Source organism: Pieris brassicae, chromosome 2 (genome assembly GCF_905147105.1).
Source record: "Pieris brassicae chromosome 2, ilPieBrab1.1, whole genome shotgun sequence".
NCBI classification, from domain to species: domain Eukaryota; kingdom Metazoa; phylum Arthropoda; class Insecta; order Lepidoptera; family Pieridae; genus Pieris; species Pieris brassicae.
In genome coordinates this window covers 17,815,287-17,922,884 of record NC_059666.1, presented here as the reverse complement: position 1 = coordinate 17,922,884, position 107,598 = coordinate 17,815,287, and the positions used below count along the sequence as shown (strand labels likewise).

The 107,598-nt window shown below is 32.4% G+C and overlaps 12 protein-coding genes and 2 long non-coding RNA genes across 20 annotated transcripts; 8 read left to right on the top strand and 6 right to left on the bottom strand.

The window, feature by feature from the left end:
• Positions 1–2,227: 2,227 nt before the first annotated feature.
• Positions 2,228–10,886, top strand: LOC123720403 (coiled-coil domain-containing protein 170). The gene is made up of 12 exons (XM_045676996.1): positions 2,228–2,296; positions 4,176–4,265; positions 4,336–5,074; positions 5,160–5,332; positions 5,533–5,733; positions 6,063–6,206; positions 6,591–6,671; positions 7,266–7,370; positions 7,593–7,760; positions 9,546–9,796; positions 10,147–10,344; positions 10,721–10,886. The coding sequence occupies exons 1-12, from the start codon at positions 2,228–2,230 to the stop codon at positions 10,803–10,805; spliced, it is 2,304 nt and encodes a 767-aa protein (XP_045532952.1). The 3' UTR covers positions 10,806–10,886.
• Positions 10,887–12,914: 2,028 nt separating this feature from the next.
• LOC123720367 lies at positions 12,915–14,265 on the top strand. The gene is made up of 3 exons (XM_045676942.1): positions 12,915–12,997; positions 13,520–13,827; positions 14,114–14,265. Exons 1-3 carry the CDS (start codon positions 12,955–12,957, stop codon positions 14,180–14,182), a joined length of 420 nt encoding a protein of 139 aa, XP_045532898.1. The 5' UTR covers positions 12,915–12,954; the 3' UTR covers positions 14,183–14,265.
• Positions 14,266–14,380: 115 nt separating this feature from the next.
• Positions 14,381–20,577, top strand: LOC123719021. The gene is made up of 2 exons (XM_045676118.1): positions 14,381–14,937; positions 19,079–20,577. Exons 1-2 carry the CDS (start codon positions 14,905–14,907, stop codon positions 20,450–20,452), a joined length of 1,407 nt encoding a protein of 468 aa, XP_045532074.1. The 5' UTR covers positions 14,381–14,904; the 3' UTR covers positions 20,453–20,577.
• A 217-nt stretch (positions 20,578–20,794) lies between these two features.
• On the bottom strand, positions 20,795–29,478 carry LOC123719034 (uridine phosphorylase 1). 3 transcript variants are annotated; one of them, XM_045676126.1, is made up of 9 exons: positions 28,051–28,287; positions 27,487–27,662; positions 27,154–27,277; positions 26,665–26,826; positions 25,526–25,711; positions 24,124–24,262; positions 23,253–23,446; positions 22,821–22,894; positions 20,796–22,756 (listed from the first exon to the last, which is right to left on the bottom strand). In XM_045676126.1, exons 2-9 carry the CDS (start codon positions 27,645–27,647, stop codon positions 22,648–22,650), a joined length of 1,149 nt encoding a protein of 382 aa, XP_045532082.1. In that variant the 5' UTR covers positions 27,648–27,662; positions 28,051–28,287; the 3' UTR covers positions 20,796–22,647. The 3 variants fall into 3 exon arrangements, with proteins under 3 accessions (XP_045532092.1, XP_045532082.1, XP_045532090.1); XM_045676136.1 differs by lacking the exons at positions 27,487–27,662; positions 28,051–28,287 and adding an exon at positions 29,384–29,478 and having other exon boundaries at positions 20,795–22,756; XM_045676134.1 differs by lacking the exon at positions 20,796–22,756 and having other exon boundaries at positions 22,817–22,894; positions 28,051–28,289.
• A 2,173-nt stretch (positions 29,479–31,651) lies between these two features.
• On the bottom strand, positions 31,652–37,299 carry LOC123720497 (tetraspanin-13). 2 transcript variants are annotated; one of them, XM_045677127.1, is made up of 7 exons: positions 37,046–37,299; positions 36,805–36,969; positions 36,322–36,420; positions 36,123–36,248; positions 35,581–35,712; positions 34,419–34,515; positions 31,652–33,418 (listed from the first exon to the last, which is right to left on the bottom strand). In XM_045677127.1, the coding sequence occupies exons 1-6, from the start codon at positions 37,103–37,105 to the stop codon at positions 34,441–34,443; spliced, it is 657 nt and encodes a 218-aa protein (XP_045533083.1). In that variant the 5' UTR covers positions 37,106–37,299; the 3' UTR covers positions 31,652–33,418; positions 34,419–34,440. The 2 variants fall into 2 exon arrangements, with proteins under 2 accessions (XP_045533083.1, XP_045533082.1); XM_045677126.1 differs by lacking the exon at positions 34,419–34,515.
• On the top strand, positions 35,862–36,420 carry LOC123720498. The gene is made up of 2 exons (XR_006756065.1): positions 35,862–35,978; positions 36,307–36,420. It is a non-coding gene; the product is annotated as an uncharacterized LOC123720498 (long non-coding RNA).
• A 1,653-nt stretch (positions 37,300–38,952) lies between the features above and the next one.
• Positions 38,953–40,831, bottom strand: LOC123720812 (transmembrane protein 177). Its single transcript, XM_045677582.1, has 5 exons — positions 40,775–40,831; positions 40,535–40,695; positions 40,294–40,430; positions 39,919–40,010; positions 38,953–39,647 (listed from the first exon to the last, which is right to left on the bottom strand). Exons 2-5 carry the CDS (start codon positions 40,690–40,692, stop codon positions 39,078–39,080), a joined length of 957 nt encoding a protein of 318 aa, XP_045533538.1. The 5' UTR covers positions 40,693–40,695; positions 40,775–40,831; the 3' UTR covers positions 38,953–39,077.
• Positions 40,832–42,380: 1,549 nt separating this feature from the next.
• On the bottom strand, positions 42,381–44,380 carry LOC123720076. The gene is made up of 3 exons (XR_006756040.1): positions 44,198–44,380; positions 43,975–44,067; positions 42,381–43,901 (listed from the first exon to the last, which is right to left on the bottom strand). It is a non-coding gene; the product is annotated as an uncharacterized LOC123720076 (long non-coding RNA).
• Positions 44,381–44,506: 126 nt separating this feature from the next.
• LOC123720375 (condensin-2 complex subunit D3-like) lies at positions 44,507–65,745 on the top strand. Of its 2 annotated transcripts, none has more exons than XM_045676961.1 (22): positions 44,507–44,521; positions 44,821–45,590; positions 45,905–46,065; positions 46,229–46,348; positions 47,001–47,144; positions 48,218–48,314; positions 49,000–49,094; positions 49,930–50,121; positions 50,593–50,736; positions 51,478–51,630; positions 52,324–52,505; positions 54,051–54,210; positions 55,584–55,713; positions 57,545–57,625; positions 57,859–57,993; positions 58,635–58,809; positions 59,405–59,554; positions 61,639–61,775; positions 62,403–62,627; positions 62,957–63,030; positions 63,571–63,708; positions 65,130–65,745. In XM_045676961.1, exons 2-22 carry the CDS (start codon positions 44,936–44,938, stop codon positions 65,331–65,333), a joined length of 3,552 nt encoding a protein of 1,183 aa, XP_045532917.1. In that variant the 5' UTR covers positions 44,507–44,521; positions 44,821–44,935; the 3' UTR covers positions 65,334–65,745. The 2 variants fall into 2 exon arrangements, with proteins under 2 accessions (XP_045532917.1, XP_045532916.1); XM_045676960.1 differs by lacking the exon at positions 44,507–44,521 and adding an exon at positions 44,542–44,717.
• Positions 65,746–67,656: 1,911 nt separating this feature from the next.
• On the bottom strand, positions 67,657–74,045 carry LOC123720094 (ankyrin repeat domain-containing protein 11-like). Its single transcript, XM_045676576.1, has 11 exons — positions 73,921–74,045; positions 72,956–73,602; positions 72,782–72,887; positions 72,334–72,494; positions 71,840–72,030; positions 71,175–71,384; positions 70,607–70,808; positions 70,142–70,351; positions 69,717–69,879; positions 68,036–69,643; positions 67,657–67,860 (listed from the first exon to the last, which is right to left on the bottom strand). Exons 1-11 carry the CDS (start codon positions 74,012–74,014, stop codon positions 67,754–67,756), a joined length of 3,699 nt encoding a protein of 1,232 aa, XP_045532532.1. The 5' UTR covers positions 74,015–74,045; the 3' UTR covers positions 67,657–67,753.
• On the top strand, positions 73,912–76,824 carry LOC123720096 (DNA polymerase beta-like). 3 transcript variants are annotated; one of them, XM_045676578.1, is made up of 6 exons: positions 73,912–74,047; positions 74,421–74,862; positions 75,253–75,375; positions 75,760–75,925; positions 76,248–76,437; positions 76,690–76,824. In XM_045676578.1, exons 2-6 carry the CDS (start codon positions 74,798–74,800, stop codon positions 76,782–76,784), a joined length of 639 nt encoding a protein of 212 aa, XP_045532534.1. In that variant the 5' UTR covers positions 73,912–74,047; positions 74,421–74,797; the 3' UTR covers positions 76,785–76,824. The 3 variants fall into 3 exon arrangements, with proteins under 3 accessions (XP_045532534.1, XP_045532535.1, XP_045532536.1); XM_045676579.1 differs by lacking the exon at positions 73,912–74,047 and adding an exon at positions 74,270–74,331; XM_045676580.1 differs by lacking the exon at positions 73,912–74,047 and adding an exon at positions 74,275–74,306.
• On the bottom strand, positions 76,794–94,957 carry LOC123720093 (ABC transporter C family member 13). Its single transcript, XM_045676575.1, has 24 exons — positions 93,943–94,957; positions 93,755–93,872; positions 93,319–93,480; positions 92,721–92,970; positions 91,988–92,252; positions 91,376–91,613; positions 90,495–90,643; positions 89,516–89,635; positions 89,067–89,439; positions 88,407–88,529; positions 88,091–88,204; positions 86,986–87,165; positions 86,550–86,701; positions 85,877–86,389; positions 84,612–84,744; positions 83,865–83,940; positions 83,668–83,765; positions 83,150–83,356; positions 82,912–83,039; positions 81,394–81,485; positions 80,488–80,584; positions 79,807–79,907; positions 78,555–78,786; positions 76,794–78,093 (listed from the first exon to the last, which is right to left on the bottom strand). The coding sequence occupies exons 1-24, from the start codon at positions 94,552–94,554 to the stop codon at positions 77,845–77,847; spliced, it is 4,782 nt and encodes a 1,593-aa protein (XP_045532531.1). The 5' UTR covers positions 94,555–94,957; the 3' UTR covers positions 76,794–77,844.
• A 1,877-nt stretch (positions 94,958–96,834) lies between these two features.
• Positions 96,835–97,956, top strand: LOC123720095 (coiled-coil domain-containing protein 97). The gene has a single exon (XM_045676577.1). It carries the CDS (start codon positions 96,924–96,926, stop codon positions 97,953–97,955), a length of 1,032 nt encoding a protein of 343 aa, XP_045532533.1. The 5' UTR covers positions 96,835–96,923; the 3' UTR covers position 97,956.
• Positions 97,957–100,081: 2,125 nt separating this feature from the next.
• On the top strand, positions 100,082–105,312 carry LOC123720296. Its single transcript, XM_045676844.1, has 3 exons — positions 100,082–100,156; positions 103,117–103,219; positions 103,306–105,312. The coding sequence occupies exons 1-3, from the start codon at positions 100,151–100,153 to the stop codon at positions 105,186–105,188; spliced, it is 1,992 nt and encodes a 663-aa protein (XP_045532800.1). The 5' UTR covers positions 100,082–100,150; the 3' UTR covers positions 105,189–105,312.
• The last annotated feature ends 2,286 nt before the right edge of the window (positions 105,313–107,598 follow it).

Below are 107,598 nucleotides of genomic sequence, written 5' to 3'. Positions count from 1 at the left end.
GGTATATAAAATATTCTTAAAAACTGACTACGCACTTCGCACGCCTTCTGGCAGTGTAAGTAGTGTCCATGGGCGGCGGTATTAATATCAGGTGAGGCTGCAGCCCGTTTCCCCGTTCTATAAAAAAACAAATATACGCCCCTGCCGCCTAATTTTGAACCTGTTTCACAAATATAACTTTATCCAATCAAGAACAATTTTTTACATTTTTCCTATTGCTAACTTCAGGATATATCTTAAAAGCAGCAGTAAAATTTATAAATCAATAAATGATTAACAATATAAAATGTATTTTTCGAGCATTTAATAACTGTTGTTCTTTCCGTTCAGCTTTAATTATTTTTCCGCTCTTACTTCCATGTAGTGTTATAGTTTGGTGGCTATTCCGAAAAAAATAATTATATTTAGAATTATTCAATTTGAATCGGTAGTTCTACAGATTAGCGCATTCAAATAAAAAAAAACTTGTTAGTGTTATGATATAAGCTATCATAACACTAACAAGTTTTTTTTAAGGCTAATTTTATTTTATCTAAATACTCATTTATGAGTCGTTATTATTCACAACAAAATTTTAACATAAGAACATTACATTAACTTTAGGCATACTTTAAATTTTCTGTATAATTATTAGGTTGGGGAAAAAATCTCAAGATGAGTGAATCTAATGAAGAAATTCGATACATTTCAAAATTTTACTACAAATAGGGTATAAATGTAACGCAAGCTGCGAAAAAAAAATTGCGTTTTTTATGGACCTAGTGCAGTGTCTGTAAGACTAGCACAAATTTGGTTTAACCGTTTTCAATCCGGAAAGTTTGATGTCAAAGATGCCGGTCGCTCTGGTCGCCCTATTTCGGATAAAATGGATGTCTTTTTTGAAAAAGTGCAGAAAGATCGACATATCAGTAGTTACTATGTAACTGAAGAACTGGGAATTGACCTCAAAACGGTTTTGGCGCATTTGAATAAAAATAGGTACATATAAAAGCTCGATATTTGGGAACCTTACGAGCTTAATTAAAGAAACCTAATGAACTGCGTACTCATTTGTGGTTATTTATTACGACGAACCATTTTTAAGAAGCTGATAACTGGTGATGGAAAGTGGATCACGTACGACAAGAACGTGCGAAAAAGATTGTGGTAAAACACCGGTCAGGCTTCACACACTATGGCGAAACCCGGGTTTACTCGCAACAAGGTGATGCTGTGTGTGTGGTGAGATTTGAAAGGCTTTATTCATTATGAGCTGTTACCACCAGGCATGACCATCGATTCTGAACTCTACTGCGAACAACTGATGAGATTAAAGCAAGAAGTTGAGTTAATTCAACAGGGGGTGTTGGTGAAGGGGTTTTCATCATGATAACGCTAGACCTCACACATCTTTAGCCACTCAGCAAAAACTAAAAGAGATTGTTTAGGAAGTGTTAATGCATCCGCCGTATAGTCCTGACCTTGCACCTTCAGACCACCTGTTTTGGTCTCTTCAGAATTCTTTAGGTAGTGTCATGTTAACATCACGAGAGGACTGCCAAAACCAGAAGCCCAAAAACTTATAGCAATGGGATCATTTACCTACCTACAAGGTGGCAAAAAGTTATCGAACAAAATGTTACCTACATACTCTAGTTAAAAGTAAATAAACTATATCAAAATATGTGAATTTTCTTAAAAAATACGAAGAAACTTTTGCCCAACCTATTATGTAGAGTAAGTGATTTAATGCTCGTTCGTCAGACCAATTTTAATTCAAGATGTAATCGAAATACCAGGAATAAATGCCAAACATAATAATAAATATTTAAATAATATGACCATATAAGGTTTTGTAATAGCAGTAAGTAAAAAATATACCGTTTTGTCCCCGTTCATCGCATAACATCTTTTGATAAAGCGTAGTGAATTTCTTCAAATGTAAAATCTGTTTTATTTGACCATAGCCTTTTGCCTTAGGTACAGACCTTTGCATTATAACTCGTGATTCAGTCATAATCGTAGTCCAGTGTAGTGAGTAGTAATCCTACTTGTAATATTGTACAGACACATATTATATTAAAAGTAAAGTACATTTATACATACACACAGATTTTCGTTACCTATATGTAACGAAAATCTGCGCAGGCTGAAAATCGATTTTAATGTTTACAAATTTCCTTTCATAGCAACGCTACGGTACAAAAATTGGTTGTGTATACTTTATATATTAAATAATCGTTTAATAATGGAACAAGAAAAAAGTAAAGAAGAACAAGAAGACTGGAAAGTGTATGAAGCGCTGAGGTGTACGGAGGTAAACTATCAATGTTTTTTAGAATTTCTAAAACATAGTACTACAGAGGTACCCACTTTTTGCTAATATGTAAAACGTAAATATATAAAACATATAGGCAATGGCTTAATAAAATAAAATAATTTAGCTATTGCTAGCGGATAGTTTGTCAGTGTTGCGGTCGCTATACGAGCCCCGATGCAAAATAATTCGTCTAGTGTGAAATTTTCTCTGAGATTTTTCTAAATCTATATAAAATATAAAGCTGCTCTACTATCACATGTCGTGTTACTTATGCCATTTTTTAATTATGAACCAATAAACTATTTTAGCTTTTTAAAGTCATACTCGTAAATGTGTTTGTGTAATAATTATTCTTTTTATTTTATTTAATAAATTACTGTAACAATTATACATTTAATTTAACAGTGTATATATATTTTATATATAGGTATTGAGTACGACACATTTAATTTGATGCATTCATTCATACTACAATTATCTTATATAAAAATGTAAAAATAGGAAGAGGTGTCCCGATTCCTTAAAATACCTAAAGAGCATGCGCTTATTCGTACCAAGCACGGCTATTACCTATTTTCGTTTATGATTGCTAATTATGGTAATGATCCTTGACGTAATCATGCGATGGCAGCTAAGGCACTTCTTCAGGAAGAACAGATACATTTTATACTGGTAAAAAATAATCTAAACGATAGTTATGTAAGCTACCTTAAGTTACATATAAATATTTTAGGTAATAATTACAAGCGTAAACCAAATGTAAACAACCATCGTACACTTAGCCAATATAGAGCCCTTTAGTTTTTGCCACACTTAAAAAAATGTATTTTAACATACATACATTGAACATACGTTCAATAACATAAGAGTCATTTAGATTTATGATAAACCCTAACCCTTAGTTAAACCCAAGTTTGTTTTTGTTGGCGTCGCAACCCCTCTACTGCTAATTTTTTGAAGTTATAATCTCATTAAAATCAGTTATTTCCCAGCTTCAAAAAAAGAGTTTTATTTAAATATCTCCATACGAAAACCGCCAACTAACTTAACTCGACGCTTTACTTATATAGTAAAGAGCTTCGATTTGTTACTGGGAAAGTAGAAGCTTAATTTATTGAAACCCCTCAAACAGTATTTTGCTTAACAAACATGTCAATAACTTTTAGTGAACGTGGAAGTTGATATAGTTTATACTATGATTTTATATACTATAGTATAAACTATATCAACTATATGATCAGTACCATAATATCATAAAAATATATGTAAATTATAAAAAAAAACTCTTTTTCTATCTTCGTTAAACCTTTTGATTAATTTTCCTACAAAAATACTATACTACGCCATCATGAGTTATCCAGGAGCGTCGTGCGTGTAATTTCAGACTTTTAAGATTTTCTGATTACTGGCAGCACTGTCTTGCACGCCGAACTTTGGGACAATTGGGAGTTTAACAAGGCTACCCTTCGATTTTTAGTACTTTCAGACAAATATCCTGTTACATAAGTTGCCTCAACAACGGATATTGTATATGTAACTCGTAAATATCGTGCTGACTTGCGAGGTTGAAATAGCATTTCTTATCACGCTATAGTAAAAATACTTTGATTCCCGTTACCTAGTCGTCTTTTGCACGCCAACATCAACTGACTCCAATAATCATATTATATTTTATCGTGGAATTGTGTAAGTTCATAATATCTTTTATTAGACAAGGTAGTTTTGTGTATAGTTACAGAGTATTACTTTATAAGTATAGTATATTCTAGAACTATGAAATTAAAGATTAGAATATTTTAGTATTTAGTGCTCAGCCTAAACTTACTAGATTAAACTTTTGCTTAAAAGTAGAACTTATTAACGGTTTAATTTTCAGATGGATCCAGAGATAGGCAATGATATAGTCACTGCTCTTAGAAGTGATTTAGCAGGATTACAGTATACGCGCAATAAATTAATTTCAGAGGTATTTTTATGTGCAATATGCTGTACAGTAATTATTTAAAAAATAACAACACCATTTTTATTTTTTTTAGAACAGCGATTTAAAAAATCAAATGTTGTCACGAGACCAGCGTATTTTGGAACAACAAGTAGAAATAGATCATCTTCGCGAGCAAAATGCTCGTCAGAATGCTATCATATCATCGCTCAAGAAGAAAATTCAAGATTTGGAAGAGTTCAATCGTAATTTGCAAACGTCGCAAGGTAGAAGCGATTTGACCGTTCAAACCCTACAGAGAGATAACCGATATTGTGAGGAAAAGATGAAAGATTTAGAAAAGAAGCTAAGGTCTCTCGAGTTGGATTGTCATAATGAGGAACAACAAAAGGAAAATGCTCGGTGTCAGTTTCATGACCTCATCAGAAGGTTGTCTGTGGCTTTGGACGTGGAGTTTTGCGACACAACTCACACGCATTCCCCTGAAAGTTTAATTATAAAAGCGGCAGAACTGGTCCAAGATATAACAAGATTAAAAAACAAATGCATGAATACTACGGAGAACTTATCAACCATCGAACAGGATTTACGCAGTTGTCGTGATAGTTTGGAAAGGGCCAACTCTGATAAAGACATTCTCCAAAGACAACTCTCTTCACACCTTCTTGATATTGACCGATTAAAACAAGAAAAGGAGTCTCTGGCGGTATCCAATAGAGTTTTAGAGAGAGAACTCCATGAGGCCCGGGAAAAAATTTCTCACTGTTCGAAAAATTTAAACGTCGTAACGGATAACGTGAATCAAAATGAATCAATTATTATTCAGTTAAAAGGTTATTAAAAAATATAGTAAAATATTAGAAAACATTTATTCGTAATAGTAACTAAAATTATTCTATTATATTTATTTATTTTAAGAGGACTTACGACATCGAGATGAAAAATATCAAAGATTACAAACAGAGTTTCGTAATACTATGGAATCTATTGCAATCCTGCTAAGCTTGCCAACTCGCTTCGTTGAAGCTCATGAGAGTACTATTAAGGACCGAATTAGAGAAATACTTAGCGATAATAAAGATAAATCAGTGGTGTGTATATTAAACTAATTTAAATAAAATATGAACATTTTGCACTATTGCAGAAGGGTTTATGTCCCAATAGTCAAAATAATTGATATTGTTTATTTGTTTTCTTTTGTTTAGTTATTTGTGTGTAAAATATGTAGGTTTTTTTGGTTTCTACGATTCATCTGATAATTAATAAATGTTTACTCATAAAATCTTATTAGCAACTTGAAGCATTCCGAGACAAATTGAACCTGGAAAGCCAGCAGCTAGGCAGGACAGCACACTTGCACGATCAAGCTTCCACTCGCGTGAGAATTTTAGAGGATGAAAGAAACATGCTTGAAGGCAAAGTGCATAAGCTGGAATCAGAACTTAATGCTTTGGAACTGACTAAAGATAATTTGAGAAAAGATAAAGCTAATGTAAGTTGGTATAATAGTACTCGTATACATGTTTTTTTCCTTATGATTTTAAAATAGATATATCCCTTTTTGAAATGTTGCCAATCTTGAATAATTAAGGAAAATCACCAGTATTTACGACAATTCAAATAAAAATAAATAAAAACTTTTTAAATGTTCTGAGGATTTTGTAACTTAATAACATCAATTAATTTCTCGACCTAATATGTATATTGATTTGTTCTGTGTTTTATATTCTTTCCTAATATTAGTATTATTTAATCTACACATTACCTTATAATATGATAAACAATTGTTTAGTTCCGCGAAAAATACTATTATTATTTTAGTTCGTTGCATTCCTTGAGCGACTCAGCCGAACTCTCAATATGGATGAGTTAACACAAGACATCGGTATAGAACTCCACACTGAGTCAATTATACATAGGGCCGAGCAACTGGCGAGACTCGAAAGCGATAAAATTGTAGACAAGGTCAGTTCCAGTAACTTAGTGAAAGGAAAAACATTATTCTTTTTTATTCCAGTCACATTCAAGTATGGCACATTACTCGACTTTAAATAACTTGTAATATATCCAGGATAGGCCACGAGGTCCTTCGTTATAAGGCAAAGATTATTTACAGTACTGGGTACCTAATACCTACCTACCTACCTACCAGAAGTTAGTATTGGCTCTGTTAAATTTAGCAAATATATTTTTTATATTTATCAATTTAACTATGCCGTAATTATCATACTATAATATTAATTTTTAATATCTTGTCCATTTTATTTTTTTTATTCTGATTATTTTGATCATATTTTAAGAAATTACTTAAAAATATCACAAATCGTAGTAAACGTGTATTGTACAAAGCTGCTATATTATGGATACTATGGCACACTGCCGAGGCTGCGACGAGAAAGATCTTTTCATGACTTACCCTATTTAAAAGAAGTAAGACTGGCATGGCATTAATGGATTCACGTATTTAGGAACATAAAATAAAGATGCTTCAAAATCATCAGTAAATGTTATAGTTCTAATAAAACACAAGTTACGCACGCATTTATTAAATTCATTAAAAACTCTAGTTAAAGTAATTCAATGATCACGTATCTAAGGTCTTGATTAAAATAACTCGTAGATAGCGTCATCTAGTAACATAATTTCAATATCGATTCATTATTTTAGATTAGTTAGTATATAAATAATTGCATGTAATTTATGAAAATATGTCCGTAAATCATAGTTGAAATTATTTTAAACTAAATATAAAATATATTCGTACTCAAGAACAATACAAATAATGTAAACTACTGAACTTATTTTTCTTTAAATTCCTTCGAATAAAGAGAGACTAGAGAAGAATTTATTTTAATTCTAAGCTTCTTATGTTATTGAATACAAACTGTGATATTAATATAGTACTGAGCGTTATGTTTCGTTTTTTATTTCATCAATTCAAATGGGTCCTCTATAAAGGCTTATTCTTAACCTTACCTTAGTATAAAGTAGGTTCTTGTAAATATAAAAATCTTAATATTTCAGACCGCAGTCGTTTATCAACTGCAACGTCGAATACGTATTTTAAGAGAACAACTTCAGAGGAAAGACCTACATTTAGACTTACTGCGTCGGAAGCTAAGTGTTCAAGTAGGTTTAATGTTACATTTTCGTAATACATTTTTAGATTTTTGATTGAATTATGTAATTATAACGCAATACAAGTACAAAACTATCTCACTTATTCACAAAAACTAAATCACTTTAATTGCGCTCCAGAAATCTTTTGTCTCTTTCTGTGAATTTATGTTGTGTGATAAAAAGTGATTCATAAAAGGTTTAGTAACAATTAATAATGGGATACATTGTTAGGACGAGACTTCTCGAGTTCGAGCTGTGCTTCAAGCTGAAAGGGATGAAGCAATGGGCCGAAGCAAGAAACTAGCTCGCCAGTGTGACAAGCTAAATGTCCAACTGAGTGATGCTCGTTCCCAACTTCGCGATCTTAATGCACAACTGGCTGATGCTGCAGAATACAAGGTACTACAAAATATATATACAGTGTAAACTCTATATAACGATACTGAAGGGACTGGATCTTATTGCGTTGTAGAGAGTTATCGTTATTATCTTTCGTCTCATCTTCTTCATCTCCTTGTTCTTGATCCTCAGTGTTTTTCACTGAATCCAAAATCGAGGATCGTTACATGGAGTTTACACTGTATATATCAATTAATATAATATAAGAGATGTATACACCATTAGCAATGTGCCCCGAATCACTTCTATAGGGCATGGAGCAAACCTATGCCTATTCATTAATAATGTTTCAAGGTTAGTACCTACTACTACTTGACATAACGTTGTTCTTTTCTGTTTTGTATATAAAATTGCGTGAACTCTGTATGAAAAAATGGATGCTTCCTTGAGTACCTAAGCTCCTTGCTTGGAGCAAGTTTTTACTTAACGGGTTCGATGGTATGGTTCTTGACAGATTGATTGAGTACTACTAAATACTTCACCAGCCCAAGATTAAATGCCCAAAAATTAATATAAAACAGGTTTGTCAAAGCAATCTTACATCAGTGATTTTTTTTAAGTTGACAAGTGTATAACTTACATTGTATTCTATAAAAACTGTAATTAAAGTAATCAGCATACATATTTATCGATAATGCGGAAGTATGGTAACTAGGTGGTTAAACAGATCAACGTATATATAAGGTAAAAGTACATTTGGTTTACGTAATTTATAGAAGATAAAAAAGACAAAAAAACTAGTGAAGGAAGTATTTATGCTATAATCAGTCACGATTCCGCGAATATGTAGCCGCAATAGCTTGCACCTATCAATTATTTGTATATATAAATACAGTAACAAACCTTTATGGCCTCTGATTTTTTTTACAGATGAGTAGATGATCAGCTTTTCGTATATATTATTGATTCGGGTCTAACAATTGCTTTATTCTTTACATTCTCCACCGTACAAGCATATTATTATTACATTATTGTATAAAATAATTGGTGCATATTCCTATGACCTCAAGGTTAAGGTTATGGTTAATATCTAGACTAACATTGGTCAAATATATATAAGTAAGAGACCGGTAAGTTTCTATTATGATTACCAATTTTTAATCTAAATTTCCTATGAATTTTATGAATCCTTTGAGATTTATGGTCAAAATAACAAAAATCAATAGCGTTACAATACATTTATCTTGATCTTAGATTTCTTTATAAGTGTGTAACCCTTTTGTATGATTTGTCACAAGATTGTAGTCAATATGCTGGTCGTAACTCCAGTTACTTCTATAAAAAGTGCATTTTTGGACCGCATTTTTAAAGAAATCTACTATTATTCTCGTATTCTGATCGATATTTTAAATATAGAACCCGGATGTTAACAACACATCGTTAACCCATCAACATCAATATATCGGCTAGTCTCGCTTAACTCTGATCGATTTGCGTTATAGACACTTACTTAATAACAGCATATAAACTACTCGAAGTGGATTTACTGGAATATTTTCTAGAAGGTTAAAGTAATTACTTTGTGTAAATCTTATTGTAGCGAACCGTTTACCTGCGCGATAATTTATCTGATTCTCTACCATAAATTTGCTAAACCCTACTCGATAGCCTTTAAGTATAATATTATATTATTGAAAATTCTGAGGTAACGTAATTTTGACTTTTATTATTAAGGTTTAAGCATTTTATTTACCATATGATTGGTATTGCATTGTGTAATAATTCAATATTTAAGAAAGATTACACACAATATTACAATACAATACTTGTTATTGTACCTAACAGATTACATCGCTTGAACGAGCCAGAAAGATCGAAGAGCTGCAAAAGAAGTTAGATGAAGCTGAACTATTAAGAGCTCGGTATAATCGCAAAGTCAGCGTTCTGAAAGACCAAGTACGAGCTACTGGAGAGACCTGCGAACAAGAGAGAACCAATACGGAGCACCAATTAAGTATTCTAAGAGATGACCTAGCTAGGACCAAGGAGGCACTTGTGGAATGTCAGAGGCGGGAGGCACAATTGCAAAGCTTTAGGTATGTTAGTTATAATAATAATAGATAAATTTTTTATCGGTACCTAATCCGCATTGTTATGCGAATAATTATTTTTTATAATGAAAATTACTCATAAAAACTAATATTTGTAGTTGGAAGTGTCTTTTATTTTTTAATGTTTTTGTTTTATTTATGTTCACCGTAATATTAGTGTATTTTAGAATAGGTAGATTGTAACCTACTATATATATAACTATACAGTAGAAAATGCATTATATATGACGTGGTTAACTTTAATTAATTAATTAATTAGACCTAAATTACTATATTACATGTGTAATAAAGCAGATATACAAAGTACAAAGTTTAGACATTACTTTGCATTTCAGGCACTCTATAGCAAAGCTACTAGGTATACTCGTTCCATCTTCTGTGTCAGACTTTGAGATGGTATCTCGACTACAGAAGTTAATAGATGCTCATCACGACTTCACAACAGTGTCTCGACGATACGACGACCCTGCCTTATTGAGGGCTTCCTCAAGGTCACCTCCACCTTCTAGGTGTAGGACGAGGACACCGGATAGGTAATTATAGCTTATAATTTTTTTAAGCGAATTAAGTACGTGTTCCCGCGATTGAAACGCGTTATATATCTTACACTTCTTTATCTAATGTCTGGCGTGCGTAATATGTATAATCCGCGGAAGATTCCAGAACTATATAAAGCTGTCGTCGTAGTTTATAACGTTAATGTCAGCAGTATTTCAAATTATCTTTTTTTATGCCTTTAATTTTTTTTTAAACCGTTATGCAAATCTGTGCATTGATGAGTTTTTATAGTACTAATAAGAGTATTATATATTTTATAATACCATATACGTTCTGTAAGAGTTGTCATACGTGTTTAGACATTAGAGTTTAATACTTTATCGAATTTTAGATAAAGCTACTGTTGTTTAGGTCACTCCGCTATGACGACTCCGGTTACGCAGATCCCGCGTTCGACCTCGAGGATGAACTATACAAGAGTCGAGCCCCTTTGTGACAGTCGCGACGCCGCGCCCGCTTCTAATCTTGAAGGTGCTGAGGCGCACAAAAAATACATCATTTATAACCAAAAAACATGAGACGCTAATCTGTTACTTATTGATAAAATTAATAATTATATATTATTGTTAATTGTTAGGAAACGTCTCCAATTTCACTTTGAACTAACATAGATAATATCGATATAATCAATCATCGATTATTAAGGTTCTTTAGAAATATCGTGTTTTAATGTTTTTAACATTGTTTATTGGTGAAAATTAAACAATAGATGTCATTCTTTATTTTGGTAATATGTTTATTAAATTTTTAAAACATCTAAAATATATTTTAGTCAGTCATCGAGAATGAAGGTCGTTTAAGTTTAGTTGGTGGAAGATAAGATTAAGGCTCAGGTAATCTACGACTGCCTAAAAATGCCCATTTGGTTCTATTTTTATGTTGCCTTTTAATTTAATCCTTAAAATAATAGAATACTTGAACTTCCATTTTTTTGTTTTAAGGTTTGAAAATAAATATGCAAAATATTACAGCACTCTAAAATAACAAATTAATTTATTTAAATAGTTACGTATCTAATACTAATAATATTTTAATCAAGTACGAAGTTGGATTTATCAAGGATGTAATTAAAACGCGGAAGGAAATGTCACCAAATATGACATGACAACACAAAGTAATCTTAGCAAAATGTATATTTATTAAAATAAAATCGCATTACATTCTATTGTATCATTTCAAAAGGTAAAATTATGTTTCAATTTTAAATAGACAGTTTTTGTATCAAATTTATCTTGGCCTATAAAAAATATCATTAGAAAAGTTTTGTAAAGATATTTAGTACCTGTTAGACGAATGAATGTTTTTTTGCCAATTTATCTATCGTAATTTTATCTAGTTAATTTAAAAATCTTAACACATTCATTATTTATAAGATGACATAACTAAGATTAAATTGTGTTGTGGTAAAAATTTGTTAAGTAGCATCAAATAGAAAAACAACTAGTTTTAAATTTGTAATTTGTAATTCATAATAAATAGTGATTATGATTTTTATAACGCACGTTTATAATATACACAGTTTTATAATTTATGGAGTTCTCGCTCCCATTGTATTTTTAATAATTCTATTTTTTATTTTAATTAAAAATCAATCTTAGAATCTGTTTATAATAATCTGTTACGCTGAATTTATGTATTTGTACTATAAATTGTTATTTTTTGCTTTATATTTAATTGAAATTAAAAAATGTTAACAATTAATCAAATGTTAATAATGCAAATTTCTTTGAGTTCCTATTGTTGTCAGCTATTTTTTGATAGAATGATTTATTTAGTAATTATAAGTACACATCTAAATTAATGATAGAATAAATTACGTTTCGCCAAGTATCGACACTTTTATGTAGTAATTTTACACGTTTGGTAGTTTAGTGTAAGTCTAAAGCCCCACTGAAATAAGGTAAAGTAGGTAGTAAGTATTTTTATTTTTATTGTTATATTTTTATTATGTTATATTAGTTTATTATATTTTTAAAAGAACGTGGTTGTGCATCTGTGTACATGCGTTAGAAGTTATACTTCTTTGTCGTAACAAGACAAAAATCTTTTCAAAAATTGTATTCTTCGTTTGTAGAAAAAACTAAAACGCTGACTATAGCTAACTTCTTTTATTACGCGCCAAAAGAACTATAACTTCACAAATAGTAAATGAGTCATTTTCATTAGTACCTATCAAGCCTATTGTATTCAATATACCTAAAAGATATTTCATTCCAAGAGTATTATATAGACTTTTATGTCACCATTTGACAACGAAGTATTATCCTGACTATATACTTTCTACGAAAAAATCTAAAAAGAGGTCAGATTATGTAGAAATTTATATGTAAATGTGTGTTCAATATTCTTAATTAATTATAACTAGTTTATATATTAGAAAATCAACCCATATCTACAATAAACTAACATTTATGATACTGTTAAAATAACATATAATAATTTCCAATCAAAACAGCCATCAACAATAGTTATTTGTAGAAACAATTTGTGTGGGTAGCATTTATTAATGAAATTTTGAGGGTAGTGGTGTTCTGATCAAAATTGCAAATTGTGTTATATCCGATTGCCTCAGTTCGATCTCAGCAATGTTCTTGTATACAACTATTCTGATTTTAATCCTTAATTCCGGTGAGTTAAATATCCATCTTTATTTTTGGTATAATCTACAAAAGTTGACTGTGTAAAATAATGTTCATTGCAGTTTGTCCTCGACCAATAAAGATTTAATAAAAAAAATCTTCGTTATCGCTGTCGCCATATTGTCTGATTTACCTAACCTTTAAGTCTAACATGTGTTTAACAAAGTGGAGTACAATTATATTTACCTTAAAAGGAGCTAAGCATTTCAAATATGTATATATTTGCAGTGACAAGAATCATACCATATGATCCATAATTAATTTAACGTTCAGTTTGCTACTTCTCAATGTTGAAAGATAATATAGCGAGAGAAATATAACAGTAATCATAATTTCAAAGACTATTAAAGAAATTATGTATTTTGAAAACCATTCAATACTGAATATAAAATCAACACCTTAGCATAGGATTGCTTCTTGGAACCCAACCTTTTTAAAGTTCTGTAAGTTATGTTATAAATGAAACTATGTAATAACGATAATCAAGTTTATAATACATTTTATGGTTTAGATATGTCGAAGTCACGTTACGTTGGATTGAATGAAAATGAAGAGCAATTATATAGAACTGCATATGATACACCCTCATACCATGATGATTGCGATGATGAAGACTTACACACTGAAAATCTAGAGTTGGTTAAAGACGGCCTGTGGGCTTTGAAAGCAAAAGTCAAAGAATTAAAGGCATTCAACAAAGCCTTAGTGGCAAATTTGCTTACCACCAAACTTAAACTGAAGGAACTGTTGGTGAATAAGGTGCTGGAAAAGAAAGAGAAGTTTGAAGCGTTTAAAAAGGACAAACAAATAAAATATCAGGTAATTTTTATTATCATGTGCCGCGAGATAGTATATGTAATATACCTATTAATGTGATTATTAACGAATATAAGTGTCATTTTGTTGATTAACTCATGTACAAGCGTATAATTAAAAATATGAATTATTGAATGAAGGTCTAGGTTAGATTTTAACCTTAATATGGATCAACGTTTAAGTGAAAGCCGATGTGTATACATTGAATGACCTTTAAAATTCCTTTAAATACCAAAGCAATACGACACAAAGAAATTTAAATTTGTTCGATTTTTTTTCTTTATTTCAGTTGCAAGATCCGCCATATTCACAGTATCCTGCAATTCCTCATGGTTACGACCCCTACATTGGAATGTAATAATAATAATAATGTCAAGTATTTTGCGCAGGAGGCTTTACAAAGAATAGTAAAGTTTTTTTAGCAAAGGATTTTTATAATTTGGTAAAATGTATTTAAATATCTTTTAAATTATTAAATTTGTATTTTTAAAATGAAATTAAAATTACAAAATGGCTCATGATTAATATGCTTTTTTACAAATATCTATCACTAATACTACGTAATCAATACATACGGTATGCAATATTACTGTTTGGAATTTTAAAAAATGTAGACAATGAATGATTTGCTACGCAGTTCGTAGCTTGCAGTAAACGACATCAACGCAGCAGCCTAACGCGTGCTCGTTTAATCATGTCATCTCCTGTTTCCCGTCACGCATTCAACCTAATACGTCATCAGTTCTTAAGAAAGTGCATTACATAAATTAAATTCTTAATTGTAAGGTCATAAGTAATCGTTGCTGTTGAACAGAGTAGTTAAACGCGGCGCGCGCGCTGGGCACACGTGTACTAGAAGTGGTCGCTCTTACAGATTCGTTGATCGAATACAAAATAAGAGACCTCGCTTAGTTTTACACTGTGCTAAAAGTGCCTTCTCAAGTGAATAATGACATAAAAGTGACATAAAGGATAACTTTCGAAATGTTTTTTGCAATTATTCCTTTCCAAGTGGATATGTCGTTATCTATTCAGTAAAACCATCTATAACCACAGTGGGGCTTATCGTCCCGTCACGAGATGAGGATCAAACTTGTATGCATATTATTTATGGTAGGTATTTATTATCTACATATGTAAAATGTTTGTATCATTATATATATATATATGTAACATATTTGTATCATAATATGACTAATACAACATACGAGTATGATAGTTTATCTATATAGAATCTCTTTGGCGTAAGAAATTTTATAAAGGTTATATTTCAAAGCAAGGTAAATACGTAGACATATAAACGCCAACAGCCCACATCACTCACTTTATTCATTTAACCTTCAATAACGGAACAGATAGAAAATAGTCGAAAATAATATTTCATATAGCTTTCTATATATGTGTTTCTCCCGTGGTTTATTCATGATTAATTCATGGGACGAAAATGGAGACACCTTTGGATCAATTCCAAGAAAATAATGTTATGATTTTAATTTACTGGCGATAATCGTTATTATAGAACAGGTTAATATTGCTACGGAAATTTACTTTTCCATGGAACAACGGAAGGTTTTCCCTTTATCTTGGATTTGAACCATTTTTGGTTAAAAAATCAGTCCACCGCTGGAATATTATGTTTCATATATAAATAGTCGCAAAGATTTTCTGATCAACTATATGTATCAGTATGATTGATAGTATTATTTTTACCGTATATTATATACAACCATGAGTATATGTGTTTAGAATTGAGCTGAAAACTTAAAGGTAACTCTAATGTAAGCGTAATAATATTAGTTGTTTGCACGTACATCCCTGTAATAAAAGTTCTGTCTTCAGCTTTACATCGTGAGTCGTGACTATGTAAATATGTTAATGGCAGTAAATATATACAGTACAGAAACAAATTCCAGAAATTAATTTACACTATGTTTTTTTTTGTAGTTTTTAGTGGAAAATACTCTATAATAATGTGAATATAAAAGTACTTGGGACCTACAACACAATAAGAAAGTTAGTTAAATTTAAAGTTATGCCGTGTTCATGTTTTATGCAAATGCAATAAAATCCTCGGTTGAGTTTATTTCAAAATTACAGTATTGAGTAATCAACAAAATTATATTAAGTATTTAAAATTATAGTTTCAGATATTGTATATGAATTAAAGTAATTATAAAACAATTATGGAATGCAGAATCCAGACATTGACAAAAAAATATAAGTAATATCATAAGTAAAAACATGATACAGTAATAAATGTCACTGTGATCTTTAATAAACTTGATCTGTACTTACAAATTTCAATCCAGTTTAGGACGAAACAAGTCTAGGTATTACTTCCTCAAAATACCTATTTAACACGTACCTGTTATTAAAGCATGACCTCAAATTATGCCGAATGTCAATTCGATACAACGAGTCTTACCTATGGTGGATAGTTATTTTTGCTTACAAAACGAAGTAATATATCAAAGATTTCGTATATTATACATATTAGTAATTGTTAGGTATGGCATCAATTGAAATAACGTACGATCAGACATCTGAATATTTAGATATATGTAGTTAATCTTATTTGATATCATATAGCAATTTATTTGTATTAAATTCCTTACGATCTGGTAAATCTGAACTGGTTTTCTTGCCTTGTCATGCACTCAATAAGAACCTTCTAAAGGTAATAAAGACAATGGAAACGCATTTTTATGTTCAAAATACACAATGATTTACAAAATCATAAATTTGAACTTGTGCATGATAAAATTCACGAGCAAACGTAAATATCTTTAATTATTTTAAATAACCGTTTATAAAATGATAATATGTGACAATAATTTAACAATATAAATATTGGTTACTCGTTATTTTAGTTTTTACGTTATGAAAAAACTTGAATAAATTCATTTATCATAACTTTATATTTTTATATGCTTCAAACTTATCAGATTTTATTAGTATAATACAAACAAATGCTCTATGGTACAAATTGAATAACCATGAGGACTTATGCTTTCTAGTTCAAATATATATGCATTAAATAAGTAAATACCCTTCAAATACACTTATTTGTATTAACTAGAAAACTCAGGGTAGAGAGGGTATACATATACCGAACACATACTTCTAACAAAACATAATTACGTGGTGTCGAAATGTACTAAATTCAGCAAATCTTCTAGCAAGGCTATATACAACACGAGTTTTTAAATAAACTATTATTACAATTTTTTTTCATTAGAATAGATACTCTAAGAAGCTAAAAATTTAGTAACATATTATCAATTGTTACTTCCTTTAATTTCAATTATAAAGGCGTTTAAATAGATAAAAGGTTTCCGAAGGCCGACTAGTGTGCGTGTACATTGTACAATCATATCTAAGCTAACTGTAATTATATTAATTGAAATAAATCATTCCTAATAAAACTTGGTGCATTTCCAGTTAAATTGCCCGAAACTCGTATAGGGTAGATAAATAGAAGTGATGTATATAATTTTTTTTTCTACCATGATTTTCTTCCATTCAATCATCACGGTTATAGTCTTCAGACTTCTAGCTCTAGTTTCGCTGTAGATTTGTAAGTGTAAATAGTAAGTCACTTAAACAAATAGGTTCATTGTCACGGCGCGCGTATGAAATATTCACTCTTGATATTGGCACTAATATATCGTCCATACGTTACAAGTCTTATGCGTAAATAAATCCTATTGTCGAATTTTGTTTATTATAATGAATAGTTTATAACACATAAATTTGTTGGTTGCTTAGTACTAACTATATTATATATGTGAGCGAGTCTTATTGCTTCATCTATAAGCGATCACGATAACAAAATTGTAATAAAATAGATTAATGTCCATGTGAAAAATTTATAAAAGTATTGTTCGATTTATTTGCCTCACAGCGCAAACACAATTTGCATAAAAATGATTTTAGTCCTTCAATTAAATGTTTACCTAATAAGAAGTTAAATCAGTGTACTATTTCCTATGGATACTATGATATTTACTTTTAAATTAAATTAAAGTTTTAAATTATTAAGGATAACGAAACTTGATACCAACTTGTCCCCATTTTTATCACTGGCGTCTGTTCGGACAATCACCAGTACAGGATTTAAGTAATATAATATATTTCTCGTCTCTTTAGAGCTCCACAAAATCGATTATATTTAAAATGAAACATTTGACGTCGTCAGAATTAAAAAGAAATATTAACTCTCATTTGTTATACTAATAAACCAGTATAAATGGGAATTAAAGTTTCTTAAGTTTATAAAATGTAACTATTTTCGCAACCTTAAAATCCATTCTAATATATTTTGCATAATTTAAAAATCTGAATCTTGAATTAAAATAATCTTATGACCTGGCTGGTTACCTAGTCTTTTTTTTTAAAAACGTGATACAGGTTCACTTCTGTAGTCTAGATATCAACACCTGAATACAAGGCCATTGTGCGGTCACTGACAGCCACTCGTCGTTGCTAGGCCATTCAATTAATGATTTCCGCCCTCGTTTAAGTACTTGAACTACATACCCACAAAAACTTAACTTATTCTTCACGTCAATAATGTATATGCCACTACAAACATAAAAATATCTTATTTCATCCTTACTTTCTGTTTTAATAGTATTTACAATGTAAAAGAAATTTATGTATACATAAATCGCGAAACAAATTGTTATATTGTCGTAATTTCGACTTGACATTCTTACATATACTTATGGGACAATAAAGACTTAACATTTATCGTATTAATACAAATTTATTATAATGCTTTATTTCGTATTCAATGACAGTGATCAATATTAATGGAATGAAATATAGAACACACACAAGCCCAGAAAAAAGGAATCCTGAGTTATTGACGCTCGACTACCTCTTCCACGTTTTTATAGATCGAAGTGGCATTTAAAACATTTTATTCTACATAGTATGCATCCGGGTGGCAAAAAATACTTTTAATGTCGAACATAGGTTGTCATTTAATTACGCGAGTATCACAAATTTCAAAGAAGATTAATTATAACAGTTTTACAATTATTTAAGTTGATTTTAAAATTAAAGACGGATTCGAGATATGTGTTTTATTTTTACAACAAAAAGAGTCATAAAATTGAAAAATACATAATTTTCACACAAAATTTCTAAATCGAACCTAATAAATACTGAAAAACATATCAATTTTAATACATTTTAAGACTAATTGTAATAGGTAAGTATATTCTAAATATTCTGTTGTCTTTTACAGATTTCACCGTTTATATTGGTAAGGACACAACCAGTACAGACCGATCAAGATCAAATTCCACCGCAAACTTACAGGAATGACGACCAAAAAATAAATTCTGCTCAATTATTACCAAAGCATGAAAATGAATCAGATGAAGACGGCCAGATAATATCTGTTAGGATAACGTCTTCCGTTGCTGTTGGGAGAGGAACATTTGATGGAAAACCAGGTCTTGGAACTCACGACATCGAGCGGACTACCATTGCACCTATCACAACACCCTCTACAGATTTTACAGGGTCTTTTGGAACAGCTACCGATTATGAATTAATGACTACTACTTTTCAGACAACCGAAGCTTTAACAGATTATCCACCCCATCTTGCTGGTGCTAATATTGAATTTATAAAACAACTTCAAGCTAAAAAGGAAACACGGGCTTTACTTATATCTGAACCAGCATATCAAATACCAACGAGTTATAAAATGTCAAATAACACAAAACAAGATCCATTATTACAGGAAACGATTATTGGTGAAATAAATGAAAATGATAAAGTCGTTGAAGATATTCCTCTAGCTAGATCTATTCCCCTATCTTATTCATCTAAAAGTTTTATTCACAGACAAGGAGATAATAATCAAAAGCTAACAACTGTCAGTTTTAACATAGTGCATGACACACCAAAGCTATTGAATTACAAGAAACAAAATCCAGCTAGTGGCGATACAAATCTCTCAGGAGAAAAGTTTTACAATGAACCTTCAAGAGTTTACAGCGAGCCTGCTCAAATTTATAGTGAACCTGCGAAATTTTACAGTGAACCAGCAAAGATTTATAGTGAACCTGCAAAAATATACAGTGAACCAGCAAAAGTATATAGTGAACCTGCTAAAATTTATAGTGAACCAGCAAAATTTTACAGCGAGCCAGCGTCATTACATTTATCTCAAAAAGCAATGCCATCTAATCGTAACGCATGGATTCCCCAAACTAGTACTACTAGTTTCTCAAGTACTTATAGTACTACAGCCTCTACTCATCCTTACCCAAAAATCGTAGACAAAAGAATTGAACATCAACCTGAGAAGAACTACGAAATTGACGAAAAAGTCAGCGTTCAGACTGATGGTCGCAGTCACGGTGAACAAGCTAACAACAATCCTGAAAACTGCAAACAAGAAAACTGTAAAGTAGGTTATGTTGTCGAAGGAAGACAATTTAGAAAATACCGCGTAGAAGAAAGGACTTCAGACGGCTTCATAGTCGGAGAATATGGAGTAGTGAGAAACGAAGACGGGGCGTTGAGAGGAGTCCGGTATACGGCAGACAGCGAAGCTAGTCCTCGTCTCATTCACGATGCACTTATGAAGTTCCTACAGCTCAAGTAGAATAAATTAATTTACATTAAACGTTTTGCTCAGTTTCCATGTTGCCATTTTAAAACGATAAACCGTTTTGACTGCTTATTTTTAAGTTCACTATGTTGTTTAAATAAAAGTGTATTGAGACTGAATTAAGTTTTAACTGCAGAAGTCTATTAGTATTAATCTCCACAATCTTATTGATTTCAACTGGTTTTTGTCTATAAAACTCTCGCGACCTCTTGGCTTCCCGTCGCTTCCGTATTTTCTAAGTCTGATTTCATCGCTTTCTGACCACATAGGCAAAAAACGATAACACTTATTAAATAAAGTCACTGGGGTAAATAAAATGCATTTGGAGAACAAAATTCCTTTAATTCGTTATTTAACACACCTTAAGCCTTAAAGTCGAACATCTCGAATCGCTTATAAATATTATTAACCATTATATTAAAATTTTATTGTGTATTATATAAACCTAACATTTTCATTGGAATATAACATTTATGAAAATATTGTAATTTGTTATTAACATTACATTGAATTTCGGAACAAGGTAACAATATGTAGATAAACTGCTAAATAGATATGTTATTTCTCAACAAATGCAATATTAGAAAGAGAATGAACAGTTATTTTTTGTAGAATCCAAATATTTGAACAATAAAAACATAAATTGAGACTATTATTAAATATGCTTTTACACACTTATTAAAATACTAGGCATACTCTTATATGATATTGGTGCCATTGAATACAAGTGATTAATCTTCGATTAACTAGCCGCTACATGAAACGCTCATTGAAAAATTCATATTTCATCTAACTCTCTCTACTCTCTTTCTGCTTTGTAACGAGTCGTTAAATCGATGGCAAGCGATCTTTATCGTATCGTATTACTTACTATGTATTATTACTACAAACGTGTCGAGATTCTATAAAAGTTATTAACACCTTAAGCATCGACAACAGTTTGTGCATGAACAATTAACAATAAAATACAATATTCCGTGGAAGCACATTTAAAGTTAAAAAATGTTAAAACCCACCGACCTCAGCCGATACTAAACTATGATTAGTTATTGTACCTTCATTCTACAGTAATAAACAGATTATAAAATAAAATAGAGTGCCGAGTTAAAAATCTTAGGAGTAGGTTTTCAACAGAAACCTTAACACTTAGGAACTTACTTAGGCAAACTACTAATCATATATTTTTATTCTTACATTTTGCAAAACCTCTCCTTGCCTTTGCCAGCAATTGCATTAGTTATCAAACACAAAAATCATAAAAAAGTGAATTATTTAATTATAGTTAAACCGCATTTTAATAAGATATGAATTTTACGTAGACATATACTTTCAATCACAATGCAAGGCTAACGCTAGATACATTTTTAACTAATTAGTTCTTTACTGAACATTATTAAATTAAACAATATTTTATTTCATCTTGCCCACACGCTACCGCAAATTCTTCTTTTAAGTACTTTAAATACACTAACAAAGTTTTTATCAAAACATTTTTAAATTCTGCAAAATAGCCATAATTTTTCGTATAAGAAATGGATTATTTATAAAAAAATTAGGTGTATAAAACAAGTGAAGTATTTATAAAGTTCCAGCTTTAAAATACATAATAAATGAAAAGTAGGTTTAAGTTACATTTTAATTTTAGAAATACAGATATGTATTGGCACTTAACTAAATAATAGTGATCAGAATGTAAAACACTGGGCAATAACCGTATGGTATAAAAAATGATGCAAACAAATTATTAATTGCATCACTTTCATTATTTTATCACAATCTACTATTTTTTTCTTCTGATATCGAACCGTAAAATAAATATGATAATCATTAAACATACCACAACACATCTATACCAATAAATATGCTTAATACTAACAGTGATATAATTATTGACAAGGTAACATACGCGTCAATGAGAAATATTTAGATATTTGTGGCAGTAATCATTGTGTGAATTTAATTTTTGATGATTTTGTACGATTTACTTATTAATGAAATTGACTAATTTTACACATGATTACGTTTAGCTATTTGGGTTTTTCTAAGAACCAATGCCAACAATTATTCAGTAATTTTATAAAATGTATCATTCGAACTTAGCAATACTTTCAACGAAATTTCTCTTAAAATAAAAACTTAAAACCTTCGTTTTACCTTATCCTTGTAAGGTACATAGCAAATATGATATTTTAGTCGTAAGTTTCAGACTCTTGCTGGACCAGCTTGAATCTGCGTGGACTCTTTACAGCGATAGAACCATGTCCGTCTAAGGACAGACGACCTTTCATCTGTAGGTATCTGTAAAACCAAAATGTGTCAGAAACTAATTTTGTCGCGTCAACCATTTTATAAATGTACTCACCTTTTAATGTGGCGAGAAACAAGTTTTGTCGGACGTTGCTGCCACTCATCCAAGACTTCCTTTGGAGCTAAAACCTAAATATAAATAAAGTAATTAAGTTTATGCGCTCTTTGGTAGGCGATAAGCCTGTTCCTGGAGACATATACGTGTCAATAAGTGTAGGTATGACTAGGTACAATGCAAGATTTACAAAGCGGCATCATGTGTTTTTGTTGTGTTTGTGTATAGGCTATTAAAAATTACATTTATCTTCTAAATTAAACATTCCGGGGTTTTATCGCTATAGAACTTGTACAACGGATTATTTCCTAATATTTTAACGCCATTTTTACAAATAAACATATATTCGCTTTATGAATATCCGGTGATAACAAAGTTACCCATCAAAACTACCGTCTTGTGATACCACACCAAAGATAATGTGTAATATACCTGATCTCCTTTCAATCTGTCCAATAGGGTGACGCAGATGACAGCTGCCTTAATACCAGCATGATGAGTAAGTGCTGCGAAAGCCAAAGACTCCATTTCTATATTCACCACACCCGATTTATGAATACTCTCCAAATATTCCATTTTATCATTTTCTGTGAAGTCGCAGAAGGCACCGTCTAGACGACCTTGACCTGAGTCAATATAAAATTAATGAGTATCTATATTATTATTGACAAAGGAGGCTAGTAAAATTGGAAACGTGCTTAAGACAAAAAAGACTTGTAAACCACCATAGAAGCCCTTTGACCTAAATTCTTAGTTGCCTAGATTCTCTCTAATTTATTGATTATTATAAATTCCGAAAAATACTATATTTATAATATTCAGATAAAATATAGGCTCTTTGAAAATGACCCAATTATTCCATTGACGCAGACAAAAAACCATTTATCCACTGAGAAAAGGCAGGTCAAGGATTTTTTTAAATTGAAACGCGTGCGTGCATTTAAAGTAAACATATTAATAGGATCATCGTATGTTATATTACTTATCGTTATAGAACAAACGGGCAGGCCTCATCTGATATTTTGTCATAGGTAGTCTATTACATTGTCAAAAGCCTCGAAAGTGCGTTGTCAATACATTTTCTTTTGAAATAATATATATGCACATCATTAAAACTATCTAACAAACTAAGGATTACACCTTTTACGCAGGTGTTACGTTTTTTTTTGCTTTTTACCAGATCTGTCCATTGCCTCTACTTTAACATATGCTCTCGTTATTTAATCATTTGAGGCTTATCCAATGCATATATGTTATGAATTAAGGAAAAATCTGATAAATTTTAGACGTTTTATTATATTACCTTCATAAAAATCGTAAGTGCACATAGTTTTGCCTGTCACTGTGTCATAAGGATCCTCGGGATCTCCCATGGCCTTGAGTTCCCGCGCAAGTCGTCTATCCAATTTTGCTGGTCTTTGAAGTGTCTTCCCAAGCACTGTCTAAAATAGTAATTATTTTAAATTAATATTTTACCTCACATTTGCTAGTGAAGTATATTTAAAAACTATGTAATTGACGACATTACTAAAACCATTTCATAACATTTATTGAGATCTTGAAACAAATAATATATTTCAATCAACTTCTATTAATGACTACTAAGTAAATAATAAGTGTTAAAGTTTATCTGAAATAGAACTTTTAGTATTCATACCACGATTACCCGGTTACTTTGTTAATAATCTCAATAAAAACAATAGTAATAATGCTATTACTAAATATATAATTCATCTTTCAATAAAACACGTTCAGTTATAAAGACCTTTAAAAAATTGCGTAGGATATATACAATCACTTTGCGAAACGTCGGAATGTTATCGATGGCCCTGGCACTGAACTATACAGTATGTAATGACGAATGTAGACCAGTTGAAGTAAAAATGTCTGTATTTAGTGTAACGCGATATTCATCACAATCTAAACGAGGATTGATTTTCTTATCTCGATAACATAAAAGCTTGTATATAACTGATTACGTGTAATGGGTTTTGATTACTATATTATGTACCAACATAGTAAGTACATATATAAATCATCGTTTATATATCTAAACGTGAATCAATATTTGTGTACAATTATCTATTTCATACAGGAAGATACAAAATAAGTTGTGCTGTTTAAAAGTTATATTTGTCTTTAATATTATTATTTTTTATTGCTTATTTATTAATTAGGACAATTAAAATATCATATTAACCTGGATTGTACTAAAAAAACAATTTAGTTTAATGGTTATTACTATTTAAAAATAAAGTTTTATGTTTAAACAAAATCAATATTTAGAATTTTGTTACATATCCATTGCACTCCCTTTGCCCCGCATAAGCAGTACCTGTATCCCTCTGACGCAACACCATTAAAAAAGAAAGCGGACAAAAGATACCAATAGCTTTGATCGGATACCTCAGATCAGACCGGCCAAATTCTTAACTAGTAATAAGTCTATAATATAGATTATTTGTTATGCACCTCATATTGGGCCGATCAATTATTGTACTAATTTTATTCAAAAAATATCATTCCGTTAGACCATCCTATTTTTTTATTAGTAAACCATAATTAGCTATTAAGTTATTTTCTTTTGTGTCACTTTGCAAATAAATTAATGTGATATTTGACAAAACGTCCTTTAACCAATCAGGGAATTTAATGCATTTATAAATAAGATTAATTAATTATATTTAATAACCGTAAAATCTTACCAATTCAAGGACATTACGAAGTGCTCCATCGACGACTTCCTCTGAAATAATCACTGTACCGCCCTCATGGCCGATTCCGCCACAAGTCCCTATCCTGAAGAACACCGGATCCCGAACTTTAGCGTGGTACATAAGTTTTATGACTTCGTGGAGTAGAATGCCCACTGATGGAATTCCCATACCGTGCTGCAGGCAAGAAGTTTTAGTTTAAAGTATTTTAAAAGATTTTACGCAATAAGTTAATTTCAAAATTAAATAATTTATCAGAAATCGAGTCAAAAATATTAAGGATTGTCTCACTGTTTGTCTAAAGTAGTTTTACAATTAGTAAACAGTATTTTTAATACGAAGAAAATTAAGAAATTAATTCACGAAATTTATATGTCAATTTGTTATTTTTAAGTTTATACATAGTTTATGTAATCATTTCTTTAACGAAGAATATCCTCTTGAATAAATGCATCCCACAATATAAATCATTGACTGTACTCAATTACATAATATATAAGACGATCAAGTCAAGACAATAAAGATGCTCATTTATCCCAATTGAAAATATTAGTGAGATCGAATAGATCAAACATTAAATTAGTCATACGTAGATTTATAAATAGAGGACATTTAGAGATATGTACTTAAATTTAACAATCGCGAAACTAATTATCTATCAAATATGATAGATAATTAGTTGATATGATACCAAAATCTATGTCATCTTCTATATCAATAATATAATAATTTAATATAAAATATTAAGTGTGAGCAGTGTGATTAAGAGTGAACGGCGGCCCTCAACTGAGCGTATAAACCTCGACTGTACATTGTACAACAATGTCTTTTTCATGCTATGACAATTACACTATTGGGAAATCATTCGTCTGAGCTACCAAAATAGTCGCGATTTTTCAAGCACAATTTGCTAATCAGATACACATCGTTACTTGCAATGTATAAAATAAAAAATGATCATATACAGTTAAAGGGCAAGATCGATAGAATAGCTGTACTTCTTTTTAATAATGTTTGTTAGTACTTCGTTAAGTAAGATTTAAGTTGGGTAGGTTTTATGTGGAGTACACAAAATTAAACAATGATAGCTTCACGGGTGACTTTGAAGAATAAATTAATTTGATACTTACACTTATAGACAGTACAGGTCCCACTTTATACATAGAGTAGCGGTAGGAAAAATGACTGATGTCCTGCAGCGTAGTTCCGCATGGCAATTTGTGACCAATTTCTGCCATTATGTTGTAAGCAAACTGCTCCATTCGCTTGGGAGTTCCACCCATACAGACAAACTGAAACAAAAAATAATTTGACCCATGGATTTTAATCAAATGTCTATTGGTAGGATTTCGAATTTTGTTGACACTTCAATCAACTTCACACTTTTGTTGACACTTCAAAAATAGACATTGTTTATCCATAGCATTTATTAGTAAAAAAATCAAAAGGATTCCGTTTGCCAGATGTCTACCACACATCATCAATATAAGTTAAATAGTGTTAAAAAATATAAATGTCTAAGTCTTTGTCTCGTCTTTCTCACTTCACGTTTTTTGTTGCCCAAACGTGTTTAATTATCAGGTAGTAAAGTATGTTATATTTCACAATACAAATAATACCTTAACATCCCCAAACATCTCGACCAAGTCATGGGAGCCACTTCCCAGCGCCAGGTGGTACAATATGTCTTGATCCATGAGTTCGATATTCGGATTCCGGAGACGCACCGAGCCATCGGGATACCTATATATATAATATATTATAAAACAAGATGAATACTTTCCATGTCAGAATAGTGGTGTATAATATTTTTTTATGATAACGTAGGTTTTATCATATCAATAATAATATATAAACAATAATATTATTATAGATAACAGTTTTATATTAATACAAATAATACAAAACAATTTATGTATTTCATAATTTAATTTGCTGTAACTTTTTTTAACCTAATATCTGCATCCAAATTGTTGACCTCCGGGTCATTTTGAGAAAATTCCTCTTCGTAAGTCATTCGATGTGGCTGATGATTTGAACTGTTCTGGGAGATTCCATTTTTCTCACCATTATGTTTGAGGCCAGTTTCAACGGCCGCTCCATTTAAAGGCATATTTAAATAGTGAAGCTGTAAACATGCAATTAATAGAGATACATTTTTTTATATTTATTATAACTTAAATTAAATAAAGTTATTTTAAAACAGAAATATAAATATCTACTTGTGCTCTCTCTAATACAATAAAAATTTATCTAAATAGCCGAGAAGCATAAATTATGTGTGCGTTTGGAAATTATGTAAGTGATGATTTAATTTACAATTAATTGATTAAACTTTAAAGATCTTCAAAATTCGATTGAAAATATTAGTTTTACGAATTAACAATTCTATTTAAGTTGTATGTTTTCAAATATTATATATTCAAGAACGTGATAAAAAAGCTGACTTAAAAATAAATGCGACATGAAAATACGAATAATATTTAGATATTATTATTAGATATTATTATACTTACCCACTTGTTTGATCGTAAATAAATCCACCGCAATCGACGTGTTGTTACGGAGAGCACAATATGAAATGTGGTTAAACAGCTAGTCACTTGTGATTATGTTATTGTGGTACTGTGGTAACCATACACACTTACAATGTGCTCGTCGAAAACACAAAAACAATCATTTGTTGTTGTATGTATTTCTTTGAACCTTTGAAAATTACGAGAAACGAACATGTTTTAAGTGTATTCTTTGTTTTACTCGAATTTATTGACGAATTTGGTCTATATGGATGTAAAATGCTATAACCCAATTAATGAACTTGTTGTTTATATAAAGGAAAGATAAATTATATTGCCTATAGTGTCAATAAGCACTGTAGTTGTCAATTCTTTATGTAAATGATTGAAATGTCCCTATGGCATATTTTATTCAATAGCTTTTTGGGTTAAAACAAATAAAAGACGACGCAGTATAACATATACAGACTAACTAACCAAGCTGTGCTTCAGGTCATCAGTTGATTAAATACCAATTCCAATCAATACTGTTTAACAAGATTAGAAGTAGGTATGACACAGTTACGTAGGTATCTGAATGGTGGACAAGATGTGGAAATTAAATTTAAGTTTGGTAGTACAGTAAGTAATAAATGAATCTAACGTTTATAAAACATATATGACATCTAGAGGTCGTAATTTACGTGATAGTCGATAATGAAGTGTTTAAATCTTAACTGCGTATCACAGCATTTTTGTATATAAGATGTTTTGTAGATAAGTGTCTAAATACGATATTCTTTAAACACATTCGATTACGTATTTATGTAAAACGTTACTTGCGTCGAAATATTTATTATATGAGAAAGTTTATACTTTTTTAACTTAAAAATAAACATATAAAACACTCAATAATGTTATCATTGTAGTAAATTACGGCTTATATGTGTTTGAAAGATATACCAACCTTATACGATTCCTACTTGAATTAAACTAGGTTAGAAGCTAAATGGGGTCAAGTCAAGTTCACCTAGATTCTAGTATTATGACTAGTCTAGATATCTTATTGTTTACTAAATCTAAAATGTAGTACTATAATTATGGGATATATAACTTAAAGTTAAATTAATATATATGTAGAGTAGTATATCATATGCTTGCAACGTCTGCTTATATAGTTGTAGTATTATATGTTGTAAAAGTATAAATAGTTCAAGCTTAATAATTTTCGATTGTTCATACAGCGATTCGTGCTTCAAGATTTGAAGGTCGTTATCATTTTACAGCTTTTAATATTGCTTCCGATAGCTTTTTCTATTGATTAACGTGATTCTGATAAAACTGAATTACTCACTCGTCACGAAGCTCATCAGTATCGAAGGACATCGTTGTATGCAATCACTACACTAGATTGTAAGATAATTATCTAACTGATGGTGGATCGATGAGTACAGAGAGCAAACTGGTGCGCGGATTGCGGGGAGTCGCCCTGTCGCCAGGGTGCGGACAATGCGTGAGACTTGCGCAGAGCGCGATAAGCTTTCCACCTTCATATATAACAGAAAACTGAACGCTAAAGCAGTACATTTTATATAAATATATTTTTAATAGACTTGAAACGGCTAACGTAGTTATTTTTTAAAACAGTTTGTACGGCCATAGCATATAAAATTATCTTGTAATATATCAGTTTCTTGGCACGTTCGTCTAAGACTAAGACGCATTGTTCTTGTTCTTTATAACTGTAAATGATCATATCAATGAAATTACCTATTTATTATAATTTATCGTTGCTTAATTACAAAGCCATCCGGTAACTTGATTGATTAATAATTAGAAAGGCAACACGCGGCCGTGTCACTAACAAGTGATCTAAGTAAGGCGAGGCTATTATATAGCAAAAATAATAATCATTCATAAATGAGGGTTTTCATACTGGGGCTGTAAATTATATATTAGGTAAAATTTCAAATAATACAAGAATGTCAATGCGCAACATTTTATTAGGTTTAATCCACATATACACACGAGATTGAAGTAGTTGAAAAGCTATACTACCATTGTTCCTCAGAAAATATAATTATCTTGCTAACAAAATGACTAATCTTATAACCTAAATAAATCAATTGAGATTTTAAAGCTACAACAAAAATTAATCTAAATTAAACTATAGAATATTGAACTTATTAATCGGTAATTCATTATTAGAACCAAAACTAAAATTCGGTATTTCATAATGAATAACCGAAATATATGAGAATATTTGATTATTTAGTTTGCAATTTCATTAAAAAATCACTGGCACGACTAGTATTATTATTAATAATAAATTTAGGGCTGGAACCTAACTTCACCTATAAATAGTGGTTTACTCGGTTAGATGTAGACCATAAACTCGTATGCCTGGGTTTATAGGTAATCAACATACCTAAATTAGCATTCAGCCAATTATCACAAACCATTATTTAATAAAATCATTAATAAAACCCTCACTAGAAACTATGAAATCCGATTAGTATGTGATGCACTAAAATCAACTTGTTTAAAGGGATAAAAATATTGGGATTCACCATACATGTACGTTCAAAATATAACAAAAAAGGCGGCAGATATACAGAGGTGGCAAGAATTTAAGAATTCTTAAACTTAATACTTAATACTTTTGTATATCTACCACACAAAAATTGAATTTTAAGTTTTATAGTGTGATGAGTGACAAAACAATAAATGAAAGATACAGAGCTGTAATGAAGCCGGTCATAACTTCCGCCTCAGCAGCTGTATAAATCCGCAATTTGTCGAGAACCGCAGACACCTAGAAGTAGACTAGTACTACGGCAACAGGCAAAAACCTACCACCTACATAAGAGGTGAAAATGCACTTCAGCACGGTATCCAAAAAACGGACGAACTAGCGAGGAACGCGACATAATTCTCCAAGACAAGAACGGCATACGGACTTTCCTTTGTTCTAATAAAAAAGAAACAATGACCTATCAGCAGATACGGGTAAGCCTAGGTATTGGTATGAGTAAAGTTCAAAAAATATTACACGAACATTTAAGCGTCAGGAAGCTTTGTAATAGATGGATTCCCCATACTTCAACCGACGACCAGAAACACCTTCGCATGGACTGGTGTCGCCAAATGATAAATAAGTTCAACGGCGGTGACTCAAATTCTGTATTTGACATCACAGGTGTTGAAAGCTATATAATATATTGCTACGAACCCGAAACCAAAAGGCAATCAGCTCAGTGGGTGTTTCCTTTCGATCGGCCAACTAAGGTAAAGAAAGGAGGAAGTCGAGGAAAAAAGATGATTGCCTCATTCTTTGGTCGGAAACATCATTTCGCGACAGTTGTGCTAGAAGATGGAAGGACAGTTACTGCAGCCTGGTATGTCAATCTCTGTTGTTGTTGTTGAATATTTGACTATGGCAGGTGTCGAGTTAATGAGTCATCCGCCATATAATATTGACCTGGCGCCCTGCAACTTTCATTTATTCCCAAAAACTAAAGATACAATTCGCTTTACGAGCCCTGAAGATGCGGTGAAAGCGTACGAAAATGCCATAGAAGAGACCCCTAAGGAAGAATAGGACCACTGCTTTTCTCAGTGGTTCCATCGAATGCGACGATGTGTAGAGAGGAACGGAGACTACTTCGAAAAACAAAAGTATTGGCAACTTTCTACATTAAGCCGTTTTTCATTTTCGAAACATTTTCAGTGTTACCTAGGTATTCATTCATACAAATAACCACAATTTAAAATGTCTTTTGCGAGGTTTTTTTGTACAACACTTAAAAATGTAAATAGAAGTGTTTTATGCCTTTTAAAAATTCATTTGAAACAGGTGCATATACAAAAGCCGCTATATCACATCAATTAATGTACATTACAACATAAATGGCAAGAAAAAATAAATCATATAAAATATTGAAGTTCTCTATTACAGTTTTGTATCAAATCCATATTAGGAATGACGTAGACATATATCGAATAAAATCTGCATATTTGCCTAAAAGCCATAATTCGACGTGTAATTTTTTTGTATAACATAATATACAATACAGATTAACACTCCTTTGAAAAATTTACACTGTATTAGCCTCAAACATTTTAAATGGCTTAAACTTGTTTCTCGTACACAATCACTATAATAACAGCAACCTAAATATGTTTAGGAAGACGAAGCGAAGAAGCATAGTCTTTACACGCTTAGATTTAAATAAACTAGATAAAATTATACTTAAATTCTTGAGCATTACTAAGCTTACTTTCGTTAAATAACGTTTTTGATGTCTCATGAGTCGAAATAAACATTTTAACACTGAGTGTTGATTACTGGATTATAAACTAATAACACCACATTCATAAAAAGTAAAGTCTTGCACTCTTTCGTCTCTTTCCCCTTAATTTTAAACCATAAAGTGGTTACCCCTTAAGTCTATTTGAGGATTGAATATCAGACCTAGATCTTTTTGAGGCTTATAGTACGTTAATAATTATTTTTTCATCATAACACGTAGATAAACTTAAGACAGGTAATACATAGACATATATATCTATAACATACCATTAAAAGTTGTTTGTTTGTTTTTAATTATAGTTAAGTTTTTCTAGAATTTTTTTTATTCAGATTTCTATGAAATTTGTGTTCACTGGTGATGTAATGTCGTTAAAACTTAATAAACGTGTCCGAAATATATACTAGCAGTAATAATATTTACATAATTCAGTAACATTTGTCAAGTTCTACGTTGTTCTTTTTAAGTAAATTATTAAATAAAAACTAAATCGGTCTTAAGTGGGTGAAGGGTAAAATTTATAGATTATTTACTTATAAAATAATGAAAGAATACACCTACTCAGGCTTAGTTAATTCCTTGCCCAGAAGCACGATTAATTCAAATCCTGACTGAATCCTAATGTTTGCGTACTCACACACTGTGTAACTTACTAGTTACAGAGTCGAAACATGACATGAAACCAAGGATTTGAGACTGCTCACTATCTGATGCCAGGCTAACGTACCAGAGCCGTAAAAGTATCGTGTATTGGGTCTTAATGATCAAAATTATCGTATCCACCAGGATAAAGACCAGTTTTATATACAAATATGATAACGCCATGTCTCGACTCTGAATCTCTGCGAGCGCTCTATAAATTTCAGCCTAAAAGAAATGACAACTGTGATACCAATTTAGTTTTTATGAATATGTAGGTAAATAATTTCGTAAGCAGAGTATTGTGATAAGTTACTAAACTAATACTGTTATGCTAAAAATCAATATAAGTAGTTTTGTCTAGGGAATACAGCATGCGGCTCTTTGTAGTTTGGGTCCGGTTGGTTGCGATAACGTCGGGCGATCCATACAGCGAACAGCTAAAAAATACGAATACATATAAGAATTGTCTCTATTTCTACATTTTATAAACTGCTCTAGCGGCTATGAAGTTAGCGGCATAGTGTTCAATCAAAAGCGCTTTTTTATAAAGATGTTTTTACGTAATTTTACTTTCTTAAGAGAGTTGAGACGCAGACGCATGTTTAGTTTGCCTTTTTGTCTCATAAGTTCTATTAATATTTTTTTAAACATTATTTTGTATATATATACACAAATGGATTTATCTAAATCTTCATACAATTGATTGTTGATTCGAGTCAATATCACTACATTTTTAACACCACGGTTAGATATCCTTATCTCAATAGTAATAACTCGGATACGCGAAAATGACGAAATCGGCAATATTGACGATTTTATCAGTTATTTACTTAAAAGTTAAATGAATTGCGCACATCATTATATGAGTTTTATCGCGCACTCGACATTACTTGAACATGCTGTGTTTAATAAAAAATGCGTACGCAAATAGCGTCATACGATAAGCAGTAAACTTAATGTATAAATTCGTTAAGATACCTTCATATAACTTATAAAAAACAGTGCCTATACTGTCAATTATAGAACACTTCACGAAAATGAAGTGTATTCATTATTTAAGTAAGCTTGCAGTTATAATAAGAGTGTATACTAAGTACAACTACCTTAAGCCTTTGTAAAGGAGACAATTTATAAAAAAATATAAGTTTAAACCAAAAATTTGTTATATACACAGTAATATTCATCCTTTTTTACATTGTACAATGTATTTGGAACTATTTCGTTATTCAGGCGAATTTATTACATTGTCAGCTAGACACTATAATAAATTCCCGTTTACATCGGCCAAAATTTTATTTTTTTCTAAAAAAGCTTTAATCTACTCGCGTAAACCAAAGGCGTAATTGTACTATGGATTTCTAAGCGCAACACATTAAACCACATGCGAATGTTAGTAAAAAGTGCATGCAAAAGTTATGTTACACGAAACCATTCCACCTTTGATTAGTCCATAAAGCATTCAAAGAAAGGCGCTAGGATTAGCACGAGGATCCTTCTGATTGCGATACCTTACAGTCAACCACACACCCAGAAACTGCAAAATCCATTCCAAAATTCCATATTAGTAAAAAATTGCTGTTAAACACAAACATCTTGTTAGCTATGTAGATTTATTTATAATTATAATTTATTTCAGATATTTATTTCGTTTCTTCGTTAAGAAATGGTATATTTTATAGAAGGAAATAATCATATATTTTCGAAGATGAAGTTGGAGTTGAGTGATAATATGAACAAGTAATTGCTTTTTGGAAAAACAGAAACAAATCTCAAATAATTAAAATTAATATCATTTCATGAAAATTGTCAGCATCATTTTGATAAAAAACCACATGTGTATTCTCTACTAACTAAACTAAAAAAATATTGGTTAGTAAAAGATATTATATTATTATTATATCTACCGTAGAATGTTTTTTTTTACATTTAATCTACAGGACCATTTCCGTATACATACAAATACTTTTCTCTTGTGGTCACCGATTTTAAACAAAAACAATTCTGTTTATGGGCACTTGAGATTCGTTACTACCACAGTGTGCCTGACTTGTTTTTTAAATTACATGCCTTTCACAATTAAAAGTACACAGAGAATTCATTATGTAGATTCATTGTATAGCTTGCTGATACAAAGATAATTTGTAATCTTCTATAAATAAAATGACAATGAATTGTTAAATATTTGAGATAAAATCTGTGTAAATAACAAAGATACTCTTATCATAATATCTGACACTATTGATATCAAGACACATAATTTATCAGAGTTAGAAAATACCCCTTAAAATCTTGAGTATCGAGATAGGCCTTTACCTAACATTACTACCTGCCTACTATACTACTACTTAAGTAATTGGTTAAGGTAAAATGAGCCATTCCTCAACTGTATTACATGTATACATGTAGATAACTACAACAATTCTGGTAAACCATAATCTATAAAGATTATTTACCAGAATTCAGCATCAACAGGTAACTAATACAAAACAGGCTCTTATTACCTAGAAGTGCAGATAGTAAACACAAAATAATTTTATTTCCTCAAATTACACAGTGGGGCCAATAAGTGATACTATGCGAAATAAATTAACTATGTTACCTCAGTAAAGCTGAAGAACAGTCCAATTCCACCACACAGTTTAAATGCATAATCTATTGTTTCCTTCAGCTTCTCCATACATGGCTCACATTTACATTTATCTGTGATTGTCATGTGGTTACAGCAATTTCCCTGAAATAGACATATAACTTAATATACAACATAGATAAACAAAACAAATATTTAATATATATATATATATATAGCAGAAACTTATAATAAATCATAAAAATCCTATCTAACTAGAGATTTTCCTTTTTAATGTACGCAATTGGCTCTAGTTTATTCAGATAAAGAACAGTTATTTAAAGAAACTGCTATAAATCTAAAGGAATTAAGTTTTCATACACAATAAGAGCAACAACATACTGTTTTAATAATGGATTATAACTTAAAGGGTATGTTTTTTTCTGCCAAAACATTTTATTTCAACACATTCTTTGTAAAGTATTGATTCCGAATTTAACATGAGAAAGCAATTAATGTTAAATAACATATTCAAATTGTCCATCATATTCTATAACAATTTCAAATTGTCTTACATCAACAACAGCACATGAAGGGTAATCCAAGGTGGCATTTGGTGCAATTGCTCTGCTTTTAAAGCTGCAACATTGGAATCTCTCCTGCACCTGCTCCTTCATATCCAGGTCAACTGAATTCCAACCCTGTACATATAATTTTACAAATGTGTAGTAATGTAAAAACAAATGTGCTTTTGCTCAGGTAAAATGATAATACCTGTTGTGCCAGCATCTCCTGCTGGTCAGAATTAACTCCAAGACAAGCACAAGCAATGGAAAACTGCACCAGAAACAAAAGAAATAATATGACCATGTACTGTTAAATATTAAGAAAATAGATTGATATTATTTTAAGACAGATATAATTAGCATTAAATGTCTCATAGTGAAGTGAATAATAGTAAAACTATTATCACACTTATCTATTGGTATATTTATTACTAACCTAAATGACAATCTCTAATTATACAAGATTGAATATGTTAAAGCTCTCTGGAATAAAAATTGGACTCATTTCTATGTGTGACCTTAAGCCTCGTGAATATTTTAAGTTACATGTTATCTTATTACAAAATATATTGCCTCCTATCCTATCCAAAATACCTATCTCCCATTAATTTCTGGTTCGCTAAAAGGGTCTGTGGAAACTGACACATTAGTGCCGATCTCAGAGGGTGTACTTGGTTCATAAAAAGGATACAAAGAATAACATGACTTGATGATGCTTCACAGCACCAGCTAAACCCAGTAGTGATATTAGAATTAGTAAAATTCCACAAGCCATTATCCCTCCAACTATAGGTAAGGTTGTTAAAGCTGAAGCCTGGCCATATACAGCTACGGATATAAGAATTGAGGCCACAACCTGTTAAATAATTTTATAAAGATTATTAATATTAACAACATACATATAAAAGTAGGATAAAATTATCACTTCTTACCACATAGAGAATGTTTAATGCTATAAGAGCATTTTTAGAGCACGTAAAACCTCCACACATATTGAACTTGACTTTCACTTAATCGCTTATAATATATTATTTTATTATATGTTACGTGTATGAATTAAATACAACTCAACAATGTACCCCTATTATTTAAAAATAAACTGTCTTAGCTTATGACAAACTAATGACTGATTTATAAATTTAATTTATTTTATGAAAATGTTTTCGAAAAGCTTAACATGAAAAATTTATCATACTTTATCTGTTATGGAAATCAGAGTAAACAGAATTTTCTTCGCGAATAAAAAGCACAGACTAGATATTATTAGTAAACATCAAATAAGAAAGCCGCAGGCAAAAACAAACTTTTCAAAGATAATAATTAAATTCACAGAACAACATAACAGACTACCAAGAAAATATAAAAGCAAAATGTATATGCGTGCCGCACACTCACAGTAATACAAAGGCATAATTCGAGAAAGAGGACGCGTTTAAAGAATTTAAATTGTTTAACTGGTTTTGGAATAAAACTCTTATTAAAGTCATAATTATTATATATATTTATTTTTATTATTATATATTATATTTATTTATATAGTGACACTATAGGAAATAGTAATTTATATAACGATTGATTTACAGTGCTGCGCAAGTACATTTACCTAGCTTTTGTTATCCCTTATTATTCTCTCTCAGCACTAACTTCAGGAGAATAATATTTTCTGCCCTTAGTATTTAAAATCTCAGTTTTCCAAAAAATTCAGATAGCCCTTGTATTACTACGGGAGCAATGTTATCATTAATTATACTCAGTCACTCATATATGAAAACAGGTACATAATACTTAAAACGGGTAGTTATCTGGGGCTTGAGAAAAAGTCATTTTTCGACAGGCGTGATCCATTAACGCCAACCTAATTTGTATGAAAATTGTCGGATGACGAAGCGTGAGCTGTCGTGTATTTATAATATAGCAGAATAACGTTGGCAGAGTTACAGATAGAAAAAATAAACAACACGTCGTGGCTTAATATGAGCTCTTATTGCGAGTCTAGAGACAGGCCTACCGTGAGCTTTTTAAAAAATATCCAGTTGAGATGCTTAGGTTCCTAAATTCAATAGAATTTTCTCGTACTATGGCCGCATATGAGCTGAAACATATTGGCATCGCAAAACCGAACGAAAGAACGATAATTTTGTTTGAGGTTTCTAAATAAGTTTTGAAATTTAACTATCAAATTTGTTTCTTATTTAAACAAAAAAAGCAGATTTATCTAATTTCCGAGTAGTTCAGCGTCAGAAAGGTTTTTAAAACGAACTCGAACGACGAACATAGCATATTTCTATACGGGCATTTTAAGGAAAGTATATAACAACTAATAACACGATCAAAGCTAGATTTTCCGAGATTCTCATCAGCGCAATCTAATAATCTACATTAACATTTTTTTATATAAAAAACTAAGAATGAAGCCTACCAGAATCTATTTATTAGTAATTTCTAGTCTTTATTTTATTTAAATTATGTTCTTAAACCTTTAAATAATTATTTTTCTATATGTAATGTACATTTAAAAACGACATGAATCGTGTGCGTCTCACAGATGTAAGGTACACTCTTTTTAAGTGTTTTATGTAATTAGATGATTAGAATGAATTACAGGGATTACCATCATTCAATAGCTGTAATAATATAATTGCTTCTGTACTGTGAGATACAAAGTATTCATGTTTTTGTATAAGACATTGTATTGCATGTACAGTAGGGCCACAGTAATTTTTAATTCGAATATTTGACACAAACATCTCTTGCATTATAGTTTTTAGATCGATACTTTGTTGATGTTAACTGAAATATAGATGACGCCACTAATGTAAGGGATTTTTGAAAGGACAGATTTGAGGTTGGTTCTTAAGATATAATTTGTGCATTATTTAGATCTTTTAAAACATTATATAGATCCTATAATAATATATTTTTAAAACATATTTTTAACATACATATATCTAACTATTTAAACAATCATGTCTCTAGTAGCCCTTCCTCAGGATCATCAGCCTTTAATATTTTTTCAAAGAACTGCTTTCTATGCACTAATGCGACATGTGGCTGTCGTAGTCTGTAATTGACATTTCCTTTCACAGTGTACTTCCTCTCCCCTTCTGGCCCCATTAATTCTCGCAAAACTTGATTTCTTGCCAAAAGTTTTTCATAAAAAATTACACCACTTTCAACATATTCTTTTCCAAGTTGAACAAGAGCTTTATCAGTACTAGTCTCATAATGAACTTCTGTTGCATCCTTTAACAGGAAATAAGTCCCTAATCCAAACAATCCAGTAATGGAATATAGCATAGCTCTCATTGCAACTGGAGCTGCATATAAATTAAGACGTTTGTTTAAGTACATTGACAAATTATATACAAGAAAAACTGATATAAAAGGATATGAAGACTCAAACATGACTTTATTATTTTGAGTCATCAATATTTCTCTGCAAATTGCAAATTCCTGCACTTTATCAGGAAGAATTAATGCTTCTCCAAGTTTTTTTCCAACTTCAGATGAAAGGTCAACAGGTTTCTGATTAACCTGATGAAAAAATTAAGATTAAACAAGAGTAACCAGGAGAACACAATATATGAGAATAAAGTTTTTGTTGAAATGGACCATAATATAGCAAAAATTAATTTACATTTCAACTTAAGTAAATTCGTTTTAGTTTAAAAACAATCTTGCTTTAACAACTAATGATATACTTTAGTAATGAATAATTATTTTTTTTATTATGTACTTGTTACTTTACACAGAAACAGAGAAGATAGATTCTCAAGATGATCTAACAAGATGCCTAGAAACTCACCTGAACATTATCTTTAGCTACATCATCTAAATTATTATAATTGAAATTTACTGGTATACCAATTAAAACACCAAATCTGGAACCTGTACTACCTGAAATAATAAATTGTTTGAGTCTTTTTCCAATTTAGTAAATTTGTAAATAAAATGTAAAAGACACATAACATATTTTTTTTATGTATTACTAAATATATAGTTTAGTATTTATTATTCTAAAAAAAATATTTAAAAAATGCAATACAAGACCAAGACCCATATGGGGTTGATCACCAGTGGATTAATATTTATTAGTTTTATATGCTTAAGCTATACATAATATATTGTTGTATGTTATTCAAATTTTATATTAACTTGTAATTGATAACAGAGGACTTACCAGCATGAAACAAATCAAATCCAAATACAGTAAAAGGTTTGAATAATTTTCTTTGTACTTCAGGTACGTTAAGGATATCTAGACATCTCTGATACCTATCGCGAAGATTTTTTGTTAAATCTACTGGTTTCCCTGCACTGTAAAAAATAAAAACAAGTACATAAAAGCAAGGTTATATAACCAATTATGTTCATCGGTTAGAATAGTTTTAAAATAAAGGCAAAACAACTATTTTAATTACCTGTAGTAATGAACAAACTCCCTGTATTTATCAATTAAAAATGTGTGAGGAGTAAATCTTACTGCTGTTAGAGCTAGGCCGGTTCCGGTCACAACCATAAAAGAGAATTTTCTACCCTGGTCCGTTAAAAACCAAGATATTGGTCTTCGGGTAGTCATTATCTTCAGAATCACAAAAAAAAATAATTTAAATATTATTCATAAAACTAGATATTAAGTTATAAATAAAAATAATACAGACCAGATTAGTAAACTATGAGAGTTCAGAGCACACAAAAATGACAGCTGACTTATGACAGCATTAATGATTATTTTTCACTCTGAATTTTAAAATGATAATAAAATTAGAAATCGCATTAAAGAAACTGCTTAGATAACCGACGTGATGTAATGCATATAAAGCAGACGTCAGCACCATTCTCCTCGCTTTCTGTTGACTTTACATTACGGGCTAAATCCGATCAGAATGCTGTTCATCACCAGAATGGAACAGATAAGCCGGGCTTGCTCTTTCTCACCGTGACCCAAATTTGCACTTCGACACTTCCTTCCTCTCCTACCTTGATAACAACATTCCTTTATACCTCGGGCTGGAGTGTGTATACATACCCCAGGATATATGCTCTCGTCAACTCGCGATGCTTGAAGGCGTTATCTATTTGTAAAGATCTATCCACTCTTTGGCTGCGCGTAAACTGCGACGACTCGAGAGATGTGCTCTGTACCTACTATTCCCACCAGCGCCTATTCCTTGTACTCAATTGCCTCTGCCCAATGTATACAAGGAGATCACCAGCTGAGCGACCATGGCGAAAGCCGTACTGATAATCTAGTCAGCTGGTGACCCTCTGCATACCTCAGGATCTGGCCGTTAATAATAGTTTCCATTATTTTGGAGAAGCGATTGCAAAATCGTGTTATTTAATTTTTTTATTGCATCTTTACATAACATTTGTGAAAGATACTTATCCCATGGTACATGGATGGTATTTTTACGCAGAAAATAGATTAAATGCAATGATGAGGATTGAAAACCTTCTAAATCAGAAAAATTCGGCAATATAAACAAAAAAATTGTGAAGAAAATAGTTACGGCGTAATCTCAAAGATCCATATGGAGCTTTTTATATAATATGTATGAGATTAAAGTTACGAAACTAAACACTCCATTAATTACTTGATTTACTATAATTCACGTCTTTCAGTGATTTTACATAAACTGTACCACTTTTAATTTAAATGAGGAATGCCCGTGCGGATGTGCTGCAACTTTTTTATTTACTATTCCCTACTTCGACTTGACCATCCCACCTCGGGCAGATGTTCGATAAGCGCTTATAGCAAGATTCTTAAGAATTTGTTTATATATTTCTTAAAAATGTCCATTTTTTTTAAACCTAACATACTATGTGTTATTACTGATTGCTATTTTAGCAATCATTAGAAAAACGTTTTAGAAAATCTGGACCAACTTATGTCAACTTCAAACCAAATAAGCGACAAACATCGATAAATAATAATCGAATATCTTTGAGTATGTTCTTTGGTTCTGATTAAATGAGGTTATTTTCTTTTTATGCGGTTTAAAAATATTTAATTTTACTGTATAATTTACTAATCTGACTAATGAAAGATGACGAAAACGCGGCAAATTAAAAAAAAATAGTATGGTATCCCTAAAAGTTTGATATATTTTGGATTGGAGTGGATTAAACTTCTTGATTTTATTATTTTTTACATTGATAGTAACTGTATTTCTATGAAATTAAATACTAAACGTATTTAGTCTTTTACTATTGATACTTAAAATGACTAGCATTGCATGGAAAACTAAAACTATATTTATTATAAAACACAACTTTATTCGGAATAATCAAAAGCAGAACAAAAACAATCAATAATCATTGCTGTTACACTGTCTCACATTGATTATGAAACTTTCTAAAAATTCCTCTGTAGTCTAGTCCCTTTTTTATATTTATTTTCCACATGTACAACATGATCAGTCATTTTCTTCCACTCTTCTGTTACATTTTCAAATGACTCTTTATTCACTTAGTCTTTGATTAATATAGTTTTTACACATTGAAAGAAAACAATTTTTTAACCGGATTGCTTTTTTTATATATATTTTTTTGCTTGCTTTACAGCGTGCGTGGTCACGGTGACTGAAGACAAAAGGTGTTAAATGTCAAAAGTATCACAGCTGTAGTTCTCTTCTAATTGTGTTATCTGTATTTATTTCCCCGGAGTTGGTATTGACTAAAAGATGATGGGTTTTTGCAGATTAGACTCACAGTGTCCTCTATTTTCACGGATTGAAACAATCAATTTAAATTGAAAATTATGTAAATAATTATAAGTTTATAATAATACAAATAGCTTAAATCCGGTCAAAAAATTGTTTTCTTTCTCTAATCACTTGTTCTAACTGCTCAGCCTCCATACCTGCTCAATGGCATTCAGATCACAATGGTATGGAGGTAGTCTCAATATCACATGACCATTGTGCTTTAAAATTTTATCAGCTTCATATATTGGCTCTGGTTTATACCGTTTTACTAGACATAGCAGTTCTGCTTTTCTATGGTACTCTTCAAATTGAATATTATTCAAAGTAAGCCATTCTCATATCTCATGTTTGTGATTCTGTGTTGCCACTACAACTTTATTTCTATAACAGAATGGTAACTGGCATTGTCCATAACAATTACACTTGGCTCATTTAAATTGGGTAGGAGCTTTTCTTCTAACCACTTATTGAAGTTGGCAGCATTCCTATCATGGTGAAAATCCGATAATTTTTGATTTAGTGCTAAATACTAATAATGAGTTCGGCACAGGACCTTTTTGCGACCCTGCTTGTACAATTATGTACCTTTTTTCAGATGAAAGATTTTCAATAGCCCCACTTGTAGAGGGACCTTGCCACAATTTCGTAGTTTTTATGGACATAACTTTCATCTAAATAAATTATTGGCTTTCTTTCTGCATGTTTCAATGATATAGATCTTAAAAAGTAATGTCTCCAGGCAGATTTGTCATTGCGCTCAATTAAAAAAGAACATTCATATATGTTTTTCTTAAATTCATAGCCATTAGCCAATAATATTTAGCGAAGAGTTTCCCGACATCCAGTAAATCCTATGTTTCTCTTAATTACAGCAAGTGTTCTCATTTTGTGGAAGTGGAAGTTGTTTTCTAACAATATAAAATTCATTAATTTTGTTGCGAATAGCATTCATGTTAAAATTGTCCAAATGGGACACTGTTGGTTTATGAGGTAGTTTTTTTGCAGGTGTACTCCAGACACCTTGATTTGTTGCCCCTTCTTTTTTTTATTATGTGTATTGATATTACACTTATACCTGGAAAAAACAATGAAATGGTTTTCCACACATATTTTTTTCAAATTTAGTTGAAAAGTATTGAATATTTTACCAGTAATGGAAGTGATTTCTTTGATGTACTGGTTCTGGGATTTACCAATAGTTCTCACTATTGCATCGACTCCTTCTACATCCTCCAGATTTCCTGCGAAAGAAACGAAATATTCTGTCAAATAAAACAAAGTTTAGGCTATTATACCTGTTAACTATTCGGAAAAAATATATAATAGAAATGAGTAATTGCATGAAGTATCAAGACAATAAATCATACTAACCCAAGAAATTCAACACCACATGTAAACAATTTTGTTTTTGGTAGAATTCAGGTTCTTTTTCTACTTGCTTTTCTTAGAACTTGGATATCATGCAGAACAATATCTCTCGAACTCCAGTTTTATAGTTTTATTCATATTTAAACACGTAAATGAATAAATAAGAACAAAATAAACCAAAACGAATGTTTGACAACAGCCATATTGAGAAATTGACATTGACATTCTGTGCTGCCATCCGAAAGTTTTCAAATAATTCAATTATCTTCTCTCATTAGCCAGACGGCAGACTCTATACTTACATAAATACAGTAGTTAAATCCAGACGTACAGTCTATTGTATTTTCTCCATTGGTTGACCATTGACACCTATTGGCTTTCAAGAAAATGTATTTCTTGAAAGCCAATAGGTGTCAGATGATCTAGTAACACTGGAAAGACCGCCAAAATAACCAAATGCTATCATAACCTATAACAGGAAAAATACAAATGTTTATTGTTTGTGCTTTGTGTACATAAAAATGTAATTTATTTAGTACAAAAGATGAAAAAAACTCACAAGTTAAATTATGATTTATAGTATTTTAATTATGCTATTAAAAAATTCCTAATATAATTTAATACAGTCCATCATTATTAAGGATCAATTATACCACAAAATTGCTCACAAATGATATAGAAACAGAGACATTAGTGAGACATGAAAGGTTTTATCTATACGTAAAGGACATTAATGTAAATATGCAACTTTTGGAAGAACTAAGTAATTTGCAGCTGCAGTTCCTGGACTATGATTGGGTTCAATCTATATATGATTCTGAGTTCTTTGAATTTGGTGATTTGCCTTCAGAATTTCAAAATGCTATTGACTCTTCTGAAGTAAACTTAACTTTTCAAAATGTAATCTATGCAATTGATGATTGGTTATCTTGTAAAGATAATTCTGATGATGATGCTTCATGGGTGACACTCTCGAATCAAGTAAATCATAAAAAATTATTAGCCCTATTAGGCTATTATATTGACTGTGGAAATAAAAATATATTTCCTACTGAGGCCAGAAATAATGCATTGTGGGCATCTCGGCTCTATTTTAAGCTCCTATCTATTCCTGGATATAAAGCATACCATATTTATCACTCTCAACTGTTTGCCCACACTCTTACTTGTCTAAGTTACCCAAAAACTGTATGTGAAAATGAAGATAACTTTTTTAATCCTAAACAATTGATTAGAGTAGTAAACTCTATTATTAAAGAACTAAATGAGTTTGTCCACGAGTTGAAAACTGTCATTGTGAAACTACAACTTAGTCCAGGAGATATAAACTTTGAAGATATTTTATCAAATCTGATTGATATTACTGGGGGATCAATTGTCACGAAATTGAATATAGGTATGTGGTAAATCAATAATTTGTCAACAGCCTAGCCTTTTTACCAAACATTGCTATTTAAACTACAGCTTCAAAGTTAAGCAGCCATAGCTTTACCTGTAGCTTTTAATTTAACATTATTTTTAAGATAATCTGATAGATTTGATTGATACAATGATTGTGAGTGGATAAAGTCAAGAAAACGTGCACCTACACATTAAAGATTAGACCTTTCAGGTGTTTAGTTGAAAGGCATTAGTATTAAAAGGGTTTTAAATATTTGGCTAATAAAGGTTTACGATATTAATCTATTTATTGTATTATTAATGTTTCAGATAAGATAGAGCTAGCAAATTTATCCAAGGTTGTATATGAAGTTATCGACTTCATACTCTGCACTGCAGATGGGGAACCAGATGCTTTAGCAATTAAGTTATTGTTCAAGGCCATGCTTCCAAAATTTATTGCAGCATCATTAGATCATAAACAAGCTAATGTATGTAAATGTTTTCATTTAGTACTATATTAATCCAAATTATTGTATGAATATAAGATAACTTTTAAGCAACATAAACTCAAGAAATATAAAACGTTTTCATCAACATTTCGTGAAAACCTAGTGTTTTATATTTTAATTCTAATTTATAAATATTTTTCAGAATATTGTAAGAGCGTCATATGTGGCATACTCTGGGCTCATCTTAAGTAAATATGGTAAAACTGCACTTTCCAGTTATGTAATGCTCTTGCAACATTTAACTTATTCCTTGGATGGATTGGTAAGCAGTTTATTATAGATGTATTTATTATGAAGTCCTAATCATGAATTTTTTTATAATGATCACACATATGTACAGGGTTGGAGCCAAAGTCACAGGTGCAATGTCTGTTACTCTATTACACTTGATAAATTATTGGATTAGAGATATATTTATCTATATACTGAATACTATATACTGAAACACTTCAGCTAGTTCCAACAAGGACATGCTAGAGATTCTCCGGGGTCCTTCTTGCTTTCTACTAGTGTAGTACTAAAATACCTAAATAGACCATGGGGCAAACATTTTCTGTTTCGTTTTCTGATACTTTTATTAATCTTTTTAGAAGCTGACCCCCGAGGTTGTCACATTTTAGGGTGTTTCATTCATACTTTTGAGATTAAACTGCCCCATGTCCACATGTTCAAACCCAGCTATCAACAACAAATTTTCCAGTGTTGAACCATGTTGTTAGATACTTGCAGTGTTGGGTCCAGCGTGTGATTCTCATCATTGACATTTACTCTCTACCTACCTTCATTAACATTTGCTCGAACGTTGAAGGAAAACATTGTGAGGCATGCCTAAGACGCTTCTTTTTTTGTTAGTTACTTTACAAAACATTGATGTTGACATTTACCAGATTAAACATAGCTTTAACATTTCATAGGAAAAGGCTGAAGTTCGACAGACACGGATACCATTGGTAGTTGGTCTTATGAGCCTCTTGCCACAGAGATCGTATTGCACCACAGTCAAATGGCTTCTCAAGTTAACAACTACTGCAAAAGTACCTCATCGACAGGTGGCAATGGTATAAAATTGACAATATTCATATATTTATAAGTTCTAAAACAACATGCATGCTTAAAAATACAAGAAAATATGACGTTTACACACATATATCAATCATATTTACACAACACAAGCCAAGTTTTGCGTTGTCTATTATATTAGAACATTGAAATAAAAATAATAAACGGCCCAAATAGTCTTTCCTCCAACTGTCAGTTTGTTCCCTTTGGAGTAGACTTGGGCCGTGAGGTCCTCACAGACGCCAATTAAAGATTTAAGTTTCCGCCTGGTAGATCGGTGAACGCAGAGTTCGCGATACAGCGCGGAAATGCTGCCGGCGTTAAAGGTACACTGCCACAGGGATCAAACTCTTTAAATTTGTTTGAATTTTCCATTTATCAGCCTTGTAACACGATTCCTCTCGACATTTTGCTACACAATACATATGTTACTCACATAAAGTGAAAAAAACCTTGTGTACACGCGTTAGAAGTTATACTTCTTTAACGAAACAAGGTAAAAATCTTTTCAAAAATGTTGTTCTACGTTTGTTTTCTACAACGTCAAAAAACGTCAAACGTCACTAACAATAGAAAAAACTAAAATGTTGACTATAGCTAACTTCAGGGTGTCGGTTCTGTTGTGCGTACGCGCGCATCGTAAAAATTCACTCTCATAATTTTTCCCTAACGCGCCAAAACAAGTACAACTTCAATACACGGGAAATTATAAACTTCAGGGATTTTTGACGTCTATTAACTGGTGTACCGGGTTATTAATTAAGCTAACGGTCTTTATAGAATTGTCATTAAAGAAGCAGATCAGTAGTATTTATTTAAAATGTACTAACTAAAACATTAGAGATTACCTCTTATAGCCTCTTATAAGGAAAAGATTTTTCTTAGGATTCACATTATAACGAACTATGACATCCAACGTATGTCATACATAGATATGGTTAAGCATCGAATTTAAATCTTATTCATATATTATATTAGATTAATTTACCTATATTTAGTACTTAATTAAATCACGTACTCAAAACTGTTTTACATTTTAGTAGTTATAGGTAAATATGATTTATGGTTTCAGGAAATATTAGCTCAGCTCTTACCAAATGATGCAGAGAAACGGAATTCTGATTCAGGAATCGAAAGTCGAAAGACATCTATTGAAGATAATTTAGAAGGTATTTTTAAAGAAATTGTTACTGTAAACTGTGAAAACTTACGTTTTTCATTTTTAATTATTGTGCTAATACCAAAAAAGTTAACAAAAAATATTTATAGTTTTCTTTAATTTCAAGGACATATCATAACAATACTGATACTTAATTTAAACATAAAGCAATAAAGACTCGCTTACTACTAGTTGGGGGCCGTTATATTACGTAAACAGATTTACTGCATTTTATCAAACCCTCTTCAGCAAAAGTATATTTTTTTGTGGGAATCCTGGAAAATGCATTTCATTTTCAAGCATAGATAATGTTTGGGTAATATCTGTAAAAAAAATATAATAAATGTTGAAATAATCACCAAATAAGAAAATCAAAGACCCCCTTGAACGGCCCCTTGCCCAGGGTCATGGTAGAAGCTGCATCTTTTCAAATGCTTTTGGCCTATTCTCTCACACTATGTGCAGAGACAAAATCACTTTGCAACGAGCGTGACCCACTAACGACAAACGAATTTGTATGGGAATGGTCACGTGACAAAGCGTGAGCTAATTTAATTCTCATACAAATTCGTTTAGTGGCAGTGGGCCATTTTTGTTGTAAGGTGATTTTGTCTCAATTCCCTGGAACAATATACTTATTCATATTATGGCTCATAATAATTGTCCCGATTAATTATGTAATTAACAATTTCCAGGACATGATAATAATAAGGAAGCAGTAGAAGATACTGAAAAGGACCAAGCGAATACAATGGAAGAGGACAGTCAATCACAGTCATCTATATCAGAGGTAACGTTGTAAATGGTCACAATTGTATCACCTATACAGATAATTGTCTTGGATGAATTTGGTCACCCACACAGGAGTGTCCTAGCTGGGACCAGCATCTGTAAAATAATGTAACAATAGAATAATTTTTACCTTCTTAAAGTTTTACATATTTGTTTAAAAAAAAACCTTGGGAAGATTTTTCCTCTTTGAGAAACAGCTGCCAGTAGAAGGATTTCCGACTCGTTTCGACTTAGAGGCCGTCAAGAGCGTACCATTTCCTGAAAGATCGGCAACATACCCGCTAGCCCTCGGCGACGGGTGTCTATGTCTATGTCTACCTGCCTGTTCGTTTGCAGGACGCATCTGCATCACGTCCTGTTCATGGAAAAAACAGTTCAACATTTTATTTATATCAAAAAAATTATTTTCAAATTGCCTATGACCATTAAGTCATTAAATTTTATTACTAAGATGTCTCCTCTCCAAATTATATATTTGACGCGATTTCTATTTCTACTCTTTGACATAAAACTTATTTACGCGACTTCATTCACCTATACATAATTTAACGTTTTGATTTATAACCACCAATTGTTGTAATTTAATGTATTTAAATTCGTTAAAGAATAAAATCAGTGGCGGTACCACAACGCCAATGCGTTGCCCTCAAATTTCTGTATCTCATTCAAAATAGTTATTTATTTCTTAATAGACAAGTAGGTGATCAGCTTTCTGTCTTGCACATGCTAATTTTCCTCATCCTCGAGCGAGTATAAAACGAATACATAGAAAGAGTCAGTGGAACGAAAAACACCTTTAGTTAAATATTTGGTAAATAAAATTTTCTTTCCAGTTTGATATAGACCCATCAGAAGATATATCTAGTCTAATAAACCAGCGCCGGCATTGCGTCCCTCACGGAGAAATAGTACGTGCCATATACGAACGCATAAGTGACGTATCAGGCACGCTGCGTGCACGAGCGATCGCCATACTCACAGATTTACTTGGATCTGACCATGATCCCATTATTGAAGCTATGAGAGTGAGTAAAAAGTGATTTATAATATAATAAATCTTCAGTTTTATTAAAGTATTCATTAAATGTTGTATTTACGCTGTGATGAAAAAATATCAATGCTTTTTTGAACATTGTAGACTAACTAGTCTACATAACTATGTGTATGTTTGTGTAAGCAATTCGAAAGGTTAAACTTATTTTTTATAAAGTATTAATATTTGTATAACCTAACCTATTAAAACGAAAAAGTTACCTCAACGTTTCCCTAGTTTTTAGACACTTTTCGTTAATATTATTTGACATTAATTAATTATTAGACAGTTTTTTTTTAAATAACATAAAATTGTATGCGTCATTAGATGTTTCTCTTTCACTGAGACCCAATTTTACTATTAAATTTTCGTTTCTAATATCGACCCTGAGACCAGCTATTAAAATATATAGCTTCGAGAACGATCACAAACTGTTTTTTTTTCAATGTAGTTTAATTGCTAGGATATAAGCGGCGACGGGACTCAGTGTCAGCTTGCGAAAGCGGCCACCCGTTGTTCGTCTGACGAGCGCGCAGTCGTACGCAAAGCGGCCGTTTTGCTCATACATCGGCTGCTCGTGAGAAACCCTCATCCTACACATTATTCCGTGAGTAATTGTTATCCTGTGTGTATCCTATCTACAGTGTGATATTTTTTATGTGATTCTATTGAGTATGTTGAAAAATTATATTATTATGAGTGTAAATGTATGTCTTTATTACGTGAATTTAACTATTAGACGCACGTTAATTAATTATGTAACACGTACGCAAGGCTTTACTCATTTTTATATTATACAGAGTCCTATGAGTAATAAAACGTTAAAGGCGACACGCTAAACGCGCATGCGCTAAAGCGCGTATTGCCTTGGACAACAAAACTTAATAAAGTTTATTATTTCTTATTTTGATTTTGCTTACATTTTTGTTTCTTCCTTGCTTGTTTGTAATTTATATGTTTTAATTTGATAATGGATGTGTAGGTGTGAAATTTGTAACGCTTTATTGTCGTTTTAAAGATGCATGTTTTAGAATATTTTTATAAATACAATAAAATGAGAGATTACTCTCCAGTCCTTACAGTCTCTTAATTTTGACTTCCTAAAACGTCTTATTCGACTTTGGTTTTCCTATACATACATTGAAACATTTTTTACGATATAACGATGACACTACGACTCTGAAAATGCGTAGTCCCTAAGCGTATAAAGAAAGTATCCTTAACTCCCCAGTCAGTATTAATTAAAGTACTAATTCATATCGTTAAAGCTGTTTACACTATGTAAATGAGTATTAGAGTTATTTCGTGTTTATCGGGTTTAATATTACGATATAAAATAAATTTGCAGACCTTAGTATCTCTTTGCCGCGACGCAAGTATCGTGGTACGCGGCGCTGCCGTCAATGCGTTGGCAGATTTAGCGCTGAACAACCCAACTAAACTCTCACTCAACGCCTTCCTGACTGGGCCCATGCACCAATTGTCTGACCCGGAAGCTAAGGTAATATGATGATTTATTCTGTCATAAGAGCAGTGTTGGCCTAGTAGCTTCGGCGTGCGACTATCATCCCGGAGGTTTTAGGTTCGATCCCCGGCACTAATGGACTTTCTTACCATGTGCGTTTTTAATATACAGACGGTGAAGTAAAACTTAGTGAGGAAACCGGCTTGCCTTAGAACCAAAAAGGCAACGGCGTGTGTCAGGCTCTGAAGGCCGATCACCTACTTGTTTATTAGATTGACAAATGAGCGTTAAACAAAAAACAGAAATTTGAGGCCCACACCTAAAAAGGTTGTAGCGCCACTGATTTTTTTTAAAAGATTTCTATACTGTCATACAACAATCTTAAAGATTTTATAGGAAGACTACTAAGCGTTGATTTTTTTTTTCTTTGAAACAGGTCTAAAAAATATTCCATTTATAATTGAAGTTACAAGTGGAATAAAAAAATGGTTACTCTTAGGTTAGATAAGTTCTATTTGCATGGTATACATAAGGGTGTAAACATTTTGTTAAAAAGAAAATTAATAATAATTCAACTAACGTCCGTACTCTATAATTTCCGATTGCAACCCCGACTATTTTGTAACTTATTTCGATATACATAATTCTTTCAATATAAAGGATGTAAATGGTAATTAACAACTCTTATAAGCGGAAATATAATTTAAATTTTATTTTTTTTTATAACAGATACAAGAACAAGTAATAAATCTTGCCCAAGCGATCATAGTTGCGCCCTTGCAAAAGTTCGATCCGGCAAATACGGACGATTGCCTCCCTTGGAGTTTCTTGGCGGGCATTGTTAGGCTTAATATGAGGAAACATCTTCAGAAAGCCTGCATGCTTCTTGTGAAGTCTTCAAACAGTATTAAGTGAGTATTTATGAATTATTCGTAAAAAAAATAATAGCATTTTATAATAAACTAGCGGCCCCCGCGAACTTCGTTTCACCTTAATGTGGTTTTAGTTAGCCTTAATACCGTCACACGAAAGAATAATTTCACCGTATTATCGTCTATAATTTGAATTTGATTTACACTTCGGTCTAAGTAACACGTGGTTGGCTATGCTAACACCGAAAATTAAAAAAGTAGAAATAATTGAATTTCACGGTATTTCGTTTACTACAAAATAAATTTAATTTATACTTTAGCCTCAATAACACGTGGTAAACTTGATATTGAATTGTAGCTTATATGACACGTTTATTGCTTTACCACATCAGTGCCATCTATTGATTACTTACTCAATCCAATCGAAAAGTATCGACATCTGTTAGAATATTTTGGCGTTAACAGATAATTGTGACTGTCAATTAATTATAGACAAATAATTTGCAATAAAATAAAATTGCGACTATAATTACAGATCTAAGCTATCACATCTCTTAAGTTGAACCAGACTGCTCACGGTGTGCCAATTTGATTTAAAATCGGTTAAGTAGTTTAGAAGTCCATCGCGGACAAACATCGTGACAGGAGATTTATATATATTAAGATAGTATTAGAAATTTTGTCCAAACTTGTAACTTGTCATTTTGTTTTTTCACACAATTTAGCCACAAAATGTTTCGAAGATAAATTTAATTTAATTCTCATGTTTTAACAATGCAAAATCAAACATATAACAGTTGGATGAGACACAATACTAACAATAATGTTAGTATTATTTCGAAATTATATTAACGCTTTACGGAATAGTCTATTTAACTATATGAAAAATAATTATTGCGTGTAATTTGTATAAAACATGGCTTAAAAAAGCGGTATGGAATTAAATTACTTGTAAATTTATATTAATTTATGAAAAAATCCATAATTAAAAAGAAATTTTTACATGTCACGTGACACATAACGGCCACAGATAAGTCGAATCGATAATGACAGCATGCCTATTTCTAATCCTTAAACTATCTTGGAGTTTAATTTTCTGGGAGACTTTTTGTCATCGAAAAATAATATATGTATATTAGTGTAATTTAATAATGATAATTAACATGAAAAAGCCCTGACGTAGACAAACGTATCTTCTGATATGGTACGTCGCAGGGATTGATGCGACGCCATCTTACGCCGCTTAGAGAAGCGTTTTGGCGGGTTTTTGAAATTAATAAAATGAATTTTAAAGCCAATATATAACAATAATTTGTGTAGGTCCCATAAACACAAACCCTGAAATAGTTTTGGAAATTAACTATTCAAAAGCCAAGCCCTATTACAACGACTCGTTAATAATACGACAGCTTTTGACGTTATTGGTTTTTAATGTCCCGTACTAGTTTTCTTCATAATTAATTTATCATTCGACGTATGACATACTTGACAGAACGGGCGTTTTGCATAATTACTGTTTCGAATCAAATCCCAAAAGCCATAAATGGCATAAATATATATTAAAAATGTATATTTAATTTCCAGTCATCGTTTAGTTGACCTAGTGAGCACTCATCTTGGCGTGCTGTCAGACGCGCGTGACCTACAAAGCCTCGTGCTATTAACAAGCGTGGCAAGACACGTCGAATACAACGATGTAGCTTTTCTACTCGACTATTATTACAAACTGGCAGGTACAGGTCCGGTAAGTAAAGAAATCTTCATTGTAATTGCCGGCATTTCAAGGGTTTTTTAATTACTTTATTTTATATACATATACATAGTTATTAGGCTACGGGCGGCGGATCGCTAACAAGCGATTTCTTCCAGGCAACTCTAGTTTGGAAAAAAAACTAATATTTAATTTATGTCAATGTATTAATTTCATAAAGAATTGAGCAGTGTTGGCCTAGTGGCTTCAGGGTGCGACTCTCATCCCAGGTCGTAGGTTCGATCCCCAGCTGTGCACCAATGGATTTTCTTTCAATGTGCGCATTTAACATTGGCTCGAACGGTGAAGGAAAATACCGTGAGGAAAACGGCTTACCTTAGACTCAAAACGTCTACGGCGTGCGTCAGGCACAGAAGGCTGATCACCTACTTGCCTATTCAATTTACAAATGATCATGAAACAGATACAGCTAACTGAGGCCCAGACCTAAACAGGTTATATTTGCCATTGATTTTTTTTTATTAATTTCATAATCATTATGTTCGTGCGCGCCGTCCGCATCTATTGTCAAAGCCTATTGCTATTTATATTGCCTATTGGTTCTAACTTTTTCCTTTGGCCTTGATGGTGTGGCTATAAAATAATAATAGATATTTGTAACTAACTTTTAAGTGCATCAAATGCTAATCCTAGGCATTTTTCAAAATAAAACGCATACAACATAAAACTTATCCATTCACTCAAAAGAATTAGAACGATTTTTATAAGAATTCAAAGAAATAATGAAATAATTCTCCTCCTCCGTTGAAAAAACTTCAACTAAAGTCAAATTGTCGCAATTATAAACAACATTTAGTTAATCAACAACAATCCCACGAAAGTTTTTAATTTTATTTTATTTGCTTTTACACAAGACTTCATAATTGCAACACTGCTAACTTTTACTAATATTTTTTTTTCTACTAAGTATTAGTAAATTATTATTTTTTTTTTTAATGAGGCGCAAACTAGCTGCTGTGGTCACTTTCGGAATAACCAGCACTGTGGAAAAGTCTGCTCTGTCAGGACCAATTACCACCCCCAGTACACGCATTACACACTTAAAACCTTGTTCTTTAAGAAAAATATATTATCTCTCATTCTTATTATCTCTATATCTCTCTTTTTTATTATTGTTATTTTCTGTATGTGTTTTAGTCATAAATGGTACGTCTATGTCCAATCTAGCTAATATTACTTAAGTTATTTATATGTTACCAAAGTATTGATTGATTAGGACAAAGTTTTTTTTTAGGTAAGGCATTGCGCACGCGCAGACATCTATATAGTAGATATAACCTCGTAACCATGGTAACAACTACGGCCCACACTTTAATTTACGTTTTATAATAGGATACATATTGCAGGAGCGTGAACGCGATAGTCGCCTTATGCCGTTGGTAGTAGAGCTGATATCTCTATGGTCCCGCTTCGTAGAGGACGAGGCAAGAAGAGCATTGCGCGATCATCTCATACAAAGAATTCAAATTGATGCAGGTACAACATCAATAATTTAATATTAAAATACTCATTAAATAGTAATTTGCTTACAGCATTTAAGTTATTGCAATAGTTTTATAAATATTTTCATGGAATTTTGTTATCTACTACTTTCACATTAAAAAAATTAAACTTACTCGGTAGACTTGGACTTAAGATAACACTTTTTAAACGGATTGAAGCTATGTATTATTATTGTAAACTTACAATAATTTACATAAATTTAGATTTTTCCGACGTTTCGCGTGCTTTACAGCGTGCGTGTCACGGTGACTGAAGACAAAAGGTGTTGAATGTCAAAAGTATCACAGCTGTAGAGAAAGTTGTGTTATCTGTATTTCAATTATTATTTATTAGTACTATCAATCCGTTTAAAAAGTATTTTCTTAATGTAAAAGCTATGTTAACTTAAGACAAGGATTTGTTACGTACAATTGTCTAGTTTTTCCATAGGTACCTCTAATGAGGCAATTAAAATTTAAATGTGTCTTAGTCTGATATATCCAAATTGACCGAGCAGTTTGTTTTCATGGGCAGACATCTGGCTACTTTAAAAAAATTAATCTATTTGTCGTCAATACGTATATAAAAGTATAACTTTAGTAGTCGTTTATGCAACTGTCATATAATAGAGGGTGTTAAAACATGAGTGTAGTTTCAAAATAAGATTACACGAGTGTTTTAATACCTAATTATATGCAGTTGCATACACTAATTTATTTAATCTCATAGCTATAGGTAGCTATATTAAATAAAATGCAGTATAAAAGAAACAAATTATTTATTATAATAATTATTCACATTTTTTATATTGCAATTATGAACCTGAATAACAGGCTGGGAGGCGCTATAAGAGCTAGTCGTTGTCAGGGTTTATATTAATTTCATTTTTATTATTTTCTATGGAATTGAGTATCGAATTGGATATTAAGATTTTGTTAGTTATAGAATTTCACACTCCGTCACGCTTTAGTACTGTTATGTCTCCGCCAGTATCGTTTAGTATGGTCGCAGAAGTTCTGCGGAAGCAATGTCCCGTGTACGAATCTAACTATAACTATAACTATTATTTTACCCAACATTCCAAAATTTTTTTATACATATTTGGATGCATTTCCCCAATGTAATTCAAAAACAAGGAAGGATTGCTACATGAATTTGGTCGCAGTTCTATGTATTGTTTACATAATTGGTAATATTTGCCCATTATGGTAAAAGATGGGTCTATTTTGTTTTTTGTGTTACAAATTTCAACGAAAATTGATGATTCGAAAACTTCGACGTCTTTGAATTTAATGTTGTATAATTCCTGTCTTCGGCAGGCACCCATTATTCCAAATATTAGTGCAATCTGTAACAATATTATATGTACTTAAGTATTGTCGTACGCTTTTCTTGATTTTTCTGGCAAAAGACTTCGTCAGTTTCGTAGCTGTTTCTAGAAGTAAAATTTTCATCAGTCGTCGGTGTTGCTTGACATTTTTGCTACTAAAGTTCCATCCGAATATTACCCAAATTCGTATGTACGAAATACCGCCAAAAAGGAAAAAAGTATTTTATTGGTCTATTGGCTCGGAACCAGCGCCCTCACCACAGATAATGTATACTTAAATTGAATTGAAACCTCCTTGGTCGAGACACATTGTACTTTAATAATTAAAACAAGTGTTAATTTATTTTTCTTAAAGAAGTATGTAAATAAAATATGTCAATGTCAATGTCAGTATTTCATTTCATAATTAGAATATTACCGAATGAGATTATATATGTTTTAGCAACATCTAAATGCAAATGTAAAGTATGTCATAAGTATTGGTAAACGTTTCAGATTGTCGGCCGGCGTGTGTGTCCCTCGCTGCGAGTTTGGATTCTACAGATATGCAATGGGCTACGGACTTAATGAAAGTGTGTAAGTAGCTGTTTAATTACTGTTTTCTTGTTTTTTTTTTCTATATATTACAACCAATATTTATGAGAATTCTGAACCATGTATGTACTTTTCTGGTAGAACCGACTTTTGTTTCATAAATTATGTAATTGCAAAAATATCATACAGGTCAACCTAAGCTAGCTTTGGTTTAAGCCATTTAAAAATCGATATTATTATTCTATTTGAAATGGGGATTCTATATTGTTTATCAGCTGAGCGCCGAGCGTTAAGTGGAGGACCGATTGATGATTGGATTTGCGCGGCTGACCTTTCTTTGGTAGCGCCTGAACCGCCTTCCTTCGCTCTGATTAACCTCTATGTTGCTGCCTTACAAGCACCACCTCCTGGTGAATATACATTTTTTATACTATTTCTGATTAAAACGTGTTTAATTATCGAAGCTTTCCGATTTCCTTTGGATTAAAATAATATTTTTTTTATGTTTCATAGTAGATTTTTATTACACAATAGGTACCTTTTTGCGTTATTAACTTATTATGTCGTGTGCTGCAATATGTTTTATGTCTGTTAGCAATTAAACAAAATAAGCCTTTATTACTGCATTAACAATATAAACGTAAACGTTTACATAACGCCTTCAACCTTAATAAATGATTTTTAGTTCATATATTAAATTTACAGAGAGTCTCCGCTCCGAAATCGAATAATAGTTATATTCATAAATCATAAAATTTTTAATGAGGGCAGTAAAATTTATATTTTATTATTGTAAAATACTAAAATACAATACAATATAACCGTATATATATTATTGTACAATAATAAAGTACGGACACATGGATAGAATTCACATTCAGGCTTAAGCCCGCACCACCACTATAGAACCAAATGCCATGGTATTTCAGAACAGATACGATTTCTCGTGCCTCTAAAAAGAGGCGTAAACGGTGAAGGGCACTCATTTCTAAGTCGTGTGTCCATTTTAAGTTCCATAAGGAAAACATTAATTTAAATTAATTTAATTTAGAGTGGAGCGAGTCAGAACGAGGCGCGTGCGTAGCGGGCATCGGACGTATCTGCGTTCGTTCGCGCGACGCGTCCGTAGTAGCGGCCCCACAACTCGCCATTTTACTACAAGACCCTGCTGCCCCGCTTTGCGCCCGCCTAAACTCTTTACTGGCGCTTACTGACGTTTGTACAAGGTAAATATAATATAAGTATTACAAACACTTTTTTAAATATAGACACGGTTAATATACATTACACTATATTTTAGTCTGGATATTACGTGTATGTAAACCGATGATCAATATTTAAAAAAAATGATGGATAAATAAGGTTGACTTGTAACATTTTCAAAAAACCGGAAACACTAGTAATATATATAAAGAAATGATAATATAAACAATATATGCGTGCTACGTTAGCGTCTTTTTTCACGAATTTTAAAAACGGCACCATTACTAGTGTTTCCGGTTTTTTGAAAATTTTACAAGTCAACCTTATTTATCCATCATTTTTTTTTAAATATTGATCATCGGTTTACATATATATATTACGTAGGTTACTTATATAGATCCGAGAAATGTACAATGTACATCCATATTGAAAATTTTCTACTCACAATAGGTATAAAAAAACAGCTATTCTTTTCTCTAAAATAAAAGTTATTACCTAAAACATGTATTGTATTGTAGCAAACGACATGACATTGAGAATGATATAATATGATTTTACTGTTTAAAATTATTCATAACAGTTAATCAGCATTTAACTTTCCTTAATGATATTATATAGGTATACGTGTATAGTGGAGCCGCTGTTGAAATCAATGTGCGGATGTCTAAGCTGCGACGCGCCCGCAGAGTTGCGTCGCGCTGCCGCACGAGTGCTCACACGACTGCTCTTAGGAGGTTACTTGAGGTTACGTACGCCTCTTTATTACCGGTAAACACTTATTTATAATCTTTACATTGACAACCCGTATTGATCTTGATAAATTATTACTATAACAAATAATGGTATAAACTTTAGAAACGACGATATCGAGCGCTAGCGGCACGTGCACGTGACGTCATCGCCCCACTACGTTTCGGGTTTATAAAAACAGCTATGCTGTCGCCGAATCGCCGCTGTATCGGCACGCCCCCCTCCTATATCCACCGGCTTCAGTCGCGATTCATGAGAATCGCGGTGCGCCCTTCTACGTGAGAAACGTCGTTCTCCACCACGACCTGGAGCTCCCTAACATAGCCCAATGGATGAAGTTGGCGTCCACACGCCACTTCGACAAGGCTAAATACCATCCCAATCAGCTGGTGCGTAAAAGCATCAATTACTACCCCTACATCACATACACTAACGGATCTGGACGATCCAATTACCATAGCTAACAATAAATTAAAAGCCGCCCGCGCGGCCCATAATAATAAAAATAGCCAAACACAGATTAGGGTAAAAATCCGCCTTCACCGGGGAAGGCGAGGACCTTTACTTCGCACTTCGCTCACTCGAGTGAGCTTCCGTCCTGCCCTTCAGGCGATTGACCACCCCGCGACTGCCCAAGCCGAGGTTCGAGTCTGACGCCCTTGCGCTAGCCGCGGGATAATACGCCATTCTGGCTGAGCTACGCTCGCCAAAACAGCCCGAGCTGAGCTGTAAAGGCCCTTAAGGCCAACAGCGAGATTCCATTAAAAAAAAAAAGTATCGGCATGCATTTCTCTGGTTGCGTCGAGATGCACGGACCGCAGTCTTAACAGACTGTCACCTCTCCTGCACTCCTATTATTTTTATTGATTAAATCATTAATTAAATTGTATTACGTGCTTTACTTCTGATGTCTGAGCTAATTCCGACAATTACAATTGACTCGTTATTATTTAACATCTCTATGGATCCATGTTGTTAATGGAGGTTATGATGTGTTGAGAACATGCTTTTATGCGTCTTAACATAAGTTTAATTCTAATTTGTTTTTTATTATTTTATGACCATGTGCTATCACTTTTATATATTCATACTGCTTTATTGGGTGATTTTTCCTTTCTTTTAGGTTTAGTTAAGATTTTCGCTCCGAATGTGTAGAGCATTATGTACCCACGTTATAAACCCACAACGGTAGAGCCATCTTTAATCTGTTCTATTATCTGCATTGAAGGATATTTCAAAAATTAAATAAGTTACATATAACAATGGGATAGTGGACAATATATAAAATGTGTAAATCTGTATAAAACATCTCTTCAAAGGGCTTTATAAAGGAAAATTAAATAAATAAATTGTGACTAGTCATTGTTTTATCAATAAAATGGATAATTAAAATTTTTGAATCCTATGCTATATAAAAATGCCCACAGATTAGTCAAATCGACGATGGTTTTAGTTTTTTGAGCTTTATGGAAGATGGGTAAATTAAGAATGATAATTAACACGCAAAAGTCCTGACGTGAACAACCGTGTACACAGGTATGGTGCCATCTTGACAAGAGAAGCGTTTTGGCGGGTTGTTGAAATTATAAAAATGAATTTTTAATGCCACAAAATGAAAATAACAATTTGAATAGGGTAGTCACTAATAAATAATCTGAGTGTTCTTATGTACACGCTTTAAAGGTTATACGTTACAAGATAAAAATCTTTTTATCTATTAAATTTTTTTTATTTATTTGAATTTTTATTCATACGTTACCTTATACAAAAAAAATACATATAAAAAACAGGTTACACCAGTCTACGTTTGTAGAAAAAGCGACACAAATAGAAAATATCTATTGAATAAATAACATTGAAAGTTATGTTATAACGCATTATAACGCAAATAAAGTTTATTGAAATATCACAAAATAAAATGTTGACTATAATTATTTTGCGCCTTATATGCGACATATATATATATATATATTGCGCCCTTCGGAGTGTCGGTTTTTTGTGACGGTCTCACGCGCATCGTAAAATTGGTTGTCATCCTCAATATGTACCTATTTGGTAACATATTGAGGTGGAAAATTAAATTCAGCGTATGATTGTTACAGCTTTTGTGCGTTGTTGGCGGACGAAGATCTCGAAGTCCGTGAGCCGGCAGAGTACTATGTGACGAGTTGTCTCACTGTTGACGTCATTTATCATCACTTTGTCGACTGCGTGCTGCATTATAACAACGAAAACGAAGGTACAAACAATCATAGAGTAAGGTGTATTTATTGTTCTTTAGATTTTGACTCTATTGGTCTATTTTTTATTAGAAATAGAAACATAACAGACACATCACATATACAATATATATGTAGCATCACATAATATTTATTATCTTAAAATTTATTATTTATATATTTTTTTAATGACTGTATCGTGCGTGCACGGAGGAAATCTGGAATATTGCGTGTCGTTACTTCTTGTTGGATACCCATATGCTTAACTTTTTATATGTATTTTGTATCGTTAAACCATTAAACCTATTAATTAATTTTAAAATGGTGGTTATTTCATCTACCCCATATATACATACAAGTTATTATCAAAGAAGTGCCTTTGAAATTGCTTCACGGAGCTTGCTTCATAAGAAAAAGGTAACTAAATGAAGAGTAATACAATTAGAAGAAAGATACGGATAATAGGTTAATTCAGATAATAGAGAGAATTTGCCAAATTTATGGCTGTCAAAATTAACGGTTTTAATATCTTTAGGTAACCTTTGGTACGGTGTCTATATACAGGTGGGGCGTCATTTTTGCAATACATGTGTCAGTTATTTCAGGTCGAAGGTATTAAAAAAATTAATTTTTAATTTCCCTTCCAGACAAGATGTCCTTCGATTCCCGTCAGCTTATATACGACGTAATGCTCCAACGAATGTCAGTGGTACAGCGATTGAATATTCAATGTCGATTAGCGAGAGAGATTCTGACGCACGCAGCTAATGAAATAGAAGAGATACGTGATGATGAAGAGCTCCCAGCGGCACTTAATGCTGCTCTGTTGGATACGATAACGCTACTCTGTGGACCTCGAATGAAACTGCCCAGTGAGTTCTCTTTAGTTATATACTTGCAGGCATTTCATAAATAGTTAATTCTGTATTTGGAAAGTTTTATTCCTTAGAAAAAAGTTCAAGATTCTTTCAATTTTTTTTCTAAATAAGACTGTATTCACAAGTGATTTGGACCGTATCTGCAAAAATCTAAAAATATCAATTAAAAGTTAAAGTGATAAATCGACACCCATTGCAGAACCTCATGTCAAGTCAAGTCCTGAGGCCTTTAGCCACCTCACAGGCCAAGCGACACATAGCAAAAATTGTAGAGCATAAAGATAATGTTAATAAAATTAATATTTACATTAAATTTATTACAGAAAAACCAGAAAAGTCTGGTGAAGCTGATATTGAAGATCTTCAAGAGAGAGTGACTACGAACATTGTGTCTCATGTAAGGATTTTTTATTAATATAGACATATATATATTTACAGAACAGCACTTTGTAATATTTTGTCGGTAATCAAAGCCAGCACCGCCGCTGTTACATATACGCCTAGGCAATTAATATTGTTATTTTTGGAACTGGGAAATCACAGGCTGGCAATACAGATCTAAACTACATCCTAGAATACTGCGAAATTCTGTACCATTTGTAGCTATTGCACTTTGTGCTGTAATAATCTATGGCTTTACTCTAAATTGTATATGTCGGAGCAATGCCGTCACTGTCAGCTGTCAATGTGATTTTATATCACAAAGGTCAAAGTCAAATCAGTATAAACCCGTTTATTCGATTATTTGATTTAAAAATATTGCTGTATCTATATCAGTGGCCGATAGGAATAGTGATTCCATAGTCATTATTATTTAAAGTAATTTATTAGCTCCGTGACATATAATGACAATGACAGCTGACAGAAACGCTATTGCTCTGATAGATGCATTATGTGTTGTGCTTGATTAATAACAAATATATCTAAATATTTACAGAAAATGAAACGTACAGTGGCAGAGGTGCTTGTACCAGCGGTACTACGGTTGTACGCTCGTCTACGAACCCGCGGTGGACAATTAGCCACGTATATAGTGAGGATTGCCACAGACTTACATAACGATTATCGCCAAGAGGTAATTCTATACTTAAATTATAAACTTTATTTAGGTTTCTTTTATTTATGAACGGTATCTTTACTGAGACGTCCTTGAATGTTAGGGACTAGCTGAACTTATTATACTATTATTACTAAAATCTCTATTAACAGGAAGACACTCTGTTCATTTCAGCATTTCTCACCTGCCTCGTAATTATTATATATATATACACACCTAATTACGAGGCAGGTATATATATTAATATACATACATACAGACATGTGTATATATATTATTTATTTACTATTATTATTTTTTTAGATTTTAGTTTAGTCTATTGTTAACGTGTAGTTATATGTTTTTTTTTGTTAAGCCTTTTCTATACTTTACTCTTAGTAGGTGTTTTTTTAAATATTTCTCCATACTAGTGTTGCCTGGAAGAAATCGCTTATCAGCGATAAGGCCCCTTTGTGCTCCTTATGGGGCCGTGGTGTCAAAAAGTTTTATAAAAAAAAATCAGTTACAGTTGAAATCCCAAACGGTTAGTTTGTTAAAGAAAAATAGATTTTATTATTTAAGACATACTATCATTAAGTACCTTGTCAATATATCTTATACAGGCTCCAGTTTCTTTTATAAAATTTAATTGTAATGAGTTCAATTTTTTTTTCACATAACAGTTGCGTATCGGCCGTATATTATGATCTACTTACGGGCTTTATTGTAAATATCTATCGTGTAGTCCGTAGAGTAGATAAATACAATCCACGCGTGCGCTGTCGCTATACGTATACAGTGGATTCTCTATAACTCGAACCTCGTTAAGTCGACATCCTCAAGAAGTCGAAAAAAATTGCCTTCCATTGAACCAATAAAACCGCGGTATCTCGAATTAAATTTAAACTTTGTAACTCGAACAAAATCGTATTTCCCTACGAAGTATTGGCAATACATATATTATATATACTTTATAACTTGAATTTCAACAAGGAAGTCGACTCCGAAAGTCTTTGGTAGTAAAAACAATATCAATAAAATCCAAAATGATTGTTCAGGTCCGGGGCTCCTAATATATTGTTTTTGTACACGTGCGATGAATAAATACATTCATAAAACTTTCTATTTTTTAGGGTACAGTTTACTTCATTAATATGTAAAAAAAATTACAAAACTGAATTGCTATTCAAATTCGACTTTACAAATAGAAAAATACACTTAAAAATCGCGCCTCTATAAGTCGAATTTTCAGCTGTTACATCATAGTATCTCGAAGTTCTTGTTAAGTCAAAAATTAGTTGACTCGTTTTTTTTTGCATTTCCCGTGTCATTCGAGTTATAGAGATTCCACTGTATAAAATTTTGGCGATCGCTCGATTCGTTCGATTAAAAGCAATCGTCCCATCAAGTAATGTTAATAATGTAGTAAGTTTAACTTAAATATCTAAATTCTCTTTTAGATTGAAGAGCTAATAGAAGATGACGAAGAATTAGTGGAACGCGTGCGTCACTTTCAAGACACGATCGGTTTGGAGCCGTCATCGGGCAACAGTCGTAACCTCGTGACGTCGTCTGTACCACCAGATCCGGAAACGCCCCGTTCCCAAAAGAAGAGACCACGCCCTTACTCCCATACGCCCCGGAAACGGAAACTTAAGATATAATTACTTATATGAGAGGTCGGTAATGCTTTCTGGATATAGAGCCTCTTTATAATATCTTTCTAAGGGTACGAGATGAGAGTGAAGTGCTCTAATATATAGCTGTCAAATATGACAAACTTCATACACAACAAATGGTGAGACAGCTCTTGCATATTTAAAATTTATTGACGTTTTAGAATACGGGCCTTACATTCCCTTAACATAATCTAGTTGTTCATTTGAACGAAATTCTATTTCCAGTGGCTTAAGTAATTAAATTACGAACTGTTAGAAAAAAATATTAAGATTATCTTTGAAGTATTTTTTAAGAAGTTGTATACCAGTATTTAATGGCAATTTTGGCATTGGCAACAACACATTATTTAAAACAACTATTACAAAGAATAGAAGGTTTGAAAATTTATTAATATTTTTTTTTTTTTTCTATTTTGTAATCAATTATCTACAGTGTATTTTATTTGTATTTATTGTCCTTTGATTTTTGTATGTTTTATTGTTCAATATTTTTTATTAGCCATTTAACTATTATGAAAACAAAATATAAAATTTCTATTTCTTGCTTGTTAGATATACCTTTTTCAATTTCGTAAGTAGGGGTGCTATATGAAGTATTTTTAACATAAATTATGTGTGTAGTATTAAATCCATAGAGCTGACTGCTCCATAGAGCACGGAAATTATGGAAATGTTTTAAATGTAAGAAATATAATTAAAATAAAAAGTTTAAAAATAGTAGTGAGATTTTTATTATAGAATAGTTTAAGAACAAGGCTAAGTATAAATGGTTGCGGCGTATCAACTTATGCAGCGTACAGATGAAGTAAATCCTCTATCTGTACGCTTTAGTCTATGGCTTATCTGAGGCATAATTTATGCTTATAGAATTTGGTAATAGGAAAAGTTTACTCCTCTCCATAAAAACAATAATTATGGGTGATTTCAACACCTGTTTAGTAAAACACGACTGCTGATCGAAAAAGTTGCTCTCCATCACCAATTCTTTTAATCTTCATAACCTGCCACTTACCGCCACGTACAAAGTCCCAGGCTCCACTAATTCCGTATTGGACCATAAGGTCCATAAATATTATAAAATCACCTCTTCTCCTGACCTACTTCTAACCATCGCCACCTTCCTGCTGTTGCTTTTTCTCCTCGATAATGGCAGTGTTTTTAAAATTTGGTACCTTACATTACATATACCTTTATTATAACTGCGAAGCAAATTTAAGCGCGTTCATAATTAATTTTAAAGCTATTGAAGATCTTAATCCTGCACTTTTTTTAGACTGGTGGTGGTCGGGTTTTGTTCCACGTCGTTGTTTCATCCCGGAACTAGAGATATTCACTTTTTTCTATGCTCCGCATCTTATCAGCGCTGTTGCAGAGCGGAACAGTTGTTGTACTAATTTCATCAACCATCGAGTTGGCGATCGACCGCGCGTTGCAATGACATGTTGAATCCTTGTTACCTTCATTATCCGTATCTGTACAAGATACCGATAGTCAACGGTTCCTTCAAGATCCAGGAACGGACGGATACCCCTGTATCCCGTCTCTTCCGCTGGTTTGACCGTACCGCCACGCAGAAAGCTTGGCTGCAGTCTCCGCCCTCCACCCTCTTTACCAGTAACCCTGGGTAATGGATCTATGTTTTACCCCATACAGCTGGTTCGCTATTCGAACCTATCGCCTAGAAGAAGCGAAGTCCCGCAACGGGGATGCGCGGAAAAGGAATTACCCCAGTGAAATATAGGGATGGTGGCTAATTTTGCCTGGGTCCGGTTTAGCGGTCTCGTATAAAGGCCGGATTTTGGGGCCATTGCTATTGAAGATATCCTTATAAATGTTCACCAGTTTTGTAAATCCTAGTAAGGGACCAGCGGAGCAGAGGCGAATCGTTTAAACCAAGAAGTATCAAGAGCCTTCCATAGACGGAAGTGTAGGGGACCTGCTATCAATCGCCTTTATTAAATACGATTTCAGCCTCGATTCCGTTCTTAGCTTATAAATTTGTGAGCCACCGCAGTATCCCAAAGCCTGCTTTGTGTAACATATATTATTCAATTTCTTATTTGATATCCAAAAACACAAGCCTTACTGGTGCCGTTTGTAAATGTTAAAAAAACTAAAATGTACACAAAGGAGACTAGAGAATAAAAAAGTAAGAGCACAGGTTTCATATTAAATATATTTATTTAATAAGATATTGCAACATTGACATTGATTAACACATAAAATTGTTGTATTTTACATTAACGATCTTAGTTTACGCAGAAGTAAATAAACAATCGGTGATAAGGAACTACAAAAATAAATGAAATCACATCAAAAAGGGTTTTATTAAAAGGCATACAAGAATAGATATTATGTATAAATAAACTTAAAACGAATTTGTAACAAATACAACAACAAAATTATTAAAGTTCTTTGCTTAGATTTAACTTAGTATTTAAATCCGTTTCTGTTTGTATTGTGATGTTCTTGCTAAACGTCTTCTTCAGTAACATACTAATAGCGGCTTCCTCTGAAAAAATACCAGAGTTAGTAAATTGTAAAGTAGAGTTTAAAGCGTGATTTGCTACAATACTTTAACAGACTTTTTGTATAGAAGAACATTCCTTCTATTATTTTTTATCACAAACCTGGAAAAATTATTGTTTTAACAATGGGAAAATAAATGTTACTTAATATGTACAAACCTGTGACTTGAATTGCAAGAAGTTGGTGAACGATATGTCGCGCTGTAATTTTAAATAACTCTCTATTGCTTATTTTATTTTTCTTATAGTAAGGCATCAATAATTTTACAACTAATCCAGCTACGTCTACTTTGTCACTTTTCTTTTCTTTTTTCCGCTTTGTGTGATGTTTTGTTACATCTTTTTCTCTTTCATTTGTTCTCGATTTATGGCGGTCCTCAGGTTTTTTTATTGAAATGTTAATATCTTTTTGAGATTTACTGCTCTTTTGAGGAGATTTACTTTTATTGGATGTTATCTCAAACGAAGATTTGGTCTCACTGGTAGCAGGTTTCTCTTCCTTGATCTCAGGCAACGCTGGTTCTGGTTTTAATTCAGCAAATTGTTGAAGTTCTTTTAAAACTTTATCTGCTTCAACGCTCAATTTATGTGCTTCAGTAAGCGATTTCTCATCGAACTTTGTAACAATTCCGCGGGTAGAACATTCCTTGTTAGAAACAGTTTCTTCGTTATTATCAGTATTTTTATCGTCCTCCGCTATAGTTTCAGTGATGTCGTCTCGCTGTCTACTTGAAGACGCTGTTGGGTCTTCTTCTTGATTATCGAGTACCAATGTTTCATCTGCAGAGTTAGTGTTGGCTTCTGTACATTTCGATTCGTTTATGACAAGTTCCTTTTCCCAGTTAACACTGCTTACAGAATTATTTCTGGGTTTCTTTTCTGTTTCACTTCTTTTGCGATGGTGATGTCGTTTCGATTTCTCGGGTGATTTTGTTGCAAGATGACTTGATTGATTCGATTCTTGACTTGAATTTTTACTCTCGTCGATAACAAGCTCTTTTTCCGAACTTATACTACTAGTTGAGTGTTTTCTTCTTTTTTTCTCAGTTTCACTTGCGCTCTGCTGTCGAGATGGTTTTGTCTTTTCTTCCTTCTGTTTGTCTCGATGTTTGTCTTTATCTTTATGCTTTTCCTTTACGTCGTTATGTTTACTTTTATGCTTATCTTTATGCTTCACGTCATCTTTTTGTTTCTCGAAATCTCGGTGTATTTCTTTAGAAACTTTGAGTTTTTTACGGGAATTTGAATCTAATTCGCTCTCATCGGATGATTCACCAAATAAGGCTTTAATTTTTCTTTTTGCTGGGCCATGCTTTTTATTAGGGGAACCTTTTATATTTTCATCCCCTGAGTGCGTATCCTCCTGCTCATGTTCTACCTTTTCTTCGTTTGCGCGATTACTTCGAACACCCTGCAGAGTAATATTTATAACCAATGTTTTCGAATTAGAGTCATTTTTAGAACTTGAACTTATTTCCTCAATTTTTAAGGTTTTGTCGACATCATCATCTGTATTATCTTCTATCTCGTCCAATTTTAGAGTTGATTCACAAGGGTCTGGTTTAGAGTGTTCATCAATAATAAGTCCGCCTTCATCGTCACTAGCGCTTGAGGAGATTTCTGGAGACTCTTGCGCCGTCTTGGGGGTAAAGAAGCTTTTCAGCTTGGTTTGTGTAAGAGGATCTTTTTTGAAGGAATTAGCCTTTCGTTTTGTTTCTCTGTCAGCTTTCGAAAGTTCTCGAGCTCCATTTTTCTCCTCTATTTGTCCTGCAAAGACAATTTTTTATTATAACTCTCGCGTTAAATTATGTATTTATTATAAGTGATATAATTTTACCACCTTCTAACTGAGAGGCAGTAATAAACCCATGCGATTTATGAGATTCCCCTTGCTTCTTCTTTTCAAAGTCCTGTACAAACTCGCCGAGAATTTCCCGTTTTTTAGGCTCAAACGTTTTAAGACGAGAGTAAAGACTGTCTTTAGATGCTTTTACTGTTGCAATCTGAAAAAATAAATAATTTATATCAATGATATCTCATATAAACTATTTTTAGGACTTTAGTTATTTGTTACGATATTTATAATGATCCAAGTTTAACACATTGTTTTACATATGTGCATCGTAACCATTTTGGTGTGTGGTTCATTGAATAAATCAAAGGTTAATTTATTAATAACTAGAAATCGTGTCAGACTAACACGATTTCTTGATCTTGATATGCCTATTATCTTGGAAAAGATACATCTATATAGAATGCACTTACCAGTTTAGTCATCGCTCGTCTATACAAGCTTATGACCGTACTGCTGGAAAAGGCCTCATATTCCATCTCGATAGCGCATTGTTCTACGTTACTCTTTGATAATGGTTTTATGGGTTCATCTACGTCTTTCAACGACGCTAAATTCTCACTAAGAGCATTTTTTAGGAGGGATAAGTAACTTTCTCTGCTTGCTACTGTCAATCCATTTACCTATAACATTCAATATGAAATTAAAAATAAATAATAACACCTCCGATTACCACAATCTACACAAACGGTAGATCCTAATCAATAATTGTTATAAGTAAACTGCTTTAATACGACATTTTTAAATTAAATATAATTCTAGACAAACAATTTAAAAGATGTGCTTTTAGTTAAGAAATGCAAATCCACAGTATTACAGAGTAGCCCCGCCGTACATTATAGTGACTTAGTTGTAAGTGTTATTTAATTATGACTTACTTTTGTGCTTGTACTATCAGCGGCTTTGCATTTTGAGTATTTAGCAGATTCAGAATCATTTGACTTTTTGTCCTTTTCGATAGATTTCTTTCTTTGAGCAAACTCATGCATAATAAGGGAACGTGTCTCATCGGCAACTCGACGTCTACTGCTTTCACCGTCGGAGTCATCACCACCATCACCGTAGTATGATTCTATTTCCCTGTATTAACCAACAAGTGAATTGTTTGATAAATTTTCATTATTTAGGAATAACGGCTATATTTTATCCGAATTCTACAAGATAATTGTATTGTAGTATCTTTCTTGTGTGTTCTCTTTAGGACCCTAGAGGGGATAGACAGTCTTGGTACATACTAATTATTGATATATTTAATACCACAAGATAATTACGCTGTAATGCAACGGAGCATAAGATGAAATACGTTTTATATTTAAATAACGCTTCGAATGCTTTATAGGAGTAAGCAATGTAATTTCGCGTCTAAAAAGTAGTACGATTGTTTTGGGTGAAGTCCAATAAACCCCATTTATATAACACAACTTTTATTATTAACATAATAATCACCTCTTCTGACCGTCTCTCCCCTGTCCATAGAGGTCGGATGAGTCATCGTGAGAGACAAAGCCCGCACGGTGCAGCGTGGCGCTCATGGCTCTTCGCATGTGTTGTTCGAGGGCACGTCGTACGGCGCGTGCGTCTGTGCACGCGTCGCATCGCGTACCGCACCGCGGTGGTTCTTCGCCGAAATAATCCGCGAATGTTTTGTGGCGACACCTAAGCGTAAAATAATAGCACTAAAATCAGTCTATAGTTATTACATATTTTATTTTTGCTCTCAAACTGTTATGTTAAATCAGATACTTATGAAAATATGTTATAGAAAAGATAAACATGTGTAAAAATTACATGAGAATTTAAGAAGGTACATCGCTATCCAGATCCATGCAAGTACCTCACAAACGAGTAGCCCCCACAACTCATGAGGGGACTGTATGTACTGAAGAAGTCCGCGAATATTTGTACAATGTACGTGTGTATGTACATACATAATTATGAAGGAATAAAGAAAATAATAATAATAGTAAATATTTATGAATATGATAACACTACTCTGAACGCGATGTTACAATGAAAGTAAAGTACAGACTAACAATAAGTCTAAGAAAACCTTTAATAAAATGGATGTATTCCAGTAAGTATTGTGAAACAAACACCAAAATTTGACTCACCCAACATCTTCACAGTATTTGACCATAATCTCGAAACTCTTGTACGCATTTTTACATCGTTGTTTTTGTTCAGGAGTCTTTGAACGGGATATCTCAGATTTGAGTAAAAAGTCGACGGCATTGCGTTCACTTCGGCAGTAGTAGATGCGACAAAATGCCGGTTTGCCGTCTCTACCAGCCCTCCCTGACTCCTATAATGTAAAGTTTGTCACTAAATTTAAAACGATTTCATAAGGTCACAAATAAATTAGTGTCTTATCAAAATGGCAACACTTTTTTGAAACGTTTAGAATTTCACTAAAAGAAAAATTAAAATGATGAGAAATAAAATAAGTCTGAGTTTTTTTCTTAATTTTATGGCCTGGTAAATAAATGTGATAAACAATGTTTATATAAGATCACTTAATGATGCAAAGGTTGCATAAATATTAATAATTATTATATTTTGAATATCCACACAATCAAAGGATTCATTAAGTTTAGCCATAACCTACTTGATAATAGGCTGCAACATTTTGTGGTAGACCCCAATGAACGACAGCGCGTACAGATGCTTTGTCAACACCCATACCAAATGAAACAGTCGCACATACACAAGGAAATTCACCATTGAACCATTGTTCTTGCACTGACACCCGTTCTGAACCCTTTAATCCTGCAAAGTTATACAGATTTATTACTATTTTATCTAATCCTAATATTATAAAGCTGAAGTGTACAAATTTGTTTGGCTGATTGGCTAATCTCAGGAATCAGTGGACAGATTTGATAAAGAAAATGTATGGTCTAGTTATTGAGAAAGATACATTAGCTGTGACTGGATTAAGATGGGCACACCACAGGGTACAGCTATCAGAAGTTTGCCAATGATAAAGTTTTTTCAATTCTTCATGTAATATTTTGTTATGTAGTTTGAAAGGAAAAACTAAAAACATTACCTACCACCATGATAGGCTAATGATTTGACTCCTTTATTACACAACATCCTAGCAATGTCCTCTGTTTGTTCACGAGTCCGACAATATACAATAACTGAATTTTTGTCTCTCTAAAATATAAAAAGGTTATTACATTGTTTTGGAAAAAAATAAATAATAAACAAGTCAGTATACTTACTGCCTTTACATTATCATCATCCTTTAAACATTTCTTCAGAAATTCGGCTAAATCACCAACTTCATCTTCAATGCAGTTTTGGTACACTACATCATAGAACAGGTTACGCCTAAAGCTAGGGGTCTTGAACTGTGCCACTGGATGCAGCAATTTAAGGTTCTCTAAAATGTCTTTAGTGACTTCGGTACTTGCTGTTGCAGTAAGAGCTACCCATGGTATACTTTTAAATTTTTCACGTAGATATCCAAGTTTTAAATAATCAGGCCGAAAATCATGCCCCCATTCACTCACACAGTGAGCTTCATCAACAATTATGTATGATACTTTCTTGTACTTTACTAAATGTTCCAAAAGTGCTTTAAATGTTACTGTAGCAGCCTGTTCTGGAGTTATATACAAAAAACGTGTATTTGGTTTCATACTTTGTAAATCATTCAAAACTCTTTCTCTGTCTTTACTCGTCATTTTTGAATTTATTGATTCAGCTTGTATTTTTAACCTAGTCAAATGGTCTATCTGATCTTTAATTAATGCAAGTAAGGGTGAAAATACTATAGCAACTTTATTGTCCTGCAACATAGCAGGTAATTGGAAGCAAAGTGATTTTCCAGAACCAGTAGGCATAGAAACATAAACATCATGGACACCTAAAACAACAAAAAAATAGAAACCTATTGTTGGAGTTTGAATGTGTAAATAATGACAGGCAACACTTGTAACATCTTAAAAAAATGTTTTAAAATAGCCTCGCATGCAGAGCTTAGTCCCCTCAAAATTAGAAACCTCCAAACACCTATATTTATATGAAATGTACTTTTGAATTTGGCGCGCTTTTTTTTTGAAGTGTTGGCAATACTGTATTGCAATAACATTCAGAATCTTCAAATGACAAAACAAATTTCACCTTATAAAAGTAATTGCAATTTCAGAAATATTATTAAGAATTGCAAAGAAATTATAATTACCTCGCGCAATTGCTCTGACAGCCCTTTCTTGAAGCTCACTTTTAAATTTTTTATGACCAAAACATTGGAAAAGTTTTTCAGTTACGTTATCCATCACGGTGTCTTTGTTGGCACTTAACTATAAAAGGTACGGCACTTTCATATATTAAATTAAACACGACACCTTTTTGGTTAACTTAATCATTTTCCACAAGTTTAAAAATAAAATATTTGGAAATATTATTTTACAACCTCGAATTAACATTTTGATTTTTATTTCTTTGAGTACTGATTATTTGACAAGCTGTCAAAACGAATGCTATTGGCCAAAGCCAAAGTGACGTTGATTTGACAATCACCAGTCATGTTCTTTATATTCAGTTTAAAGCCTACAAAATCAATGCGAGGTAAATTCAAGTTTATAAAATATATGTTAGTTCTTTCCTAGTATGTAAGTACCAAAGAACATTAAACTAAAATTTTCACAATATTAATGAAACAGATATTTCCTTATTCTTTAGATTTAGAGGTTGACATGAGTAAACGGAAACATCCATCTAATAGCAACAATTTAAATGCTGACTTCTGTGAATTCCTATCAGAGTAAGCAGAATACGAAAAGAATGTAAGCCGTAACATCCATAAGTACAATGCTTATAGAAAAGCGGCTAGTGTCTTAGCTTCTCATAGTAAAAGAATTAAATCTGGAGAAGAAGCTAAAAAATTAAATGGCATTGGTGATAAGATATCTAAGAAAATAGACGAGTTCTTACAAACTGGAAAATTAAGTAAATTAGAAAATATACATAACGATAACCAAACACAAGCAATAACTTTATTAGCACGCGTCTCAGGTATTGGACCAGTAAAGGCGGCGGAATTAGTTAACAGTGGAATAATGACGATAGAAGAATTAAAACAACATAAAAATAAATTAACACATCATCAACTTATTGGTTTGAAGTAAGTACTTACTAATAATAATTATTAATATAGACAACGACTAATTTACATACGTTAAACAATAATAAAATAATACAAACAACATTAGAATTGGCAACGATTGGCCAGTTAATTAATATATGTTGACTATGCAATAATTAATTAAAATACACAAATTTGACTTGATCTGGATCAATGAGAATAAAAAATTGTATTTCATATACATAATATAGCTGTTCTTAGATGGCGCCTCTTTATACTTAGGACGTAAGAAGTGACGTTCATGAGAAATTAATTTATGTGACTTTATCAATAACCAAATTTGACTTAACTAATAAGTAGTGTTTCATCGGAAACCCATATTGTATTTAGCATCTAGTATGAGAAGTTAGGCTGTTTATTTTTTTTTAGGTATTTTGAAGACTTTGAAAAAAAGATACCAAGGTCAGAGATCAAAGAAGTAGAAAATATAATGAAGAAAGTTATCTCTGATCTAGATACGGAGTTTACGGTAACAATATGTGGCAGTTATAGGTTTGTATGTTAACTTAGATCTTATTGCGACGTGACGCATAAATTTGTCGCTTTTTGGCGAATAAATTTTAATTTAAAATGTATATCCTTTATCTTAAAGAAATCAGTAATTCTCACTATTTTCTTATTATTGTCAACTCTAAGTAATGTAACATCGTAATTTTCGAGCCTGAGACTTCGTTTATTATCCCTTAGGCAATGTCCGCACTGGCAGGCGTTTTGATTTGATTGCAGCGACCAGGCTATATGGTCATATAACATATGTTTACCTAAGCACAAATCTAGCGATATTCCAGTTAGAATGTAGGTTTATATTAACGGAATTATCAGAAAACGCATACTTTAAAAATAAATTTGTGTCTTTAAATAAATATTTTTCCCTAGACGTGGTAAATCAGAAAGTGGCGATATTGACGCATTAGTAACTCATACCTCACTGAGGGCATCAAAGGATCACAAGAAACAAGGCGAATTACTTTTTAACAAAATCATTAACGCTTTACAAGTACTAATCACTGAAACTATATCAAAAGGAAATACGAAATTTATGGTAAAGTCAAGTTAAAACTTCTGTTCTGTATATTCAGTTCTGGTGCAGTTATTTATGATAGATTTAATAAGATTGAGGGACGAATGTAAGATGTTTTTATTTTTTAATTGTAATTGAGTTTGTTAGTACTTTTTACAATTGCTTGGCATTTTTTATAAGGGAAATAAATTGAATATATTGCGATCTCCGATATCGGCCATATTTATAAATACTAAATCAGGCTTATCGAACTTGTGAACTTGTGGTTTATTTATAATTACTCAGCTCAAGCTGTTAATTAAGCAGCTTAAGTTTGTTGTGCTAATTTTTACATTAATTTTAGGGTGTATGTAGACTATCCCCTGAGCATTCATCCAGACGTCTAGATATAAGGCTCATTGCCCACGAGCAGTATTATTGTGCCGTGCTATATTTTACCGGGAGCGATGTGTTTAATAAGGAAATGCGTGCTCATGCATTGGAAAAGGGATTTACACTTAATGAATATTCGCTAAGACCTATTGGAATGACGGGTAGGATTTTAGACGTTATTTCCAAAATTACGGTCTTATTACTTTTATGCGGAACCTTTTTGTTTACATGTCATTAATAAGCGATTTCAGTGCATCTTTCTTTCGTTTTCTTCAAATCGGTATCTTAAGTTGGCCTATAATAATAACATTTTAACGAATATTGGATTCGTTAAAATGTTGAATACCTGGTATTATGTTAAAAGAACCTTGTAAGTGACTTTTTTTATGTTATAAACTGGAATTCCTTTTTAGGTGTTCCAGGTGAGCCAATTGATCTGACATCAGAGGAAGACATATTCGACTACATCGATTACCCATATAAGAAGCCCGAAGAAAGGAATTTGTAAAAAAAAAAAAAACCACTTAAATACATTTATTATCTTATTTATTAAAAAAAATATATCTCAGTCGTATCACAAAATTCTACTAACATTACTAACAAGAAATAGAGTTTTATTACATAATTGATTTAGTAGTTTATATTTAAAAATCCTAATAAGTGTCGCTAGAGCAAAAATTTTGGAAAAGCCATTGTATGTGTTTACCTACGTAGCTAATATTGTTTTTTTGGGTTTTGACAATGCGACATCAATGTTTCCTCCAAAATTTTTGCGTTTGACGTTTTTTTAATATCATTTTGTGTAATGCATTTATTTTAAATTATTAATTGACATAGTACCCAATATATTTCATAACAATTTCTTTATTTTAGAATACTAATTAATGGCAAAAAATACTTTGTGAAATACAAAATCCATATTAAATATTTTTCGATTAAAAGAAATTTATTAACATTTTAAAATGTGTAGCCTACCCTCTAATAACATTTTGACATGGAATGTTAACATTTTGCATATAACATAAAACTAATTACGACTTATAATACTTTGGTTTTATACATCAGTCGATATAACCCCTGCTAAGTATTAATCACGCGCCCTTGATAAAGCACTCATTCAACTGACTTGGTATTGATAAGCTCCACCTTAGGTCTTTGCACATGCACACGATACTAACGAGAAAGAAATATATTTGGGTTTCATAATAATTATCTGACTCTTATCGATTTCAATTATTGACTTAAGAATCATTTAATAATAGCGAGGAACTGATGACAACAGAACGAAATACAATTATCTTAAAAGCCGATGCATTTTGTCGTTACATTGGAATTGAAACTCAACATTGTAATTGAAATTGCAATTGGAGATTATATAAGTAGCCTACATACATACTACATACAGATAATACATCAATATGCCCGTATTGATTGAACCTGTAAAATTAACCAAATAGCAATTATTACAAATAAATTCGTATATATCGTAGAGATCAATTTCAATAACCGGACAAAGTAATATAAAGCGAATGGTGTTCTGAAACGCTGCAATAACAATGCCTATAGATTTAATTTTCGTCAGGATGGACCAGCTTGTAGAGATGCGAAGTTGGGTCTGATAATGCATCATCAGGGTCCCTTAGCTCCACAACTTGACCAGCAGATAGGACGAGTACGCGTGAGCATTCGAGTACGCCCGTCAATCGATGCGCAACGAACACGACCGTACTACCAACGAACGAGCAACGTATCGTGTCTAATATCGTACGCTCTGTTTCTTGATCCAGGTTAGCTGTGGCTTCGTCTACAAGGAGAATCTGTAATGGTATTTCAATTAATCAATTAAAATATTTTTTATTACCAGTAAATCTTTTATTCAATGTTTAATATGAAAATGTTTTATATTTAGTGTGCTGTTTACCATAAGATGTAAATTGTAATAGAGAAACGAATTTTATTTCGTAATATATCCTAATTAAAATTTAAAGTTTCTTAAATACTCAATCTGTAATAGCTTAGCCTAGTCTAGACTAATGTGAACTAGTGTTCCCACTAATAATTTCAGTCTAAATATCATTAGCTATATGTGTAGTTGTTGTTTAGTAAATAGACCCCATTATGATATACATAAGTAAAAATTTATGATGATTAAATATATCTATATTGTACATTAAGACCATATTTAAGGCAACTAAAATATATATATGCAACCATGAACAAAAGAAAAGAGAGGCTCTATGACTTCAAATCTAAAATACAAACATAATTTATGCAATACCTTAGCCCGTTGTAGCAAAGCTCGCGTCAAGCAAAGCAACTGCTTATGTCCCCTAGAGAGATTTTCTGCCGGCGAAGTCAAACCACCACGGTTCATAACGAAATTGCTGATTCCACAGGCCTCCAGTGCTTGCCAAATATTATGTTCGAAATACTGCTCCAATGGGTCCACGTTATCCAAAATAGTACCCGAGAATATGAAAGGCTCTTGTGGTATTATACCTATACGAGACCTGAAACAATCGTATCGTCAAGTATTTAACGTACTAACTTACACGTACTTAATTTTAACTCCAGGAGCTTGAGATAAAATGACCTTTCGACAGTCGTAACACACTAACGTGAATTGAATTTTTATAGGAACGACATTAACTCACGGTGTCATGTCATTTCCATACAGAATCGAAAAGTGATTTTGCCTCAAGCCTCAGGTTTTAGTTGTTTTATTATCTATGAAGTTTCGATATGTAAAGCTAAATAAGCTAATTTGCAAAGCATTGCATTAAATAATAAAAATAACTTATGTAATTTAATTCTTTGTTAACGCTGTACATACTTAGTTTATGAAAATTGTATTACAATGTTACACAATCTCGAATTCAATTACGCGACAAACATAAAAGCAGTATTCGCAAAAAATCTAAAATAATTGATGCTGTTCATGTCCTAAAACTTAAATGGAGATGGGCAGGCCACGTAGCCCGTTATACAGATAACAGATGGTTTAAAATGGTTACCGAATGGACTGTTACAAAAAGAAACAAGGTCAGACAAAGGGTAGCTGAAAAAAATTGTACGACGATGGCACAAAATAAAATAGGGTTGGAAAAAGTTGGAGAAGGCCTTCTGGACTGGGGCCGCATCTTAAAGTAGTTACAACTGTATTTTTATAGTATTGTCTTTTGTTAACATAGCTTTTACACATTAAGAAAACACTTTTTAAACGGATTGAAGCTATGTAGTTTTATTGTAAACTTATAATACAATAATAATACATAGCTTCAATCCGTTTAAAAAGTGTTTTATTAAACTGTATTTTTATAAATTTTTGTTCAATGTCAATAAGATGTGGTTGAATAAAGGCTTATTATTATTACTATATAACACTTTTAAACGAAACGTTTAACTAGTTACACTAAAATAAAAAACAATCAAAGTATAGTAACCAAAACTTACATGTATATCACGTTATCTTTCATCATATTTCTTTACTAATTAATCGGATTATTTATGAGTATTTTTATAATACTTACCGAAGCGCATGTAAATGAAGCGATGCGACATCAATGGAGTCTATAAGTACTCGGCCGCTCCCACACGGGGCCAATCTTAAAATGGCGCGTAGCAAGGAACTCTGAAATATTCAAGATTTTTATTCATTTAGAAATTTGATGTTAATCGTTGACTACGAAATATAGTCACGTACACTTTATATCTCAAGTATACATTAGTAGGTAAGTAATTTGTTCTTTTGTCTTGGAATGCAATGCATAAGTGACAAAACTATACTATAGTATACTTATAGTATGATTATAAATTAGAAGAAATTTATTCTTTCAGTGAAACGAGGCTTATAGTGGGAAATATTTTTAATATTGGCATGACATCGTTTTTGTAAGTCAAATCATGATCAGCCTTCTGTACTAAACAATCCAATTTTTCGTTTGGAATCCATAACCACATAGGCACGGTAGTGAGTCAATATCAATATTGTCCTTGGCTAACATAGCTTTAACACATTGAAAGAAAACAATTTTTTACCGGATTAAAGCTATTTGTATTATTATAAACTTATAATTATTTTACATAATTTAAAATTTTCCGACGTTTCGCGTGCTTTACAGCGTGCCTGGTCACGGTGACTACGTAGTTTATAATAATACAAATATCTTTAATCCGGTTAAAAATTTGTTTTCTTCCAATATCAATATTACCTTGCCGGCTCCAGTGCGGCCAACGACACCAAGTCTTTCCCCTGGATGACTGCTAAAAGAGACTCCGCACAACGCACCATTTTGTGTACTCCTCTCACTACAACAAATTAAATAAAACCCTTTTTGAAGACACACCAACGTGTTGAAAAAGTAGGTTTTTTTTTAATTGTGTAGTTTTCGGTCTTACTTATTTTTTTTATTAACGCATTCCGAAGGTAAAAGGAACTGTTCCTAGCTGGTGTTTTTTTTTAATTTTTTAGCTGTCATATAATTATGGACGCCATTAGAAATTTGTGTTTCACAGCTGTAGTATGAGGTCTGATATCAAAATTTTATAAGTGCACCGGGTCATCTAGTAATTAATATACCTATTTATTTATTAACATTCCTTTATGTTAAGCCTCACTAGACTAAACGCTAAAGCGTGCAATTCTCATCCCCGAGGTCATGCATTCGAATCAGGGTTGTGGACTAATGGAATTTTATTTCTATGTGCACAATTAGCACTTACTTCTACGATGTAACCAAAATCATCGTGAGGAAACCGACATATCTCAAAGCCAAATATCGATGATACGTGTCAGACACGGTTGATCACCTACGAAGCCACCCACCTTGAAGCCTCATATTGGGTTGTAACGCCACTGAATTATTATTCTTATGTGTTTTATACAAAATCTATAATAAATGTAAAGGCTCGTCGATAAATGACTCCTAAGAGAAATAAAAAAGAAGAAAACTTCCAGCGCTCCCTGTCCTCTGCCACTTCCTGTCAATTACTGGCTTTCAGCTGCAGCAGGTCCTTATCCACTCTGTCGACCCAGCAGTATCTAGATTCTCGTTTTGTAGGCCAAGACACTTTTTAGGTCACGGAGCCAGTAAAATTAATAATAGTAAAAAGAATACCTATAATTAAGAGATACATCTTCGAAGCTTATGACTCCGTGTGATGGCCAGCCGTAAGGTGGAGGATCACCATCGATTTTCTCCATTTCCACCTGAAAAAATTAATAAGCGTATATGATTTAATATTAGGTTGGGGAAAATCTATTCGCATTATAGTATGTATGAACTTGTAATAAATTCTCTTTGGCTATACTATTTGTATCTGGCTGGTTTTGGAATCATTTAAAGTTTAAATTTAGAATTTTATTTTTTTTTCGTACTGTCAAGATGAGTGAATCTAATGAAGAAATTCGATACATCTTAAAATTTTACCACAAAAACGCAAGACGCGAAATAAATTGCGATGTTTATGGACCTACTTTGCGATGTTTATGAAGCTACTCTCACAGACTCGTGTAATGTCTGTTAGAGTAGTGAGAACAAATTTGGTTTAAGCATTTTTAATTCGGAAATTTTGATGTCAAAGATTCACGTCGTTCTGGTGGCCCTATTACGGATAAAATGGATGCCATTTTTGAAAAGGTAGAGCAAGATGGGCAAATCAGTAGTTACGACGTAGCTGAAGAACTGGAAATTGACCACAAAACAGTTTTGACGAATTTGAAAAAGATCTGGGTACACAAAAAAGCTCGATCAGAGGCGGCCTTACCCATTGCGAGGCTCCGGGCAGCAGGTCATTACGAGGCCCTTTGTCCTTTGTGAAAAGTATGTGATACGAAAGTAGGTCTGGTTGTTTGGTTTAGATATTTGTCATGAGGAGAAATGCTTAAGTTATACAAATAAATGAAATTTGTGTTTTAGTTTTTGTCCCATTGGTTTTAAAAAAGGTTTACAAAATTAACAAATACGAAATGATTTGATGATGACATGATTGGTGTTTGCGGCTTTTCTTAAAGCTAAAATCTTAAATTAAAGCACAATAATCATTAGATTATTATTCATTAGAATCAGCTACATCATTCTCAATTGAAATAATAGCAAGGACTGAAAGCCGATCTTGTGTCATCGAATCTTTCAGATATGTTTTAATAATTTTTAGCCTCAAAAAACTCCAATCAACAGACGCAACTGTAACAGGTACCAAGCAATAATTCTCAGGACTATTACGATAGTGGGGTGAACTTCAGTTATTTCTTTTTCAATTCAATAAAGTTTATATCTCAATTTAATAAAGTTTATATCTCTGTGTCACGTGACTGATGAATAAAAATCAATATTTTTAATTACGAATTGTTTGATATATCAATGATTATTTACAAGTTATCCATAACACTTCCATTCATTCACTTCCTTCCATAACAGTCAGTATTAGTTTTCCATTAATTTTTTTTAAATAATATAACATCTATCTTAAATTATAGGAAATTTGGTAAGGATACTACGGCCCATAGATGGTCCGAAATATCAATAGTTACGTGAGTTATGAAATCATTTGTGATCAGCTTTAAAAAACTTATGTACTTACAAAATAAGACTATTTTTGTTGAACTTCCAGATATTAAAATATATGACACTCACCTGACGTATGTACTCCCCAACTCGTTCCACGGCGATCATCTCTCGTTCAGTTTCCGTGAAAGAGCTCAAAACAGAGCTAAGCATTGACGTCATCGACAACGCGTATGAGATGGCTAGACCCACCAGACCTACAAAATATTTAACTTAATTATCAAAAGGGCTCAAATGGTAGAAAGAAATTCTATCAGGGATAAGGCGACCAAATTGTGAGGGACAACTTAATGATGATCTATATTACCGGGATCAGCAGCATGTGTAGCCCGCTGCAAAACAGCAATTAAAGCAGCGGCAGCAAGAGCAGCAGCAGCGGCCGCCTGCAATCGCAAGCCGAGCCATTGGGCAGCAGCGGAACCGCATAATGCTGCTCGTTGCCAACGCTCTACTAACTCTTCCCCACGAATGCACCATGCTTCTGTTGCACCCAGACCACGGATTGAGGTCAGACCTGCAATTAATATGTAGTTTATGATTAATCTTTATTCCACAGAAAACCAAAAAAATTAAATAATTTATAATAATTTCCTATATTTGTTTTGCACACACAATGTTTTTAATAGAACAGGGGTTAATGTGCAGAAGGCTCACCTCAACCCGCCGCCCATGGAAAATATTAACGAGTGCGTTGCCAGCCTTTAAGAATCGGTAAGGTCTTTTGTCGAATTGGTTCGAAAATACTTCAGTGGGCAGCTGGTTCCACAAAGTGGTGGTGCGCGCAAGAGTTTTATAAAAGGTACCGTGAATCAGCATAATAATTACCTTCTAGCGTATCATTAAAGTGCACGTAAACTGGCGACAAAGCCACACTCTGTAATCGTTTCAATTGACGTGACGTCACACGATATCGCTTCTGTAACCTGAAAAAAAGTTTTAGCTTTATAATGACTGATATCAGTTTTTCCGATCCAATTTGATTCTGAATATATGGGATGAATAAAATAAATAAAAATCTTTACCTATAATAGATTAATGTCATAGGCAATATTCCAACAAAAAGCCAAGGAAGTCCATATATCGTTACTGCTATGGCACCTAGAATTTATTTATTATTTAAAAAACAACCTCATTCATAAAATACACCTAATATAACCATATTATTTAGTCCTTTTCATTCTCGTATCAGTTTGATTGTTAAGTAGTCAGTACCGTATGCTGCAATTATTTAAGACCTCTAATGATGGCCGCTAAAACGCAAGAATCCACTTATGATGCAATAGATTATAATTGAATAGTTTCGCTCAAACTCTGTGAATCGCTGGCTTATCTATAGATTCACGTGTCATTTATCAAAAATTCATGAAAGACAGCGGTTTATGCACAGAATATCGCATTAAAAATAGATATTAATATATAAAAAATATTTTCTATGAATTATTGTCTGTAACGTAATCCATTTCTTGTTTTTTTTAAATCGGGAATTACATACAGTTTTACCTATATAATAATTGATACAAATATATATACACAGAAACAAACGGAGTGAAGCCAAGTTTATGAATAATCTTTTTTATTATTAATTATACCGATTAGAATTTAATATTTATTGTTAGGGGTGATAGTGTCTATCGCGTCATCTGGTACACACTTCTGAATAGACGATTTTTCTTAGTTTTTAATCAGAGCAGTGAATACTTTAATTGTTAAAAAAATTCAGGCCAAACGTAATCAAAGGTACGTTTTACTTGGAAATTAAAAATACATACCAATAAGTCCAAACAATTGTGCTAACAATATATTTAGAATGAACGGTAAACTGTCATCGACTGTGTATGTGTCTGAAGAAAATCTATTTATTATCCGTCCCGTCGGAGTAACGTCAAAGAACTTAACGTTTGCCTGCAAGAAGAAAACGGAAGCACATACATAAAATAATTATAGGTAAACTATTGTAAAGGATGTCATGATTCTCCATAAACCTTTCCTGTACAGATGTCTCTCTTACATCCACTAAACTCATTCAATATTATTGAAAAACTAAACGCCATCAAAAAACAACTAAGTCTCGCAACGCAGTTCACAGAAAAAGTATTAAGTAAGATTTATCTAACACCAAGTTGGTTAATTTATTCAGTCCCTACTTAAGGGACCTTCTATCTTAAGTTATAACGTAATTAGCTAACCTAACATCGTATACTGACCATATAAATATTACTTTTATGAGTACAAAATAAATTCACTAGCTACCTCTACGAGAGACTGTATGGAGTGTATCCCCGATTGTTTTGTGTATGGTGTGTTATGACCAGCTGCGCCGCAGAAGAGAGCTAGCTTTGTTAGTATATTTCTTTAAGATACTAACGGGTCGAGTTTATAATCTGTATATAATGGAGAGACTGGGTCTAGCTTAACAACCAGTAAAAACCTGAGTCGGAAGTCTCAACTTTCTCAACTCCAAACTTTTCAAACTCCAAGCGCTACTCACACCAACAATACGAATAATAAACAAAATTTCTATTGAGATAGGCCTATTTGTTTGTACACTGGTTGAGTTCACAAGTTGCTTGCTTGTTTTTTATGTAGGATAATCGGTGAGGGTGTTATTTTGTCGTTCTATGGAATTAGTAGTAACTGTTAAGATGGAATTGTGATGTGGAATAAATCAACATTAAATGAATTGTTTTAATTAAATACGATGACTTGGCCATCACATGAAGACACAGTGTATTCCACATTTAATATATGTTATATTAAATTATATATAATTATATATATTAAATTGTTTTATCCACATGAAGGTCTAAAATGGCCTGAACTGCTTTGAGAAGATAATGGTACAGCCGACAACACACTGATATGTAATTCGATTCTGCTACTAATATAGATTTTTTCATAAATAAAAATATTTGTTCGAATGAAGCAAACTTCCAATATTAATTGTGCAATATCATTTCACGTAATATGCATGATAAATTACCTACGCTAAACATTAAGAACTATTTGTAAAAGTGTAGAAAAGTAGCAATATTACCTTAACAACAACTTTCAGTAATGCCTTGTGAATTCTCTCCGCAGCTTTAACACCGCCATATGCGAAAAAGAACGCTCTCATTATCGTGAACACAAGATTAGTTCCCGCCAAAGCAAAATACATTATCAAATAATAATTATCCGTGTATTTAAGGAAACCGGGCTCTTCTAGTAATCTTGAATATTTTGCTCGAGTCGGTTCCATAGCTGCGTCTGTTCCGTGGTTATCCAAGTTATGTATTGCAGACAAAGATAAATTCAGCAATGTATGCACAAATTGATCGGCGGCATTAAAGCCGTGATCCAGGGCGGATGTCTCTTCGTGTTCGTACATATCAAAAGTTGTCGAATTTGTTCTGCTTTTGATCCAGAATGTAAGCCATAGGAATGTGAAATTCTGAGATACTTGCATCAGTATTAGGGATATAACGATGCAAAGACTTAGAAAAGATCCCACTGAGCGTAGATACATCCATATTACTCCCCAACCCACTGTGCCTACAGACATAACTTCCTGAAAGAGGAAATATAACAAACATTAGTAGTTTTTAACAAGTTAAGGAATCCTCCTGGATTCTGTATCTTTATAGGTCAGTGTCGCGTTTTCGAATTCGGAAATAAAATACTTTTCCTTTCGACCTATGTTGTTGCGTTTTTTACAATAATTCACTTACATCATTATCCAAGCTGTTTCTACTAACAGCGTCGTCATTTAAACTGGTCACAATCGCCTGATCGTTTTCAGATCGCACTGGTTCTTCGCCAATTGATTCCGTTTCACTGGGCAAAAACTCTTCTATCTCATTTAAGACAGTTTCTGGTGGACCTGAGGGATTTGAAAGACATTATTTCGTTGCATACAGAAATATAATATTGACATAATTAAATTAAAAGGACAACTGGCGGCCTTATCGCTTTCGAGTGATATCTTACAGGCAACCGCTATATTATATATTAGTATAATTCATAAAAAAATATTTATTTATTTACAAGTTTTATTTTATAAAAATGATTTATTTCATGCCTATATGTCAACAAAAAACGGCGAAACCCTGCAAATTAGTAGCACAGTCAAACTAAAGATAATAAAAAAATATGTTTTTATCATACCAAATGCGTGCACGTGTCCATTCTGCAATAAGAGTACGCGATTCATGCGAGCGAGGTGACGCGGCGAATGCGTAACTAAGATTCGTGTGGAATGCTTCAAGAGTCCCAAAATACACTTTTGCATTATATGCTGCGCCACTGTCGCATCGAGACCGGACAACACGTCATCCAAAAGGTAGACTGTAATCGTATAGGGCTTTTAAAATGTATATATGCAAAATGTATACATTACTTATTCTTTCCCAACTAACTAAATAAATCAACGTAACAAAATCTATAAAAATGGTGCCTATATCTGAATTATGCCACAGATTATACTATATATATATGTCGCAGCCAACTAGATCAATTAGCCGTTTAACTAACGGCCTGAAATATGTTCAGCCAGTTGTTTAAAATGACTTGGATCGATGACGTTTCATTACTTGCCTAGCCTGTTGACTGTTAATTTAAATTTAAATTCACTTTCTCCTACTCGAACTCGAAACGAAACTCGTCATACTGTCAATAAAACGTCAGCAAACCACAACTTGGTGGTGTTTTCCAAAGTTCCATGAAAAACAACAAGCACAATGCAAGAGTGTAGTTACAATAATGAATTTGACTTAAGCAATTTCATTTTAAAAGAAATATATTTTATGTCATATATTTCATCTTTTTTATTTCTGCCAAATAATGACTCTATCGTACGAATGGCCGAAGCATTAGCCAGATAAATAATGTAATAAACGCTACGGCTGAATATCTTTCAGGCCGTTAGTTAAACGGCGCCGTTTAGTTAAAAGGCTAGGCTGTTAATTGAAAGGCTAATTAATCTAGTTTGCTGCGACATATATCAATTCAATTGATAAATTGTCAGATATAAAAAATAAGATATGTTTGTTAAACTATGACATGCTGGCCTAATATAATTATTTATAAGTAATCTTACATATAACTATATTATTTAAGAAAAAAAAATTAAAAATCCAATAACTGACCTAAATAGATAGTATAACCCGTACAAAATGTGATGTATAATGTCCCGCAAGATACATTTGATCACTTTACTTTAGTTCAGAACAAAATACAGTTGTAATAAGTTAAGTAAATAAATGCTAAATACCTTTTTTATCCTGATAGACAGCACGCGCTAATGCGATTCGAGCACGTTGTCCGCCACTTAACGTACACCCCCCCTCTCCTACGTACGCGTTCCATCCCAGTATATTTAGGTCCTCTGAAATTATTTCAATAGTTTAGTAGCAAAGCAGATTTCAAGATACAATGAAACTTCTGTCACGATTTTAATTACGCATTAATATGCCTGTGCACGCGCACAATTTAGCAATTAGACAAACGCATTTAATTTTTTTCAAGGTAAAACAATTAAATACACCCTGTTTCATAAAAATCTATTTATATGAAAGGAAAAACGATACCTGTTAATGCGCACGCTTCGACAACCGATCGGAATTTGCTTTCATCGTAGGGTTTTCCGAATAGAATGTTGTCTCGAATAGTTCCTCTAACTAACCAAGGCTGTTGAGCCACATACCCAAAACCTAAAAAATATTATTATTTTTATAGAATGTATAAGAATCATATCATAAATACATAGAAATGTAAAACCAATATGTATAATCTTTTTTTTTGCAGACGTGTACACTTCTGATGGTTGTCGTTTGTTAAAATTTGTTTACAGTAAAAAAAAGATTTATTCATTTACCATTCATTCCATCACACACATTCCATTTTACATTCACCTTGGGCCAGAAATGGCCGCGATTTTCAATTATTGCTTATATCTTATAGTGTACATTGAGCTGAAATTTCTATACTTCAACAAGTGCCGAGTCCAATACCCACGTCATCTTCGTTTCTAAGAGAATCGAATCCGCGGAGCTTGTCGCAAACTTATAAGAAATTACGTATAGTATATATAATTAGTAGTACGAGACTCACATTGAAATCGGAATTGCGTTATAAAATAAGACTACGGTTTCTTTCACAAAGTGACACTTGCAAAATCATTAAAAAATATGTGAATAAATTTGTCTACATCTAAATAAGAACTCAATATCTAACAAGAATTTACATACTATTAAGATTTTCGGCTACTTGTATTTCCCCTTTCGTTTTCATCATGGCACCCATTATGGCGAGTAAGAGAGAAGTCTTCCCACTTCCGACCGGTCCTGCCACACCGATTAGTTCATCTCTTCCAATTTCCAGAGAAATGTTTTCCAAATAGAAATATCGACTGGCATCATCTTGAATCGCTTCGACTGACCCGATCGAAACCCTCGAAGGTTGTGAAACCTTCCGTTTCGATTTACCTTTATTTTTCTTAGGTTTCTTTACTTTTTTAGCATTCTTCCATAGAAAAGTAACATCTTTCAATATAATTATCTTGTCTTCGTCGCGATTTTTGTTTATCTCCTCAAAGTATCGGTCGGGATTCATGTCCTCAGTCTAGAAATACCAATACAATCAATAATTTATTTATCATAATCTATTTATTTTCTTCTAAAACCCACATAATACTCACATTTAAAAGATTTTGAATACGTTTCATAGACACCCAGGCCTCGGTAAGTCCGTTAAGGACCCACGGAAATGCATTTAATGGCGCAATGAGCATGTTGATTAGGGCTACGGTTGTGAATACCTTAATAAAATCAATATTGAAATAAATTCATACACAATTGTAATTAAATTTTAAATACAAAAACCGGCGTAATAAATATGTCACGAAATTTATTTTTAATTATATGATACAAATAGTAAGAAAATATTAGCTAAGTATACTAATCACCGGGAAAGGAAATAGCTGTTTATATGTAATACGGGATTATGACTTATTTGTCTCAAGTAACTGTATATTTTAAGCCGATTATTCTAGTACAGCTAGATTTACTCAATGTTTGTAATGGAAATATTATTTTACAGAGAATTATCTTGAAATAATAGAAAATTAATATAATGTAACAATCTGATTATACATCGGATGACATAATTTATGTGTTTTTTTGTTTGAAATAACGACGTCGTAATCTAGATGTCGTCGAGATTCAAGTAACTATCATATTATTATTTCTATAAGGAATTTAATTCTTTAAAAGCTCCTAGGAAACATTCCCGATCTAAATAATTTAAATATTATGTTTCTATGAAAACAGCGCAGAGGGTATTAACCTATTAGTATTAGTCAGAATATCACGAATTCAATGTATATGACCTAATAAAAGCACACATTGATAAAATTATGACGCACTAACGGTTCTTCCCTGCAGACTCATAATATCAATTTACATATTATTTTAATAATAACTAAAGCATTTATTTTGACCTCTTTTGTTGTTGTAGTACCTATAGAAATACAAAGCTGTTAAAGCAAATAAATTTAAATTAGCTTTCAGGAAAATATGTTTTCCATTTTATATTAATACCAAACGACAGCCGCTGGTGGTTTTATACTAGGCCGGTTGATTAGGTCATTTGTATCTGTTTCTAGTCTTTCTACTTACTGTAGGTGCATCCAGTGGCTGTCCTCGAAGGGCATGAGTGCCTAATGTCATAGCAGCTACCAAAACTGGAGTGGTCGCCCATAATACAACACATATTGCGTCCAGATATTTCCTACCCCGGAGATACTTTAGTTCTTGAGTCCGGGCTCCTATATGGGAACAAATATTACAAACGTCTTTTATTAATTACTAAAAAGGATTGGAATTGGATTGGACATTGGAATTTATTTAGGGTAGCTGAGTATGTTGTATATGTATGTTTGTAGCTCAGAAATATATCATGTCTAAAAAGTTATATGCACATACAAATATGTATATCTAAAGAAGGATATTATTGAAATTAGGGACCGAGGACCAAGTGGGCCTCCGACTAAATAGACTGATAACCTAGTAAAGGTGGAAGCGGTCGAACTGGAAATTCAGGGAAGAGGCCTATGTCAACCTATCCTATGTAAAATGAGAAAACTACATATATTGAATAATCTTTAAGTGACGGATTTCCTCTCATCTGGTGACGATTAGACAAAGCAAAATATCAAAGGCTTTGCGCTTTATCGCTCAGTATGACAATCGTATATTGTAATTGGATTTGACATATACTAGTCAAAGCTAATTCTTTAGCTTTAAATCCAGTTATTAAAAATCCTACAATTCTAATACGCGAGGGCGTACAAATTTACTTAGGGAAGCTGCTCTATTCAATTGCACAATGTATGAACTCTCAAGGATCGCATTAATATAATATGTAAAAGATATATATATCTAACATCTGATATTATGTTCTTAGTTTATTTTTTACCAATAAGTTTTCTATTGCATAGATATTAAGTTACAGTATGAGTAGAAAATAAGGAAAAAAATTTTTTCAGTGTATGTATTACCTGATACTTTAGTGATGAAATAATCCTCCCAAACGTGTGCTTTCACAGTTCTCACACCTCTTATAAGATCACACATTAGATTCACCCTCTCGTCTTTATGTTTCATCATATCCGTACTCAATTTACCAATTTTATTTGCAATCACTTTGTTAATGGGTATCAATATAATAGAGAATGCCACTCCAGCCAAAAATGATATACCGACTTGGTCATATAGAAGAAATAGGGTTATTGTTAACTAAAATAAATATATTTCAGATTAAACCTTATGCAACAACTTAACTAATAACTATCACAGCAGATGTAAAGTTATCACATCATGTTACCTAACCTAACTAAACCTACTTTTAATACCTTACAAATAAAGCTGAACCTATATTTTTATAAAACAGGGCGAAAAGAGGTAGAATTGTCATCTGATGTTAAGTGATACCATTGATACCATCAATTTAAAATGAGGCTACTTATCTAAGTTGTCGTATATCAATACTCTATAGGATATCTTAGTGAAATAGGTCTCTATACAAGATATCATCAAGCTTCAGTTAAAATATTGCGTACAACAGAACATACTTATAACGAACTATTTTCGTTCCCATGAAACTATTTTACCTGTAAAGGAATGCTCCACAGAGCGTGGAAGCTCGGACAAGAATTGACAATCCTATCGGTATCAGTTGACATAAAATTTGTAATTTCTCCAAACGAAAACTCGCTCATTAGTTCAGTTTGAGTTACACCGAGAGTCTTTCTAAGTATCGTGGAAACTATGGCACCTCTCATCTTAATCCCAATAATCGACATCAACCAATTAAAATGACAATTGCAAAATGCACCAATAAGTGCAGATGCTAGGAGTAATGAAGCATACACATATCTAAAAGGAATAGGAAATAAAGAATCTTTTAATAAAATTGTTGAATAAAAATGGTTATGTATATATTTTTGAGTTACTCAAAAATTTTATATGAGTTCAATCTGTATGAATATATACTTTAATCAGCAGAAGAGTTTATGTTTTGTTAAAGTGAGTCTCAGGATTTAATAATTTGAAATTTAATTTAAATTGAAATATCATTTTAGATGGATAATATGTTTTGTCGCGCTCATAAACAAACTTCTGTTGTGACTAATACAAACCACACTGATTTGTAAATGTAGCATAATTCAGAATATATTATTATATAAAATAAATAAATAAAAGCAGAAGTTAATTGAGGCAGAGCTAGTAATAACCTTTCATTTGGTATGGTTATTTGGATGTGTTTTTAAATATATAAAGCCTGAATTGACTAAAAATAAAACACAGTAAAATTTTATACAAAGTATGTAAAATAGTTCATACCCATAATGTTGATCTATAGTTTCATCCTCAATAAACTTGACCAATTTATTTAAAAGAATAGGCCCAGCAAAGCCAGCCATATCAAAGATTAACTTAAACACGCCAATTCCATAAAACTGTAGGCCAAAGCATTTGTGGAGAGCTCTCAATAGTGATACATTATGTCTTCGAGGTGGGCAAAGAATTATTCTGGATACAGGAGTAACAGGTGTTGAGGCTTGCGGTTGAGTTTCACCAACAGCACCATAACCTTAAATGTATGAGTTTAAAATGATTTTAGTGTATTAATGGTACAGTTCCTTCCTTTATTTAATGCTGGGATTAAACCCAGAAGATAAAAGTTTAATGATTCAAAAGATATATAAATAAATAAGTGAAATAGGTGCAACAAAAATATCTGACCAAAGCCAGAGTTATTGGAAATTATTGCTAATAAATATACTTAATATTTGTTTTATTTTCAATAGACAAATGATCCATAATGAATCATGTGGACAAACTGTATACTTCATATACAGTATTTAAAAAAAAATATTTAAAATATAGAACAAAATGTTTATTTTGTTTCATTCATGGATATGAATCTTGATTAAATTACCTCCAGAGCCAATAAAAGGTTCATGGGGCACATCAACAAATAATTGGTAAAGATCCACATTTCCAACAAGAGCTCTGTCAATCTTAGCCCCAACATAGGAACATCTATATGTAGCAGGAATATCATACAGCTCCTCTAGGTCATTTAATTTATTTTCTAAACCTAAAAGAAAATTAATATTGCAAATATAAACTCAATTAATTGAATATTACTTAGTACTCAATAAAAGTATATACTTTATTTTATAACTATGAGTGCAACATAGAAGAATGCAAGAATAGAAGAATGAAGCAATCGAATTTTTGTTTACAATGTGAAGTAAAATTTTTTGTAATATCATTCATTCTATGACAAATTGAAAAATGCTGTGTTTGCAAATTAGCTGTCATTATGTCCATAGGATGTAGCTCTCTTATGTAGTAAAAAACTAATTTACCTTTTTTAAAAAGTGGATTCACCCAAGAAAATGTTAGTTTAGAGATCCAATTAACTCCTTGCATAGCAGTTCCTAAAACTTCTTCATCATAATGTGGCAGTAGTGGTGTATATTCACTCTAAAAATAACCACTTATTAGGCTAGTTGAAACTGCATGAAGACAGATTTATAATTTCAATATTACTTACATGGGATCTTTGAGACCCAACAAGCCAAGGTGAGTAAAATGTTGGCCTGGAGTCACTTGCAGGTAAAAGAGTTAGAAAGTAGAGAGTATGACAACACAGGGTGCCAATACAATAAGCTGGGGGATTACTATTTAAAATAGTACTTCTTAATTCCATTAAATTCAAAATAACAGCACCACTCCACAATAGAAGTATACTTAAGGGCCCCCGAGAACTTGGTCCCAGACGATGTTTTAATGCTAGTATAAATCCAAAATGCACAAGCCATGCTATACATGATGTTCCTGCAGTAAAATAATCAATAGGATACAATTCAGTGTTAGGTCGAGTAAGAAAAATATACAGTTGAATAATTGGTGATATGGCTAAAGCAAGAATAATAAAACTTCGTAGCATTATGACCCTTTCTAATGCCTTTTCTCGTATTACCCAATCTTTTCTATAGCCCACATAATAGCCAGATATAATGGCCAACAAAAAGAATAAAGGAATCTGAAGGAATAATTCTTGAAAACATAATCCAAAATCCTTTGATGTATCATTCCATACGTAAAGCCCTGATGGGCCACACATATCTTCCCATTTTATTGAAATATTTAAGAACACAACCATTATGGTCACTGTTAACCAATTGTTATTTTATTACTATTTCACACAAGATTAACTGATTTTTAATATTTTACTGCACACTAGCTTAGCGAGGCTCTTTATTCTTAAAATGGGATTTAATTCATTCTTTAATAGATATATGTTTTCCATTTATTACACATTATACACAGTCTACAAGCATACTTGCTTTCCTTTTAGGTAGATACAAGTTTATATCCACTATTTTTATTACATACAATTCTTATCTCAGATTTATGATAAAATCTAAAATATACATTCACATTATTTATAAAGCTGTAATGATATATATATATTTAGTAAATGTATGTTTTTGCGGTTTTCCAATTTTAAGAAAGATAAGAATAACAACGAAAATGTAATAATTCAAGAGTATGTCTTCTGTTGACGGCTGACACAAAGCTTATAAAATATATACTATATAGTAATTAGTAAATTTGTTGACCAATGTTAATTATCCACAGACCGACTCGGATTTTCCATTCCGTAGAATTCTGACATTTCATCAGTGTTGCTACTAAAAAAGTTTTCTCCACGAAAAAGGACAATTAGACCTATTTTGGGGAAATAAAAATAAAATGCTACGTATTTTTTATGTTTTACTTACAAATAGCTAAATCTAAATATATACTTACTCAAGTGACCTAATATAAAAATAATATAATATTTCCAAAATGTATAAATAAATAAAGAAATCCATATTTATAGGTAATATCTTCAATTTATATGCAATGTCCTCATGTATAAGTGAAATATTCACGACAAGCTTTCCTCGGTGGCTTCACGCACGAAAAAGCATGACTCATTTTCCCGTTGCGCTTGCGCTGCATCTATCTCTCTTCCACTCGATTGGCCTATACGTCGTAGGAGAAGAAAGACAACGGCAGCACACAACTTAGGTACATCTGAACATACACGTGAACTGTTTCGTCCCATTTTTGTAAAGTGAAGTGAAAGGTTATTGTGTGCTGGTTAAAATGAAAGCGCGGGTGGTGGTCGGGTCGCCGAGTGTGGCAGCATTGAGTTCGGGAGCAAGAAAGATATGCGACAGTGGCGATATAAACTGGGAAGTCCCCTCCCGTACTTAATTTTTGGACGGATGGACACCGATTAGAATGGCTGTAATCAGTTCTTATGATTTTTTTTAAAAACAAAGAATAATTTTTTAGTCTTTTAATTCTATAATATTTTCGTCCACCGTTATTTTGTCCGTGAAGGGTTTCAAAATGCAGAGGTCAGAAGGGGCGGCAAAATTTGAATAGCCTACTGGCGGCAAATGTGTTAATCCGCTGCTGCACGTAGGACCAACATATCGAAGTTATAGTTATAAGAAGATATAAGTTATAGCTCTTGAAATATATGCATTTTACACATTTACATACATTAATTATTGACCTAATAATATTAATGATGGAAACAATGAAATTAGAGCAGTGTTGGCCTAGTGGCTTCAGCGTGCGACTCTCATCCCCGAGGTCGTAGGTTCGATTCCCGGCTGTGCACCAATGGATTTTCTTTCTATGTGCGCATTTAACATTAGCTCGAACGGTGAAGGAAAACATAGTGAGGAAACCGGCTTACCTTAGACCCAAAAAATCGACGACGTGCGTCAGGCACATGAGGCTGATCATCTACTTGCCCATTTCATTAACAAATGATCATGAAACAGATACAGTATCTGAGGCCCAGACCTAAAAAAAAAGTAAAATGTAGCGCCATTGATTTATTTTTTAACAGTGAAATTAAACAATTTTCATTTCATTTCGTTAAATATATAATAAAAAAACATCTACCAAGATTTGGAATCCCCGCCCTGCTACGTAATATCTAAGCACCCTAATCCTTGAGCTATTCTTTAATATTGGAGTAATATAGCTTTTTGACATTTCAGTTAACGTCATGCTTGGAGTTTATAAATATGGTTAAGTTTGTTGGTGTGGTTCGAGATTTAATATAATTTCTATAGAATCGTGTTTTTTTTAAATTATGACTACAGGTTATGTCCAAAAAAATCTCCTTAAATAAATAAGGTATATTTATCTAAGAAACCAATCCAAAAGAAATCCAAGGGGGATATTTTGATTTCCCCTAAATTTGGTGAACTAGTCAAATATCAACTAATTATTCATCTTCTGTTGTTTGTTGTTATGATTTATACAGTCTGTGGTTTACACATTTGTAGTAATACGTTTACCTCTACTTAATCTATGGTATAAAGTATATACGCACTGTGTAGTTTATTGTTTACCTCTGTTAAATCTGTGGCTGTGCTGTCAGCTGTGTAGTGTGTATATTTTTGTGTAAAATACTGTATCACAAAAATTTAAGGCATTATTAGATTATTAGAATATAAGATGGATAATCAAGCATCAACATCTAATTCTGAGGAAGAATATAAAGGAGATGCCTTTGACCCAATATATGACATTATTGATTACCTTGTAAGATGTGCAAAAGTATCATTTAAAAATTCTCATGTCAATGAAAAAGATATACGAAGTGTGGAAAAAACAAATTATGCTTATACTGTCTTTATAAAATCTCCTACAGATTTCCTCGTTCAATATGGCAAATTTCTATGTCCAAATCATATAAAATATTTTGAAGATATGGATATTTATGAGACAGATGAAGTTTTTAAACATTGTGTTTCCCACCTAAAATTTTACCACTCAGAAGAAAGTAGAAACAAAAGGGTAAGAAATAGAAGGTATAAAGCACTTCAAAATTTACAGGACACCACTGATTATTTTAGCGAAAAACAAATGATGTTTCGAAATCCTTTACTCTATGAGCAACTTATAGGTCAGTTTTTAACTGATGAAGAAATACAAATCAGAGATTCAGCAGACAATGATAACTTGACACTACTTAGTTTGATTCTTGACACAGTAGACAGAAATCAAATGAGAGAAACTAAGAATGTGCAAATGATTCAGGAAGATGATGAGACAAGCTCAAGTACAACACAAAAAACATCAACTCAGAGTTGCTCTCAGAATAAAAAGTGGGGAGATTTTGATATACCTGACACAAGAGCTGAATTTACTCGAGAAGTAAGACATCAGACAATGATAGATGCAAATGAAAGAAATTTATTGAGAGAAGAGTTTCTTCAGGAAATGTACAGTAGTTTTATAGAGGGTAGAGATATTGATTTTGATTACAATAGTGTTGACAGCAATGATGATTATGATGATCTGAAGCAAATATCTCAGGATGCAGAGGATAAATATTTTGATTCTGAGATGAATGACAGTGAAACTTTGGAAGAGCACATGTCATTGGTCCAGGAGTACAGCTCAAAGAAGTATTACAATGACCATGATGATCCATTAGATGTATTTATGAAACATATTACAAATAAATTGAATACCTTTTCCTAAATAGCATTTTTTCTAAATATTTAATAGCTTGTAAGAAGGCAGTCACTGAAATGCTATCAGTTCAGATCATAATTATTTTTAAGTACATACATACAATCCATTTCAAAGGTGTAAATGTAGTCAGCAAATGTATTATTGTAGTTCCAACTAGATAACCACCCTAGCTTCAGTATGGTGCTAAATCATGCATGATTAATTAGCATGGAGTAGGTATTATGAGCAGTATGGTGGGCATTAAAAGTTCTGACAATCAGAAGCATAGATTTTCCATAAATTTGGTTCACATAATATTCAGAGAACTCAACTCTTCTTCCATATAAATCACTTCATAATTACTAATGCTATGAACCTGTGAGAGTGGAACAGGACAGTTTGTCATTATAGATAGAGAGATCATTTATAAATTTTAATTGTAACAGAGGTTGCAAGATTAAAAAATATATAAAAACTAGCCTTATTATCGAATGCGAACGTGACGCCACCAATTAATTAAATTAGGTTAATCTTTTATTTTAAAGATATTCAGTTATAAGGTTGTTTGTCAATCAGTCCACCTAAACAAAGTTAGTTTAAAACATTTACTTATTATTTATGAAGTCTCAAATTGTAAGACTATAAGGTTATAGCAATAGATTTAAAACTAAATATGAAAATTAGAACTATGTCATGGTGTCAGTGAAATTTTCCGGATGTCTCTTGTCGCTTCTAATAGCCCCTTTGTACTTAAGTAATTAACTTACCTTTAAGGCTGAAATACTGCATGTTTGAGCGCGCGACTCTCAACTCTGTGGTCGAGTATCCGAACCCCGGCTTTGCACCAATGAGTCAATGATCAATGCTCGCCATTAGCATTTGCTCATACGATGCAGGAAGACTTAGTAAGGGCACCAGCATCCGACTACATGGTTCGATCACAAAAGGCTGACCTATCTTCTTGTCTGTAAAGAAAAACTGTCAAGAAAACAGATTCAAGAGCATAATACAAAGCCGCCATAACGTTTTATTAAAAATGTAACTGACCTACAAATAGAATAAAAGGTTCGGCAGTTACGTAAGATGCAAGATAGTCAATCCAAGAATAGAAAGTAATACTGATTACAACATATCGATAACACCGTCCTAATATAGATCCTGATGAGTTATAACATCCTTAATACGTGTCCATTACAAATTGTCTTCGCAATAATTTTATAATAATTATGTTGTGTAAATGAAAAACACCTAAAATCTATCTATGTAATTATGATTTATTGAAAACAATTTTATAACCGTGACGTTTATTTACAGGATAGTTCTCATTTCATTGCTAGAATTTTAAAGTAGGCGCGTATTTTTAGCTCAAATAGATCAAGGTTTTTAGCTTCAGCGTGAACCTTCTAAGTAACAAACAAACAATCGTACTACTTTACATAGATATAACGCCTATGTTCTGCGGTCAGTTCGACTAGGTCATATGCTAGTGTCAAACAACACGCAAGGGAAATGATGATTTATTTATTATTTAGTAAACATAATTTACATACAATGCTTTACGAATTAACGGTATATCTATTTGTAAAATGCAAACGGAATATATTTATTTTACTTCAGATATTCGAATATAACCTCTTTTAGGATAAAGATGATAAGTACATATATTTAGTAGTGATGTTGTAGACCTATGGTATAGAAAGGTGTTCATAAATATTTAAATATAAACATTCGTATTGTGTGTATAATAAAAAGGGCCCATTATATCGACTTTAGAATTAGAATAGTAAATACTACAGGTCATTTGGATGGACTGCGCTTTATTTGGAAACCGATGCGATAATTTCCTTAAAAACCTAGTTTCGTAGTATAGAGTCTGTATATAGCTGTATTAAATTTAAAAGTCTTTAAGCAAATTAAAATAAGATCCCAGGAATTATATTTTAGCATACAGTTAATAAGAAAAACGTATGTTATAATTTTAATCTTTCTACCTAGCGCTCTCATGAATCGCATTTAACTGATAGCCTTAATCAATTAAACCAATCACCCATAAAGGTAAGCCTTCTTACCACTTATAAGACAATTGGTTTGAAAATCGTCATCAAGTCCTACCTGTACATTATGACAGTTGGACTCAGACTGGCCGCAGACATCGCACGGGAAACGCGCACATCATTGTGTAGGCTTTGTGAAGTGTAGTGCTTTGATCAAGAAAATACAATATGTTTGTAAGTAGCCGTTTTTATCTGAAGCAGATTATAAACTTACTCCTACTAAAAATACTCCTTTATGTATATAAAGCTGAATAAATCCAAATGCGGCAATTTGCGGCAAAAAATGTTCATAAAGGCAGCAAGTATTTCCCTATTTTGTTTGTTGTAAATTTACATTATAAGTTATAAACCTAACGTAAGTTTTAACGTAATAAGGTAAGCTTTTATATGCTGTGAAAGTGCTTGAAATATTATTTCAATGTTTCAAATCTATCAGAGGCGTACGTATTTCTATGTATTTTAGGATATCGGTCGCGAAAATAATATTTAGATGGCTTTACTTTTTAAATATCGTATGCAGGAAACGAGAAGTTCTGTTAAAAAACATACGGACCGCCCGGCCACCAGTGGCTTATCGTCCCGACATGTACATCCCAAACATACAGCTATTCTCAATTAAACATAAATCTTACAATGTAAAAAATAAATTTAAAACTTGCTTGTCACACTTTGGATGCGTTCAAGAAATCATTATTATGTTTTCTATGTAATTCGATATAAGTACACGGTACAAGAAGGTGAGAGATCGGAGGTGATCGTGGTTGTCAAATTGCCCGTGGCGCCATTCGGTCTCTGCGTTTGGTTCCCACGCCTACTCGATAGCCCGTCGCAGCCGCCTTGTGTCGTCTATCAATGCGAGAATTAAATAAATGCCTTAAAAACTTTCACTGCCGAATAAACAGATAGCTACAAGTTTTATAGGTGTGTTTGTTGTAGGTAATTATTTAAAATCACAAGAACAAGTTTTGTCTTATAGACAGTGGTAATTTTGAAAACCTCTCTCTTTGTTTTTTGATATCAATATAATTGTTTATTTTCTATTCTGATGTCCCGTATATGAATATATAAATATTATCTTCTAATGACTCTTAACTAATATGCCTTAAAATCGGTTAAGCGGACCGATAAATAAATAAATGCGCCAACTTACCATCGCATGCCTAAAAACCTCTACTAGTTTGTTGTCCGCGCAACATTTTAGTTCTTTTGCATGTAAACAGAATAACACAAATATCAATCACAATCAAATAAGTCATCATAGCCTATGTCACTCAGAAATAATATCTTTCCATTGCGAATGTAATTTTAAATCGGCTGAATAGTTCCACAGATTACATGAAGTGTAATTACTATATTATTATTGTATGTTTTCTTTTCCATGTTATGGAAATCTTTAAAATTTGCACGTCTTGGTATAGGTGTTCCTTTACTAGAAAATTTTGCGGAAATAAGTATTGGGAAAACGACTTTGTTTTATGCGTATTTTATATGTATTTTTCCCTTATACCACCTACATCTGTAAGATGGTATGATGGTAGCAGAACCACATCAGTTACTTTGGAATTACTATAGCTCACATAACTATCTTGAAGATCTCCAATTTTAAATATCATTACATATAAAATTATGTCTAAACTATACCTATCAAAAATAAATTAGTCAAACCAAAAGCTAAAAGAAATCCCAATTTAATATCTTGAATAAAGTAGTCCGCAACATATATATGTTAAAAATTATTCTTGTTAAATCAATTATAATTCACTTTTGAAAGGGATCTACAATTATTCTAGATTGGTCTTATTCTGTTCTCATAATCGGCTAGACCACAACAAGTGAAGCCGCAGTTAGAAGAATAATCTTACTATAACAATGCTTTCTAGACCTTGACATAGTGTAACTGAATATTAATAAGACACCACTGTTTTCACTCTTGTCCACAATATTGGTATTAATTTCAATCCGGTGGAGGATCGAGTACGTTAGAAATGGAAAGTTGTCTCACAAATGTTTGTTTTACTTAAGTATAGCATACATTTTTCATTCATTTGTTTGTGTTTTAATAAAAGTGAATTCCTTCACTTTTTATCATGTAGATATTTCTAATTTTTATTTACAAATTTATGTGTAACGATCGCCTAAATTTTTTAAGTACCTATTTTTTGGATTTAGATGGTTAGATATTTTTTGTTTAATGACAGTAGATAAGAGAACAGTAGTACTCGTCACCAGATAGTGAAAGGACAAAAATGGAAAGATTAATTAGATGCAAAACGCTTTAGCCTGATTCCTGTCATGTAACATAATATTAGTGATTCGTCGCACGTGTTGCTTTCACTGCGGCGCATTGCTTTTCCATAATGTCCTGGTAATCGACTTCCTAGTCGTTTACTAATGGTGAAATTAGGAGAAATATTTTGCTGAAGGCAGAAGAGAGTGAAGGAAATTCTCCGTTGCAACTAACACGACCTTCACAAACGAAGAGCGCTATTGAAGAAGTAGAAATACTTTTGATACAATTAACAAAATCAGTTATTAATTATCTACACTTCAGTATGTACTCCACATACTGAAATGTAGGTAGGTAATGTAAGGTGAAGGTACGCCATGTCATAGTAAATTTAAAATAAAATGGTGCATATTGTAATTTTAAATCTGGATTCAAGTTTAAATCCAAGAATGTACCCATATCGTTATTTTGAATAAGCTGCGTCGTAATGTTCGTCATAACTTGGATAATTGATTATTGTCCTTTTGATTTTAGGAACGATTTAAAAGTACAGAGGCTGCCGCTCGTTAACATGACATACTCAGTCATTAACTATCTACATTTTTCTGTAATCGAGGTCAAGAATTTCGCATACATGAAGGAGGATGGTTATAATATTAAATTAGCTCGTCTTTCTTCCTGCCTTGCCGCTCGGTATTTTAACGAGGTCCAAAAAACTGTTACTAACCAACACTGCTCTAATTACATGAAATACGAGTATTGCATTCAGCGTCGTGTAATTATTATGACAACAGTTTTTATATTTATCCCTATTCAATTTAAATTATATACATGACAACATAATTATTTAGTACGGATATATAAATGAAAAATTAATCTAAATCGTATTTTAAAATTTATATTGCAGATAAGAAACCATTTAATCGTGATGGTCATATTATTACTACGAGGTGGCGCAGCCGAACCCATTCCACGTCAGTTTAAACACACACCAGGTCCTAGTTTATCCGGTAACAATATAATTAATTTATTTGAACTTTTTACACTATTTATAATAATTTAGTATAACATTTAAAACTAGCTCCCGTTTTTACAGATCCACGCGAAAGCCTGAGCAGCATTGCTTCGATTTTCTCACCTCGCATGGATTTCGATCAATGGAAACCACTAACAGGTCGTGGAGATCCATTGCATAATGATCCCACATATGACTACGAGCCACCTATGCTAGAGAGAGTTCATTACTGGGCTGATGACAGCAGACTCGAGAGGGAACATTATCCAGAAAAGAAATCCGAAGTCTTAATGTTGGGAGTATCATCACGCAAACCGAGTGTATCTTCCCGGCCGCCAATGCCTCCAAAAAGAAGCAACTTACCGCCTCCTAAATATGAAGATTATTCTTATAAACTTACCGAGTACTATCCAATGACAATATTAGTGCCACCACCACCACCTCCTGCAAGCTACAAACCATCTTTATTTATTCCACCAGAAAATAAAATAGTACGACCAACGCCACCTACACACGTAGAGCCTACTTTCCCTCCAAGGTATACAATTTCCACGCCGGAATTGATAACGTCGTTTGCTCTTCAGGAAGCTAACCTTATCTATGAAGCAAGTGATAGTAACCAGACGTGGTTTTCGGAACCGAACAAGACTCATACCGACCCCAGCAATACAGTAAGCAGTGACTACGCCGGGTGGGGCCCGACTACACCATTTAACGAAAGAAATACCCACAATGATTTGAGTAATTTAATTCCACACAGAGAATTTATTGGCGACCTCCTAACACATTCATTCTATAGTACTTCACACGCAAACATACAAGATGCTACAGAGCAAACTATTGCAGAAACCACAACAGGTTCACCAACGTTCCTACCCACTGCTTTACCACCTGCAAGATCAACCACAAGCGATTCTAAAGATACTTGGCCATATTACGAACAATCTTCAGGTGAAGCTACTACTGAATCATCTTTTGACTTTGGAGAAACCAGCACAGACACTGACACTACTACAGTAAGAACACAAGCAGGTGCTGTAGATATGTTAGGCGCTATGATGTCAATGCCCATGGTTACAGATCCAGAAAGGCCAGAAGATAATCTTTATGCTCATGCATCAGAAAATATACAAGTTTTTAAAGATCACGTCACCGAAGCATTCAAATTGGAAGCAATGCAAACTATGCATCCCCCACCACCTGTTGCATTTCCGACTAGTACAGCACCAACTAACAAGCACCAAATTAATCCGCATCACCTTAATGACTTATTGTATGAGGATCAACCTTTACAAACTCAGGACCCATATTTACATATGCGGTTTACAACACCATTGACAACCACTTTAGAACCAGTACATGAAAGGTCTACTACGGAGAGTTCACCAATGTATCTTATTATACAGGGACACTCTAAGGTAAAAACTTACGGCTCACAACCAAATCCTGCGTCTAATTCTATTACTGACTTTGATATTACTAAACAACAAGAAACACAGGAAGTTAAACATTTACATCCATTGAAAGACAAATATTTAAAGAAATCTGAAATTAAAGAAAACAGCAGAAAAAGCAGATCACAAAATCTTACTTCTTTAATAGAAGCTGGTGTTGGTTCAATAGAAATTCAAGAAGCAGATGTGAGAATTAAATATGATGTCAGCGACGGAAGTAAGGTACCTGTAGAGATTTACAGAAAAGGTATCGTAGAGAATGATGATAGTAAATATTCCTTTTCAAAAAAAAATCAAATTAAGCGTAATAGGCGACAAATAGATATAAATGATCTCATACCGATCGACGAAGATACTATTGAAGAGTTGGTATATAATTTTTTTGAGACGCGTAAAAATAACACCGGCTTAACGGGATTTATTGCTAAAGCAATCACAGGTGATGTGAGTACGGCCGTTCAATATGCTCTTAAAGAAAACAATGAAGACTACAGTGAAGCCAAAAGATAAGACAGACTCTTAAGTAATTGGTATTTATATAAAATATGTGAGTTTTAATATAACATAGTTATTTTTTAAACATAAAAGTTGTTATAGAAGCTATGCGAATGTTTTTCAATTAATAAATAATAAATAATCCTAACCTAAAAAAAACTTAAGTCCCACCCTTTTTAGAAGGAACTTATAACAATCAGACTTTATTTATTTACTTATTTATTGATTTTATTTATTTATTGATTAGTAATGACAGGAGTTTTATTTTAAGTAAAAACTTAGAATACTATTTATTTATTTTAGTTTCATATAGACATCTCAATAAAGATATATTTTTTATAAAACTGTTGTTTTTATTAAAAATTATATGTGGAAGTAAAATGTTAATTATTGCTGGCGTATTAGAATGAAATTTCTTTTAATTACAACTATGTAGGCTCACATTGACACTAACTTGCCTACAAAAAAGATGTATGCGGTGCAGCGGACGCGGCCCACTAACACACACACTTCTTACCATCCTTTTCGTAGAAATATACGCAGGCAACTTAGATAAAGTGAAAGCTGCTTATAAACCGATAAAGTTAACGTTTATTGCAGTTTACATTAACTATAAGTTCGCGACCGGAAAATTATAAAAATATGATTTCAATAGATTATAATTACCTACTAAAGAAAATGAAAATAACAGATCCGATAGTGTTGGAAAACTTATAGATTGAAGTTCCTAAGTTGCACCAATCAGCTTGACAAAAACACACTTTGTAATCTGCCTCTGGAAACCTGTGAAACATAAGGACTTTTAGATATTTACTTACATTTTGAAATCTAATAATGATAAAACAATACTTAAGCAAGCAATGTTAAAAAACTAAATTAGGTGTTGCAAAGGTTCTAAGATTTTATCTCACTGCAATACAAGTTCGAATTCTGTAACAGATTTCTTAGAAATACCTTTCATTTTTACAAGACATCGATCGCATTGGTATATTCATCGACCGTGGTAGGTGATCACCTTTTTGAATTTGATAGCAGCCTCTTTGAACAATCCAAGCATGTCTAGCGCGAGCGGTCCACGATCGCACAAAACACATTGTTTCATCTTAAAAAATGCAAATGTTAAGAAAAGAAACTTTTCGCCGCCTATGCAATATATTTCATTGAATCTTTTTCCTGGTATCAATCAATAGGTGTAAAATGAGAAACTTTCAGATTTCTTATGCAGATACAAGTGCCATAGTACCTACTTCCGAGTATAGTATGTGCGACGGACCTAAATTCCAATACATTACGGATTGATAATGTTCTACGGTAAAGGAAATAAATAGTTGGAATATCGCACCACCAGTACAGTTAGTAATTATGTTCCGAGTCGAATTGAATTCAAAAGATGGTTTTGTAAAGTCTCCAGCGCAGCCTGGTGCGTCGCGATGCATCGAAGTACAATTAAAGCATAAAAGACTTGAGCATTGTTTACAGAAATAAGTAAACAAGAAAATGTATACAATAACCATATTACTACACATTTACATAGTTAACAATGCTCCACAAATTTAAAAATCCCTTGATAATATTGATTTTTGTGTTCTTCAGGGCATTTTAGCGAAAACTAAATTATTCTAATAACCCTAAAGCCTGTCTTGATGTCTCCATTAAGTTATAATTTGATGCTGTTCTAATGACAGTTAACGTGATGATAAAAAATAAGTATTGTTAGTAAACTTACCTCCTTTCTAACACGGTTAATGCAATCGACTAAGTACTTGTAAATGGTATCGGTATATAAATTACTGGTAGGTACTAGAACCAATATATTAAAATCACAAGGATATCGTCGACTTTTACTAACTTTAAATTATTGGTCTACCAATAACATATCGCTAATCGGCGACCTTTTCCAGGCAATCGTGTAGAATAAACTTAATAATTAAATTATACATCATATTAAAGCTCCCATAAGTACCAACATATACCAACTTACTTCAGGTATGTGTTAATATCATGTATGTATTCAAGTAACATTGGATATCTTACCTCTACACTTAATCGTTGAAGCACAACGTCTTCTTGAAAGAACTTTTTTATACGAAAATAACGTTTTTCGTTGCAAAGGATCCTCACCATATATATTATATCTAAATGTTCCATTATAACAAAATAAGCAATCCGTTCCTTTAATAATACAAAAAAGAAAACAGAAAAAACCAACGTACATTACAATTCACGCACCATGACCTCCGAGTTTTTACGCCTCGACAGAAATTCTAAGCAATTGTGTCAAATACAAATCTTTTGGTTATAAAAACTACTTGTAAGTTCTTCTATAACTACAAATTTTGTTTTCGCTACCACTCCTGCACAATACCAGATGTATTCCAATTGTATAATTGGTATTTAACTTAACCCTTATAATTGGCCGAGAACT

Bases quoted from the DNA above. Each gene is read 5' to 3' on its own strand.
- LOC123720403 (XM_045676996.1), top strand. From the start codon at position 2,228: ATGGAACAAGAAAAAAGTAAAGAAGAACAAGAAGACTGGAAAGTGTAT. The intron at 5,333-5,532 runs GTGTGTATATTA...AAATCTTATTAG, and splicing joins ATAATAAAGATAAATCAGTG to CAACTTGAAGCATTCCGAGA. The intron at 6,207-6,590 runs GTCAGTTCCAGT...TATTGTACAAAG, and splicing joins GCGATAAAATTGTAGACAAG to CTGCTATATTATGGATACTA.
- LOC123720497 (XM_045677126.1), bottom strand. From the start codon at position 37,105: ATGTGTGGAGGTTTTACGTGCTCTAAAAATGCTCTTATAGCATTAAAC. The intron at 36,970-37,045 runs GTAAGAAGTGAT...ATTATTTAACAG, and splicing joins CATTAAACATTCTCTATGTG to GTTGTGGCCTCAATTCTTAT. The intron at 33,419-35,580 runs GTAACATAGTTA...CGTATTTTTTAG, and splicing joins TGTTCTTCAGCTTTACTGAG to CTGTTCGCTGTATGGATCGC.
- LOC123720095 (XM_045676577.1), top strand. From the start codon at position 96,924: ATGGATAATCAAGCATCAACATCTAATTCTGAGGAAGAATATAAAGGA.
- LOC123720093 (XM_045676575.1), bottom strand. From the start codon at position 94,554: ATGGTTGTGTTCTTAAATATTTCAATAAAATGGGAAGATATGTGTGGC. The intron at 90,644-91,375 runs GTAATACATACA...GTTCCCATATAG, and splicing joins TTTCATCACTAAAGTATCAG to GAGCCCGGACTCAAGAACTA. The intron at 89,440-89,515 runs GTGAGTATTATG...TGGTATTTCTAG, and splicing joins GTATTCAAAATCTTTTAAAT to ACTGAGGACATGAATCCCGA.
- LOC123720096 (XM_045676578.1), top strand. From the start codon at position 74,798: ATGACGATAGAAGAATTAAAACAACATAAAAATAAATTAACACATCAT. The intron at 74,863-75,252 runs GTAAGTACTTAC...ATTTTTTTTTAG, and splicing joins CATCAACTTATTGGTTTGAA to GTATTTTGAAGACTTTGAAA. The intron at 75,376-75,759 runs GTTTGTATGTTA...ATTTTTCCCTAG, and splicing joins ACAATATGTGGCAGTTATAG to ACGTGGTAAATCAGAAAGTG.
- LOC123719021 (XM_045676118.1), top strand. From the start codon at position 14,905: ATGAGGATCAAACTTGTATGCATATTATTTATG. The intron at 14,938-19,078 runs GTAGGTATTTAT...TGTCTTTTACAG, and splicing joins TTGTATGCATATTATTTATG to ATTTCACCGTTTATATTGGT.
- LOC123720296 (XM_045676844.1), top strand. The intron at 103,220-103,305 runs GTAACAATATAA...CCGTTTTTACAG, and splicing joins ACCAGGTCCTAGTTTATCCG to ATCCACGCGAAAGCCTGAGC.
- LOC123720812 (XM_045677582.1), bottom strand. From the start codon at position 40,692: ATGACTACCCGAAGACCAATATCTTGGTTTTTAACGGACCAGGGTAGA. The intron at 40,011-40,293 runs GTAAGTCCTCTG...TTATTATTTCAG, and splicing joins ATTTGATTTGTTTCATGCTG to GTAGTACAGGTTCCAGATTT. The intron at 39,648-39,918 runs GTGAGTTTCTAG...TTTTTTCATCAG, and splicing joins TAGCTAAAGATAATGTTCAG to GTTAATCAGAAACCTGTTGA.
- LOC123720375 (XM_045676961.1), top strand. From the start codon at position 44,936: ATGCAACTTTTGGAAGAACTAAGTAATTTGCAGCTGCAGTTCCTGGAC. The intron at 61,776-62,402 runs GTACAAACAATC...TTTCCCTTCCAG, and splicing joins TTATAACAACGAAAACGAAG to ACAAGATGTCCTTCGATTCC. The intron at 62,628-62,956 runs GTGAGTTCTCTT...AATTTATTACAG, and splicing joins ACCTCGAATGAAACTGCCCA to AAAAACCAGAAAAGTCTGGT.
- LOC123720367 (XM_045676942.1), top strand. From the start codon at position 12,955: ATGTTCTTGTATACAACTATTCTGATTTTAATCCTTAATTCCG. The intron at 12,998-13,519 runs GTGAGTTAAATA...TTTATGGTTTAG, and splicing joins GATTTTAATCCTTAATTCCG to ATATGTCGAAGTCACGTTAC. The intron at 13,828-14,113 runs GTAATTTTTATT...TCTTTATTTCAG, and splicing joins ACAAACAAATAAAATATCAG to TTGCAAGATCCGCCATATTC.
- LOC123720094 (XM_045676576.1), bottom strand. From the start codon at position 74,014: ATGGATAACGTAACTGAAAAACTTTTCCAATGTTTTGGTCATAAAAAA. The intron at 72,888-72,955 runs GTAAGTATACTG...TTTATATTTTAG, and splicing joins ATGATGATAATGTAAAGGCA to AGAGACAAAAATTCAGTTAT. The intron at 69,644-69,716 runs GTGGTAAAATTA...TTGTCTTTGCAG, and splicing joins TACTGCCTCTCAGTTAGAAG to GACAAATAGAGGAGAAAAAT.
- LOC123719034 (XM_045676126.1), bottom strand. From the start codon at position 27,647: ATGCCTTTAAATGGAGCGGCCGTTGAAACTGGCCTCAAACATAATGGT. The intron at 26,827-27,153 runs GTATTATTTGTA...TTTTTGTTTCAG, and splicing joins AGATGTTTGGGGATGTTAAG to TTTGTCTGTATGGGTGGAAC. The intron at 22,895-23,252 runs GTATATTACACA...ATTTATATTTAG, and splicing joins ACAGATTGAAAGGAGATCAG to GTTTTAGCTCCAAAGGAAGT.